We start from the raw sequence: 103,474 nt of genomic DNA on the forward strand, positions 1-103,474 counted from the left end.
GAAATTTGAATTACATGTAATTTTAACATATCACAAAATACTTTCCTTCTTTTTTCTTCAACCATTTGAAAATATAAAAGCCTTTCCTAGGACTTCCCTCGTGGTCTGGTGGTTAAAAATCTATCTGCCAATGCAGGGAACATGGGTTCAATCCCTGGTCCAGAAAGATCCCATACGCTGTGGAGCAACTAAGCCTATGCACCACAACTACCGGGCCTGTGCTCTAGGGCCTGGGAGCCACAACTACTGAGCCAACTACTGAAGCCCAAGAACCTAGAGCCCGTGCTCTGCAACCAGAGAAGCCTCCACAATAAGAAGCCCACAAAGTGCAATAAAAAGTAGCTCCTGCTCGCCACAACTAGAGAAAGCCTTCACAGCAATGGAGACCCAGTGCAGACAAAAATAAAAATATTTAAGAAAACACTTAGCTTGTCAGCTGTACAAAAAACAGGTGGTGTGCAGGACCTGTTCTTTGGGCCATAGTTTACCAAACTCTGACACATTTCTAGTGTCCCCTTTGTGCATCTTTCCAGTTAAAACCCTTCTCCCCCACTGGTTATTGTTGATTTTTGTTAATTTTTGCTGCTCTTAAAACTTTATATAATCTGAATCACATATATTTATTCTTCAACTCCACATAATGTCTGTCCTATGGGAATGTTAAGCCATGATACATAATTTTCATGTAAGAGGACTAAGATGCCATTTGGGGATTTTAAGTGTGAGAGCATCATGATCTGATATATATGAAAAGGTCACTCTGGTTGCTGTGCGGAGAACAGAGTAAAGGAAAACAGGAGTGGAACTGGGAGGCCCAGTCAGGAATAATCCAAGCCAAGAGACGATGGCGGCTGGGCCACAGTTACAGTCATGGAAATGGAAGACAATTTCAGACTGGAGCTCACATAACCACTATTAGTTTGTTTTTATTTTAAAATAAGGTGTGATTACTAACAAATTTCCTGAATACTCTTTCTGAGACTGGCATTGAGAATTGTCATGTATACACTGTGGCCCTACCTTCAAGGGGTTAACAACAGTTTTGGGGGTGGGGTGCACAGACTGTGACTCCAGATACAATTTAATCAGTGTTTTAAGAAGCCCAGGAGGCTGTGGGAACCAGAAGGGGTATAAAACCAGCCTGAGGGTGGTCAAGAGAGATCACCTGGGGGTTGTGGCCTTTGAGCTAAATTCTGAAGGAAAAGTCTTGAAAACGGATTAAAAAAAATTATATGGTAAGGCTAAGAAATCGGAGACTCTTGGAAGCTCAGTGCAGTTCTATGATGGTGTCTCAGAGAATATGTAATCTTGGCTTAGAAAAAAACACTTTGAACTGGGTCTAAATAGACGGGCATCTATCTACATTTTCAATCGATCCATCCTGTATGCTTCTGTGTGCCCTAAGGCTCCAGCAAAGAACAGAGGCAGCAAACTGACAGCCTGAATCTGATGTATTTTGGCCTACATTCCTGTAGGGCGACCACAGGGACAGTGGTTTGAACAGTGGTTATCACTTTTGGACAGAGCATATGGTCTCCTGTTCCTGGCACTCCTCATTTGCTCTTTGCTTTTACATTACCTTCTTGGCCCTTCTAGGTTTTTGTTTTCAACTCATGGTCTTTACTGTAAGAAAAAACAGTACTTTAAATCATTTACACAGAGAGAATCATCAACTCTTCGAGTAGAATGGGGAAGAGCTAAACTTAGTGAATGAAGAGAAGTTGAATGAGAGCTTTACCCTGGATTTCTAACCTGGCTCCTAGGGTAGGCTTTAGGTGGTAAATTTTGTGAGTGTATCCTTGTGACTTAGGCTGGTTGGCTATGAATCTGGTGAGGATATCAGATTCTCAAAGAGGGTACTTAACCTAGAAAGTTGGCAAACAGCATAAATGCTTAGGAGTTATTGGGAATACTATCATAAAGAAGGCTGAGCGCCGAAGAATTGATACTTTTGAATTGTGGTGCCGGAGAAGACTCTTGAGAGTCCCTAGGACTGCAAGGATATAAAACCAGTCAATCCTAAAGGAAATCAATACTGAATGTTCATTAGAAGGACTGATGCTGAAGCTCCAATACTTTGGCCACCTGATGCCAAGAGCCAACTCATTAGAAAAGACCCTGATGCTTGGAAAGATTGAGGGAAGGGGGATAAGGGGGAAGACAGAGGATGAGATGGTTGAATAGCATCACTGACTCAATGAACATGAGTCTGATCAAACTCTGGGAAATAGCGAAGGGCGAGGAAACCGGGCGACCTGCAGTCCATGGGGTGGTATTGAGTCGGTCACAACTTAAGAGACTGAACAACAACCCTTGTGTAAGATGAAGCAGGTCTACATAACTGGACTGCCATATGAATCCAGAGACCCATGCTCCACGGCTAACTAGCTAAAAGTACCTGAGAAATTGCTTTAGCACTCCGGGTGATCTATTAAAGCGGGGCGGACTCATCCGAGTTGGCAGCCGCAATGCAGCTTCAACGGCAGGTTCCGTAGTGGATAAAAACGCTTCGTAGCGGGCAAGCGCTGTCTCTGCGCGGACTACATCTCCCAGCCGGCATTGCGCTTCGGGCAGCGCCCTACGCTAGCACGCGAGCTTCCTCGCTCCCCCAACCTCCAGTTACTGTTTCTCGCGAGAAGACGGCCGCGCCGGCGGTAGCGATAGTGAGCTGTGGTGGTGGCGGTGGTGTTGGTGGTGGCGGCCGAGACGGCGGCGGCCATTTTGGTGAGGCCTCGGAAGCGGCGGCGGCGGTTCGCTGCGAGTAGCGTCTTCCACTTTTCCCACCGCCCGCCTGCATCACTGTGCCGCGAGAGGAAGCAGTGGAAGCAAGGCGGTGGTAGTAGCCGCGGGCCCCAGGGGAATTTAAAGGCCGCGAAGGCGGCGGCCAAGAGGGGGCCCTCCCCCCTCCTCGGCGGGAGGGGGGTGGTGCGCACGCCCCCGAGGACGCAGGTAAGGAGAGGGAGACAAGATGGCGGACGCCTCACAGTTTCCCCCTCCCCTGACGGGTGATTGCGCGCGCATCTTTCCGCCACCGCCTCCCCTCCCACCTTCCCGGGATGCTGCGCGCGCACCTTCGGCCGGGGCCCCGGGGCCGGTGCGCGAGGCTGTCGGCGCGCGCCCATAGAGACAGGCTCAGGGGGGCCAGGCTGGCCGGCGCTGGGCCCGGGCGCGTCTCCTCTCCCCTCCCGCCGGTCTGCGCACGCGTACCTGAGCGAGCGAGCGAGCCCTGAGAGGACGGACCCAGGTGCGCTCCTGCCCGCCCACCAACCCCAGCCCCCTCTCAGGGGCGCGCGGGAAGAGGAAGGGGGGCGTGGGGCGAGTAGTCGGGGCGCGCGCCCACCATATCCAGTCAGGAGCTAGGACCTGGCGGCACTAGCTCTCCCTTATCTCAGCCTTTCGCGGTCTGGTGGTGGTGGGGGGGTGCTCCCTGACCGGCAGGGATGAAAGACTGCCTAGCCTTGCGACCCTTGTGTGCGTGGGTTTGGGTTCTGGCGGGAGCCCCCGGGCGGTGCGCGCAGCCGGCTCTCTCCGCCTCCAGGCGCGCACGCGCGGGCCCCTCCCCCAGTCGCTCACGTTGGGTGGGGTGGGAGTCTAGGAGGGGGCGGGGCCATCTTAGGGCTAGTGGCAAGTTGGGGCAGAGGTCAGGGGTCACGCTGGGTCAGGCTGTTGGGACGCATTGGGAGACGGTAATGAAGCCGGGGGTCGAGAGTTCATACTTCTTGATTCTGGTTGTTAGCGCGATTCCAGTGACTTGTGGAACAGGGAGTGAATCAAAGGCTGCGCCGTGGTTAAGGAATTTCCTTAAACACTGGGGAAACACTTCCGGGCCTTTTGTGGGTTTACCCTACCTATTTCCGGAGTATGGTTCTTTGCTTTTAAGCCTTCCTCACCTCTGAGTGCTACTCTAAGGTAGCTCTAGTTCTGGTGTTTGAGGAAGTGTCTTATGGGGCAGGTGTAGGAGTAGAAGGGCTCCCCTGAGAAAGGGTGGATTCTCCTGTGTTCAGCCCTCACTGGAAAGGAGAGCAGGCTGCCAGGCAGCCAGCACCTTTTGAGCTTCTGGATGTGACAGCTTTTTTGGCTTTGTTAATTTCAGCGGTTGGAGCCTTTTACCCTTCAGCTTTTTAAACTTGTTGTCGAGGCTTCACTGGCCAGCTTCTCCTCCCCAGCCAGAATCTCATATCCCTAGGAAATTCTGTTTTCACAACACATGGTTTGTTTTTAATTTTTGGAAATGTGATCTTTTTCTACTACTGTAATTCTCTTCAGCCTTTGAACTGACTTGGGTTTATTAAAAAAAACTTCAAAAGTTGGTGTAAAGAAGGCTTTGATGGGTGTTGGTAGATGTGAATTAGTTCCTCACTGCTGTTTTCCTCCCTGTTTCAGGCGTGATTCCCCTCAGTACGGCGGCACCGTGGAAGTGCAGACTTTCACAGGGGGTGTGGTCTCAGCTCACACAGGTGAGGACTCAAATATTGCTTCATATACTGATGCTAATGGAGAGATGTTTAAGATAATGATTGTGGTGCAACACAGTACTGGGTCTATGGATAGAGATCTGAATCACAGCCTGCCTCCACCAGGGAGAGGAGCACTTTCTTTGGTTTTAACATCAGACTGTCTTAGTCTGTTCTCCTCCTCCTACTTCTTTACTGTGTGACTTTGTGCAAGTCATTTGGTCTGTTTGCATTCTGATTTCCTAACTTCCAAAAGAAATACTAGAATGTAAACTCCATGTAGGTCAGCCATCTTTTCTGCATAGTTCTTTTTTTCAGCATGTAGAAGGAACTAAATAAACATTTATCATGGCTTGAAAAGTATCTGGTTTATAAGGAAGATGTGAGAATTATAGAACACATCAAGTAAGTACTAAGAATTGGACACATAATAGATGCTCAAGAAACTTAAGCTGTAATCACTGTTCAGTTATCTTTATTTGTTAGTGTTATTCTTGGGTTCTAAAAAGGTTCTTTAATCTTTCTAAATCACTTTCTACTGTTTTTACCCTACTTTAGGTGCTCCAGAGGCCGGTGGACCTGAGCGGAGGCTGGGACGCCCTAGTGGGCCCCGGGCCCTGGAAGGCGGGTCCCGGTGGCCGGTGGCCCAGAATGAGGCCAGCTCCCAGCATGCCCTGCAGCCGGACGCCAGCCCCTCGGCCAGCAGCAGTGGTGACAACGACCCAGTCGTTCTTCAGGCATCCAAAGAGGAGCCTGGGAGTGGGACCATGCAGAGCTGCCCCTCCCCTGCTCACCCTCAGCTCCCAATCTTGCAAACACAGGTTCGAAAGTGGGGTAGATTCCTTCTCTGCTGCTGCTTTGGGCTGCTGGCTTTGAGGCAGAAGGAATGTGGCAGGTTTTAGCCATGTTTCCGCGATCCTAGCTAGCTAGGTAGCTGAGTTTGGAGAGTTTTTGATACTCAGGTGGGCTGTCAAGCCTGTTGGATACACATATTCTACTTTACATTAGTGTTACGTTGATCTCTTAAGAGCATGGAAACGCCTTATTATCTTCAAAAGTTTGAGGCCTGGTTGGAAATGAGTTTTGTGACAAAATGCTTTCAAGACTGTGTGCTTTGAGAATAGCTCAATTTCTTTTGGAACTGAAGGGAGGTAAGCTTTATAGATGGGGTATATTGATTTTTTTCTTATATTGAGGGAATGTTGGAGATTGGGGAAAAAAATCATGACTTTTAAAACTGGACAGACCTAGATTTCTATACAGTAGACTTTTGATGGTTATGGGTTTGATATTTGTAATTTGCCTGGGAAATTCTGTGACATAATGTCTTTCATAATTCAGTCGAGGTAGGAATTTGAGTGGCATACTGTGAAGCTTGTGTGCCAGAATTTCATGAGTTCTCTCACTATCCGCAATTAAGTTGGACTTTGTTCTCTACTTACTATTGTTTGTGCAGTACCTTGTAATAGGTAGATGTTTGAGAACAATGACCAACCCTCCTTTTCCTCTCCCACCTCTCCAGTAAAGGAAACCTTAACAAGACTAGTGATGAACATGCAGAGGTTTGGGTGATTTGGGGCTTTTTTGTCACCTTTTAAATTTGGTGGTAGCTCAGATTTATTTACATTGATGAATCTGCCATACTTGCTGTGAAATGGAGGGAAAAATAGGGAGTTGTTTATTTGAGCGGCAACCCACTCCAGTGTTCTTGCCTGGAGAATCCCAGGGATGGGGGAGCCTGGTGGGCTGCTGTCTATGGGGTTGCACAGAGCCGGACACGACTGAAGTGACTTAGCAGCAGCAGCAGCATGGAGGTTCTGAAAAAATCATTAAGATTTGAAGTCATGTGCTATCTTAGTATTTTTGAATTGGGGAATTATGTAAATGTCAGGCTATAATTCCTCTTGCATGATAAGTGTTTACTGGAAACTTGGCCTTACCATCTTGAAAACCTTATTAAAACTATCCCAAATGCTGTGTTTATAAAAATGAGGTTGATACCCTACTCTAGAGTTTTTTCATCGGAAGATAGAATGAAGTAATGTACTAAAAACCCCTTAAGGCATTCATTTTATCTCTCACTTCTGTCTTTTCTAGATGGTGTCGGACGGCATGACAGGCAGCAATCCCGTGTCCCCTGCCTCATCCAGTTCCCCAGCCTCTAGTGGGGCAGGCGGCATCTCCCCCCAGCATATAGCTCAAGATTCCTCTTTGGATGGACCTCCAGGGCCCCCAGATGGTGCCACAGTGCCCTTGGAGGGGCTCAGCTTACCCCAGCCTACTGACCTGGCTAACAGGGGCCCAAAGTGGGAGAAGAGCCATGCTGAAATTGCAGAGCAGGCCAAGCATGTACGTATTGGAAAGGCCTGTGAAGCTTCTTGGGAGTCTTCTTCCCGGAATTCCTGTGTCCCATGAGTACCTAACACTTCTTTCCTTGTCTTTGATTTAGAATATATGCTCTGCTTTGACTTACATGATTTTGAGCAAGTTGCTTGAACTCTGAGCCTCCTTTTCTTTTCTGTAAAATAAGGATGGTGTAATAGCCAATGGGCTACTTAAAAGTTTAAGTTGGCACTTCCCTGGTGGTCCAGTGGTTAAGACTCCAAGCTTCCAGTGCAGGGGGTGATCCTTGGTCAGGGAACTTAGTTCCCATATGCTGCATAGCCAAATGAAAAAAAAAAAAGACTCCACACTCCCAGTGTGGGGGGCCCAAGTTTGATCCCTGCTCAGGGAACTAGGTCCCACATACCATAACTAAAGATCCTGCATGTGTTAACTGAGACCCAGTACAGCCAAGTAAATAAAAGTAATAAAATAATTTTTTTTTTTTTAATTTTAAAAAAAGGAGTTAAGTTAAAGGAGAAAATAGACATGAAAGTGCTTTGTAAGCTAAAAAAAAATTTAGCTGGTTTCTAAAATTTACTAGTTTCCACTTTATGTTTGTCTCCTGTAGTCTCTGTTATACTTAGCAGAGGTAAATGTGATCTCTGGGCCAGCAATATCAGCCTTATTACCTGGGAACTTACTAGAAATGCAAATTCTTCACACCTCTTTTTTTCCTACCCATTTAAAACTCTAGGCATGGGGTCCAATACTCTTAAAAGCAGTACAGATGATTCTGATGCATGCTCAGCTTTGAGAGTTGTTGGTCTAATATCCATGTCTTTCTTCGTGTTTCCTTGGTGACCATCAGGCCATTTAATTCCCTGTCTCATCAATGGCCGTTAGTCCCTTTGCTTTAACTTTTGTCAGGAGAGGACAGAAATAATGGAGGCAGTTGTCCTAAGTTGTCCTAAGTCACTTCTATTAAATAAAAATTTCAAGTGCTTTCATTTTTCTTAGGAGATATAATCAGTGTAGAAAGTATCATAATTTTGTTATACTAATCACTGTTAATCTTTTTGTGTATAATTTTGCAGTAATCTCTACAAAATAAAATGTTTTTAAAAAACAGAATTACATCAATTGGAATTTTAGTATCTGTTTATAAGTATGGTTATTCTTGTGTAAGAATTTGCCAGCCATGGAAATCCCTTGTAGTTAGAGTTAGTAAGGAAGCTTGCTGTCCCCTGTTCTCTGGGAAGCTCCCCTTGGGTTTTGTTTTCCCAAGTCTTGCCTATATTCATAAAGTGTGAATTAACGGAAAGAGCATGAAATCTGGTGTTTGGAGTCATTGGACCTATTTTTAATTCTCAGTCCTTATCACTTCCTGTGTAGTCTGAAGTAAATCACTTTATCTTTCTGAAAGTTTTTTTAGTTACCTGAAGAGCATATAACATCAACTCTTGGAGCTGGTATTGATAATGTTGACTCAAGACAAGCATGTAATACTCAGTCCAGTCAGTGCCTATATGTAGTCATAGCCCAAGGATTCAGCCACGGTCATGAGATGAAGTATATGTCCAGTAACTTAATTGATCTAACTCTCCCTTGTTAGGAGGCTGAGATTGAGACTCGAATTGCTGAGCTGCGGAAGGAAGGTTTCTGGTCACTGAAGAGGCTCCCTAAAGTGCCTGAACCTCCCCGCCCCAAGGGCCACTGGGACTATTTGTGTGAGGAGATGCAGTGGCTCTCTGCTGACTTTGCTCAGGAGCGCCGTTGGAAACGGGGTGTTGCCCGTAAGGTATGTCTTCAACTGGGCCTACTCCCTTCCATTTTTGTTTTAGGGTTGCTTTTCCTTGATGGTTGGAAGGGAACCAAACATAATAGTGTAGGGTGCTTACAAATGCCTCTAGTCTCAAGAGGCAAGCTCTGACTCCACTGGATTCTTGGCTTTGATTTTTCTCTTTGCTCTTGACTTGGGGAAAGGCCAAGGGTCTGGCCTTGGAGTGTTTTCACTTCATTTCCACAGGTGGTGCGAATGGTGATCCGGCACCACGAGGAGCAGCGGCAGAAAGAGGAACGGGCCCGGAGGGAGGAGCAGGCCAAACTGCGCCGAATCGCCTCTGCCATGGCCAAGGATGTTAGGCAGTTTTGGAGCAATGTGGAGAAGGTAGGCAGCAGAGACTGGGAAAGGGAAATGCTTTGGGTTTAATGGGTGGGTAGCATGGTAACAGGAATGATCAGAAATTCTCCTTGAGAGAGTAAATAAATATGATTTTCTGCAATGCTAATGACATTTCTGTTGTGTGTTGGACCTTTCAAGCATTGAGTGCTATGAGAAAGAGAATTACAGTGGAAAAATACGGGCCCTGCCTTTGGTGATTGTTAATAGGACTTTGTGACTTCTCTAGGCCATCTGTCCTTTGCAGGGCATTCAGCATGTTTTTTCTAAAACCTGCCTGTGCCATTTAGCTGCTTAAATAACATTTAAGTTCTCATTAATTGAATTGCTCCCATATATCAACATTAAGTTGTAATTGTTTCTTAAGTATTATCTGGTTTCTGTCTATATTTTCATTCTTGTATCTTTCCAGTTCTTTTCCTTTCCGCTTCAAACATTGTTTTGTATATCTATGGCCATTTATACATGCTTTTTCTGCTGCTAGGAATGCCTTTCTCCTCATTTTCACTCAGGGAACACCTACTTAATGTTTATGATTCAGCTCCAGATACATTTGTAAGTCTTTCCCCATTGCCTGAGACTAAGGTAGCTCTTCTCTCTCCTGTACTTCCTTTCTGCTTTCCTTGGAAGCATCCTTAAGGTTGTTTAGCTCTTCCCTCCTGAAAAGCCCAGGCCTAGCATACAGGAGGCTTCTCTAAATGTTGAGTAATAGTACAGAGTAAAAGATTATTTTGGTGATCCCTCCATTTCCTGTTTGTGACAGGTGGTACAATTCAAGCAACAGTCCCGGCTTGAGGAAAAGAGGAAAAAAGCCCTGGACCTGCACCTGGACTTCATCGTGGGGCAAACTGAGAAGTACTCAGACCTTCTGTCGCAGAGCCTCAACCAGCCGCTAGCCTCCAGCAAGGCTGGTTCTTCCCCTTGCCTTGGCTCTTCCTCGGCTGCCTCTAGTCCTCCACCCCCAGGTTCCCGGATGGATGATGAAGGTGTGTGTCCTCTTTAGCTCTGTTACTCTTCCTCATGTACCCTTTCCAGAGCTGAAAACCCACCCTGTGGCTTGCAGGGCCCCGTGGACTTTGTGACCTTGTTCTCCTGCTATAGATGGGGACTTCCAACCCCAAGAGGAGGAGGAAGAGGATGATGAGGAGACGATTGAGGTTGAAGAACAGCAGGAAGGCAATGATGCAGAGACCCAGAGGCGTGAGATTGAGCTACTTCGTCGTGAGGGTGAACTGCCACTGGAAGAGCTGCTCCGTTCCCTCCCCCCTCAGCTGCTAGGAGGGCCTTCCAGCCCCTCAGGAACTCCCTCGTCTCATGAGAGTGACACCCGAGATGGTCCTGAAGAAGGGGGTGAAGAAGAACCCTCTCAGGTGTTGAAGGTATGGCAGAAGGGGATAGAAGGTGGATTCAGAGTAGGCGCAGAGGGAGAGCCTCAAAAGGACTGAGTTCTTCTGGTCTGTAAGGTTCATTGTGGTTTTCAGGAGTTCTCCCTGGTCTGAGCAGTTGCGCTCTCATTTGAGGATGGATGGGAAAGAATCTGGGTTTGGGCAAGTTACAGCCTGAGATAGGCATATTTCTGATGTGTGGAAGAACATACTGCACTTTTTGGATTGCTGTGTGACCTTGAAAAAATAACATACCTTGGCCCTTGTCACTTCTATGAAATATCCCTAATACTCATTTGCTGGTTTGGACCTGGGATGGGAACCTTGAAGTCTCTTCTGGACCTAAGCTCTGTTTTTCCATGTGTCTGAGTGCACGGGGTTGTTGGGGGCTGTATTTCTTTTCTAGCACTTTCACAGGTCCTCCCCCAGATCGTGGGGCCAGGATTTGGTAGCTGGTGCTAAAATTGAAAACCCTTGATGATATCTTTGCCCTGGGACTGTATCAGTGGCAACTGTCAATCGATGGGACAGAGAGTACTCTGACATCTTACTCAGTGTTGGGTCTTTCTCTTGCTGCTCTAACCACAGGCTTTCTCCTTTCTTATCCTCTGCCATTCAGGTAAAGCCCCCACCCTCTGTCACACAGCGCAACAAACAGCCTTGGCATCCAGATGAGGATGATGAAGAGTTTACTGCCAATGAGGATGAAGGTCAGACCTGTTCACAGTCCTGTTGCTTCTTACCCCTTGAATCATCTGAACCTGATGTTTCAGGCTTTTTCACCTCTTCTACTTGGACTGTATGACCTGAACTTCTGTCCCACTTGGTCTTGTTTCATTCTCTTGCCTAGCGGAGGATGAAGAGGATACCATAGCAGCTGAAGAGCAGTTGGAAGGGGAGGTGGATCATGCCATGGAGCTGAGCGAGTTGGCTCGAGAAGGTGACACCAGATGTTTTACTGAGTATCCACTTGGTCTTTCTGTGCAGAATGCCAGAGATAAAGAGATGAATAAGACACTTTATCCCTCCTGGAGGAACTCCAGATCTAATGACAGATTTATAAGTGAATAGCTATAAATAGAAAATTATGACTGGTTATGGTGGAAATTTGAACATAGTGATGTGAGAGCAAGTGAAGGGAAGAACTGTGGGAATATGATAGTGGCCTTGTTTAACCTGAACCTTAAAGGGGAGGTTCATTAGATTGATACCATCCTTCCCAATGAAGGCAGTGCCATCCATGGTTCTGGCCCATGTTAAGAGGCTTAGCTGAAAGTAGCTGGTGCTGAAAGGAAACTCTTTTGCCTCCCCTCTGACCTGGGCCTAGCAGTGTCTGCAGAGCCTGAGGTAAAATGAACTAGCGCCACTCAGACCTCCTGTTTTTCCCCATGAAGCACCTAAAGGCTTACCATTCACTTCTCTTCCAGGTGAGCTGTCTATGGAGGAGTTACTGCAGCGGTATGCAGGAGCCTATGCGTCTGATGCCTCTGCCCCAGGTTCTGGGAGTAGTGAAGAGGAAGATGAGGATGAAGTTGAGGCTAACAGCTCTGACTGTGAACCAGAGGGGGCCACAGAAGCTGAAGAGGCTCCTCAGGAGGATAGTAGCAGTCAATCAGGTGAATGTGTGGTCATGAGGGACGAGCTGGGAAGGGCAGGTACTGGAGGAGCAGCTATGATGAACACTAAGCCTTGGTCTTGTGCGTTAGACTCTGCTGAGGAACAGAGTGAGGATGAGGATGAGGAACATTCGGAAGAGGAAGAAACAAGTGAGAGCTCGGAATCAGAGGAATCCGAGTCTGAGGAATCTGAGGAGTCCCGATCACAGAGCCAAGCAGATGAGGAAGAGGAGGAAGATGATGACTTTGGGGTGGAGTACTTGCTTGCCCGGGATGAAGAGCAGAGTGAGGCAGATGGGGGCAGTGGACCTCCCACCCCAGGGCCCACCACCACTCTAGGCCCTAAGAAAGAAATTACTGACATCGCTGCAGCAGCTGAAAGTCTCCAGCCCAAGGGTTATACCTTGGCCACTACCCAGGTATATCCAGGCCCAAGCTTCTGCTTTCTCAAATCTTCACTTTCCTGTTTCTCAGTGACAGATGCTTCAGTTCCGTTGTGATACCTCTCTTCCTCCCTACCAGGTGAAGACACCCATCCCCTTGCTCCTGCGGGGCCAGCTCCGAGAGTACCAACACATTGGGCTGGACTGGCTGGTTACTATGTATGAGAAGAAGCTTAATGGCATTCTTGCTGATGAGATGGGGTTAGGCAAGACCATCCAGACCATTTCCCTGCTTGCCCACTTGGCCTGTGAGAAAGGTAATTAGGCAGGGCCCTTCTTGGGTCTCCCTGGCCAATTTCCTGAGAAGCTCGTTTAATGACTTCAGCTGCAGCACCATGAAACCCTCTTGCTGCTAAGTAGCTTTATTGAATCTAATCAGTAATTGTATAGAGAGGTCAGTGTGGGCACTGGGATTCTTTTTTATTTTCTCCTTCAATTTTGATTTAGTTGATTTACAATTTTGCGTTAGTTTCAGGTGTACAGCACAGTGATTTGGTTATACATATATACATAATTCTTTTTCAGATGCTTTTCCTTTTAGGTTATTGTAAGACATTGAATGTAATTCCCTATGCTATACAGTAAATCCTTTTAATATGTTTTACTTGTAGTAGTGCATATCTGTTAATCCCATACTCTTAATTTATCCCTCCTCCTCTTTCCCTTTTGGTAACCATAATTTTGTTTTTTGTGTCTGAGTCTGTTTCTGTTTTGTGAGTTGGGTTTATTTATATTATGGTGCTGTGATTCTTAGGAAGGGACATTGGGACAGAATGTTCACAGTTTATATGTGAGAACCAGAACTCCAAAGTTTGTATTTTTTAACCATCTTTCATCATTTAAAAAATTCCTTTGCCCCAAATTTCTTCAAATTTTTATTTTTTAATGAGGTGTAATTAACATAACATTATATTAGTTTCAGGTGTGCAACATAATGATTCGATATGTGTATACAGTGTAAAATGACAATCATAGTAAGACTAGTTAACATACATCATCGTACAGTTATAAAACATCCATCATCATACATAGTTATAAAACATTTTGGTTTTTCTTGTGATGAGCACTTTTAAGATCTAGTCTCTTGGCAGTACAGTATTATTAACTGCAGTCACTGTGCTGTACATCTTTTAATTCTTTTGCTAAACAGGTAACTGGGGTCCCCATTTGATCATTGTCCCCACCAGCGTGATGTTGAACTGGGAGATGGAGCTGAAACGTTGGTGCCCCAGCTTTAAAATCCTTACTTACTATGGAGCCCAGAAAGAGAGGAAGCTCAAGCGGCAGGTTTGCTCCCCCATGTGATCACTCCCCTCCACTGTTGATGCCTCCTATACTTTTAGGTCCTTTCCTCAAATGAATTTCTTTTCCTTCCTTTTCTGTTGCCCTATTCTGCTCCTGGGACTTTTCTCCCAACCTGATTGCTGTCCCTTGAAGACCTTAGGATGTCTTCTTTTTGTTCGTTCTTTTCACACTACTTTCTGCTACTTTCTCTTGGTACTGCAGGGCTGGACCAAGCCCAATGCCTTCCATGTGTGTATCACATCTTACAAGCTGGTGCTGCAGGACCACCAGGCCTTCCGCCGCAAGAACTGGCGCTATCTTATATTGGATGAGGCTCAGAACATCAAGAACTTCAAGTCACAGCGCTGGCAGTCACTGCTCAACTTCAACAGGTGAAGATGGAGATGTCCAGGATTTGTGGGAGAGTAAACTTGTCCTGAACCCACTCCAGTGTTCTTGCCTGGAGAATCCCAGGGACGGGGGAGCCTGGTGGGCTGCCATTTATGGGGTCGCACAGAGTCAGACACGACTGAAGCGACTTAGCAGCAGCAGCAGACTTCAGCAGCAGTCCTGAAGGGTGGGATGCTTGGAAGGTGGATGCTTGGAGGATGTTTTGCTGACCATCCTCCTTCTCATTCCATTTTCCTCTTTGCAGCCAGAGACGCCTGCTCCTGACAGGAACACCCTTGCAAAACAGCCTCATGGAACTGTGGTCCTTGATGCACTTTTTGATGCCCCATGTCTTCCAGTCTCATCGCGAGTTCAAAGAATGGTTCTCTAACCCCCTAACTGGCATGATTGAGGGCAGCCAAGAATACAATGAAGGTCTAGTCAAGCGTCTTCACAAGGTAGGGTCTATACCAGTTTGTTGAGGGCATGGGGAATAACGAACTAAAGTTCACAGCCGGAAAACCCTTAGGGAGAGGGAAGGCAGTACTGGGCTGAATATACTCAGTTGTCAGGCTGCAGTGTTCCAGTGTCTAACCCATGGCCAGATTGAGTGACTTCATCTTAGTCATCATTCTGCCTTTTTTTTTTTAATGGTAGCATTTCTCTTTTTATTCCTTGAGTAGAGTAATGCTGAACAGTTTCTGGCTTGGATTTCTCTTTACATGACTTATCACAACTTCATATTTTTGTTGTGTTCCCTTTTTCCTTTTTGGTCTTTTCTGGCTCTTCTCCCTTTGTCCAATGTCCAGCTTTTAAATAACATTTCTCAGCGTTCTGATCTTCAGACTTTTTTTTTTTTGTCTCTCAATTTACTTATCTCCTTTGCATACTCAATAATTCCTTGACTGTCTAGACCACTCAACCTATATTTAAATTTCTAATGACATTTTTAATTGAAAGTTCCTCTTTTTTAAAATTTGTATTTTTGTTATCTGCCCCCAACCCCTTTGATGATCCCTGTCTCATGGCCATTTTTGTACAGAAAACAATAAATGTTTCCATCTCAGTTTGGTGCCATTAGTCTGATATTTTTGGAATGCAAGAGGGGTTTCCCTTTCTCTTTGGGCCCCAGGGCTCACCACCCTGCCCCTCGCCTGGGTAGCTCTTGCCACCCTGCCTGAAAGTTCCTTTTGAATTCACTCTATTATAAGCCAAATATCTTAAGCTTTATAGCCTGTTATTTCTATTCCACTTTGGTCAGTCATATCATTATTTTGGTAAATCAAACAAAAAACCATTAAGTTTTTCCTAAACTATACCTCCTCCTTTTTTAAATCTTGCAATATTTCAAAAATTATTCCTGTTTTATTGAGTTATAATTGATATACAGCACTGTATAAGCTTAAGCTGTACAACGTAATGATTTGACATATATACATCATGAAATGGTTACCACACTAGGGTTAGTGACACTATCACTCTTCACTTTTTTTCATCTCTCTCTGAACTTCTTCCAGGTCAACTTGATGACTAAATCCTAGTCAGATTTTACCTCCTGAGATCTCAGATTTGCCTTTTGTTTTCTGTGCTTCTATCAGCGTCACATTTATTCTCAGCTTCTCGGCTGAATTTACTTTCATAATCTTATGAATTTACAGTTACTCCTTTGGAATGCAGTTTGACTCATCCCTTCTGTGTAGTTAGTTGCTCTGTCCTCGGTGCTTCCTTTGTCACGTGTGTTGTGATTATCATCTTTATGTCTGTTTTTTTCATTATAGTAAATTCCTTGAGAGGAGGGCTTACATCTGACTCATCTTTGTGTGGTTGGTTCCCGCTTGCTGCATGGCTGCATGGATGTTTACTAACGGGCTAAGCCAGGGCTCTGCTGGTCATCAGGCCAAGACCCAGGGAGAGGGTTCAGCTGGGACACATTGCCCGCTCTTCTCCTGTCAGCCTCCTGCTTATTTGCTTTTAGGTTTTGCGGCCTTTTTTGCTGCGCCGAGTTAAGGTGGATGTTGAGAAGCAGATGCCTAAAAAGTATGAGCATGTTATCCGCTGCCGGCTCTCCAAGCGCCAGCGCTGTCTTTATGATGACTTCATGGCCCAGACCACGTAAGGCAGGACTGAGGGTGGGCCTGGGACCCCAGACCGAGCAGGAGTGACTGCTAAGGTGCCCTGTTTATTTCTCCTTTCTCTCAGAACTAAGGAGACGCTAGCCACAGGCCACTTCATGAGCGTCATCAACATTCTGATGCAGCTGCGAAAAGTCTGCAATCATCCAAACCTATTTGATCCTCGACCTGTTACCTCCCCCTTCATCACTCCAGGCATCTGTTTCAGCACCGCCTCTTTGGTGCTAAGGGCCACTGATGTGCACCCTCTCCAGGTGAGCAGTTGTCCCCAAGATTATTGCCCTACCCAACCCTGCACCTCTTTTCTTTAGGCTGGAGTCTGACCTTTAGCATCCTTACTTCCCCTGTCACCTCAGCACTGTTCCAGCTTCATTGTTTTCTAATAACGGTGTCACTTTGGGCAAGGTAACTATTAACTTTTAACCCTGAGTTTGCTTGCCCTTCAGAATAGGGGTTGTAAGGCCTGTTCTGCAGTATGTGTGAGAGAATTGTGTTAGTATTTTTTAGAAGTACTTTACATAATAATTAATACTTAAATATTACTTTGTTTTCCTGCTCCTTCCCTCTTTTTGGCCACTTCCCCCCCAAATTTTTGTTTTTATTACAGTAGAACACACATAAAAAGTTTTACCATTTTAACCTTTTCTAAGCATATGGTACAATTTCATTAATACATTCACATAGTTATATAGCCATCGCTATCATCCATCTTCAGAACTTTCTTCATCTTCCTAAACTGAAACTCCATATTCATTAAATTATAACTCCTCATTCTTCCTCTAGTCCCAGCACCTGGCAGTCACCATTCTACTTTCTGTCTCTATAAATTTACTATTCTAGTATTTCATGTTTCGTGGAATCATAAAGTATTTGTCCTTTTGTTGCTGGCATATTTCACTTAGTAGAATGTTTTCAAGCATGTGTTAGAATTTCCTTCCTTTTTAAAGTTGGCTAATATTCTTTTGTACTTGTTTTTGTGTATATGTCTGTGTATGTTCACATTTATGCACGTTGTTATTTTGTTGTGTTGTAGGACTTTGTGTGTTCTGGATGTTAGGCTCTTATCAGACATATGATTTGCAAATACTGTAATTTTGGTCCCATTCTATAGCTTGCCATTTCACTCTGTTAATAGTGTCCTTTGGTGCAGTCCAGTTTATCAGGTCTTTGCTTTTGCTGTCTGGTATGATATCCAAGAAATAGTTGCCACGTTTCCAAATTGTTGCCAAATCATTGATCCTTTGACACTGTGTTTTTGTATTCCTTCTTATGTCAGCGGATAGACATGGGTCGGTTTGACCTCATTGGCCTGGAGGGTCGTGTCTCTAGATATGAGGCTGACACATTTCTACCCCAATACCGCCTTTCCCGTCGGGTTCTTCTAGAAGTGGCTACTGCTCCTGACCCCCCACCCCGGCCCAAGCCAGTCAAGATGAAAGTCAACAGGTACTAAGGCTGAGGAATAAGGGATGGGTTCCTAAAAAAAAGTGGCTACAGCTGGCTGGGTGGGTTGGGGTGGAAAGTTGGAGGCTAGGCTCGACTGTTTATATGGGTGGATGAAAAATGGGGGAGAGAATAACTAGAAGATGGTCCTGGGAGAGGCCCTTGTGTTTGTCATTGATCGTTTCCCCCCCTCCCTCTGCTTGGTGCCTTTTGGTTATCGGATTTCTTTCTCTTTTTCTCCTTTGGGTCTTACCTTTCCCTTTTTTTCTTTTATAATCTGCCGATTTCTCTGCCTCATCTTCCTTATTTATTTTTTTTCCTATTCCTTACTCTCCCTCCTCCCCTACCCATCCCCTTGTGTTTTCCTCATAGGATGCTGCAGCCAGTGCCCAAGCAAGAAGGCCGGACAGTGGTGGTTGTGAACAGTCCACGGACCCCCCTGGGCCCTGTCCCAGTCCGACCCCCTCCAGGCCCTGAACTCTCAGCCCAGCCCAGCCCTGGCCCAACCCCCCCAGTGCTGCCAGCACCACTGCTGGTGTCAGCCTCGCCTTCCGGGCCCCCACTTATTCCAGCATCCCGGCCTCCTGGCCCTGTTCTTTTGCCCCCACTGCAGCCAAACAGTGGGCCTCTCCCCCAGGGTGAGTTGCAAGGAAGCCAGGATGCTGGGGGGTACTTCAGGCAGATTGTTTGGATTGGGGGAGAAGTAATGAAATTTAGTGTTTGAGGAGCTGGGTTGGAGAGAGGGGTGTAGTGTTTGATGGGCTACGAGAGATTATGTATGGAGGCTTCTAGGAGCAGGCTAAAGCTTAATTGGTCAAGTTATATCTGACAGGCGTTTGCTTTGTGTTTACAGTGTTACCATCCCCTCTGGGGGTCTTAAGTGGGACCTCACGGCCTCCCACACCAACCCTGTCCTTGAAGCCGGCCCCACCTGCCCCTGTTCGCCTGAGCCCTGCCCCACCACCAGGCTCCTCCAACCTGTTGAAGCCGCTTACAGTGCCCCCAGCCTATGCGTTCCCGAATGCTGCTGCCACCACCACCTCCACCAGCACGGTCACTGCTCCCACTACGGCAGCGCCAGCTCCTGCTCCTGCGCCACAGCGCCTCATCCTGTCTCCCGACATGCAAGCTCGCCTGCCCTGTAAGTTCCCAGGGCTCTGTGAGGGTAAAGGACTTGAGCTGGCAGGAAGGCCTGTCTGTGTGCCATGGAGCAAGAGAAGAAAAGCTGGGGGCCAGGCATGTGTCAGATTCTAGGTAGCTAACATATATTAGTTATCTTGCCAGGCATTGATAATTCTTAATCAAGTAAGAGCCCTGAAGTAGTTCACAGTCTCTAGTTGGGGAGGTGACCCATAGATGAGTAAATAGTGGTCAGCCTAATAGTAGATAATTATTTGGGGTAAAAGGGCAGCACAGTGGGCAGGTGTGTGTGTGTGAGTGATGAGCTCAGGATGGTGGAAGGCTGTTAGAGGATGTAAAGGAGATTGCAGATTAAACAAGCAGGATTGGAAGGAGTAGCATGTCAAAAGCTCAGAGGCTGTAGGTGGAGGCTGAGGTTCTTAGAACATGGTGAATTGAGTGGGGGATGGGTTGGAGAAACTGGAGACTTGCACCTCATGGAGGTGTGTGAAATGACATTGAGCAGAGTGAGCCCCATGTACATTAAGCCTCTTCTTTATTTGTAGCAGGTGAAGTGGTCAGCATCGGGCAGTTGGCCTCACTAACACAACGTCCAGTGGCTAGTACAGGGGGAAGCAAACCTCTCACCTTCCAAATCCAGGGCAACAAGCTGACTTTGACTGGTGCCCAGGTGCGCCAGCTTGCTGTGGGGCAGCCCCGCCCGCTGCAAAGTAGGTAAAACCCACCCCCTGTCCTGCCTTTTTCTTCCTCTTCTTTGTCCCTTTGTTTTTGTGGCTCTTTCCAGATGTCAGCCTTTATGTTTTTTCCCCCTAGCTTTTGGTGGGTGTGGCCAAGGGGAATGGTTGAAGGGTTCTTTAGATCAAGATAGGTATGAGGTTATTCTGGAGAAGTTACTCCCTTTCTGTTCTTTCTCTCTTCTCTTGCCCCTGCCTCTGCCCTCCTCCGGCTGATAGCTGCTTCTTTCTCTCTCTCTCTCTTCCCTTAACCCAGGGAATGTGGTGCACCTGGTGTCAGCAGGGGGGCAGCACCACCTCATCAGCCAGCCTGCCCATGTGGCCCTCATCCAGGCCGTGGCCCCGACCCCTGGCCCCACCCCTGTCTCTGTGCTGCCTTCTTCGACCCCCAGCACCACCCCTGCCCCCACTGGCCTCAGCCTTCCGCTTGCTGCTAACCAGGGTGAGGCTTCTGGCCTTCCTACTTACTTAGCCCTTGCTGGCCTTGGTCCTTCCAGGCATGCCCTGGGCTACTGTCTGTCTAGCCTTCCCCCAGTGTTGTTTTCCCTTGCCAGTAACTCTGATATCTGTCTGCTACCCTCTCCTGCCCTTGGACTTCTTCCATCCTTTGGGTTTCTTGTTTCTTTTCTACCTTCCCCTCAATGTAGCTTCCTCTTGCAGTGCCACCAACCATGGTGAATAATACAGGCGTGGTGAAGATTGTAGTGAGACAGGCCCCTCGGGATGGACTGACTCCTGTTCCTCCGTTGGCCCCAGCACCCCGACCTCCAAGCTCTGGGCTTCCAGCTGTGTTGACTCCACGCCCCACATTACCCCCTGGCCGTCTACCCACACCTAGTCTGGGTACTGCCCGGGCTTCCATACCCACATCCACTCTCGTGAGGCCACTTCTCAAGCTGGTCCACAGTCCTTCGCCTGAAGTCAGTGGTGAGTCAAGGTGGCTGATGCCAGAAATTTTTGCTGGGAATGGAGATAGGGTGGCCCAGAGGGTATCTAAGTCACAGTAGATGCTTTCATTATCAGTATACTGGTTTGCAGCGGCCCCCGCTGAGCCCTTGTCTGATTCTAAGATACATTGGTTAGAATCTGGAAGGAAAAGAAATGTTCGATTGTTCGATTCCTTGAATCTTTGAGATCATGGTGTGGGAGTGAAGGTCTTCTGGGAAAAGGTGAACCTTGAGGGTAGGGGAATGGGTGGGACAGGGTAATAGAAGGAGCAAGAAAAGAATGGGGGGGCTAACTTATCCTCTGTCTCCACAGCTTCAGCACCCGGAGCTGCTCCCTTGACCATCTCTTCTCCTCTCCCTGTGCCATCTTCACTCCCTGGACCAGCCTCTTCTCCAGTGCCAGTCCCCAACTCCTCTCCCCTTGCTAGTCCTGTGTCTTCTACAGTCTCAATTCCGGTGTCATCTTCACTTCCCATCTCTGTCTCCGCAACTCTTCCTTCCCCAGCCTCAGCTCCACTCACCATTCCCATCTCAGCCCCCTTGCCTGTTTCGGCTTCGGGCCCCACTCTTTTGACTAATGTGACTCCAACACTGACACCGGTTGTCTCAGCAGCCCCTGGACCTCCTTCTTTGGCACCAGTTGGGGCTTCTCCATCAGCGTCAGCCTTGACTCTAGGTTTGGCCTCAACTCCATCCCTGTCCCCATCTCAGGCACCTGGTCACCCTCTATTGTTGGCTCCAGCCTCTTCACATGTTCCAGGGTTGAACTCAGCCGTGGCCCCAGCATGTTCACCTGTCCTGGTGCCGGCTTCTGCTCTGGCCAATCCTTTTCCGGCAACACCAAATCCAGCTCCAGCTCAGGCTTCCCTTTTGGCTCCAGCACCTACTGCATCTCAGGCTCTGGCCACCTCTCTGGCTCCCATGGTGGCTCCACAGACAGCAATCCTGGCTCCTTCTCCAGCTCCTCCTCTGGCTCCTCTTCCAGTCCTGGCTCCATCACCAGGTCCTACTTCTGTCCTGGCTTCATCGCAGACTTCGGTTCCAGTTCTGGCTTCATCGTCTACTCCAGGAACGCCTTTAGCCTCAGCCTCCTCATTGGGGCCAGCCCCAGCTGCTGCGTTGGCTCCATCATCAGCTCAAACTATGGTACCAGCCCCAGTTCCATCACCTCTTCCGAGTCCGGCTTCTACGCAGACATTGGCTTTACCCCCCGCTTTAGCATCCACTCTTGGCGGCTCGTCTCCATCTCAGACACTGTCTTTGGGAACTGGGAACCCTCAAAGTCCCTTTTCAGCTCAGACGTTGTCATTGACTCCAGCATCATCCTTAGTACCAGCTCCAGCCCAAACACTGTCTTTAGCACCAGGACCACCATTGGGTCCATCTCAGACGCTGTCTTTGGCTCCAGCACCCACTCTGGCTCCAGTTTCTCCTATGGGCCCAGCCCCAGCTCACACGCTGACTTTGGCTCCAGTATCATCATCTGCTTCACTCCTGGCCCCAGCTTCAGTGCAGACACTGACTTTGAGCCCTGCCCAAGTTCCGGTGCCCACCTTGGGCCCAGCAGCAGCTCAGACTCTGGCATTGGCCCCAGCCTCAACACAGAGCCCAGCTTCCCAGGCATCTTCCCTTGTGGTTTCGTCATCTGGCGCCGCTCCCTTGCCTGTCACCATGGTATCCCGGCTACCTGTTTCCAAGGATGAGCCTGAAACACTGACATTACGCTCTGGTCCCCCCAGCCCTCCCTCCACTGCTACCTCGTTCAGTGGTCCCCGACCTCGACGACAGCCCCCACCACCACCTCGTTCCCCTTTCTATCTGGTAAGTTTTACTGTCTCAAAGGAGAGGGGACAGGAAACTGAATTCTTTTGGAGTATTGCTATAGAGTGGATGGAACAAAATAATGTCACTTTTATCTTGGTAAATTACAAAGCCTGTTTTTTTTGGACCTAATACTTGAATGCCACTGGACAGAGCCCTCTCCTGGGCCTTTACTCTTATCTGTAAAATGGGAATAATAATTCAGGTCCTACTTTTCACAGAGGAATAGTTGAGGACATAATGTGCTTTTAAAACTATTAATCACTGATGTGTTCAAGGCTTTTTTGTTAAATTTGGTCTCTGGTTCTTGTTTACTCTTGAGTTAGTGTTGATATATAATTGCCCCATTTTACAGATGAAACTAGCTCATTAAATGATGTTTTAAAATTTACACAACTTGTGAGAATACAAATGTGCTGACTATACTGCTTTCTCTTCTGCACAAGAGGCAGTCTCAGAGACAGGAAGATTTTTCTGAGTTGATCACCATCGATATTTGAACTTACAAGGGATAAAGGACACCATGGAATACAGTTCCCTAAAGATCATGAGCCTTGCTGTAGTGTTTTACCTTCATGGTGATTAAGTGGGCAATAAAAACAACTTTTTTCTGTCCCTTCATGAGCTTTCTGGTAGCCATTTTTTTTCTGTCATGTATATAGTTCTATGTATGTTTGGTTGAGTTAAAGTTGCAACACAGAGTAAGTAACCCATGACCTAATAAGTAGAAAGATCTAGGGAGTCTTTCCAGGTCCTCTTGTATTTTTCTCCCGCTGATAATAGAGCTGCTGCTGTATTATTATGCTCTATTATCTATTATTATTTGCCTCAGCCCCAGTCCCCCACCCTCCATCAGTGCCACTGACTCCACCTTTGGTCTTCCTCTAATGCTGCCAGGTTGGTCTGGCTTTTTGGAATCCGAGAGGAAAGCCTAGATCTTAGCCCAAGGGTACAACCCCATAATCTGTGTTTTACTTTCATTGCTCTGCAAGTATTAATAGGTAGCAGCTTCTTGACACTTTTTTAAAGAAGTTTGAGATATAAATCACATACCATACAGTTCTCCTATTTAAACCATACAATTTATTGACTTCTAGTATATTCACAGAGTTATGCAACTGTGACCATGGTCAACTTGAGAACCGTTTGCATGTTCTGTAAAGAAAACCCCACACTTAGCCATCGTCCTTAATACTTTGCTTTTCTCCTAACTCGAAATAACCACTAGCCTACTTAATGTCCTACTTATTGAGTCATATATAGTCTTTTGTGACTGGCTTCTTTCACTTATTTTAATGTTTTTGAGGTTCATCCATGTTATGCTATAACTGAGTTATATGTGTATATACAACAGTACTTCATTTAAAAAAAAAATTGTTGAATAATATTCCATTGTATGGGTATACCATATTTTATATATCTGTTGATCAGTTGATTGGGGGACATTTGGTTTGTTTCTTCTTTTTGGCTGTTATGAATAATGCTGCTATGAACATTCATGTATAAGATTTTGTATCTTTTCATGTGTTTTCATTTATATTGGATGTAACTTTAGAAGTGGAATTGCTGGGGTATGGTAACTGTGTTTGACTGAAGAATTGACAAATTTGTTTTCCAAAGTGGCTGTACCATTTTAAATTCCCTAGCACTTGTGGGGGTTTGAGATTCTCTACATCTTTGCCAAAAACTTGTTGTCTGTTTGATTATATCCATCCTAGTGGGTTTGAAGTGGTGCCTTGTGGTTTTGATTTGCATTTTCCTGATCATTAATGATGTTGAGCATCTTTTCAGAGGTTGTTAGCCATTTGTATATTCTTCTTTGAAGAAATGTCTATTCAGATCCTTTCCCTTTTTTAATGGGGTTATTTTGTTTCTTTCTGTTACTGATATGTAAGATTTCTTTATGTATTCTGGATACAAATCCTTTTTCAGATAGATGATTTGCAAATATTGTTTCCTTTGCTACTACTGTTGAGAGCTGGCCTTAATGATTTTTCCCTCTAAGATGGCTTTCCTTCCTCACTTAGACCACCAGAAGCCAAGAGGTCAAGCTTAAGATAGCAGTCAGGAAGGGAAATTTGGGACACTGCTTTTTTTCAGGACCATCTTGTAGATTCTAGTCTTCATTATTTGTGCATTCCAGTAACAGATATTTATTGAGAGCCTACTTTGTGCCAGATAACAAGCTGAATATTAGATGAATACGACGAGCAAGATCAGATATTTTTCATGTTATATAGGGCTTACAGTTTAGTGGATAGAAGATGTTAAAGAATCATAGCCATGTAAAACTCCAAGAGTGATAAGTGCTACAAGAGTTAGGTGACTTGATAGCCTATGAAACTGGAAGCACAAAAGATGGAAAAGGATTGGGTCAGAATCATACAAATTTTCTGCCACCGGGAAAAATCTCCCCTCCCCTTTTCTCTCTCAGGGTGATGGTACCTAGATGTCTGGTTGGCTGTTCCCATCCCACCCCATTCCAGTCTAACCTTTGACAGAGACCTGGCATGGATTTGGTTAGCGTGCCTGCATCCTGCTCAGTGCTTTGAGGAGGGATTTTAGTCATTGTTTTGGATCTACCACAAGAAGATAAATTAGGGTATCCTGGAGTTAAGTGTTTTATGGGAAAATCCACACATATCATCCATTCTATAAGTTGATCGAATATGTGGATCTTAATTTTGAGTATTGAGACATCTGCTTTGGTAGCATACAGGGAAGATCAGTTTTCTCTTTCAGAGAAGTCATTTCATTCAATGTGGTGAAAAGAATAATTCCCATATTGACAACTTGGGAAAGCTAAAATAGTGTGTTCTTGAATCTTTGGGTTTCCATAAATTATGTTTTAATTCTGGGAGTTACTGCCAGGTCTTCTGTAAGGATGCTGATGACTTTTTCTGTGTTTTTAGGACTCTCTGGAGGAAAAGAGGAAGCGGCAGCGGTCTGAACGCCTGGAACGGATTTTCCAACTTAGTGAGGCTCATGGGGCCCTGGCACCTGTGTATGGGACTGAAGTCTTGGATTTCTGTACCCTGCCCCAACCTGTTGCCAGCCCCATCGGCCCTCGTTCTCCTGGCCCCAGCCACCCCACCTTTTGGACTTATACCGAGGCTGCCCGCCAGGCTGTACTGTTTCCCCAGCAACGACTAGACCAGCTGTCAGAAATCATTGAGAGGTTGGCAGGGCTAAGTGCTAATGGGAAGTGGGTCTTGGGGCCTCTGAGTGGATATAGTGGTTAGGGCTGTTAAAGGTGCTGACTTTTGGGGCCATTCAGAGTTCCATATTTTCTACAGCTTGGCTTCTTTTTACAGGTTCATCTTTGTCATGCCTCCTGTGGAGGCACCTCCCCCTTCCTTGCACGCCTGCCACCCACCTCCTTGGCTGGCCCCACGTCAGGCAGCCTTCCAGGAGCAATTGGCTCATGAGCTCTGGCCTCGGGCTCGTCCTCTGCACCGTATTGTATGTAACATGCGTACCCAGTTTCCTGACTTGAGGCTCATCCAGTATGATTGTGGTGAGTTCACTGGCCAGTGAGGGTGCCTTGATCTCTTTTCTTGTCTTAGTCTCAAGGTGGTTATATCAGAGGGATGCTCTACATAAGGTTTCTGTGGGTTTCATTAAACATTAGATAGTCTTTTAGGTTATGCTTATGGGTGAGTTGAAATGTAGGCCTTATGATGGATTCTTGGCATTTGTAAATTTGACTTTGATGAAAGTTGAAAGTGTTTGCTAACTCATTTATTCAGTGATTATTTTGTGACCTTCTGTTACATTGTATATCATTTAGGATACAATGGCAAATGAGATAGTACAGCATGGAGTTTTTAGATTTATGGGGAAAGGTGTGTGCTAGTACAGGACTGCATAGTAAATAGTAGATTTGGGGGAATTCCCTGATGGTCCAGTGATTAGGACTCTTTTTACTTCTTTTTTTGGCTTTTCAAGGGCATGTTCAATTGGTCAGGGAACTAAGATTTTGTAAGCCACATGGCCAGAAAAAAATGTAAATAGTACATTTTATTTTGGGAAACTATTTGGATGAGGATCCTTTTCTTTTGGTTAGAATCTTATTGTTTAGAAGGAATTTGGCTGCAGGTAATAAAACCAACCAAAGGTGGCTTCAAAATCATTTATTGTTTACCAAGTCAGAAATGCTGAGAAAGGGTATATAACTGGTTTAGCAGTTTACTGGTGTCTTTATGGACCCAAGACTTTGCCTGCCATCCTTAGCTTGTATCTTTTTATTCTCATGGTTATTTCCTTGTGGTATTAAGATGATGTTCCAGGGAGTATACCAGTACTCCAAGCAGAGAGCAAGGGGTTGAGACAAAATATTCCTAGCAAGACTTTGATTTTTTTTTCTTCTGGGAAAAAAAGCCCACCCAGTTGACTTTGATTCAGAATTGACTCAGATAGAAATATATGCCGATCCCTAGAGTAATCACTGACACAGGAAAGTCAAAGAGGAACTGTGGCTTATTTATAATGATTCATCTTCTGGGGTTGGTTTGAGGCATGCCTTCCCTGGGAATCACCCTGCCAGGTGTTCACAGGATTAGTTGGGTTCTGTTACTCATGAATGATAATAGTGACTAGTTTCTGCTACAGCTCTGCACAGATACTTCTATAGTAACATAAAATTTGGAGATTTCGTAAATGTCTTAGAACAGAAGAAAGGGAGCAGAATTTTTAGTAATATGTATTCAACAGCTATTTTAGTAAAATTATTTTATAACATTTGAAACCATTCAGAATAGGTAAAATGAAAGTCTTTGTTGAAAGTGTTTAAACTGATTGAATCAGAAATGTTACAGAAATTTTGTATTTGATGGTGGGCTGAACTAGATAACCTCATAAGATCCTGCCTCTGTGGTCTGATCTTAGTGACCTTCCATCCCTGTGAGCTCATGACATCAATGGATTTGTTATCTTGTGAATTGCTTTTTTTGTGTTTCAGCTGGTATAACTCAGTGTAGTGCTGGAAGGTCTCTTGCTCATACACCACTAAGGATTTCTTTTTTTACCCCCGAGGGTCTGTATTACCCTTCCCCTAGACTGAAAGAAGTCAGGTCCAAGACAAGAGCTGACTTAAGAGGAAGAACCCTTAAGGGAAGAAAACATATGTTAAATATTTTTGATCCTCTGGGTTAACCAAAACCCTGGCGTAAAACGTTTATCTCTCAAGTACATAGGCTTCCCGTGCTACGTGTTCTCCTCACTCCAGCTTATAGCTCGTTCCCTGTACCCCTTCATATCTCTTTAGGAAAGTTGCAAACGTTGGCAGTGCTGTTGCGACAGCTCAAGGCAGAGGGCCACCGGGTGCTCATTTTCACCCAGATGACCCGAATGCTGGATGTATTGGAGCAGTTTCTCACCTACCATGGGCACCTCTACTTGCGTCTGGATGGGTCGACTAGAGTTGAACAGAGACAGGTAACCCAGGCACCTGCAACCCTTAGAGGCTCGCCTCAGCTCAGTCTCCTTTTCTAGGGCTCAAGAGTCTCATGAGGGGGTCCCACTAAGCCTTGGTCTGTTTTTGGAGATATGTCTCCCAATACTGTTCTTTTTTTTTTTTTTCCCCTTTTTCCTCTAGGCTTTGATGGAACGATTCAATGCAGACAAACGCATATTCTGCTTCATCCTTTCAACTCGGAGTGGGGGTGTGGGCGTGAACCTGACGGGGGCAGACACTGTTGTTTTTTATGACAGCGACTGGAATCCTACCATGGATGCTCAGGCCCAGGATCGCTGTCACCGAATTGGCCAGACCCGAGATGTCCACATATATAGGTGTTGCCTTGTCTCCCCTTACCTTACTTTTCCTTTGCTAATAGGGTTTTATTGATGTATTTGACTGTTTATACATGTCCTTCATCACCTGCCTAGGCTTATCAGTGAACGGACAGTGGAAGAGAACATCCTAAAAAAGGCAAATCAGAAGAGAATGTTGGGAGATATGGCTATTGAGGGAGGCAACTTCACCACAGCCTATTTTAAACAGGTACTAAGATCTTCCAGTCTGTGTAGGAGGGAACTGCTATGAGTATGGGAATTACTGCTGCTTATTAGAAAGGATGCTTTGACCCCCACATACCTGCCTTTTCAACCAGTGATGCTTCTGATACCACTGATAGCTACCAGCTTCATAGCTATAGACCTGAGACCAACATTCCTTTGGCTCTGACACTCTGTTTATGTTCTTTCCAAAGCAGACCATCCGAGAGCTGTTTGATATGCCTCTGGAGGAGCCATCTGGCTCATCTGTACCCTCTGCCCCTGACGATGAGGAGGAGACTGTGGCCAGCAAGCAGACCCATATCCTGGAGCAGGTGAAGAAAAGAGTGGGCAGGGACTTCCCTGGCAGTCCAGTGATTAAGACTCTGTGCTTCCACTGCAGAAGTCCCATTCCTGGTCAGGGAACTGAGATCCTGCCCTGCAAAAAGAGTTGACAGTCCCTAGAGTAGAGCTAACGGTTATAGTGTGTGTCATCTTTCAGTCTCTTGAGTTTGTCCAAGGGGAAAGAACTATTTCTGCTGCTTCCCAAATTACAGTTCACCTTTGATACTTGTGAGTAGATTGCTTATTGGTTCACCTGATTTCATAGATAGAATCACGGTTCTAGGTTTGAATTCCAGCAGTGCTTCTTGATAGTGTCTGTTAAGTTACATCCATTTAATCCTTTGAGCCGTAATTCCCACTTCTCTGAAATGCTAAATTAGAAGGAAGTAACTGAGGGTTAAATGGCATAGTGGATTTAGAAGTGCTTTGTATATAGTGTAAAACTCTTTTTTCCAAACATTAAAGCATACTAGAATCATTTGGAAGATTTTGAAAAAGATTGATTCCTGGGCCCTGTTTCACAGTCTTTCTACTTAAATCATGGTTTTTCAGGGTGAGGTCTGGGCATTTGTAGTTTTTTGGAAGTAGACAGATGTTTAGAAACTACAGGTGTGGATTATCATGGAGAAAATTTTTCCTACCAAGTGCATTCCTCTCATGCTCTAGGCTACTTCCCTCAGTGACTTTGGTGTGATCTCTCTGGATATTCATCTCAGGGGAATGATCAGACATTAGTCTGTTGTCCTGAGGGATCTCAGTGCAAAAAAGAATTGTGGATTATTTTGTATTCAAAAAATTACTGCTTTAAAAAGATATGAGGCTGACTTGAAAGTAAGTAGAACTAGAGGTCTCAAAAACAGTTATTTTGTCCCTGGTGGGACTCCTAGTTGAATCTGTTCTCTCCTATGTGGACCACTGTGTTGTTTTGGTAATTTGGGTGGCCCAGAAGAGAGTTGAGTTATGGTGTAAATCTGCTTTGATGTAAATCTGGCCTCATTTGCCAGAATCAAATCACAGGATGTAAAGAAAGAACTTCTCATGGTGTTTCTTTCCCACACCCTTGTAGGCATTGTGTCGAGCAGAGGATGAAGAGGATATTCGTGCGGCCACCCAGGCCAAGGCTGAGCAGGTGGCTGAGCTTGCAGAATTCAATGAGAATGATGGGTTTACTGCTGGTGAGGGAGAGGAGGCTGGTCGGCCTGGGGCTGAAGATGAGGAAATGTCACGGGCTGAGCAGGAAATTGCTGCCCTTGTAGAACAGGTTGGTGTTGGATCCACTAGTTCTCAGCCTTACCCTCCATAGCCCCTTCCTGTGGACTCTATGACTGTCTGTCTTTGGTGAAAATAATCACGAGTGATGGGCCCTGGGCACCAGGTTGCTACTTTCATCACCATTGCTCTTTCCCACAGCTGACCCCCATTGAGCGCTATGCCATGAAATTCCTGGAAGCCTCCCTGGAGGAGGTGAGCCGAGAGGAGCTCAAGCAGGCAGAAGTGAGTATTTCTTCAGGGTGGGGATAGAAGTGGAAGGTGACTGCTTTCCACCTACTCTACGTGCTGCTTGCCTCCCTCTGACCAGTCCTTGGGCTCTGTTTTTGATAGGAGCAAGTGGAAGCTGCCCGCAAGGACCTGGACCAAGCCAAGGAGGAGGTGTTCCGCCTACCCCAAGAGGAGGAGGAGGGGCCAGGGGCTGGGGATGAGGTTTCCTGTGGGACTGGTGGAGGCAGCCACCGGCGCAGTAAGAAGGCCAAGGCCCCTGAAAGGCCAGGGACTCGCGTCAGTGAGCGTCTTCGTGGAGCCCGGGCTGAAACTCAAGGGCCAAACCACACTCCTGTCACATCCACCCATCATACCCGCAGCACCTCCACACCCCCTCGCTGCAGCCCTGCTAGGGAACGAGTTCCTCGGCCAGCACCTAGGCCTCGACCCCCTCCAGCTTCAGCTCCTGCTGCAATTCCTGCCCCAATCCCTGTCCCAATCTCTGCCCCAATCCCTATTTCAGCCCCAAACCCAGTAACCATGCTTCCTGTCCATATCTTGCCTTCTCCCCCTCTCCCTTCTGCACAGATTCCTCCTCCCTCTTGTTCTTCTGCCTGTACCCCTCCTCCTGCCTGTACTCCTCCACCAGCTCAAACCCCACCTCCAGCCCAAACTTCTCTCTTAACTCCTTCCTCTCCTCTTCTGCTTGGCCTACCTTCTGTGCCCATGTCGCCACCAGTCACGAACCTCCCCTTGGGCCTGGGGCCTGAGGCAGAGCTGTGTGCACAAGCAATGGCATCTACTGAGTCCCTGGAGCTGGCTGATACAGCCAGTTCCGAGACTTCCCCAATTACTCTTGTGCCCCCTAAGGATCTGTTGCCAGTTGCTGTTGAGATCCTGCCTGTGTCAGAGAAGAACCTTTCTCTCACCTCTTCTGCACCTAGCCCAACCCTGGCGGCTGGCAGCGTCCCCAACGGTCAAGAGCAGGAGGTACCCGAGCCTGCCGAGGCGACCATCCTCTCAGTGCTGCCTGATGGTGAGGAAATGCCCATGTGTCTGAGTGAGAGCAATAGGCTGGAGCTCCCACCCTCAGCAGCATCTGATGAGCCACTTCCAGAGCCACTGGAGACTGATAAGAACTCGGAAGAGCTGGTGGAGGCCCAGATCCCAACCTCTACTCCAGAGAAGCCACAGGAACTTGTTTCAGCTGAGGCCACAGCCCCATCAACTTCATCCTCGGCCACCTCTACACCTGAGGGTTCTTCGCCAGCCCGGCCCCCTCGGCGTCGTACCAGTGCAGATGTAGAAATTAGGGGTCAAGGGGCTGGTCGGCCAGGGCAGCCTCCAGGTCCCAAAGTGCTTCGCAAGCTGCCAGGACGGCTAGTGACTGTGGTAGAGGAAAAGGAACTGGTGAGGCGTCGGCGACAGCAGCGGGGTACTGCCAGCACCCTTGTGCCTGGGGTCTCTGAGACTGGTACCAGCCCGGGAAGCCCATCAGCCCGCAGCATGTCGGGGCCAGAATCCTCACCTCCCACCAGCGGTCCCTGTGAAGTTGCTCCCCCATCCACACTGCCCACTCCAACCCAGCAGCCCTTCATAGCTCGCCGTCGCATTGAGCTGGGGTTAACTGGTGGGGGCAGCTCAGAAAATGGAGAAGGGGCACTGCTTGCCATCACCCCTCCTGCTGTGAAACGTCGGAGGGGGAGGCCCCCCAAGAAGAACAGGTCTCCAGCGGATGCTGGACGAGGGGTGGATGAGGCACCTTTATCCACCTCTAAGGGAAAAACCAATGGGGCCGATCCAGTCCCTGGGGCTGAGACCCTTATTGTTGCGGAGCCTGTCCTTGCACCCCAGCTTATTCCTGGGCCCCAGCCTCTCGGGCCCCAGCCTCTCGGACCCCAGCCAGTTCACAGACCCGAGCCCATCATCCTATCACCTGTGGAGAAAAGAAGGCGTGGGCGGCCCCCTAAGGCCCGAGATCTGCCCCTTCCTGGGACCACTTCCTCTCCAGGGGATGGCAACTTAGAGAGCCGGACACAGCCACTCCCGCTGCCGCCACCCCTGCCGCCACTCCCGTCCCTCCTGTCCTGTCCCACCGCTGCTGCCGCCAGCACTATCACCACTCTCACCATTTCAACGTCCCCACCCAAGCGGAAGCGGGGCCGACCTCCCAAGAATCCACCATCACCTCGGCCCAGCCAGCTCCCTGTCTTGGACCGTGACAGCTCTTCTGTCCTCGAGAGCTGTGGATTGGGGAAGCAGCGGCAACCCCAGGGCCAGGGGGAGAGTGAGGGTAGTTCATCTGATGAGGATGGAAGCCGCCCCCTCACCCGCCTGGCCCGCTTACGTCTGGAAGCAGAGGGAATGCGGGGACGAAAGAGTGAAGGGTCCATGGTGGTGGCTGTAATTCAGGATGACCTGGATTTAGCAGATAGTGGGCCAGGCGGGTTAGAATTGACATCTCCCGTGGTCTCATTAGCTCCAAAACTGCGCTCGACTCGGCTGCGTCCAGGGTCTCTAGTTCCCCCTCTAGAGACTGAGAAGGTGCCTCGCAAACGGGCAGGGGCCCCAGTCAGCAGTGGTCCTGGGCTGGCAAAGCGGACCCGCCTACAGCCCCCAAGTCCCCTGGGGCCTGAGGGCTCAGTAGAGGAGTCTGAGGCCGAAGCCTCAGGTGAGGAGGAGGAAGGGGATGGGACCCCACGGCGCCGGCCTGGCCCCCGCCGGCTTGGTGGGGCCACCACCCAAGGGGACCAGCGTATCTTGCGCAGCAGTGCCCCTCCCCACTTGGCTGGCCCTACCATTAGTCACAGAGGCCGCAAGGCCAAGACGTGAGTGGGCTGCCCTCTTCACCTAGGCTTTCTGCCACAGCCCCTCTCTCTCCATGACCAGGCCTGACTCTGTTAACCACTACTTGAAGTCTTTTGAGGGGGAAATCCTCCAGGGAGACATAGGGGCCTTCTCCCTTCTTTCCACCAAAGTAGGGGGTAGGCATCTGGTTGTCATGGAAACGGGGCTCTTCACACATCCCCTTCCCTTCCACCCCACATGGCTGGGCAGTGTTAAGGGTGGCAAGATAGTCTCTGTCCCCACCCCTTTGTACTTGATGTCCCCAGCTATCTTTCATGCCCCCCCCCCCCACCCTTAGGGGAAGGGGGAGGGGCTTCTCTACAATGAGTTTTTTCTTTTTTTTTTTTTTTTTTTAAGAAGAAAAAAATAATAAACTTAGTTTCTGTATGAGCATCCGCGTAAGGAGGCTTCTGATTTTCTGGTCTGGTGGACGGTTGGGTGGGAACTTGGGTATCATTTTTCTCCTCTTGCTAAGACCCTAGTACTTGATCTCTAACCCAGAATTGTGTGTCTTTGAGGCAGAAGTCGCCACCCAAGAAGAGGGAAGAATGGCAAATCTGATGTGGTAGGGTACCTTTCCCTACGGTTTCCATTTTAAGTCATCCAGACTCGTACGTCTCTCCCTTCTGTTCCCTTGTTCCTGGACTCCCCTTGGGGCTCTCTGACGCCTCAGACTTTGCCCGCTTCAATCCCCTTGCTCAGGTGCTTTCACTCCCTCTTCAGAAGGCAGGCACCCTACCTCCAGTTACTCCATCCTTGCCTTCCCTTGCTTTTCCTCCATCTAGCCAGACTGGTTTGAATCAGCCACACCCCCTTCCAGCTTCTGGGGATCTTCAGATGGTGGCTGGCCACCCAACCCCACCCCTGGGCTTGGCTTGGAGCCCTGAGTCAGCTCCATCTCCACCCAAGCCAAACCAAACCTGAAGCAGAGGCCGAAACTCAAACAGTTCCTCAAGGCCTATCGCCAGGTAAGAGTCCCAGTTCGTTGTTACATTTTCTCTGATCTCAATTTACTGGACCCTCTGTGTTTTTTGATGACTGTGTGTACTGAGTCTGAGTTCTTCCCTCACATCCATTCTGCAGCTTTGTGTACATGGCATTCTTGGCTCTTTGCTTGTCTTCCCTCTCTCATTCATCCTTCCTATCCTTTGTTACTTGTGTTCAGAGAACTGCAAATGGTTTCATTCTGTCTAGGGTGTGGGGAATGGTTGGGGGTGAAGGTAAAAAGGTGGTTTGATGCCAGAGCTCTGAGAGCTTGGCAAATAGGGACATGAGAAATGATTAAATAGGGCATCATTATGCAGGTTTCTGTGTGGGTTATGAGGTCATTTGGACTCTGTTTAACTGATTGTGTTGTGTAATCTGGGTTAAAATGGGGAGAGGAGGTGGAAGGGAGTCTGCATAGCAAGGGAGGCTCTGATATGGGGAGGTGAGGTCTTTCTGGTGTTGAGTTTCCTTAGCTATAAAGAGAGCTTAAATGATGCTTTTCCTCTCCTTTCCCCCAAATTCAGGTTAGTATTTTCATGTGAAATGATTGATTTCCTTGAGATGGAGTACAAGGTTTAGGGTGCCATTCTCTGATCCCTCAATATTTGAGGGCAGCCTCTAAGGGAACTTCAGGGCCCTTTGAAATACAGTTTAAAATCACTGACTGGGGTAGACCTAGATACCTAGCAGTCTTTTGAGATACTGTGTTTCTTTGCTGCCTCTCAGTATGTACCTCATTTTGCTTTTCCCCGCTTCTCAAAACAGTAAGTAATACAGATAATGCTGTGTTGACACCACTTTGCCTTTGAAGGCTGGGAACCTTAGGCTGAGGAAAAGATTCCAGACACACATTTCCTCTCTTGGTCACTAGGGGAATTCCCCAGTAAGGCAGCATTCCTGAGAGTTTGGCTAGGCTACAACATGATCAGGGAGAGGGGGAGAGTCTGAGCAAGGCAGGCCGAGAGTTCAGTTGTTGGGCTTACAAGTATCTTGACTGTATCGCCCACAGGTGATGGAGGACGAGGAGAATGCAGCAGAGAGCCTGGTGTGCAACACGGAAGCTGCTTGTTCTCCATCCCCCATTCGCTGCTGCTGGCTCCGCCTCCGCTGCTTAGCAGCTACTAGCATTATATGTGGCTGCTCTTGCCTGGGAATAGTGGCCCTTGTGTTTGCCATCAAGGTGAGGAATGCAATTCTTGTGGGAGCAGGGGTGTGGATGTAGAAAGGCAGTGGTTCTGTATACCTGATCTGTCTACACTGATGAGTTAATAAGTACCTGCCAGAGCTTGGCTGTGGGCCTGGTGCCAGAAGTAAGAATAAGACATGGTTCCTGCCATCAAAGGGCCCACAGTCTAGGGAAAGAGATGGTTGTGAAAATGGGTAATTATTAATAGCATGCAGCTAGCTCATTTGTATTATGATAGAGGAAGCGCATGGTATTCTGGGCACTAGGAGGATATATGTATGTGATTGCGTGTACGTGTATAAGAGAGAATAGGTGACAGGCATCCTACAGGTGTGAAAAGAAAGTGATGTTAAAGGATGAGTGAATAAGGATAAAAGGGCATCCTATACAAAGGCAATCTGGACTGTTAGTTCAGTATGACTGAACCAGCAAGGAATAGTAAGAGACGAAGCCAGAGGACCCGAATTCCCAGGAGCCTCCAGTGCTGTGTTTGGCAGTTTTAGTTTTATCTGTTAAGTACTAGGGAGCCTCTCAAGGATTTTTGCAAAAGAAAATGATATGATCAGATTTGTGTTGCAGTAAGATCCACTCTCAAGGCCTATAAAGAGGATGAATTGGAAGGGGCAAGACTCAGGGCCGCTGAGCAGTAATTGGAACAATCTGTAGGTATTCAGAAGAAGCTGTGAAGTTTTAGAATGAGCCTCGCCATTCTAAAACATCTGACAGAAACAGCACATGTACTTTTTGAAAGGCCACATAGGCTAACTTAAACATCATACAGGCATTTCCTCTATCCTACTTGTATTTTTATCAGAAATTATTTTCTTTTCAAAATAATTTGTGGGTTTCATTAGGGCAAAATCATAAAAAGAATCCTTAATGAAAAAGATGAGATTAGCCTTTGGGCTAGTGAGAATGGAGTGTTTGATTGGACATGAGTGAAATACTTGTAAGATTGCTCACTGTTTCTTGCCAAGAATTCCAAATTCTGAATGAAACTGAGATGAGTAGAAAAGGTAGAGGAATAAAATGATTAAAAAGTACTTTCCCATATGTGGTCTGAGCTAACAACAGCCATCCTGAAAAGGAGGCAGAGCAAAGTTGGGTGCCTTACTTTGCAGCTGAGACATGAGGGAGAGAAACTGGAAAGGGAGGTGGAGTGCATGGGTGTGAGATTCTGAGCCATAATGAGGATGTAGGATTGGAGTGGGACAGTGGGCATTCTGCGGGGAGAAGCAGGGGGAGAACCTAACCAAAAACCTGCCCCCACAGGCGGAAGAGCGGCATAAGGCAGGCCGGTTGGAGGAGGCAGTGCACTGGGGGGCCCGGGCCCGGAGGTTCATCCTGGCCAGCTTTGCCGTCTGGCTCACTGTCCTCGTTCTGGGCCCCCTGCTTCTATGGCTGGTCTCCTACGCCATCGCACAGGCTGAGTGACCCTGGGTGGCCTTTGCTGAGAGTCAGCCGAGACATCCTGGATCCTCCAATGCAGTATTGTGAGGGTCTGGTGCCAACAGTGGTTACCTCCTGGCTGGAAGGATGGTGCCTCTCTCAAAGGGCTTTGGAAGAGCTCTTTAGCCTTTTCTAAAAGGCAGCAGCCGAGACTGATGAGGGGAGGTCAGGCTGCTCTATTCTTTCAGTGCCCACCATCCCCTATTCCCCCTAATTACTCCATCCTAGGGGCCTCTAGGAGGGGAGGTTGAAGACCAGGCCTGATTTTATTAGTATTTGTTTTGTAATAAAAATCTTTTTAGTGGTGAAATGTTCCTGTCTAATTGTTGTTCCCCTGCTTTTCCCTGGGCCCTTGGTGAGAGCCAGACTGAACATGGAATCATGGCGGAAGCCTGCATCTCCCCTTACCTAGGAATTTCAAGAGGAGGAAAGGATCCTCCTTCCTCCCCCCACTTTTTGCTTCTTCTAGAAGTCTCCCTTCTTGGAAAGCCCCACACTTCTCTCTTACCTATCAACAGACTGTGAGGCCAGAAAGCAAGAGTTGTAGCAGCAGCTGCTGTTTATCAAGTGCTAACTATATTCCAGGCAGTGTTCTAAGCATTTTATATTTCTTCTTCACAACTCAAAATCACTCAATGGTAGGTACTGTTGTTCTTATTTTATAGTGGAGGAAACAGGCTTGGATTTTCCAAGGTCACACAGCTAGTAAGTGGCATAATTGGAATTCAACCTAGACAGTTTAGTTCCAGAGCTGAGAGTGGAGTGAAAGGATTGGATAACAGCAACCACCACCCAGTATGTGGAGACCTGTATGATTATAATGAATTTTCATATCCTTTATCTTGGGTCTCATAATATTTTAAACATTTTTTAAATTGTGAGGTACATAAAGAAAAAGATCCAAAACAAATACATAACTTCGTAAGTTAATACAAAACATCTGAAAAAACCACTATTCAGTCAAGAAATTAAACTTTGTCAGCACTCCAAAATCTCCTTTCTACCCGTCCCCATCACTCTGCCTTCCTTTCTTTCCACAGGTAACTTTGTATTTGTTATCCACAGGTATTCTGACTTCTAACAATGTCATTTGCTTTTGCCTGCATTTGAATAGGATATAAATGAAATCAAATGTATTCTTTTTATGTCTTGCTTCTTTTACTTAACACTGCTTGTGAGATTCATCCATATTTGGTGTAACTGTAGTTTTTATTAGTCTATAGTATTCCATTATATGACTCCCTGGTAGCTCAGTGGTAAAGAGTTCATCTGCAATGCAGTAGACCCAGGTTCAATCCCTGGGTCAGGAAGATCCCCTGGAAAAGGGAATGGCAACCCACTCCAGTGTTGTGGAGAATTCCATGGACAGAGAGGAGCCTGGTGGGCAACAGTCTGTGGGGTTGCATAGAGTTGGACACGACTGAGCAACTAACACACACATTCCATTATATGACTGTATTACAATTAACACATTTTCTGTTAGTGAACTTTCAGAACATTTCCCGTTTTAGGATATTATGAATCATGCTTCTATAGACAGTCTTATACATGTCTTTTGAAGTACATATACCCTGGGAATGGAATTTATTTCACCAATAGAGACCAGCAGAACACCTAAAGGAATTATCGATGTTGTACACTGAAGATTCAAGGGGAAAGAGGGGCACGTGATTGTGCTTTTCAGTGTTCCAAAGTGTTTCAGGAAAGAAAAGTGAAGGAACTCCATTGTCCAGAGATTAGGACTGTAACAATGGGTAGAAGCTATATAGACAGCAGCGGTTCTGAACCTTGCCTTCAAAATGTAATCTGGGCAGCCTTAAAAAGTAACTTACTCCTGAGCTTTTACCACCTGCTCCCTTCCCCCATGTCCCCCACCCCACCCCCCACCCCAGTCCTGATATTCTGATTTAATTCATGTGAGGCACTGCCTGGGTATCAGGAGAACTCATTTTAAGGAGATTTTTCACACACACAAAATTTAAATCTAGTATTTGATTAATCAGCAGCTTCAGTTTACTAGAATATCCCATTCCTCCAAACTGATTACATGAGATCTTGCTAATTTTTAACTCTTTATTTTGAAAAAATTTCAAGTCTATAGAACAATAAAAGAGGAGTACAATGAACTCTTGTGTAGCCTTAACCTAGATTTATAATTTTTAACAGCTCAACCACATTTGCTTTGTATCTTATCTATCTTGTTCAGTCACTAAGTCGTGTCCAACTCTTGTGACCCCATGGACACAGGCTCCTCTGTCCATGGGGATTCCCCAGGCAAGAATACTGGAGTGGGTTGCCATTTCCTCCTCCAAGGGATCTTCCCGACCCAGAGATTGAATGTGCATCTCCTGCACTGCAGGCAGATTCTTTACCCGTGAGCCACCTGGGAAGCCTTTTTCTAAATACTCATAATTGTTATTGCTGAACTATTTGAGGGAAATACCTTGTGATCTGTATCTCCTAAGAACATATTTTCTCACATAACTATAGTACAATTATATTTAATTCAGAGAAGTTTAACATCAGTACAACATTATCTTCTAATAGTCTATATTCAAACTTGCCAGATGTCCCAGTAACATACTTTATAGCAATTTCTACTTTAGAGTCCAGTGTGGGAACATAGACTGCATTTAGTTTGTCAGCTCTTCAGCATTCAGTTTTTAGTAGGTTCTCATCCTTTTCTTTCATTTTTCATGACATTTTTGAGGTGAGGCCAGTGTGTAGAATGGCTCTTAATTTGGGTTTTTGTGATTGAATTCAGGCTTATGCATTTTTGGCTGAAATATTACATAAGTTGTATGTACTGAATACATCACATCAAGAGGCATGTGTCAGTTTGCCCTTTTATGGCAGATGTAACACTGACAACTTGGTTCTAAGGTAGTGTCAGATTTCTGCAAGGTAAAGATAATTTTTTTCTTTGTAATTAAACAGTTATCTGTTTAAATACCTCACCAAATTTTTCCCAATAACTTTAATGCCTGTTTTGCCCAAGTCAGTTATTACAAGGCTTACAAAATGTTGATGTTTAACTTTATCATTCTTTCTACACTTATTAGTTGGCATTCTATTATAAAGGTCTTTTTCTCCATTTATTTATTTACAATTTTTAGTGTCAGTATGCCTCAGATTTGTTTTTAAATTCAATTTACTATACCCATTACTACCATTAACCTTTTTAAATAGTTTTGTTGAGGTATAATGGCATGATTTACTTACAGTACACAGATCTTATTGTGCCAATGGGTGAATGTTTTTTTTCTTTTTAATTAATTTTTTTATTGAAGGATAATTGCGTTACAGAATTTTGTTGTTAAAAATATGGAATGCTTCATGAATTTGCGTGTCATCCTTACACAGGGGCCATGCTAATCTTCTCTATCGTTCCAATTTTAGTATATGTGCTGCCGAAGCAAGCACTAGGTGAATGTTTTTACATGAACACGCCTGTGTAATCAGGTGAATAGAACATTTCTAGCACGTGAGAAGGCTCCCTCATAGTTCTCTCAGTGTCATTACCCTTTTTGTCCCTGATTTCAACCTGGTTCTTGTGTTTAAGTTCCCATCTTTCTTCACTTAACTTTCTGGCACAAATTATTCCAGGCTCATCTTGTACTTTCTCTGCTTTAGCATGGGAATTGGCCATTTCTCCCAAGGAGCCCTGGTTCCTTTTATTGAGGACTGTTGCTTTGAAATCAGTATTTAGACACTAGCTGTGCTCACTATTGGACAGGCTCTATTGGTCCTTGGCCTTTTTACAGATTAGAGCTAGAAAATAGCTAATGTTATCTATTCATTCTTAAAATCATACCTCCAATTTCAGTCACAAGGTTCTCTCCCCATTCCAAATATTTCCACAGTAAGAACCTAGACTGCCAACTACATCAATGTGTTTATTCACTTTATTCAAAATAATTGTCCCATTATACTGCCAAGCAAATCTACCAAGTAAAATAAAAGATTTCTTGAGTTATTCTGTCTTTAAATGGTATAAGGTCAAAGTACTCCATTAAAAAGTTACTTGGATTCGTTTTTCTCTTCATTTGGTTGCAATCTGAAAGTTATATTTCTCTTAATAAGATAGCTGTTAAAAAATTAAATGAGTTAATTCTCTGCCTCTCTCTGGAATATAACCTCCACAAGAGTAGGGACCTAATTTTTTTCTGTTGCTGTTAGTCTATCGCTTAGATGCTCAACAAATATTTGTTGAATAAGTAAGTGAATGCTAGGGTTGAGCTGCACTAAGAAAACTTGTGGAGCAAGTCGCTCCTGGCAGAGTGATAACCTGGTAAGCTTAGAACAGAGAGCGAGGGACTTCCTTGGTGATCCAGTGGCTAAGGCTTCATACTCCCAATGCAGGGGGCTCAACTTCAATCCCTGGTCAGGTAACTAGATCCCACATGCCCCAGAACAAAGATCTCGCATGCTGCAAAGACCAAGGATCCGACGTGCCACAACTAGGATCTAGCGCAATCAAATAAATAAAAAAAATATATTTTTTAAGGGTGATATTCCTCAAGACTTAGGGGGCGGGGGTGGTGGGAAACCGGAAAAAAATGGTCTTCCAGATAGTGAGCACTAGGGTTTTGGAAACACCAACTGAAGAGATGAGTTTGAGCAAACTCGGAGAGATGGTGAAGGACAGGGAAGCCTAGTGTGCTGCAGTCCATGGGATCGCAAAGAGTCGGACACGACTGAGACCCTGAACAACAAGGGATTTGGAGGTATCCGAGTCAGAGCATCCACAGAATGAGAAAGCCATTTCTGGCTGAAAGGCCGTGGCTCATAAAAGTAGCCAAGTTCAGCACCAGGCTGCGTGCGCCTAACATTTTAAGGGCTTGAGTCAGCCCCTCAAAGCAGGCGCTTTGGACCAGGCTGCTAATATTTTTAACACCCAAGTTCAGACAGTGATTTTGAGCGACTGAAGAGACCATGCCCAAGTCCGGGTGGGAATCGTAAGGCCAAGGAGGGCAACGTACCAAGTACCGGGAGGTGACACTTACCGGTAAACCTAACTTCCGGGTCTGTTTTCAGGCCTCTAGCCCTGTTGCTGAACAAGCTCCGCCCTCTGCTGGTCCCAGCAGATACCGTGCCCTGATTGGCCGTATCTGAAGCCCCGCCCTAGCGTCGCAGCCTTAGGTAACTCAGAGCTCGAACTCCCGGGCCAGCCTCGGGACTCTCGGCTTCCTATTGGACTACCAGTTTCCAATCCGAAGGATTTTTGAACCTCAGTCTTTGGGTGACTCTGGCCATTGGCGGACAGAATGGGGGCGGGGCCTGAGGTCTTCGCCGGCACAGCCTGTGGGTAAGGAAAGAGGCTAGGGACGAACCCCGCGACAGGGCGGCCTCTGATCGACTCTGGCTTCTCTCTCCGCCTCCGCTGGTGAGCCCGCGCGAGACCCTGCGCCCCTTCCCAGCACCCGCCCAAATGCGCCTGCGCAGCAACAGCCGCCCGGCCGGGGGCCCCTTCCCCTTTTCCTCCGTACCTTTTCCCTTCCCCTCCCCCGTCCCCCTCCCTGCCTTGCCATCCCATCCCAATCCCTAGGGCCCTTTCTTGGGGTCTCCCCTGTCCCGATCCTTCCCCCACCCCGTCCCCATCCCCCAGGATCCTGGCTCCCCAGCCACAAGGGCTGCGCCTCCGCGAGCCGCGATGTGCGTCCTCTCAGAGCCTGTGGGCCTCCTTGCCCTCACTGCCCTCCGTTTCCTCCTCACAGGCCCCCACCTCTTTCAGAATGACATTGGACGTGGGGCCAGAGGATGAGCTGCCCGACTGGGCTGCAGCCAAAGAATTTTATCAGAAGTACGACCCTAAAGACGTCATTGGCAGGTAAGGCCACGTCTAGGGAAGCAGAGGTCCAGAAAGGTCAGGTCCTAGCCAGGATACACATTTCCCATTCTTGCTTGCTTGCTTTAGTCACTAAGTCGTGTCCGACTCTTGCGACCCCATGGACTATATAGCCTTCCAGGCTCCTCTGTCCATGGGATTCTCCAGGCAAGAATACTGGAGTGGGTTGCCATCTCCTTCTCCAACACATTTCCCTGTGTGAGTGGAGAAACATTTGGTGACTAGACTCTTTTTCTGAGTCAGCCCCTATTTTTTCACCAGTTCATTCATGTATGTATTCAACAAACATAATTAAAGCGCCTACTGTTTGCCAGACACAAAGGTAAACATGGGGAGGTTAGAAGAGATGTTTATGCCCTGGAAAGTGAAACTGAAAGTCGCTTAGTCCTGTCCGACTTTTTGCGACCCCATGGGCTATATATGCCCTGGAGGTACTCCAAGTAAAGTGATGGAAAGAGACAGGAACATTCAGGTAGCATTAAGCTGTGTAAAAAGTGCTGTTGGGTCTCAGAAAACCACAGCTTCCCAGAAGGAGTGATATTTGGGTCTTGAAGGATGACTAGGAGTTCAGCAGGCATCACATAGAAGGAAAGCTTCACCTGTAGAGGCAGTGACTAATACATTCATTCATCAGGGTTTCCAAAGCTTGTACAATGTGCTGGGTGCACTGGAGATGTGAGACCCACATCCTACATCTGATAAGATTTCTGTTCTCCTGGAGTTTATATTCGAGTAGTGGAGAGAGACAATAAACATGAAAACAAGTTAAATTTCAGTGTAAGTGCTAGAGATAAAATAAATAAGGTGATAGAACAAGAGTAATTAATGGAGCTGAGACTTGAAGGATGAGAATGAACAGATAATACACTGAGGCAGGATATATTCCAGGCAGAGGGAAGGGTAGTGCAAAGGCTCAGCACAGCAAAGAGCCAATTAAAGCAATAGATAGAAGATTATAGCGGCCAGAGTGTGTTAAGAGTGGGAAAAGTTGGAAGAGGGACTACCTGCCTGGCGGTTCAGTGGTTAAGACTATACTCACAAGGTCATGAGGACAGAGGGATGTCTCTAGGACCTCGGGAAGCAATTCATTCAGTAAGACATGTTGGCCTGATTTAGGGAGACATGGGGCAGGGGTGGGGGGAGGTTCCTTGGTGGTCTAGTGGTTATGATTCTGGACTTTCACTGCCATGGCCCAGGCTCAATCCCTGGTTGAGGAACTGAGATCCCACAAGCTGTGTGATGTAGCCAAAGAAAAGGAGGGGAGGGTAGCATCTGGGCATGAATGTTGAAATCATGGAAGTGGATAAGATTACTGAGAGTGTATATAGCCTGAGAACAGGAGGGCCAAGGATGGGATGGGAAGTCTTTACATTTAAGAGGTGGACAGGGCTTCCCTGGAGGTTCAGATGGTAAGGAATCTGCCTGTAATGCAGGAGACCCAACTTCAATCCCTGAGTCAGGAAGACCCTCTGGAGAAGGAAGTGGCTACCCACACCGGGATTCTTGCCTGGAGAATTCCATGGACAGGAGCCTGGAGGGCTGCAGTCCGTGGGGTTGCAAGGAGTTGAACATAACTGAGTGACTAACACTTTCACTTTCAGAGAACAAGGTACTAGGCTGTATCAGTAGGAAAAGTTTGGAGTTTGAGTCCAAAGACTCAAGTTTTCCAAGTTGGTGGTCATGACATATAATAGGAAAGCTTAATTAAAAGGGAATGCCCCTACAGGTAAAATACTGTAGGATACCAGAGAAGGGAGTGGTCCCTTCTTCCTGGAGAATAAATGAAGACTTGGTTGACATTGCATTTATTTTGAGTCTTAAAGCAGAGATTCTTCAATGAATGGCTTCAAAGGATCTTTGACCCACCCCCTGAAATTATAAAAACGTTGGGTATGTGTGCAAGAGCTCTGCAGCTTTTCACAAATTCTCAGAGGTTTATTGAAAGATGAAAATAACTAGACCAAGGACCTGAAACTCCAATGCCCTTACTGTTTGGGCAGGAAATTAAAACTGTGAAGTGGCCAAGAGTAAAAGAGTAGAAAGTGGTTGAGCCTTGTGGCAGCTGGAGGGTTCTCAGCCGCCTAAGAGATGTGAATTCAGATTTGTAGAGAACAGTGCCCTTGCCACAGTGTAATGTATCTGTGTTAGGCTGGAGGACCAATAGTTTGTGTCCATTGATTGAAGCAGAGAGGTAGGTGAGAGGCATTTCAAGCAAAAGAGTTCCATAAATGCAAGGAGGCCCTGGGAACACAGAAATGAGGTTATGTGAAGGGCAGCCAGGGAACCAGAATGTGAAATGTGGTATGAAGACAGATTCTGGAGAGATTTGCACCTTAGCCTGAAGTACTTGTAGGGTCATACAGAGTTGGTGACAGAGCCCAAGCTGGGAAATCCCTGTCTAGGACTTCGTCTCTTTTCTTTTCTTTTGGTTGTGCTATCCGGTTTCCAGGATCTTAGTACCCTGACCAGGGATGGAACCTGAGTCCCCTGCAGTGGACGTGTGGAGTCCTAACCACTGGACCACCATTGAATTCCCTAGGACTTTGTCTATTTTTTTTTTACTGCACTGGGTCTCCATTGCTGCACCCAGACTTTCTCCTGTGGCAGAGCACAGCCTCTGGAGCATGGGCTCAGTGGTTGTGACATCTGGGCTTAGTTGCCCCATGGCATGAGGGATCCTCTCAGAGCAGGGATCGAACCTGTGTCCCCAGCTGTAGCAGGTGGATTCTTCCAGTCAGTGGCCCAATGTTTATTTCACCTGAGGTATTGTAGGGGAACTTTGGAATTTAGATGGGGTAACCATGGAAGTGGGTAAAATCTGGAGGGGACCTTAGGTCACTTCTTCCTGCCTTCTCCTTGTGGGTTTCAGGGGCATGGGGCAGGTTTGGGGGCTCAGTGTCTGGGCTCACCTCCAGAGGGAGTGGCAGAGCCTGGAACCCAGGACCCCTGTCCCCCTGCCCTGTGAGCTCTATGTTGCTCTTTGCTGGGTGCCCAGGTCTCTGACCGAGGCTGCTGTGAAGCTCCAGTAGGCCAAGGTGAGCTCCTCAGGAAGTCACCTTGTCTAGCTGGGTCTCCGGAGTTTGGCGCAGAGGATGTGAGGCTGCCGAGGCTCCACTCTGTGTGGAAACGAGAGGGCAGGAGGCCCTGACTCATGTGTTGTCCGACTCTGGCAGAGGAGTGAGCTCTGTGGTCCGCCGCTGTGTTCATCGGGCTACTGGCCAGGAGTTTGCAGTGAAGATCATGGAGGTGACAGCCGAGCGGTTGAGTCCTGAGCAGCTGGAGGAGGTGCGAGAGGCCACGCGGCGGGAGACACACATCCTTCGCCAGGTCGCCGGCCACCCCCACATCAGTGAGGCTGCTTTCCCCACTCCTGTTAGCCCAGCCCACCGCCCACCTGCCCCAGCACTGCCTCCACACTCTGCTCCCTTGCTCCTGGCTCCGCTGCACCTCATCAAAGTGTGGCCAGCCTTTGGGCCCCTCCTTCCTCCTCCAGTTCTCCTTCCTTCCCAGGAACAGCCCCCCTGCTGCCTCAGGGTGGAAGAGGCCCTCTGGTATGCAGCTGCTCCTTTCCATCTCTGGCTCTCTGCCTCTCTGCCTCTTTCCCCAGTCACTCTCATCGATTCCTACGAGTCTTCTAGCTTCATGTTCCTGGTGTTTGACCTGTGAGTATCCCCCTTCCCTGACCGAAAAGCCTCTTCCTCTCCTCCTTGCACTTCCCCAGCCTTACAGCTCAGTGGGCTGAAGACCACCCTGCCCACACCTTCCTCTGCTCCGGCTCAGACCTGCCAGCCCAGGGCGTGGGCCCTTTTTCCTAGGTGCCCTGATTGAGACAAGTTCTTCAAGAGTCTTAGTGACCAGCTAAATATCAAGGGTCTTCATGAGGCCCTGTTTTAAGAGGAAGGTGTTCATTCGTGAGCGGACCACATATAAACAGACTTTCCCCTCACCCATCTTTCAATGTTTAACACTCTCCACTGGAATCTCTCTGTCCATTGATTCTTTTTCTGATTGGTCTGAATCTGAATGTCAGATATTATAGGGTGCTATAATGCAAACCAGTTACAAAGGAAGTTCAAAAGAGAATGGTTTGGATACCAGATGTTTAAGAGAAGCACTTGGGAGAAATTTACTAAGTCTTCAGACAGAAATGACTTCTGCAAAAGTGGAGGGCAAGTAGGAAGTGTCTGCTTCACCACCATGCAACAGTGTTGAGAACCTGATGTGTTCTTTATTTCAAGGATTGATACAGAGTTGCAATTATAACCTCAGTTTTTAAAGAGAACATAAAGTAAGCAAAATTCAAAGTAAAGTCCTATTCAACTTTCTTGCTACTATTAACTGTGAAATTTTGGCCCATGGTCTAAACAGGTTCACTTCAAAAGGCTTTTTTTTTTTTTTTTTTTTTTAATATATTGTCAGATAACAGGGACTTCCTGTAAATGATCATTTATTCTTGCTTTTTAAAAAAAAATGTGGCCACGCTATGCGGCTTGTGAGGTTTTGGTTCCCTGACCAGGGAACAGACCTGCAGCCACTGCACTGGAAGCACAGTTTCTGAACTGCTCAACTGCCAGGGACATCCCACAGTGCAGAGATTATGACTGCTGGCACATTGAACCAAACTGGCCCTGACATCTGGTTCACTCTTGGAGTGCTTTGTCTCGAGGCCCTTTCATTTGCTTACAGAGGGATCTTCCTTGCCTGACCTCTTCCGTGTTATTTGTTGTGAGCACTGGCTTATTTTCTCAGCCTCCACTGTGAGGTGCACCCATCTCCCAACCCCTCCTGTCCCTTAGGATGCGGAAGGGAGAGCTGTTTGACTATCTCACAGAGAAGGTGGTGCTCTCAGAAAAAGAAACCAGGTAATGGCTGAGCCTGCAGCCCTGGGATGAGCAGGGGGTGGGGCGGGGCGGGGAGAAGCAGAGCAGCCTGCGCCTCCCCCAGGTCCATCATGAGGTCTCTGCTGGAAGCAGTCAGTTTTCTCCACAACAACAACATTGTACACCGAGACCTGAAGCCCGAGAATATTCTCCTAGATGACGATATGCAGATCCGACTTTCAGATTTTGGGTTCTCCTGCCACCTGGAACCAGGCGAGAAGCTTCGAGGTGAGGGGACCTGGTGCTCTGAGGGGCTTGGGAGGGATGGAGGCTCAGGCTTGGGACTGGTTGGCTGGGTCTGAGAACTGGGTCCCACAGAAAGTCAGTGAGCGCTTGCCAGCTACCTGCTGGGTGCAAAGCCTAGTGTGCAAATGGAAGTGGGTTCCCTGCTCTGGGGAGGATGGAGTGAACAGATCATGGCACACAGCAGGCAGGGGGCCATGCTGGAGAGCCAGGAGGAAGGAGCACCGATTCAGATGTAGGGACCCACAGAGGAAGGGGCCTGGATCTGGGCCTGGGGAGGCTGGGCTTGTCCTAGGAAGAAAAAGAGAGGGAGCGAGGGGCAGTGGGGCTTCCCAGGTGACTCCAGTGGTGAAGAACCCACCTGCCAATGCAGGAGGCATGGGTTTGATCCCTGGGTTGGGAAGATCCCCTGTAGAAAGGCATGGCAACCTACTCCACTATTCTTGCCTGGAGAATCCATGGACAGAGGAGCCTGGTGGGCTGCAGTCCATAGGGTTGCAAAGAGTAGAACATGACTGAAGTGACTTAGCACGCATGCAGTGACAGAAGGGCTCAGCTGCGCCTTTGAGGTCTGGCAGAGGCAGGGCCACGGTGTGCTGCTCAGGTGCCATGAGGAGCCTGATGTGGGCTGACAGCGCTGCTCACTTGATGCCTTGGGACTCAGGGTCCCCTCACGTTAACACATTTGTTGTGACAACCATTTCTAACACAAGTGGCAAACTAGACAAAATTCAACTGCGGGACTCCCCAGAGCCTTTAATAGGCCACTTTCTGTCTTTCAGTGCCTCTGCCCTGGGCTTAACAGCTAACCTTCACTGGTTAACCTTCATGAGTTTGAGCAAGCTCTGGGAGATTGTGAAGGACAGGGAAGCCTAGTGTGCTTCAGTCCATGGGATCACAGAGTCGGACTCGACTGAGCAACTGAACCACCACCACCTTCCCTGGGCACTTGCTCTGAATCAGGCAGCACATGGAGTCTTTATACGGCTTGTTTCTCTAGATCCTCTTAACAACTCTGAAATAGTATCTGTGTCTCTATTTTATAAATGGGCTTAATGAGGTGAAGTGACGTGCCCAAGGTCATGTGTGATTTGAACTTGAGCGGTGTGACGCCAGAGCTCATGCTCTTACTCTGTGGACTTACACGTCTTCCACATGCAGGTATTTTTCTCCCTTTGGGCTCCCACACATGCTTCTCCATTCTGAATCATTTTTGCCCCTTCCCACTCCACCATCTCCCTCGGCTTGGATAATTCAGTTTTTTTACTTGAAAGCTCCAGGTCAGGGTGGAGCCACTGCTTTTTGCTCCTAGATCTCCCCCACTTCATGATACATGTCTTACGCTGTTTGTGTGCTTCCTGGTAGATGGTGAGCTTACTAAGGGCACGTTGAATTTGCCATTGTGTCTAGTATGGTGCTTGGCACACAGCAGGTGTTCAGTAAATAGTTTATCTAGGAAGGCATTTGCCAAGAGAAAGTCACTTTCTCAGTTCAGGCCTCTTAAGACTTCTTGGAAGTGTGCCATGGATCACAGAGTGCAACTGCTAGAGTGGAAGAACTGGTGCCAGAAATGGTAGAAGAAAGTAAAAATACAGGCTTTGATCAAGTCATGGAAGGCTTTGTGCTTTAGGAATCTAGACTTGACCCTGAGGCCATGATGGAAAGCCAGAGAAGGGTTTTCAACAAAGGACATACCCAGAATGTGTCTTAAGAAATCCCATATTCCTACACACTCCCCTGGGTTGAGTGGTGGTTCCACTAACCACAGTAGAGATTCTAGGAGGAGGATTAGATTTGGGCAGAAAGGAATGCAGAAAAGATTTAATTTCTGTTTTCTATGTGTGTATGTATATAAAACATGGTAGTAAGTTGTGTGAGGTGAGGGCTGGTGGAAGAGGCAAATGATGCAGTTGGATAGTGCTTTGAAGTCAACCTAAACACCAGGTTTTCCCAGGAAGGCCACCAGGAGCCTTGGTAGGTACTTGTTCATTAGAGTGAGGCTCTAACACTGAGACTTGGCAGAAGGCTGGCAGGTGCAGGATGGAAACACTTGTGGCCCTGGTGGTGGTGAGGCTCCAGCAGAGGTCTGGTGTGAAGGGTTCTTGAAGGGGCTGGTGACACCCCATCCATTTCAGGCCTCTCTCCCCAGAGTTGTGTGGGACTCCAGGGTATCTAGCACCAGAGATCCTTAAGTGCTCCATGGATGAAACTCACCCAGGCTACGGCAAGGAGGTCGATCTGTGAGTTTCCCATTCCCCACCCTTCCCCCCTCCTTTGTGTACTGTTCTTCAACACCTTTGCTTATCACCTGGTCCCCCCCTCCCCACTCCTCTTTCCCAGCTGGGCCTGCGGGGTGATCTTGTTCACACTCCTGGCGGGCTCCCCACCATTCTGGCACCGACGCCAGATCCTGATGTTACGTATGATCATGGAGGGCCAGTACCAGTTTAGTTCACCCGAGTGGGACGACCGTTCAGACACTGTGAAAGACCTGGTGAGCTGGGGCTGTGAGTGGGCAGGGAGAGAGGCCCAAGAGCTGCTCCTTATGCTCTGGGGTTTCCCCTAGATCTCCAGGCTGCTACAGGTGGATCCTGTGGAGCGCCTGACAGCTGAGCAGGCCCTACAGCACCCATTCTTTGAGCGCTGTGAAGGCAGCCAAGCCTGGAACCTCACCCCCCGCCAGCGGTTTCGGGTAAGCCTGAGCGTGTCAGGGTCTAGGCCTGCTCCTCTTCCCAGGATTTTTCTTATGGTGACTGTGCCAGTGGAGCTCACACCACCCCCCTTCCTAGGTGGCAGTGTGGACCGTGCTGGCCGCTGGACGGGTAGCCTTAAGCGCCCACCGTATCCGGCCACTGACCAAGAGTGCGCTGTTGAGGGACCCTTACGCGCTGCGGCCAGTGCGGCGCCTGATCGACAACTGTGCCTTCCGGCTCTACGGACACTGGGTGAAGAAGGGTGAGCAGCAGAACCGGGCAGCCCTCTTCCAGCACCGGCCCCCTGGGCCTTTTCCCATGATGGGCCCTGAAGAGGAAGGGGACTCGGCTGCTATCGCTGAGGATGAGGCCATGCTAGTGCTGGGCTAGCACGTCATCCCGGAGGATGCAGAACTCTCCAGGAGAAGGTTCTTTATCATTCCAGCCCCTCTGGGCTCTGGCCACAGGCCACCATTGGCCAGGCCCGCCACCAATCATACTATCATAGAGGCCAGTGTGGTACGCCTATCCCCGCCGGCCAGGGCTTTGAGATCAGAGCTGGGGTGGAAGAGAGCCACCCAGGGTGCCACGCCTGGCCTTATCTGTGCTGCCTGCACCACGTATGCAATAAAACCTGCTACACGCCAGACAGAGCCAGTCCCCTGTGTCTGGTGTCTGGCTTCAGCAGGGAAGCTCAGAAGGTGCTCAGGAGAGGGTGGGGCGGGGCATGGTGGGGCCACTTTGGCCCAGGCCTTTATTGGGGAAAACGCAGGGAGTCACTTGGTCTTGTTCTTGCCTTTGCCTGGAGGTAGCTGGAGGGGCCGCTCGAGGGTGGTCAGCTTGCTGCTGAGCCTTTCCTCACTGGCTTTGAGCTGCTCCTCCACCAGTTGTTGGAGCTGCCGCAGCTCCTTGTTCATCTGGTTCTTGATGTAGGCTCGGAGGATGGAGACCTGGCCTGCAAGGGCGGGGAAGAAGGGGTGGGTCAGGGGAGAAGCCATGGGGCTGAGGGACCACCCCCTAGCCAGGCACGCACGACCTTCAAGGGGAACTACCCCAGGAGTGACCCAGGTGGCAGTGTTTCTTCAATTCAGGAAATGTCAGCCAGCCCTTCTAGAAGAGAAAGATGGGCAGAAGGTTTATGTACGCTGCATTTCCCAGTTGCTCCTTTAGCAGCTGTGTGACCTCAGGCAGGTGATTGAACATTTCCTCCTGTGTAAAATCCAGTGATAACACTTAACTAGGATTGAGAGAGGAGTAAATGGGTTAATATGTGTAAAATGCAGGAATTCCTTGGTGGTCCAGTGACTAGGATTCCATGCTTCCACTTGGGCCACAGGTTCAATTCCTGGTTGGGGAATTCAGATTCCACAGGCCACTTGGCACAGGCAATATATGTATATAAAATGCTTAAAACAAGGCCTGCCTAGCACATAGTATTGCCAGATGTGTGCTGGCTGTTACTGTCGTTGGTTTTATAATCCTTTTCTGGAGCTCCTGCCTCACCCCCCAGAAGCTGTGCTTTTATTTTGTTCCATCTTGGAACATCTTGGAACATGCATTCTCCATAAGGAATCATTTGGAGAAAGGACACCATGACTAAAATGAAAAATCTGAAGTCCTGAACCCTTCATTTCACACCTGCCCAAAGTCACAGGGAGCCCCAACCCCTCCAGGTCCTCACTTGGCTCTGGCTTTGGCTGGACCACTGTTTCCGGTTCCACCTCCTGTGCGATGACTGCCTGCTGTTCCACCTCTCCTCCCTTTTCTTTCTCTGTAAGCCAGAAGCAGAAGGAGGCATCAGCCCCAGCCCCAGTGCAGTCCAGCTCTCGCCCCGGCATTCTCCCTTACCTGTCTCATCCTCTGACCAGAGGCTGGGTGGCTTTAGCCCCATGTAAGTCAAAGAGAGATCCAGCCGCACCTGGGAAGAGGGAGGAAATCAACTGCACTGGGGAAAGAAGAGAGACGAGGGGCGGCCTCTTGTAGCCCTTGGCCCAGTACCTGGGGTGTGAAGACATATTTGTAGAGCTTGAAGTGGCGGAAATAGGTATTCACCACATAATCCGCCAGGGCCAGCAGCTGTTCCTCCTTAAAGAGGTCGATACTGAAAGGGGGGCGCTGTGGATATGATTGGGATTTAGAAGACTGACCACCTCCCGAAACCATCACCTTTTCTCCAAGTGCCTGGCAGTCCAGGAACAGGAAGAGCCCATTGGGGCCTTCAGAGGAAGATAAGGGTAATGAGTGTGAGAGAGGGTGGGAGGCTGGGCTGGACCTTAAGGGGGTGGATGGGGAGAGTGAAACTGACCCTGACTCCATGGCAAAAAAGAACACTGGTGAAGTAGCGGTAACATTCCTCCACGTTGCCCAAGGGGGTTTCTGGGAGGGAAAGCAAGATGTGACATTGTGTCCCCTCCCTGATAATCACATTTTACTCACTCAACAGCTACTTACTGATCATGAGCTTTAGAAGTAGACAGATCTAGGCAACAAATATTGAGTACCCACTCTGCACTGTTCTAGGCACTAAACAAGACAGACAAGGTCCTGCCCTTAGGAAGTGTATATTCCAGTGGAAGTGACAGGAAAGCGAGAAATACATAATTTAGCTCTCATTAAGCATTCTGTAGAAAATGGGTTTCAGGAATAAAGAGCTGTTTTATTAAGCACTGTGTATATAATTACACACATTATACATAACATTTCTCAGAACAGTTTAATAACTTAGTGTCATAGCCTGATTATAGATAAGGAGATAGAGGATTTCAAAGGTGAAGTAACTTGTGTGTGATAACTTCTGTTAGTGATGACAGAACAAAGATTCCAGGTGGTAATCCTGCTGTTACTTCCCCTGATCACTTGTGCCAGCCTCCTCCTCCTCTGCCCTGGACTCAGGCCCTCGGGGAGCCCCCTCCTCTTACCAATACAGGCCTTGTGAAGATCTTGGAGCAGGGCACAAGCTGTTGAGGTCTGCTCCAGGGAGAAGCCCTGCTGGCGGCAGAAGATGAGTGCATGGGAGAAGAGGTCCAGAGTGATGGCATCCTGCAGGCTCTTCTCAGGAGAACCTAGTCCCAACAGCTTGGCCAGCACCCTTGGGAGGGAGAGAGGAAGGAATCAGTGACAACTAGAGTCTCCCTCCCCTGCTCCACACTAGTGCACAACAGGCTTTGGAGCCAGGCATTCCTCATGCCTTCCCAGCCCACCTCCCCCTCAGCTGTCCCCAAAACTAGCTCTTCCCCTCCCTACTCCTCCCCCCCATACTCCCTCATCTCCTCAGTGCTGGTTGTCTTCTCCAGCATGTGCATGGAATGGATGTCCAGGTACTTCCTGTCATAGGAAAAGAGAGGAAAACGTGTTGGTGTCCATCATGCATTAGTTTGATGATATGACTGTGGTGGTGAGTGCATTGGACTGGGAACCAAGAGAGCTGAGTTAGAGGTCTGGCCCTTCCACTAACTTGCTATGTCACTTTAAGTAGGTCACTTCCCTCTCTGGGCCTCACTTTCTCCATCTGTAAATGGCTTAAATGAACTCTAAGAATCCTCTTCATTTATAAAACCTAGAGTTAGGAAACTTGAGTTCTGGTTTCTGCCTCTCCTGTGCTGTTTAACTGGGCAAATTTCCCTCTGTGAGCCTCGGTGTCCCCATTTGTACAATGCTCCATAGAGGCAATGATACATTTACATTCTCAGTCTTTGGCTACCTTCTTCTCACACTTTTCTTTGGACTGGGACAGCAGGAGACCTGGCTTATAGTCATCTTAAATAATTGCATCTCTGGGCCTCAGTTTCCTCATCTGTAAAATGGAGATACCAGTGCTATTTGACAGGATTGTTGGGAAGCCTTAAAGGAATAATACAAGTGTGAAGGGTAACTTTCCCCCCAGACTTCATACTCACCATATACAGATCCGGGGCTGGGGCAGTGGCGGCTGCGGAGAGAAAGCGAATTGGGAAAGGCAGGGCTGTGTTGTTTCTGGCCCGTAGTTCTTGGCACTTTGCGAATCTCTATCGGCCTAAGAACGTGCTAAGTTGCCTTCTCATCTTGAGGACTGCTGCTGCTGCTGCTAAGTCGCTTCAGTCGTGTCCGACTCTATGCGACCCCATAGACGGCAGCCCACCAGGCTCCTCTGTCCATGGGATTCTCCAGGCAAGAACACTGGAGTGGGTTGCCATTTCCTCCTCCAATGCATGAAAGTGAAAAGTCAAAGTGAAGTCGCTCAGTCGTGTCCGTCTCCTAGCGACCCCATGGACTGCAGCCTATCAGGCTCCTCCGTCCATGGGATTTTCCAGGCAAGAGTACTGGAGTGGGGTGCCATTGCCTTCTCCAATCTTGAGGACTAGATAGGAGCAATGCTGCCGGGCTGGGCTTCAGCGATCCCTAAGTACTATTCATGAGCATAGTAACAAGCGGGGTCACACACCTCTGCCTCCTCACCAAAGCAGCCCGGGGAAGCTTCTTAAACTTTAGTAAACACAACGTCGGGTGGCGCCCTGATGGGGTACCCTTTTTAAACATCCATGATCGAATCACTGTCCCGTCCTCACCGGGAACAAGTTGGCTGAAGGATCGTTATCGACATCCACCGAAGCCACGGTCCCGGATTCGGTCCGCACACCTGTTCCCATACGCGTGGCCGATTCATCCAATGAGCTGAGGTCTTTTTCGGGTTCTCGCCGCAGTTCGTAGTGCTGTACAAGCTCCGACTGCATTTTTAGTCCCTGGAATTGGCTGAACTTCCGGCGGATCATCTTGTCGCTCTCTTGGCTGGGGGTCACCACAGGATCTGTCTTGCCTCGGTTCCGGGACAGCCGGTTCTCAGGCAGCCACTGCCAAGGCCTGGCCCTCTATCGACGCTCCAGCCAATTTGCGTTGCAGAGATGCCCGGGGCAGCCAATCCGCTGGCGGCGTCTCCCTCGTCTCAACGGTGACCGTTGCTAAGGAAATTCCTGGAGCCGGGGACAAAGTGTACGGCTCTCGCCAATCAGTGAGGCGAGAGTGCGCGTGCGTAATAAGATGCAAGTCCCGCCCTCATGGCCTCCTTTCAAAGTTGCTAATCTGGGGCAGGCGGTGTCTTTAGGACTGGAAAGTAGACCTGTGTTACCGGTTACCATGGGAACTCTTTACTGGCCAATCACGGAGAGAAGAGAGTTCGGAAAGAAACCCATACAGACCCGAGAGGCGGGACAAAGCGAGACCAATAGAAACAGGAAATGAAGACAATTTCGCCACATCCGGGACTGCCCCTGGCGCCTGCGCTCTGTGCTGGGGAGGCCAGTGACGTCCGGTGGAGTCCAAGATGGCGCCCTTGGGCTGATCCTGCTGCCGGTGAGGGGCCCAGGGCCAGCGGGGCAGGGACCCTGTGGTAGGTGAGGGGGAGTTGCGTGATTGCGGAGCTCCGGCCGCCTCCACATCTTTTCGCTCTGTCTTCTGCAGGTGATAGGAGTGCAGTCTCCGCCTGCCTGACGTCCCTCGGGAGACCCTGCTCCTCTCTTCGCTGCCGCGGCCATGTCTGGGCCCGGCAACAAACGCGCCGCTGGGGATGGGGGTTCGGGGCCCCCAGAAAAGAAGTTGAGCCGCGAGGAGAAGACCACCACCACGCTCATAGAGCCCATTCGCCTGGGAGGCATCTCTTCCACGGTTCGTGGGTTCCTGCCTCAAAACTTGCTAGAACTCCCATCTGTTTTTCCTCCACATCGTCCTGAACTTAACTCCCAATTCCCCAAGCTTAGCAAGATCCACTTTACAGAACATTGCTGAAGGAAACCGAGGACACGACGTCAGCCTTCCCTTTACAGATAGGAAAACGGGTTCCCACAGGGCGTGTGGCTTGTCAAAGACTTCAGTAGAAGAGGCAGAAGCAGAACATGATCCGCCTCACAACCCAGACGCTTTCTCTGTGGGTGTCTGAGCTTCGTTAAATCCTAGTGGCAGTTCATTTGGGGAGGCTCCCCACTCCCATCCGTTGCATTTGCTTTTCTTGTCTTTCTCTGTGATTGGGTTCTTGGGCCCTGCTTGACCCTCTTCTTGGCCCCTTTATTTCCTTGGTAGGAGGAGATGGACCTCAAGGTTCTGCAGTTCAAGAACAAGAAACTGGCAGAGCGGCTGGAACAGAGACAGGCATGTGAAGACGAACTCCGAGAACGAATTGAGAAGCTGGAGAAGCGGCAGGCCACAGATGACGCCACCCTCCTCATTGTCAATCGCTACTGGGCCCAGGTGGATGTCGCTCTTCTTTCGAAGACCTGGCCTTGATCCAGCTGCCAATCCTCAGACCCCTCTACTAGGAAAGGAGTATCAAGCTGGGAAGCACCTGAGGGATTCATAACATTTTTGGTGCTTTCTCCCTTCAGCTGGATGAAACTGTGGAAGCCCTTCTCCGACACCACGAGAGCCAGGGGGAGCTGTCTTCAGGGACAGAGGCACCTGGGACCCAGGAGGGGCCGACACGTGATGAGACCCCTCTCACAGAGCCAGGGACTTCGGAGCTGAGGGGTAGGGCCAGAGCCCTAGGATCTGGGAAGCTTAATTAAGTTCTGGGAAAGGTCCTGGAGAGGAGGGGACTTTGATATTATTAGGCTGCCGAATTCCCTGCTTGCTAACACACACAATTGATTTCCTTTCTAGGCCACAAAGGGTAGTGGGTAAGAACACAGGCTTTGAAATCTGAGTGATATGGTTAAGAGTGCAATTCACATCTTGACACCTGTAGTTCAAAAAAGTATTAAATGTTGACTGTGTACTTGGCATTGTTGTAGATTTGGAGAAGACAAATAACCAAAAAGAGATAACTTACTGCCCCAACCATTAGGAAAGGAAGTGATTAAAACCACAAGAAAGAAGTTGCGGGAGGCGGGGGGGCCTGAAAGGGAGTTAGTGTGTGTGCACTTTAGTTTAGATTGGGGAAGGCAGAGAAGGCGTCCCTGAGGAAGTGATTTGGTAGCTCTCTGGCCTTAGGGACATTGCCTCCCTGAACTGCTGTTATTTCACTTTTAAGATGGGGATAACACAATCCTGCAGGTGTTGGTTGTGTTGATTTAGTAAGCTATAGAGCGCTGAAGGGCTCAGTCCGGAACTTGGTACAGAGTAGTGGTGACTGTTGCCGTTGTCCTCACGAGGATCTGTCCTTCCCTCCCAGAGCCCCTGCCAGTGCAGCTGCGGCCCCCTCTCAGTGAGCCAGCCTTGGCTTTTGTGGTGGCCCTTGGTGCAAGCAGTAGTGAGGAGGTGGAGCTGCAGCTGCAGGGCCGCATGGAGTTCTCCAAGGCAGCTGTGTCCCGTGTTGTGGAGGCCTCTGACCGCCTGCAGCGCCGGGTGGAAGAACTCTGTCAGCGAGTATACAGCCGAGGTTAGTTCTTTATGCCCCCACCCTTGAGGTGCCCCAACTTTCATTTCTCTCTTCATGGTATCCCCTCCTCAGTGCTCCTAGCCCAGAGGCAACCACAGTTCCCCAAGGGATATATCAGCCACGTTCTCAGGAGAAGGGTCAAACTGTCAGTGGGGGATCTGGTTTTGATTTCTGGAGTTGAGGTCTAGAGAGATGGGTAGAAGGAGTTGTTGATACTGGGGGAGGGGTCCTCCTCCCTTGGGGCTGGAGACCTCTTGGGAGCACTTTCACAAATCTTAGTGGCAGTTACTGATCCATCTAAGGCATAGCATCAAGGGCCCAGCCTTAGTTCTGTCAGCCCCGCCTGGGTGTCCTGGGCAGATGGCTCTCCTCTCTGAGCTGGTTTCCTCCTTTGTACAGTGGGGATAAAGACTCCTGGCTTTGTCATGAGAGAGTGGCAAGACAGCTGGTGGATCACACTGGGCACGTAGCAGAGTCCAGAATGAGTTAGTACTTTGACCCACTGCCCTGGACTTGGCTCTTACCTGAGCCCTGCCTTCCCAGGGGACAGTGAGCCCCCCGGTGAGGTGGCTCGGGCACGCACCCGGGAACTGGGCCGTGAGAATCGGCGGCTACAGGACTTGGCCACCCAACTACAGGAGAAGCACCACCGCATCTCATTGGAGGTGGGAGTTGGGATTTTGGGGTGGGATTGGAACCAGGACAGGGTTTGGATTAGTTGGACACCCAAGGATCTTGGGGAGCCAAGTCTGTCATCTAAGCTTCTGTCCCCCTCATTGTCCCCAGTACTCTGAGCTCCAGGATAAAGTGACATCTGCAGAGACCAAAGTGCTGGAGATGGAGACGACAGTAGAGGACCTGCAGTGGGACATTGAGAAGTTGCGGAAGCGGGAGCAAAAACTTAATAAGCATCTGGCAGAAGCCTTAGAGCAGGTGAGGCTCGGGGCTGGGTCAGATGGAGCCTGAACAGAGTACTTGGGGCCCTAACTTCTTTTCTCGACACCCATCTGTCCATCTCTTCTCTCCACAGCTCAACTCTGGCTACTATGTGTCTGGGAGCTCTTCAGGCTTCCACGGGGGCCAGATCACACTCAGCATGCAGAAGGTGAGCAGCAGCATTCTTCCTGGTCCCTCCCGCAACTTTTTCTCTACTCTACCCTTGAACTTCCCCCTTAGAATTACGGACAAACATAAGCTGTGGTCTTGGAGGTCTTTGCCTGTCACTCACAGTGTTTTGTTTTATTGTTTAATATCTGTACTCAGTGAATAGTTGCTGAATACTGAATGTTAGCTACTGTGTAGAAAGCAGTTATTTTGGAGAAAAAAACAGAAACTTGTCATGGAGCTTAAGTTCTAGTTGGGGGAGTTAATAAGTAGGTAAATCTTATATCAGTTGATTAAAAGTCAGTCAGTCAGTTCAGTCCAGTCACTCAGTCATGTCTAACTCTTTGCAACCCCATAGACTGCAGCACACCAGGCCCCCCTGTCCATCAGTAACCCCCGGAGTTTACTCAAACTCATGTCTGTTGAGTCAGTGATGCCATCCAACCATCTCATCCTCTGTTGTCCCCTTCTCCTCTCGCCTTCAATTTTTCCCAGCATCAGGGTCTTTTCAAATGAGTCAGTTCTTCACATCAGATGGCCAAAGTATTGGAGCTTCAGCATCAGTCCTTCCAAAGAATATTCAGCACTGATTTCCTTTAGGATGGACTGGCTGGATCTCCTTGCTGTCCAAGGGATTAAAAGTACCACTGATGAAAGAGGTGTTGGTTGTGTTGGAGGCGTTTGGCATTCTCGTTGTGTAGCTGAGAAGGGGCCTGCTGCCACTGTCCATTCCCTGTCCTGCTTTTGCTCTCTCACTTCTTTGTCACTGCACATTTTTTTTCTTTTTTTGGTGCTGCAAAGTCATTGTTCCCTGTTCTCCTTTCCTCAGCTTCCTCTTCAGGTCTTCCAGGAAGGCTTCCTTGACCCCCTGTCAGGTACAAGCCTTGGTTCCCAGCACTGACCATGCAGTATTACATTTTCTCCTACTTGACTAGGAACACTTAGGAAAGTGCCTGGGTCTGGTTTGTCCCTGGGCCTTCAGAGTCCATCACTGCTCCACATAGGGGAGCTTGGGCAGAGCATATGGTGGGGCTGTGAGGGATGCATGCCTCATGCCCTGGCCCTGCCTTCCACTGGCCTCCCCACTCCACAGTTTGAAATGCTGAATGCGGAGTTGGAGGAAAATCAGGAATTGGCCAATAGCCGCATGGCAGAGCTGGAGAAGCTGCAGGCCGAACTTCAGGGGGCCGTGCGGACCAATGAGCGCCTCAAGGTGAGTTGTGTTTGGGGCTGGGAAGGCATTAGCCTGCAGGGTAGGCACTGAGCTCTCCTTCCTCTTGCTGAGTGAGCTCAGACATCCTGCCCCTAGGTAGCATTGCGGAGCCTTCCCGAGGAGGTGGTCCGGGAGACGGGGGAGTACCGGATGCTGCAGGCACAGTTCTCACTGCTCTACAATGAGTCTCTGCAAGTGAAGACTCAGCTGGACGAGGCCCGCGGGCTGCTGCTGGCCACCAAGAATTCCCACCTGAGGCACATTGAGCACATGGAGGTATGCCCGTGGAACAGGGGTAAGGGTCAGGCCCTCTGGGTCAGGTTGTTCCTGGGTCAAGGGTGTCAGAGTCCGGGGTGCCTGCCAGAGATCCCTTGGGAATAAATTCTTCCTAAGCCACTGAGGTCCGAGGTTGAGGGTGGGCTTGCCATGAGCCCGGGGCTTATGTGGGTCCTTATTGCCTCACCTCACAGAGTGATGAGCTGGGGCTGCAGAAGAAGCTACGCACCGAGGTTATACAGCTGGAGGACACGCTGGCCCAGGTTCGCAAGGAGTACGAGATGCTGCGCATTGAGTTTGAACAGAACCTGGCAGCCAATGAGCAGGCGGGTATGTGTGAGGACAGGGTTGAGGTGGGGCCTTTTGTGGGATTGCTGGGCCCTGGTGTGGCCAGATGCTTGTCCAGAGGTTAGATCCTTTCCTTTCACAGAGCCTCATCTCCCTGTGGAAAATGGGGACCCCACCACAAGGCTCAAAGGTGCAGTGAGGCTTACAGCCGCCTGAGGTGGCTGATGGTGCCGACTCGGCCAGAACAGGAGCTGTCAGCCCCGTCCATGATTCTCTGGCCTTTAGGGTGCCTCTCCACTAGTTCATTTTACAAAGGTTTATTGAACACCTCTTTTGAGCCAGGCTCAGTTCTAAGCTTTGGGATTATACCAGTGAACAAAATACAAAGAATCCCTGCTGTTGTGGAGCTGTGTTACAGGGAGAGAGGACAGACGACAAAGGGAAAATTGAACGTGTGTAGTAGTAGTAACAAGTATACCAAGAAAAGTAAAGCAAGGAGGGGAGGTAAGGAGGTATTAGGAAAAATGCCAGGGACATGAAACTAAGAAGATGACATTTGTTTAAAAGGCTAAAGGAAGTGGACTAACTTACTTTTGTGAATTTACAGTTATGTGTTCCTTTGAAGGAAATCTGGAAATATTTTTGAAATCTTCATTAGCAAAAATAACACACAGCATCAGATTATGTTTGGGTGAATTTTTTTCAGTTCTCTGCTGAGCTCACTCCCTCTGCATAAGGCTTCAGTTGTCCTCTCCTTTGTAGTGAGAGTGACGGCTCTGGCCCTGCCTCTCCCCTCACTGAGGGGTTGGGCCCCTAACCCAGGCACCAGTCTGACATAGGTTTCCTGTACTCCTCCAGGGCCCATCAACCGTGAGATGCGCCACCTTATCAGCAGCCTACAGAACCACAACCACCAGCTAAAGGGGGACGCCCAGCGATACAAGCGGAAACTGCGCGAAGTGCAGGCCGAAATTGCCAAGGTGAGGAGCGGGATGCCCGGGGAAGCCCATGGCTGGGCCCCAGTGAGCATGTTTCACCTCGGCCCTGTTCTCTCTCTGCTTTGCAGCTCCGGGCCCAGGTCAGTGGCTCTACTCACTCCATCCCCAGCCTGGGCCACCCAGAGGACTCCAGCCTCAGTGCCCCAGTCCCAGGGAAAGAAGAGGGTGGGCCAGGCCCTGTTGGTGCCCCTGACACCAGAAAAGAGATGGCTTCCATGCCTGGCGCTGCCCTTACTACCTCGTCAGCGAAGAAGGAAGACCTGGTGCCCTCCGAGGAAGAGACCCAGGCCCTGACCCCCGGGGCCCAAGGACCCTCTTCCCGGGGCCGAGAACCTGAGGCCAGACCCAAGCGGGAGCTTCGGGAGCGAGAAGGGCCTGTTCTGGGACCCCCATCTGTAGCCTCGGCTCTCTCAAGGGCTGATCGGGAGAAGGCCAAAGTGGAAGAGGCCAAGAGAAAGGAATCAGAACTCCTCAAAGGTCTCCGAGTAGAGCTCAAGTGAGGCCCTGTTCTTTTCTCCCTCCCACCCCTGCCCAATGACCTACAGCCCTACTCACCCAGCCTTCCTCCTGTGCCTTCCCCAGGAAGGCCCAGGAAAGCCAGAAGGAGATGAAATTGCTCTTAGACATGTATAAGTCTGCGCCCAAGGAACAGCGGGATAAGGTGCAGCTCATGGCAGCGGAACGCAAGGCCAAGGCTGAGGTGAGGGCAGGTAGGGTCTGTGGGATATGCAGAAAGGCTGCCCCAGGGTTGGGGGGCGGTGACCAGAGTTGAGCCCTGGGTCAGCAGGAAGCAGTGATGAGAGAGCCCCCTCCTGGTGGTTATAGGTCGATGAACTCCGAGGCCGCATCCGGGAACTGGAGGAGAGGGATCGGAGGGAAAGCAAGAAGATCGCGGACGAGGATGCCCTGCGGCGCATTCGTCAGGCAGAGGAGCAAATTGAACACCTGCAGCGCAAGTTGGGTGCCACCAAGCAGGTGTGACCCCCACCCCACCCCCAGCTTTGAATGTTGGCATTCCTTAAACCTCCTGGTCTAACACACGGCCGGGGTCCACTCTGTGGGTCTTTGTACAGCCGTGTTTTCCTGCGGTTTCCCCACAGTTGATCTTGTCCGTCTCCCACGTTCCGTCTTGCCCCTGCCCACTTGCTGCAGGAGGAGGAGGCCCTGCTGTCAGAGATGGATGTGACCGGCCAGGCCTTTGAGGACATGCAGGAACAAAATGGGCGGCTGCTCCAGCAGCTGCGAGAAAAGGATGACGCCAACTTCAAGCTGATGTCAGAGCGGATCAAAGCCAACCAGATTCATAAGCTGCTGCGGGAGGAGAAGGATGAGCTGGGCGAGCAGGTTCTTGGCCTCAAGTCCCAGGTAGGGCTGCCCCAGGCTTGTTAGGGTGGGACTGGAGAGGCAGAGGCTCCCCAGCACTGAGTCCCCACTCCTGTCCTTAGGTGGATGCCCAGCTCCTGACCGTGCAGAAGCTGGAGGAAAAAGAGCGAGCCTTGCAGGGCAGCCTTGGGGGTGTGGAGAAGGAGCTGACACTGCGCAGCCAGGCCCTGGAGCTCAACAAGAGGAAGGTGAGGCAGATGACCTGGGCCAGAGCCTGGCTCTGCTGCCCTACACAGCCCTGTTCGTGTCTCAGACACTTAATGTGTGCCAGACCCTGTGCTGAGGACTTTCCCTGTTGGGTCATGTTTCGCCTTAAAGTAATCCTACAACAGTTTTCATCGTTATCTCCTGTTGTGTAAGGGAGAAGGCTGAGGTTTAGGGACGTAGTTGACTTGTTCAAGAAAGAGTGGAAGTGGAATTTGGGCCCAGGTCTCCTTGACTCCACAGCCCATGTCCTGACCACTGCACTAGCTGTCTTTGTTACATAGTTGTATTAACCCTAAGAAATGCCTCTAGCTTGTGGTAGTTGTTGTTCTGAGGGGAACAGAATCAGGAGTGACATCACTTCTTCAGTTCATGGTAAAGGCTTAACATTGACTTTCATCTTTTTTGTCCTCTGGACTTCTGTTTGGTTCATTCGTTTAAGCAGTGTTAGTCATGCTTTTGCTGGGTACCAGGACTGCACTGAGTGCTGGGGAGATCACAAGAACAAATCACCTCTGCTGGAAGTGGGAGCTTCCAGTTATGAGGGGCAGAGAGCAAGCCGATAAGATTAAGCAACACTGTTTCAGATCACAGCATGTCTTTCTTTCTTTGGCGGCACTGCATGGCTTGTTAGACCAGGGCAGTGATGCCCGGAATTCTAACCACGTGGCCGCCCGGAAACTCACAGCATGTCTTATGAAGGAAATAGAACTGTATGAAAGAAAAACAGGAGAACCTCTCTCAGGAGGTGACATTTGAGCTGAGGCTTCAGGGAGCCGCAGAGAGAAAGTCTGTGTGTTGGGGGAGTTGAGGGGAGCAGAGTACCCTGTGGAGGCTCAGAGACAGGAGAGAGGGTTATGCAGGTCAGGAGCCAGAAGTGTTGGGAATGAGGAAGACGAGGTGAGGCTGGTGGGGTCAGGAGACAGAATCAGTTTCAGTGAAGATATTGGACTTATCCCAAGAGCAGGAACCACTGGACAGTTGACATAAGCATCTTTGGGCCATGGCTCCACACGCTTGGCTCCCCAAGCTCAGGCCAGCTGTGCCCCTCCTCCCCATTCCACCCACCTCAGGCCGTGGAAGCAGCCCAGCTGGCCGAGGACCTGAAGGTGCAGCTGGAGCACGTGCAGACACGGCTGCGAGAGATCCAACCTTGCCTGGCTGAGAGCCGGGCTGCACGGGAGAAGGAGAGCTTCAACCTCAAGAGGGCTCAGGTGTGTGGTCGGCAGGGGGTGGAGGTGGGGGCGGGGCCAGCAGGTTTGGATTGAGGACCCTTGCACTCAGCCTGCCCCTTCTCCTGCCCCAGGAGGACATCTCCCGGCTGCGGCGCAAGCTGGAGAAGCAGAGGAAGGTGGAAGTTTACGCAGACGCTGATGAAATCCTCCAGGAGGAGATCAAGGAATACAAGGTAAGGCTGTGGAGCTAGGTTGTGCTCCACGAACCTGGGAAATCTCAGATTGGGGGTTGGTGAAGCTCCAGGGGGTAGTCCAGGGAACCCAGAAATAAGGTAGGATAGCAAAATCTGGGCAGAATCCATTGTGGAGAATCAAGAGAGCTCTCAAGTGTGGTGCACATATATTCCATGCCAGATAGAGTGCTGAGTGTGGGAGGACTGGGACCTATACCTGGCCTTGGGTCTCTTGAAACTGACAGTCTGGTGGAGGAGGCAGCCAAATAATTCTTTCTTCTGAGTGATGAGCAGTGTGATGGCAAAGGCCAGAGGGGTTGGGGGCAGTCAGGGGAGGCCCTTAATAGCTCTGGGCGTGGTGGGGAGGGGGGCACGGTCAGCCGACTTCCTGAAGGAATAGCCTCCAGAGGAAAACTGCAGAGGGAGTCAGTGTTGGCCATGAGGAATGGAGATGAAAGGGTCCAGCAAAGGGAGAGGCAGAGGTGGAGGCCCCTAGTTGAGAGAGGCATGCTGGAAGCACAGCTGGACAGTGGTAGCTAAGAGGACAGAACCTGGGCTTTTGATAAGTCACAAGCCTGGGGGGCGGGGAGGGGGTGTTGGGCAGTGTCACATCCTGAAGGTTAGTGAGCCAGGTTGAGATTCTTGGCTTATTCAGTAGTCAGTGTGGAGACATCCAAGGGTTTTAGACTGGAGAGTGACATCTCAAGGATATTGAGGATGAGGTACTTACTCGTGGGACTTCTTGGGAGGCTGTCTGGGAGGACAAAGCAGAAGGGCTGGTGTGGAAGACAGAGGCTTTGGGGGATTGTCAGCAGAGGTGAAGGCAAAAGCCACGTGGAACTGGTCACTCAGGGAGGGCCTGTGGCCTGAGACGAAACAGGGGTCGTTTTCCCTGAGCAACCTCAAAGCTTAAATAATGGACAGAGGAGAGATTTCCCTGGTAGTCCAGTGGCTAGGACTCCACACTCCCAATTCCGGGGTCCTGGTTCAATCCCTGGTCAGGGAACTAGATCCCACATACCACAACTAAGACCCAGCACAGCTAAACAAATAAATAATTTTTTAAAAAAGAAGGAAGGAGAGCTGCGTAGAGTGAGATGACTGGGGAAGTTTCAAGGAGGCAGGGGTGAGTGAGTCAGCGCCAAGAAAGCACGTGAAGCAAGTGATGAAAGATACTTTTTGCGTTTGACATTCTTGGTGGGAATGGTTATTGGGTAGAGGTGAGGGTCAGATCACCTAGACTCACCGGGAGTGGAAAAGACTGAGGGTGAGTCAGTAAAAAGACAACCTTTTGGAGCAGTTCGGCCTTATAGGGGTGGAAACAGCTGAAAGGGGAGAAGGGAAGGACTTTGGGAGAAGTTACAGACTGTGGAGCCTGTCAGATGCTGGTGGGTAGGATTCTGAGAGCTAGAGAAGAGGTGATACTTGTGGGGAGTGGCTGAGGTAGTGGACTGGGCTGGGATTTCAGGCAGGATAGAGAAAGATTATTGGGAATGCTGCGTGGAGGGAATTTCCTATCTGGAGTAGGAGGTGAGGCCTTTCGGCAGGTGGGAAATTTCAAGGTAAGAGAGATTTATAAAACCTCCATAGAGAGAAATGAATCAAGTGGCCCACAGCTGGATCTCTGGGCAGCACCAGGGATGGGCCCAGTTGAGGGTTGAGAGCAGCAGATTTCTAGTGGCACTGCCATGCCCAGTTGTGACTTAGCAAGTAGAAAGTAAACAGTCAGCTTAAGCCAGGATTGGGGTTTTGCCAAAGAAGGCTTAGTGGGGCAAGGGATGAAGCCCCAGGGCAGAGGAGCTCAGGCTGGAACCTGTGGGTCATTGACCTTTAGCAGGAACTTGTGACCACTGGGCATCACCACCCAAGTTAGAGTCTAGACTGTTAACTCTCTAGTTTTGATAGTAACTAGATAGTATCAGGCTGGGCTCCCCGGCCTGTTTCCTCATGTGGAAAGTGCTTATCCCTACCTCCCAGGGCTATCGTGAGAGTTAGATGCAGCCTGCTGTAGGGTGGTCTGAGTATGAACCATCTCTTGCTGTCAGCTTGGGATCTGGGCACTGTCAGGACTGTTCCTGAGTTGACGCCTTTGCCTGGCCCAGGCGCGGTTGACCTGCCCCTGCTGTAACACCCGCAAGAAAGATGCAGTCCTTACCAAGTGCTTCCACGTTTTCTGCTTCGAGTGTGTTCGGGGCCGCTATGAGGCCCGCCAGAGGAAGTGCCCCAAGTGCAACGCCGCCTTTGGTGCCCATGACTTCCACCGCGTCTACATCAGCTGAACACGTAACTCAGGGGACTTTGGAACACCATGGACCCTGGGGGCTGTGCCTCCAGTCTCACCCCACCCCACATCCAGCGTCCCCCACCTTCCATTCTGGACCCTGTGGGCCCAGCCCCTCCCCACGTGGTTGGTTCAGGGGCCCTAGTGCATGCTAGTGGGTGTGGGATTAGCCAAGCTCAGTTCCACCTTTTCCCCCTAGGTCAGAACTCCAGCCTAGGGGGCACTTGCCCTGCAGGAAAGGTCTGCTGTGAGAGCCCTGAGGGGCCCAGAGCACTCAACGAAACTTGCTGGCAGCTGGCCCTAACCCTTCTCCAGCTTTTTCCACAGCCCCATCCCAGCCAAAAAGTGGAAATTCCTCAGGCTGTGAGCTCCCACACAAGTGGAGGCTCACTACCTACTTAACACACTCACAAGTTAGGAGCAGGGTTGGTCAGATCCCCAGCTCCTTGCTCTGAGACTGGGCCCTGGGGCCCAGGGATACTTTGCTTCACTCTCTGCTCCCCAGATCTGAGCAGACCTTCCCTTCTGTGGAGTTGCTTGGGCTCTTTGGTCTGGTCTTATGCTAAGAGCATCCCCTTGGTGGGAGCACTGTCCTCTTCTGGGAGGCTCCAAGTTTGCTGCAGTCACCTTGCACTCATCTGGGGAGTGAACCAAGATCATCAGTTTCTATCCTAATCAGACCCCTCCCAATCTCTCCTCCCTTCCCAGGCCCGACTTCCCAGGTCTCTGCTGGGTCCCTCACCCTGACCCTGCTTTCATCCGGGTGGCCTTTAGTGGAGGCAGAACTTCCCATGGGGAAAGGGACAGACTAGCCCACTGTGCCAACTTCCAATCATTCCAGGTAGAAGAGCTTCATCTAATGCCCCGTGACTGAGCCTGTACCTATATGATGCTTCCTGTGCTGTCTGCCCAAGCAAACTCTATGGGCTATAAGGGCAGTCCAAGGGGGCCCCGGAGGTGGAGCTGCTGACAGGTGCAAGGGTCCACTCCGACCCACAGCCCCTGCTCTAGAGATGTCTTGTATAGGCTGTTGTTTTGAATAAACGTCCAACTCTCAGCCTATAGTCCGGAGCCAGGCTTCCTGCCCTAAACACAGTCCCGGATTTTGGCTGTTAAAACTTACTCCCAGTGCCTCCCAGGCTGGCGAGTGAACCTAGAGGGCCTGCACAGATCAGACCCCACTCCCGCCACCTGCTTATTATACTGTTGTCCGTGGTCCCAGACTGGGCCCGTGGGAGGGGCATGTCTGCAAGGAGAAGCGTCGTGGTCAGCACTCAGCCGCCAGCTTGCTCTCCCGTTCCCACCAGGAAGAGCCGACTCCCTGGATCTCCGCAGCTCCGGCTTGCCACCCCCCTCCCCGCGCCCGCGATCATTGGCCGCAGGGAAGCCGGGAGCTCCAAGCTGCATCCTGGGAAATGTAGTCCCATGTTTTCACCTGGTGGCAGGTCCTCGGAGGAGACCAGGCCTGTACACCCAGTCTGGGCCATGTCTCCCCAGCGGCTTCGCCCACCCCTCCCCTTCGGATGGACAGACAGGACACCTCAGCGGGTGACTTCCTTCATTGGGACTTGCACCGTCCTCTGGCCATGTTCTCGGGAACCGTGTCTAGCGGCGCTTGTGGCTTCAGTGTGCTGTCAGGTCCGCACTCGGACCCTTCACCGAGGCTGTGCTGGGCCTCGCGCTCGGGACGGTGATGACCAGGCTGGGTGTTGACGCTGGAGCTGGAACTGGAGCCATAGCCACGGGAGCGGCCGCCGGTGTGTCAGCAAACACCCCCTTGCGCGACCCCACAGCCTTATCAGCAGTCGCACCTTCGCTGGGGCCAGCGGCCTTGTCAGCCTTCGGGCTCCACCTGGCGCCCGAGGTTTCGGCAGGGCCGCATTTGCTGGTCCAAGTCGGACCCGAGACGGAGACGCGGGCTACATTGACTTCCGGCGCAGGGCTGCCGGCTGTGGGCGCGCTCGCCGAGGCACGAGCCACGGCGGGGGATGGCATCGGGCCGCCGAGGAAGTGTCCGCGGCCCCCGGCAGTGGTGGCCAGGGTGGGGAAAAAACACAGCATATTGCGTCATAGAGATGCCGTCTGGCTCAGAAAGGAGCGCTGCAGGTCGGGGCCAGCCAATCCTTTGTGAGCTCTATCCTCTTTCCCAGGAGTCACCTCCACGTGGGCTCCTTACCAAATCCAAGAGACGACGTCACTTCCCCAAATATCTCTCCTAAGCAGTCTCCATATCCGGGGGGAGGGGGGAGTCTTAAAAACTCTCAGTCCTCATGCTTAATAGACACCAAACCACTTTCTCAAGCTTGCGCCCAAGGGAGTGGGATAAAAATCCCAGAATTGTGGCAACAGCAAGCACTGATGCTGCAGGAGGAAGAGTAAGTTCTTCACAAATGTTGGTTTTAGGATGAGCCTGCCCAATACCGGGGAGATCTGCTGTACCAGTTGGGCAGGCCCTTACCCCTCAGTGTGCTTAATCCCTTCCAAGCACCAGTAAACTCAGTGTCTGCAATACTCTGGGCTTTTGGGACAGGGAGGTCAAAACTCCTCCTGGCCCAATCCTGATCTTGGCTGGCCTGTGTGGGTGAGCAGATGTTGGCCTTAGTGGCAAAGGTACCTGTTTTAGCCAGGTTCCAGTGAGATTGGCCACAGGTTCCAGGGGAGCATTTGACTTCAATCACTCTTCTTGAAAATTCCCTTGCTGGAGAAGGGAATGGCTATCCACTCCAGTACTGCCTGGAGAATTCCATGGACAGAGCAGCCTGGTGAGCTACAGTCCATGGAGTTGCAAAGAGTTAGATGCAACTGAGTGACACACACACTAAATGTTTATGTCAAAAAAAGAGCAAAGCTCTGAAACTTGATTAAAAAATAAGTAACACTTCCCTTGGGCTCTCTGGTGCTACACTCTGCTATATTATTTACCAAATTGCTACCATTTATGGCCAGGGTTGGAGGATGGGGCTAAGATCATGTCACTCACCTTAATTCCCCTTTCCCCCAATGGTGTCCTTATCCCCAAGTTACGCCAACAAGGTACTCCACAGTCCAGCCTCTGCTCTCTCGCCTTTTCTCAGTTCCCACCCCACTATGCTCTTAAGCTGACACCTGTTATGCATCCTCTATCTCCCACCCCACCCCTGACCCCGACACTCACTATTTCCTGTTCCTGCAGCCCTCATCCTTCAGGTCACTGCCTCTAGCCAGTTTCCTGCCCCGCTGCTGTGGCAGGTACTATGCCTGGATCCAACCCCTTCTGCTAAGTAAGAACCAATGGGGAACCTACCTGGTGGTCCAGTGGCTGAGACTCTGCACTCCCAAGGCAGGGGGCTCAGGTTCGATCCCTGGTCAGGGAACTAGATCCCACATGCCACAACTAAGAGTTTACCTGCTGCACCTAAGACCCAGTGCAGCCCAATAAATTAAAAAAAAAAAAAAAAGAATCAGTGGGCTCCAGTGTCTGTTCTTCCTCTGGAGTCCCCTCATTTTACAGAGGACTCCTGTGCTGATGGACCTCAGTGTCTCCAGGAAATACAGAATAGCCTTCCTTATTCGCTTCTTCATGAAATCAATTCCCTCTTCTCTTTCCCCCTTCCCCACCCCTTGCTTTCCAGATGGAGAAGGGAAAGGAGAGACAATTGAGCCCGCCTTGGGAGTTGGGGTTAGACAAAGGGAAGGTGTGGAGACAGCTTCCTGGCTAGGGCAGGAGGCCCCCAGCAGACTGGGGCAGAGGCAGGCACTGGGTGAGAGCTGCCTCAAGCAGTCATTTGGGCCAGGGCAAGGTCTAGGCCCAGGAGATAGTGCTGAGGCAAGCCTGCAAGGAGGATTTGGCGGTGCATCCCTGCCTGACCCAGACGATGTGGAGCCCAGGCCAGGCCCGGGCAGGCCCAGGGTGGGGGAGGAGAGGCTTGGTTGTACGCAGAGCTTGCTCCTGGTCATTCTGGTTTCCTTTACTACCTTGCAATAGATCTTAGGTAAATGGCAGCCTTCTGTTAGCCTCAGCCTCTCCACACGTTGGGGGCTCACGGGCTACATCCTGAGTTAGATGACGAGCTAGGTCTCCACCCACTTCTCTTCAGGGTCTAGGAGGCTCTGGTCTGGAGGAAGGGCTGGACACAGTCCAGGACCCAGGAGAACCAGGGGAGGCGGCTGCCAGCTTCTGGAACTAGATCTTGGGCGCTTTGCCTCGTGGCAGTCTGCAGAGGGTGTGGGCGTCATGGCCAGAGAGGGCTCCCTGGGGCAGCACAGCTGGCCCTGAGCCAGCCCAGTGCGAGTCACCAGGCTGCCACCCAGAAGTCGGCATGTTGTGCTGCTTGGCTCTGCCACCTTCTCAGCACATTTCTCCCCATCTCCCAAGAGGATAGATTTTAAAGCTGTAAACCCTCAGGCTCCCACCAGCAAGCACTGGATGGAGATTTCCGGCCTCTGGGAACAGGGCTAGGCTGAGCTTTTGAGTTACATGTGGGCCCTGCCCTGGCAGAGAATGGGCTCTCTCAGCTTGCTCTGAACTTGAAAGAGAAGACAGAAAACACCTGGGAAATCGTATTCCCTTTATTCTCTTCAACTAATCAACATGACCACCGCTGACACAACACTGCTATTGACACACAATACTCAAAAGTGGGGCCTTTCTTCACTCCACGGGGACAAGTCAGATGAGTGGGGGCAAAAGAGGCGGGGCTGCTCACCTGAGGGGCAGGTGTGATGGAACCCCACCTCTCGGTTGTGATGGTTTCAAGCTTCCCCACCATTCAGGATTCACGGCAAGTTCTCCCGGGCTCCCTTCTGACCTCCATATCCATAGCAGTTTCAAGTTTCACCCTATGCTCAGATCAGTTTCTACTCTCCCTTCTGCTTTCACCAATGACGCTGTGACCCTGTGTTGCGCTCCTCCATGAGGGCCTGTCTAAAGAGTCAGGCTTGCGTGGAGTTGGACAGGAGGGGTTGGCTACACTCTGCCTTCCTGACTCGCTTCCGGTGGGAAAGTGCCACGATCCCCTGGGCCTTGGCATGACCTGGTCAGAAGGACTTGACACTGCCGCCTCCCCCAGCCTGCTCCCTGCTTAGTTCCTCCCAAGATGTAGCTCGCTCTGGGAGGAAAGCAGCTGGCTAAAGGAGTTTGGGGAGGTGGGCAACAGAGAACAGGTCACACCCCAAAGGTCTCTGACTCTGCCCCCTTTCTTGCTATGAAACCCCAGACCCCACCTAATTGTGTCCACATCATCCATTCAGTACCACAGCCAAGGCCCCTGGCCCTCACCCTATGACATGCGAGCACCCTACTACGTATGCTACACCCGAGGCCTCGAAAGGCCCTCAGTCAGCCTTGACCATCCACCTTCCCCTGGACTGGCCCTGAGCCCCAAAAACTGCTCTCCCGGACACTTCTGGAGACTGATTCCTCAGGCCTATTTCCAAGAGGATCTGCTTCTAGTTTTACAAGGGGTTTGTTTCTACAAATGATTTTTCTTTCTGCTGCCATCTTAGAGGAAAGAAAAAACCTGCTTGGAGAATGGTCTCCTCTTTCTCAGTCTCAGAGGGACGCCGCCTCGGTCCACGCTGTCAGTAGAGGCAGGCAGGCTCCTTCTCCCCTCCTGGTGGCGCTTTCTGACCTGGCACTTGGGTGGGTGGGGCTTTATGCAGATATAATCAGGGTCTCCTCAGTCCCCCAAGACCTGCCTTTCCCTTCTCCCAGCAGGCCTAGGCTTCTCCTACAGTGTTCTAGATTTCAGTCTTTGAATTTGAGGGTGATCCCTTTGGGAACAGGACAGACGAAGGGTGAAGGACTTTCACCTTTTGAACTTTTAGGTAATGGAATCAGAGGTCTCTTCCACAGGTTTGTAGGAAGCTGGGTCACCCTCTCCAGGGACGTGACTCCCCACCTGGCATCTCAGTTCTACTTGAACCACAGCGCATTACTGGGGCCAACGTGGTGTCAGTGGGTACTTCCTCTGGACCCAGCTCTGGACAGGGAGTCCTGTCCTCCTTTAAGGGTCTCTGGAGTTAAGGGGTGGGGTTCTTGTTATGGATGTTTCAAGAGTTTTGGCTCTTCGACCATTTCAGAGGACAACAGTCTCATTCCCCGCCATGGGAGCAGGTTTGGCAGGGTTAATTAAAGTATGTCACTGTACGTGGTGTGTGAGGACAGGAGCCGGGCCTGGCCAGGGAGTGTGTTTCTCATCATTCTGTCTCCCTCTGAAGGTTTCTGGATAAGGAGGAGAGGAGCCAAGTGGGTGGACTCTGTCTTCTTTCCAAGACCACAATTGGGCTGGGCTGCTGCAACCTCAGAAGGCTCCAGGTACCCAGGTGAGGAAGGTGGTCAGGTCTCCGTGTACTCTTCAGGGACCCACGGTCCAGTCTGTGGGGCATCTGGACACCCATCACTACGTGTCCTCTTGCTGGCTCGTCCTCTTGCAGCCTTGCTAACAGCTCAGATGAGAGAATGAGGTTAAAAATCAGGTTGCTGGCTAATCCAGGCTCTCGATTCTGTCCATTCTGCTGTCCCTTGTTGGCAGAGAATCAAAGGTGGTGCTCTTAAGAGAAGTCTGGCCAGAATTTGACCACACACAGACCTCATGTCTCTGAAGGGATTTATTCTTTGGAGGTCGACTAACAAGGCTTCTCCCTCTCTGAGGACAGAATGTAAGGAAACGGGCTGCCACAGCCTCAGGACTGGTGGCAGTTAGATTGCAGGAGAAGCCTCCCGACAGTGAGACCTGAGAATGTGGCAGGAGGGGCCCTCCATCCCTGGAGGCCTCGCAGCGAAGATGTTCCCCAGCTGAGCTGGGGAGAGGGGAGTCCTGCCTGGCTTGGGGATGTGGGGAACTCTGGTGGCCTGAGCTAGGATTTGCTTGTACTTGCAGTTTGACAAGCTTCTGAAACAGGGAGGACTGGGCAGCCTGGGGTTTGCTGGGTTCCATCTCAACGGCTTCTCCACCTTGGTTCGCTTTCCTCAAAGCACTCTAACAAATCACCCTACTCTTCCCTCCTAATTTTTGTGGTGGTTTCCTAGTCTCCTTATACTTAAAACTTTTATGCTCCCCAAACTTTGGCCTTTAAACAGGCTGGACATGTTTTTTTCTTCCCATTTTGGGGGTTCTTTCTGATCAGGAGTTCCATGGGCCTCTCCCTCTCTCACACACAATCATCTAAGACTTCCCTCATCCCCCACGGAACCCCCAGTGCCTTGAACTGGACCTTCTCTTCCCAGTTCCTGGGTTATTTCTCCTCTGGGGAATCAGAAGGTTCCTCCTCATTCCCACGCTCCTCCCCCAGCCCAGCATTTTCCTTGGTGTCATCGTCCACGGCTCTGGCAGACGGGCTCCCTCCCATACTCTTGGGGGAGAGAACGCTGTGGAGTGAGTTCATGGGAGGTCCTTCTACACCTTCTAAGGGTCACTCCTCCCAAGTCGATGCTGTCGGATTCCCTGTGCTGCTCCGACCCTATAGTTTCACTAGGTTTTCAATACAGTTTTATAGGGTTGTCTAGAGACATATTGGGACCTCTTCCTACAATTAATAGGGCTTTTATCCACTATGGTTTATAGGGTTTTTCTGCTACAGACTTAAAGGGCTTTTTTTTTTCCTACATATTTATAGGGTTTCTAACCCAACAGTTTTTCTCTACTGCCTTATAAGTGGTTCCCACCAACAATTTTAAAGGGTTATTCATCACTGATGTAAAAGCACTACTTTTACCCACAATTCTTTATCCTCTTCTTCTCTACAATCTGATAGGGTTTTCCTCCTTTCCCCACATAACTTTTGAGGAGACCCAGTGTTCCTCTCAGGAGAGAGAGGCCTCTGGTCTCCAGACCCTCTTCACAGGGTGACCCCGGGGTGGCAGCTCCTATGGAGGAGGAGGGCTGAGACTTCTGTGAAGCCATCTCCACACTCGGGGCACAAATAGGGCTTTTCTTCCAAGCTGGTTTTGGGGCTCCCCCCTTCCTCATGGCTGCTGCTCTCTGTGGGTGCGGGGGCCTCTCCCTCACCTTCCTGGCTTGTGGACAGGGTGGCTGGCTCTGGGAGGGGGTCCTCGGGTATGGGGGACTTTTCTCGAGTATGGGTCTCCTGGTGCCGGATGAGAGCCAGGCGATCGAGGAAGGAGGCCCCACAATCTGAGCAGCTGTAGGGTCTGGCTCCCAGGGGGCTCCTGAGATGCTCCAGAAGGACGGAGGAGCTCTTCCCCAGCTCTGGACTCTTCTGGGCTTTCCCGCCGGCATGGACTTTCTGGTGCAGCAGCAGCTCTGAGCTGAGGGCAAAGCTTTTTTTGCATTCGGGGCATTTAAAGGGCTTTCCACTGAGGAAGGGACTGGGCCCCGCCCCTTCCCCGAGGCCAATCCGATAATCGGGAAAGAGATAGGGCTTTTCGTTGCCGTGGGTGACCTGATGCTGGAGGAGCACCGAGCGATCCAGAAAGCTCTCGCCACAGTGCGAACAGATGTAGGACTTGGAGGAGGGCAGCCCCAGCCTGTGGCTGAAACTCTCCTGCCCGTCGGGCATTTTAAAGGGCTGTCCAGGCGGGTCGGCTCTGCCCTCCGCAGCACCGGGAAAGGAATTCCCTCCAAAAGGGAGCCTGGGGGACCGGAACTGAGGTGGCTTGGGGACGGGGTGGGCAGGGAGGCCGTCCGAATTTTTGTAGGGGTTTTCGCCAATATGGATCCTCTGATGCTGCATGAATATGCCCTCGTCGTTGAACCCCTTCCCGCAGACCAGACACTTGTGGGGTTTGGCTCCAGGGGGTGGGGTCAGCAGGGCAGGGTCCCCGAGCCCCAGGAGGCCGTCGCCCTGAGCTCTTCGGGCCGGGGTCTTGCCCCTCTCGTGGATCACCCGATGCTGCTCCAGCTCGTGCGCCTCCAAGAAGGCCTTCCCGCAGTCGGAGCATACGAAGAGGTTCTCATCCATGTGCGTGCGCACATGCGTGATGAGGTTGGAGCTCTGGCTGAAGCTCTTGCCGCACTCGGGGCACTTGTAGGGCTTCTCGCCTGTGTGCGTGCGCCGGTGCTGGATCAGGTGCGAGCTGCGGATGAAGCTCTTGCCGCAATCGGAGCACTTGTAGGGCTTCTCGCCCGTGTGGATGCGCTGGTGGCGGATGAGGGTGGAGCTCATGATGAAGCTCTTGCCGCAGTCGGCACAGATGTAGGGCCGCTCGCCGCGGTGGATGCGCTGGTGGTTGATGAGGTTGGAGCTGACACTGAAGCTCTTGCCACACTCAGGGCACTTGTAGGGCCGCTCGCCCGTGTGCGTGCGCTGGTGCCGCAGCAGCGTGGCGCTCAGCGTGAAGGTCTTGCCGCACACCGGACACTTGAAGGGGTCCTCGCGCAGGTGAGTCCGCTGGTGCTTGATGAGCGTGGAGCTGTGGCCGAAGCTCTTGCCGCACTCCAGGCATTCGTAGGGCTTCTCGCCCGTGTGCGTGCGCTGGTGCTGGGTGAGCTCCGAGCTCTGGATGAAGCTCTTGCCGCACTCGGTGCAGCGGTAGGGCTTCTCGCCGGCGTGGATCTTCTGGTGCTTGAGGAGGTTGTGGTTCTGGCCGAAACGCTTGCCGCACTCGGGGCACTTGTAGGGCTTCTCGCCCGTGTGGGTGGCCTGGTGCTGGATGAGGTCCGAGCTGCGGTAGAAGGCCCGCCGGCACTCGCCGCACTTGTAGGGCTTCTCGCCCGTGTGCGAGCGCTGGTGCTTGATGAGGTTGGTGCTCTGGGTGAAGGCCTTCTCGCACTCGGTGCACTTGTAGGGCTTCTCGCCCGTGTGCGTGCGCTGGTGTTGCACCAGGTTGGAGCTCCAGCTGAAGCACTTGCCGCAGTCGGGGCACTTGTAGGGCTTCTCGCCCGTGTGCGTGCGCTGGTGCTGCACCAGGTGCGAGCTCTGCGTGAAGCTCTTCCCGCACTCGGAGCAGGTGTTGGGCCGCTCACCCGTGTGGATGCGCTGGTGCCGCAGCAGCTTGGACCACTGGCTGAAGCTCTTGCCGCACTCATTGCAAATGTAGGGCTTCTCGGCGCCGGCCGGGCGGCCTTGCACCAGCTCCCGCAGGCTGGGCTCATTGGCCGGGACCACCGGGGGGCTGTTCCAGGTGGTCAGAGTCCCCCACTGCCAACTGGCCTCACAGGCCTTGGTCCAGTCTGACGGGGTCGGGACTACCTCGGGGGAGGGGGTGTCCAGAGGGGTCTGGTGGTCCGAGGGGTTGGCGTGACCCAGCGGGGCCGGGGCATCCTGGGGGCCAGAGGCATCCTGGGAGGGTGTCTCCAGGGGCATCTCTGATGGGTCCTTGAATTCTGGGCTCTGATCTGGATCTCCCAAGATGACCTCCTCCCCAGAACTTTCCTGCTGAGCGCTCTCCTCTTCGTTCCCACTCTCTGCACCTACAGAGAGAAAGGGAGTCTCCAGCCCCCATCTCCTTTCAGAATCGGGGGCAGGCCTCACTTCCCTCCTCCCGGGTTTCTCCCAGAGCCTGCGCCCCTCCCTCCCTGAATGGGGCCACTCTCTCCTCAGGACCGCCATCCCTTCTTGTGTCCCTCACCTGGGTGACCATCGTCCGGGCTCTGTCCAGGATCCTGCAGATCTGGGCCCCAGAGCGCCGTCTCAGGTTCCATCCCGGAACTCAGGGCTGTCCAGTGCTCCAGGGACCCTGGGGGTGGGGTGGGGCAGGGAGCTGAGCCCCAGCCTGCTTTGACTCCCCCAGCCCCACTCCCCCATCTGCCCCATCCCCAGCCCTTATTCCTCCTGATGTGAACTATAATCTCCTACCTCCCCATTTTTCTGTGCCTTGGTTCTCACCGCGACCCCCTCCCCTGCAGGCCTGCCTTCTGCTCCAGAGCTTAAGATCACCACTAAGCAAGTAGGTGAATTTGAGTGTAATTAAAAGCTCCTCAGTCATAACCCTTTGAACCCAGACTGGGGGTTGGAGAAGCATCTGATGCCCACGGAAAAGGAGGCTCTCACCCCACCCCTCAGATGCCCAGAGGCTGGGAAACCTGTTATTTTGTTAATCAGAGGAAGCTCATTAAGACTCTAATTTTCCTCCTTAATGGGGCTGCTAATTGGGACCAATAAACTTTGCTTATGAGCCCCACAGAGAACCAAGACTAGCTGGAACACTTAAAGAGTTAAAAAAAAAAAAAGTAATAACCACCCTGATTTCCCTGAGGGGACAGACACGGCATTCCAAAAGACTGGAGCACTTTCCCGTTATCTAAGCACAGAAAGAAAGAGGAAGCTAGGGCTAGAGGTAGGGAGAGGGGGCAGTTTAAAGCCATCAGGGGCTTCTGCAGAAACTACTTTGAGAGCGAAATGGAAAGGAAAAGAGAGACAGGATGAATGCATGCAGACCACCTGGCATGTGACAGCAGACACAGTGCCTGCCGTATGGTCCTCATCATCTCACCCCCAATCAGGTTGTCCATTTTCCTGATTAGGAAACCAATGCCCAGTGAGATTTCTTCAAGGTCACAGGCTGGGAAGTGGCAGGGCTAAGACCAGAAATGCAAGATTCTGTGTCTGGCATGTCCTGGCCTCTAAGAGAGGGAGATGACCTTGAAAGTCATGTGAAACTCACAAACGCGGGCAGATGGGGAAAGACAGCTCAGTCAGAGCCTGCTGGCCATGGGAAAGGGCTGGAGAAATTCCTGGGACCAGGTTTCCCTGGCTATGAAAGAAGGGGTTGGATCCTGACAACCCAGAGCTCTGAACAAGAAACAGAACACTCCCTGCTGAAGCCTTCCACTATGGTTCCATCCTGGCATCCCTTCTTCTAATCCATTTTCTCTTTTGTTGCTGCTGTACTCCATCCCTAACACGTACTAGGTGTCCAGTAAATTCTGGATGAATGAATGAGATGCCCCTTGCTCCTAGAGAACCTCTTTGGTCCAGTGCTTTGGAGAGGATGGCAGCAGAGGAACAGGAGCTCAGAGTGAAACACAGGCAGCTGTCACTCCCAAAACAGTGATAAGATTCCGGGATGAGGGAACAGGACCTCAGGAGCTAAGTGCGAGAACTCCCTACAACGTTTAGACCCTTAAGAGAGACCCTGTGGGGGCCTGGGCTTTGGGTGGCCATGTGCAAAGACTCCAGAGGAGGCTGTGGGGTGGTAACCAAACTGAAGCAGGAGCTAGCTGAACCCAGGAGAGACAGGAGTTAGATTTTAGGAAGTAAATGAATTTCTTCATCTCTGCAGCTTCTTAGGCTCTGAGAATCCCCCACCCCCATCCGTAAGTGTCTGTGGGGAGGTGGCAGCCGGGATTTCTGCCAAGCTGGGGGCTGCCTGCCTATTTTGAAGAGGCCTGCTGTGTTTGCTGAGGACAGGTGAGCACTCATCTACCTTGATGTCTCTGGAGAAATTCAAACTCAGCGGTCCGGGGTAGAAGGGAAAGGGTTAATGACAAGGCCCACATGCAGCAGGAAAGTGGGAGACCGAGGGAGGTGAGAGGTGCTCGGGCCTGCACAGGCCTCGACCTCAAGCCAGCCCCACTGCGAAGGGAGAGGGAGGGCAGAAGAGCAGGAGGCTGCCTCCCAGAGAGGTGTGGAGAGCGGCCCAGGGTGACCCTGACATGGAGGCAGCTGCGGGAATGCAGCCACCCTGGCCCCGGTCCCCCCACGCCCGCACCGGCCCAGACCCTGGACTTCGGCTCCAGCCGGTCCCCGCGACCCTCCTTCCTTTCTCCAACCCCGAGCCCGGCATCCTCCCCTCCCCCGCCCCCCGGGGGCACCCAGGATTCCCGGCTCCCCCGCGGCGCCCCAGCCCCCGGCCCGGCCGAATTCCCTCTTCCCAGAATGCTCACGCCCTCCCCTCCCCCACAGCCAGACCCTCGCGCTCTTCCCAGAATCCTCGGCCCTCGCGGCCCCTGCCCGGCCCCCACCCCTACCCCGGGCTGCCGGGGGGCGGGGGAGGGGGCTCACGCCCGGGCCCGGGCCCCCGGCCTCCCGCGCCCCATTGTTCCCCGGCGGCCGTCCCGGGCCCTCCGGGCCACCCCCCCGGGAACCCAGGCGTCCCCCACTCACGGCTCTGGGGTCTGGGAAAGGCCGGAAGGCAGGATCCAGCCCCAGGGGACTTAACCCCTTGAATGCCCTGCCTCGGGGGGCGGGCTAGATGCCGAGGACTCTAGGGTCCTTCTCAAGGGGTGATCCCAAGCTGAGGACCCGGGGACCAGTTCAGGGTGACTGGGACGGAGCAGGAAGTGACCCCAGCTTCCCGGGCCCCTCTAGCCTGGAGTCAGAGCATCAGCTCTATGGGATTTAACCCTTTGCCTCCCACAGCCTGGGAAAAAAAGAAGGACGAGGAAGCCGGGAGGTGGCGGAGACGGCGCCCCTCTCTCCGTCTCCAGTGGGAGCTGATTCTCGGGGGAACCGAGATGCCAGTGAGGGGCTCCGGATTTCTGGCCACCCTGCATGTCGCAGGGGCTCCGCCTGCCGCTCCCAGAAAGCCCGAGCTCTGATTTGGTGGCTGCTGGTCCCCTGGGGCCTGCCTTTGTTGGGATTCAGACCCACGAAGGGGTCTTGGATGCCTGGGTTGTGGGTTGGGATTAGGGGCTGGCCGGCCACACTTGGAGATGGAACATCTACAGATGAAAAAAACGGCTTAGTTGAAATAAGTCGCAGCAGCAAGCATTTGGGCTGAGGGGACCAGCACAGCCAGGAGGGATTTGTGGCAACCTGTGTCCCTGGCCCCAGCCTCCCTGGCAAGTGTGTGCCCGCCCCCGGGGCCCCAATTAGCTCTCCTTAGAGGAGGAAACTGAGGCCTGGTTGTGGCAGGAGAGAGGAGGGCCAGAGCCTTTCCCAGTAGCTCCTGGGGCACCCAGCTCAGAGCAAGAGAAAAACCCAGGTGGCCTCCCAAGGCCAGTTTATGTGGGCTCCCAATGCTTATAGCCTTGATCTCTTTTCCTCCTCACTCCAATCCACGATCATCCCCATTTTACAGGACAGGAAACTAAGGTGTGGGATGTGAGGCCATGCCATTATTTCAGTTGAACACATTTGTATATGGAAGCCTATTACCTCTGGGCACTGTGGGGAACAGAAAGGTGGGGAGACCTCAGAGTTGAACAAAAGCTGGGCTCTCTACCCTCAAGAACTCAGAAGGTTTGAGTGTGTGTGTGTTAAACACAAAGGAATTACAGGAGAATGTGAGTTCTGTCTGTTCAGAGACGTGAGTGAGCTGGAGCCAGAGGAGGAACAAACTGTCAGAAATTGCTATAGTGGACGCAGCTTCTCTGGGCCTACGTCTGCCGTTAGAGTGTGTGGCCAGCAGGACAAGAGGCCCCGCTGGGCCTGCCTCTGTTCCTCATCAGCACTGTCACCTTCCACCTTCTCTAGCAGCCATATCTCCATCTTATCCTTGGCTTCCGACACCTTTGATACCTCGCTGTCACCTCAGGGTCTTTCTTTGCTCCCCCTGAGCCCCCTTCCCCTATGTTTCTCGCAGCATGTTTCACCCCAACACTCTCGGCCCCTCCTGCACGCACAGGGGTTAAGAGCAGCTCCATCCGGGCAGGGGCCTGGCCTCTTGTCATCACTGCCATCAGAACAGTAACTGGCAGGTAGTAGGTGCCCAGTGCACGGAATGAAGTCATCCTCCTGCCTCTTCGATCTGTTTCTGGATCAATCCCCAAGCTGGACAGATGGGGCAGAGGTGGGCAGAACCTCCAGGGCACAGTCACTTTCATTCACAGACATCCCCATTCTCGCCCCCTCTCTCTGAGGGATGTGTGAGAGGGATGCCCACATGGGATCAGAAAGGCTGGTGGGCAGATCTGACCTCCAAGGCTCTCTCCAGCCCTCCCAGGGCTACAAAAGTCTGACCGGGCCCTGGGGCAGTGGTGGACAGGAAAGTTGTACCCTAGGGGCTCACAGAAAGAGGAGAATCTGACCTACAAGATTTTGGTCTCTCTTTTTTTTTAACTGAATAAATTGCCACCTTAAAAAAATTGGTACATTTCAGGACTTCCCTGGTGGCTCAGTGGTAAAGAATCTACATTGTAAATGCAAGAGACACTGATTCGATCCCTGACCTGGGAAGATCCCACACGCTGTGGAGCAGCTAAGCTCGTGTGCTGTAACTATTGAGCCTGTGCTCTAGAGCCCGGGGGCCGCAACTACTAAACCCACGTGCTGCAGCTGCTGAAGCGCCTGCACCCGAGCCTGCACCACAGCAGAAGCCACTGTAATGGGAAACCCACACACTGCAGCTAGAGAGGAGCCCACACAGCAACGAAGACCCAGTGCAGCCAAAAATAAATACACTTTTAAATGATTACCCCCAAATTGGTACATTTCATATAAAAATTCGAATTTTGGAAAATCCAAAGATGTGGCAACATCACCCAAATTTTCACATGGTGACAGCTGGCTGGGTGGTCGGGTCCTTCTTTAGTATGACACTGACTTTCTAGTTTGTCACGGTCCTTGTCACTCCATTGCATCCCCAACTGTGAGACTGAAAGGTAGTTTCAATATATTAATCATCTTTCATTGTTGATACTCCAGCACCCACATAACAGTAGCTATTAATTCTGTACCCCTTGCTCTAGGTTCACCAGGTTCAGAATGATAAATAGAATGATGATATCTGCTGACATGGTTCCATTGATGATGCCAGGCACTGTCCCAAGGGTTTACATGTAATTCCACAAACCTTCACAACAACTCATGAAACCATTATTATTATTATTTGAGAATAGAGTGAGTCACTGGGACACAACTTTCTAGGAATGAGATGGATTCAAACCCAGGCATGCTGACTTCAGAAACATCATGGCTCTTTAACCACGACTCAGGTTGGCTGTGTGTGTGTGTGTGTGTGTGTCTGGAACCACAGGGTAAACCTCTCGAGCCCACCATTCTCTCCTCCACTAGCTCCAGAAGCTGGAGAGAGGAATTGGGAAGGGCGGGGCACCCTGGGTGGGCCAAGCCATTCTCCAGACAGATTCCTGTCCCACTTCTAGGGAGGCAGAGGGCATTCTGAAGGCGGGGGTGTGCTGTTCTGTTGCCTATAGTCAGCTGGCACAGTAGCCATGAAGGACACCCTCCTGCTAGGGAAATTTCTGGAAGGATGAGGATTGACTCCTTGCCTTTCATGGACAGCCCACTGCCATGTTCTTCTTGGCCACCGCTCACCAGCCTCCTATGTGGTCCCTTAATACACGGCCTTGTGCCCCGAGGCCCAGGTTACGCTGAGAGCAGTAAGGTCCTGAAGGTGGTTAAGTGTGTGTCTGTGTTCAGTCATGTCCACCTCTTTGCAACCCCATGGACTGCACCCTGCCAGGCTCCTCTGTCCATGGAATTTTCCAGACAAAGATATTGGAGCGGGTTGCCATTTCCTGCTCCAGAGGATCTTCCCGACTCAGGGGCTGAACCCGCGTCTCTTGTGTCTCCTGCATTGACAGGCAGTTTCTTTATCACTGTTGCCACCCTTTGATCCCCTGGAGGTGGATCCTGGTTCAAACCCTGCTCCATCTTCAATGCCAGTGTGGTCTTGGGCAACTCACTTTGCCTCTTAGAGATTTAGCTACCTCTTCTTTGGAAAGAGGATGAGCCTTGTTTTCCAAGGGACAGGAGGGTTACCTGAGGTGATGCAAGAATTCAGAGCTGACCAACTCTAGCCAGGTCTGCCTCAGTCCTCCTTGTTAGAGTGCACAGCCCTCAGCCTGGTGGGCAGGAGAGCCAGGAATCTGGAAACCGTGTCCTGGGTCATCTGGGAGGATGTGGGACCATGACTAGACGTCCCCTGCTTTGTGGATAGGGATGCTCTCAAGGCAGGAGGCAAGGGCTGGGAAGGTGAAGCCAGAGGAGGCCACTCACCTCACCACCCCAGGCACCTTGCTGTGAGGACACGTTTCTAGCCACAGGCAGAAAGGCTGCCAGACGCTGCCACCAGAAAAGGATGACCCTTCTACGCCCAAGATATGCATGCTGGAGGCGTGCAGGCCCCTGTGGGTCTCCTGGGCCCCAAGCCTTTCTGTGTCTCCCACTTTGATTACAGCAAACAGCCTTCATTCAGCCTCCATGACCTTCCCTCAGTTCCAATGGGCAGATTCAAGTAGTTGTTACTTAGGAAAGGGAGGCGATGGGAGACTGAGGAGAAGCACTCATAAGCAGCCTTGAGAGCAAGGGCCTATTTCCCCATCAAGCCCTGGTTGGGGAACAAAAATCCCCAAAGTCGTGCGGCCAAACAACAACAAAAAAAATTGGGTGACATATATTCTCAGAGATGTTCATTGAAGTTTTACATGTAAGAGCACAAAATTGAGGCAATGTAAATATTCAACCACAGGAAAAATAATTCAGCACAATATAGTATAGGTGGTAGATACAGAAGGATTGTACATACAGCTATTAAAAGTATGGCTGTGAACGACTTCCCTGGTGGTACAGTGGATAGGAATCTGCCTGCCAATGCAGGGGACACAGGTTCAGTTCCTGGTCTGGGAAGACTCCACATGCAGAGAGCAACTAAGCCCGTGCGCCACAACTCCTGAGCCTGCATGCTGCAACTACTGAAGCCCTCGTGCCTAGAGCCTGCGCTCCACAGCAAGAGAAGCCACCGCGGTGAGAAGCCTGCGCATCTCAAGGAAGAAGAGCCCCCACTGCCTGCAAGTAGGGAAAGCCCACGCACAGCCACAAAGACCCAGAGCAACGAAAAAGAAATAAATAAAATCATTTTTAAACTATATGACTGTGAAGGCAATGAAGAAATAAAAACTGACAACTAAGTTTTTAAAGCTTAGAAAAACAGAAGGAAATATAATAATAGGCAAAAACGGTTGAACTAGGGGCAGGTAAAAAAATGAGTGAGTTAATTTGTTAACTAAAGTACAGTTGACTTAAAATACTGTGTAATTTTCAGGTGTATGATTTGATTTTCACATATTTTCTTTAGTATGGCTATACTACTTTTCTAGTGCAAAATCCCAAATATATTATTTCTCGCCTTTTTGATAATAGCCACAAACAGGCATGAGGTGATATCTAACTGTTGCATTGATTTGCTTTCCGTTAATAATCAGTGATGTTGAACATCTTTTCATGTGCCTGTTGACCATCTGTACAGCTTCTTTGGGAAAATATCTGTTCAGCCCCTCTGCCCATTGTTTAAATTGACTGCTGCGGGCTCTCTAGTTGTGGCACACAGGCTCTGGAGTGCTGCATGCAGGCTTAGTTTCTCTGCAACACGTGGGATCTTAGTTCCCCGTGTGCGTGTGAAGTCACATTAGTTGTGTCCGACTCTTTGTGATGCTATGGACCGTAGCTCTCCAAACTCCTCTGTCCATGGGATTCTCCAGGCAAGAATACTGGAGTGGGTTGCCATTTCCTTCTCCAGAGGATCTTCCCGACCCAGGGATCGAACCCACGTCTCTTAAGTCTTGTGCACTGGCGGGCGGGTTCTTTACCACTAGCGCCACCCACTAGGGATAAAGCCACAACCCCCACATTGGAAGGCAGATTCTTAATCTCTGAACCATGTAGGTTGTCTTTTCATTGTATTGATGGTCTCCTTTGTTGTGCAGAAACTCTTTAGTTTGATGTAGTCCTATTGCTTTATTTTTGCTTTTGTTTTTCTTGTCTGAGGAGTCATATCTAGAAAGATATTGCTAAGACCATGCATGACACCTCAGACCAGGGTTCAGAATGAATGAGCACTGTGTCTCTGTCAATCCCTATTCTTGTATTCACTGGGTAAGTGACGTGAGTGTTGTCTGGTTTTATGGTTCTTTGTGGGCTCCTAGTGATCACCACTGGAGAAGGCAATGGCACCCCACTCCAGTACTCTTGCCTGGAAAATCCCATGGATGGAGGATGCAGTCCATGGGGTCACTGAGGGTCGGACACGACTGAGCGACTTCACTTTCACTTTTCACTTTCATGCATTGGAGCAGGAAATGGCAACCCACTCCAGTGTTCTTGCCTGGAGAATCCCAGAGACGGGGGAGCCTGGTGGGCTGCCGTCTATGGGGTTGCACAGAGTCGGACACGACTGAAGCGACTTAGCAGCAGCAGCAGCAGTGAGCACCACTTTCCTATGGGAACCTTAGGGGTTGAGCTTTGTAAGGTTATTATCACTTGACTGATGCCCTCTTTTTTTTTAGCCATGCTACATGGCATGCAAGATCTTATTTCCCTGACCAGAGATTGAATGCAGGAACTCTGCAGTGGAACTATGGAGTCCTAACCGCTGGACCACCAGGTAAGTGAAAGTCCCTAACTGATGCCTTCGGACTGCTGAGAGATCCTTGTTTTGCTCTGTAGGTTTGTTTATTTCCAAATACTGCTTCATGTGGAGAACTGTGAAGTCAGATATGTAGCCTTTCTCTAAGATTTATGGCCTCAGATATTAAAACAACATCTTTTTGAAGTTGGTACCGTAAGAGTTGTTGTTATTGTTCAGTCACTAAGTCGAGTCCAACTCTTTTCGACCCCATGGACAGCAGCATCCCAGGCTGCTCTGTCCTCCACTGTCTCCCAGAGTTTGCTCAGATACATGTCCATTGAGTCAATGATGCTATCTACCAATTTTATCCTCTTCCGTCCCTTCTCCTTTTGCCTTCAGTCTTTCCCAGCATCAGGGTCTTTTCCAATGAATCAGCTCTTCACATAAAGTCGCCAAAGTGTTAGAGCTTCAGCTTCAGCAACAGTCCTTCCAATGAATATTCAGGACTGATTTCCTTTAGGATTGACTGATTTGATCTCCTTGCAGTCCAAGAAGGTGACAGAATTCCAGCTGAGCTCTTTAAAATCCTAAAAAATGATACCATTAACGTGCTGCACTCAATATGTCAGCAAATTTGGAAAACTCTGCAGTGGCCACAGGTTGGGAAAAGGTCACTTTTCATTCCAATTCCAAAGAAGGGCAATGCCAAAGAATGTTCAGACTACCATACAGTTGCACTCATTTCACATGCTAGCAAGGTTATACACAAAATCCTTCAAGCTAGACTTTGGCAGTACATGAACTGAGAACTTCCAGATATACAAGTTAGGTTTCTAAGAGACAGAAAAACCAGATATCAAATTGCCAACATATGCTGGATCATAGAGAAATCAAGGGAATTCTAGAAAAACATCTACTTCTGCTTCATTGACTACACTAAAGCCTTTGACTGTGTGGATCACAACAAACCATAAGGGAGATAAGGGAATCTGGCAGTTGTGTCTGTTTCTTTATTTGTACCTTGCTTGGTTTCAAAAAAGGACTTGAAGCATTACAACAGGTGCCTGGCATCTAGTAAGCCTCCCAGCCATTAAAATGCTGGCCATCATTACCAATTGTAGCTGTGGAAGCAGAGTATCATGATCAAGACAAAAAATAAAATGGCAAAGGGAAAATAAGTGGAGAAATGATAACATGAAGCCAGGCTTGGTGTACAATACATACGTATAAAGCTTTGTTTGTATAATTGCTCAAAGTGGGTTTTAGTACATCAACTCTACTCCTATAAAAATGTTTTTAAAAAGTGGGTTATAGATTTGCTGAGCTTTCTAGAGGCCCCAGCAAATATTGGTTACAAAATTCATATGAGGACTTCCCTGGTGGCACAGTGGATAGGAATCCACCTGTCAGGGCAGGGGACAAAGGTTTGATTTCTCCTCCAGGAAGATTCCACACGCCACGGGGCAACTAAGTCCATGGGCCACAACTATGGAGCCTGTGCTATAGAGCCTGCGAGCTGCAGCTACGGAGCCTGTGTGCCACAACGACTAAAGCCAAGGTACCTAAAGCTTGTGCTCCGCAACAAGAGAGGCTGCCGCAATGAGAAGCCCTTGCAGCACAGCAAAGAGTAGCCCCTGCTTGCTGCAACTAGAGAGAAAGCCTGCGTTCAGCAATGAAGACCCAGTGCATCCAAAATAAATAAGTTAATTTAAAAAATTCATATAAGGTTTGGGAGAAAGTTCTCCTGTGAGTTCTCATCAAGATGACATTTTATGATGCCAAGGGTCATATCCTCAACCCATCCCCTAATTCTGGATCCAGTCCAACACAGAGACAGATGGCAAGCAAAGCCCCAGTGGGGCAGGATATGCAGCGTGGCTACTGTAAATTCAACCAGTTTTAAAGACACTGTTACAGATTACACATCCCAGTCATAAACAATCTCAATATGGGGATTAGCTACAACATGTGCCTTTTGGCTCTTTGGGGTTGGTAGATAAATGCACAGTAATATCTCTTCCTTGTCAGTTCCAGGGGCCATACACAAAAAATGAAAAGGTGGCCCTAAGAAATACCTAGCATACAGGGCTTCCCTGGCAGTCCAGTGGTTAAGACTCTGCGCTTCCACTGCAGGGGGGCTCGGGTTCAATCCCTGGAGGGGGAATTGGGATCCTGCATGCCATGCAGCTTGGCCAAAAGAAAAAAAAAAAAAAGAAATACCTAGCTGATAAGAAGATGGCTTGAAACAAAACCAGTTTTTGGAGGGTTTTTTTTTTTAAGTAATTTATTTGGGTGCGGTGGGTCTTAGTTGCTGCAAACTGGATTTTGTTTTAGTAGCTGCGGTGCATAGACTTAGTTGTCCCGTAGCATGTGGAACCTAGCTCCCCAGCCAGGGATCGCAACTTCGTCCCCTGCATTGCAAGGCAGATTCTTAACCACTGCACCATAAGGGAAGTCCCTTGGAGGTTTGTTTGTCTGATTTTTCACACTTGAGATCTGATCACTAGATTTGGAAAAAGACTGCCTTTTACAGGGGCAATCAAGTTGTTCTGGCTTCCAGCTACTCAATCTCCAGCTTATCTGTCCAGCTTTCTTCCTCTTTCTCAGATGTCTAGGGCTCAGGTTTGACCTCTTTCCTTCCATATTAACATGCTTTTTTTTGGCCACACTGCATGGCTTGCAGGATCCTATCTCCCTGACCAGGGACTGAACCCACGGCAGCAATGCAAGCTCCAAGTCCTAACCACTGGACTGCCAGGGAACTCACAAGAGTTGGCACACGTTTCCATGAGTTATTTTAGTTTTTGCCATTGTTCTGGCAGGTGGCTATGGTTGCCCCTATTTTATGCTGAAGAGCTAGAAGTTCAGAAATATATGAAGTAGCTGCCCAAGGTCACCTGGTTAGGTAAGAGCTGTGATTATTGCAGCCTGATGGGATTCAATGTCTTTCCTCTCCCCTACACCATGCCATTGTACTCACAAGTCATCCACTGGATGGTCTGATTGAGAATTCCAGCTGAGTTAAACATCAAGACTGCTGGCCTTTGGTTTGTATTATTAACATCTTTTCCCTTTTTTGAAAACTGTTATTTCATTTGTCTATCTTTTGTACCTCCTTCTCCAAGGAATCAGGTGGCTTAGAGCTCACTGGCAAATTATTTTCCTTGTTCAAGTGGGATCAGAAGATGTGACTTAGTTCAAAGCAGCACAATGCTTTCTTAAAACCTCACACCTCCAATGTCACGTTTCCATTTTCTCTTGCCGCTGTTGGTTATAAAACAAATTTCATAATGCAAATAAAAACAACTGTGAAACACTAAGAAATCTTCAAATATAAATAGTTTGATTATATGATTTGTGGAGAAGCCATCTCAAACATGATTAGTAAGAAGATCCATCTTAGTGCCTCCTAGAAGGAAGGGAAAATTGGCTAAACTGATCAAAATTCAAAACACCCACACCCTTTGACCCACCAGTTCCATTTCTAGATCGTACAGGCTTGGTGACACATGTGGCAAGCAAAAATGTAGGCATAATCCTATGCATTGAAGTGTTGTTTCTATAGCAAAAGACTGTGTATAATCTACATGTCCAGGACTTCCCTGCTGATCCAGTGGTTAAGAATCCACCTTGCAATGCAGGGCACTCAGGTTCGATCCCCGGTCAGGGAACTAAGATCCCACATGCGGCAGAGCAATGAAGCCAATGAGCCACAACTAGAGAGCCTGAGCGCCACAACAAAAGATCCCAAATGCCACAACTAAGACCCAGTGAAGCCAAATAAAAACAACTAAACAAAAAGACAAAAACCTACATGTCCACCAATAGGGGAGCTGATTAAATAAATTATGGCCTAAACATATAATGGGGCTTCCCTGGTGGCTCAGTGGTAAAGAATCCACCCACAATGCAAGAGACCTGGGTTCAATCCCTGGGTGGGGAAGATCCCCTGGAGAAGGAAACGGCAACCCACTCCAGTATTCTTGCCTGGAGAATTCCACGGACAGAGGAGTGTGGTGGGCTGCAGTCCACAGGGTCACAAAGAATTGGACTTTGTGAAGCGACTTAGCAAGCATCCTGTTTGGTTTCCTCACTGGAGAAAGTGTGTGTGCCCTTTGAACCAGTGTGGCCTCACATTCCTCTTCCTGCCTGGGGTACATGGAGTCAGAATTCATATCCTGTTCTGACTGAACAGTCCTGACTAAATCACTGACTCGTAGAGTGATCCTGGGAAAGCCCAGCACTTTCTCACAGAAATGACAAGATGGACGCTGATGTCCAGCCCTCTCAAACCTTCAGCCAGGCAGAGGGAACAGCGTGCCTAAGGACATGATAAGAGAGGGGAAGAAAGATGGCGCCTGCCAACTCTGGATCTTCATCTCCCATCGCCCCTCACCCCTTTTCACTCACAGCTTCCCGACCCACCCTCTCCTGGGCTGCTCTCCTGCACGTCTGTCTAGTTGCTGCATCCCTAGGGAAAGAAAGGACAGCTGCCCACTTCCTCCAGGCTTCCACACTCTCTAAGGACCTTTAGTCAGACTAAGTGCTAGAGCCCAGTGAAAACTGCCCAGAGGGACCCTGAGCAGGAAGAAATGGCCAATCAGACTGGCCCCTGAGGTTTCCACAGGGTGTGTGAAAGGTTGGGCTGGATGGTAATTGTTTTTGAAAGTAAAAACATGGTTTTAATTTATCCTTAAAATGTATACTCAATGCCTTTCTCTCTTTGGATGTCTGCAGCTTGCTGCTCCTTCTTTTTTTAACTTGCTTCTTTTTAAGGTCACAAGAGCCTTTTCTTCAGGTGAGGATGGTGTCCATCCTGGGGAGAAATTAGGTGCTTTTGCACAGCCTCCTCAGCCCTGGACTGTCTACACATTCATGTTTGTGACATCACACACATGGTTTTAGTTTTGATGGTTTCCATGCTTTTAGCTTGGAATTTCCAGAAAAACTTTTCAAACTCAGAGATGCAGTGTGAGGAGAAGAGGCACGTGACCTGGGGCTTTGAGGGCTTTCAGTTCAAATCAGACTCTGACCTACATACACTCAGTTTCCCATAAAATGGGAAGAATACTCCCTTCACAAAAGTGTCTCACAGCCACTGAGATCTACAAGGAATCTAGCAAGAGGGTCCACAATCAACAGCAGCCCCTTACTATCCTCTCTATGGTGTTCCTGATGTTCCTGTTGCAGAACTGACCTTCTACCAACAGCCATTTTAAAAAAGGAAGCAGTAAGGAATTGGCTGGCGGTCCAGAGGTTAGAACTCCGCGCCAGTTCAATACTGGGTCGGAGAACTAAGATTCCACAAGGCATGCTACCAAAACCACCACCGCCACAAAAGGTAGCAGTGCAAACAAACAAACACTAGCATTTATTGAGCACTTATTATGTGTCAAGCGCACTTAAGGGCTTGCATATATTAATTCATTGAATCCATACAGAAAGCCTTTGAGCTAGCTCGGTTATGTTTGCAAAGAAAGCCAAGGCTCAGAGAAGAGGAATAACAGCCGAGCTGGTTTAGAAACCCAGGCAGCTGGGCTCTGCTCCTCCCCCTGATCTGGGCACCAGAATCATCAAAACGTCCTCCAGAGTGAACACTAGACAACTTGGCCCTTCTCAGGGAGCCAGGGAACTAATTCCTCCAGTTGCAGCTTTCTGCCGGGGTCGAAGGGGTTATTCCCACTGAGACGCCTGCACCCCGGGCTCCTAGAGAGGCCGCGTTAGGGGCGGGAGGAAACTTTGCTTCCGGCGGTGCGGGGGTTTGGGAATCGGGAATCCGGCGCGCTGGCCACCGGTTGCGGCGCTCTGCCCCGCCTCGCCCGGAGCCCCACGGTGGGGCGGATGAGCCCTGGGCGGGCAGAGGGGTAGGGCTCCCCGAAAGGCATCCCTGACCCCCGGGATCTAGAAAGGGGGGGGACTCTGAATTGGGTTGGGGAAGGCCTGCCCTTCCAGAACAGAGGTCCCCCCGGCGTGTGGGGGGAGACGCCGGTGAACTTGGCCGCCCCGGGAGGCTTCTGATCTCCCCGGTCGCAGGCTGTCACGGGGAGGCGCGGGGCTGGGGGCCGTTTTTCCTGGAAGCGCCAGCCTCCCGGTCCCCCGCCGGCCCCTCCCCGAGACTTCGAACCTTCCAGAGCCCCGGGTAAGAAAGCGCTCGCTCCTTCCTCCCCGCTCCCTAGTGCTGGCCCGTCCCCCTCCTCCTTAACTCTACAGCTGCCCCGAGAAGCCTGTGGTATCAGCCCCATCTTGTAGGTGACTGTTTTATAAAGTCAGTTTATAAACGGGCTTGTCCCAGACTCTCGGGGTCAGGAGCGGAGGCAGGAACGCGCGTCGCTCTTCTCAGGCCCGCGGGCTCAGGACCCGGTCAGCTGGGGCAATGGGTTAACATCCGGCTACCTTCGCTGAACCAAGCAGGTCTGAAACCAGCCCCGTTGTCCTTTCTATTTGCGAGATGGCTGTGTCATTCTAAGTCAAGTTGGAAGCCCAGTTATCTTTTCTCCTGCCACACCACTCTGCTTCCCTCATCTTACCAACTTTTAATCTTTTTTTTTTTTTAATCTGTTAAACTAAAGCTGTCTATGGACTCAAATCAGATCTCTGTAAGCATGGCATTCAAGGCCAGTTGAAACTTGGCTTCAGCCCATGTCTAACCTGATTTCTCTTGGTTCCCTAAGCAGAACCCTAAGTAGCAGAGTTTCTTTTCAAAATTTCGAATTGATATTTACTTTAACATTGGGAGACTTCATTAAGCACGCACACACAGATTTCCAGCTTATGATCCATCAGTAGAGCTGGAAACAGCCGGCCCAGGTTCTTGCCTCCAGCATCTGGTTTGAACCCAGTGGTGCCTGCTCCCTTTTAGGTGGGCTCTGCTCCCTGTTTAGTCCCATCCACTCTGAGCCCTCTCTGTCTCGGCCAGAGGATCAGCTGTTGTGCTTGCATTGATGTTTTTCCTAGAATGGAGATGCAGGTTTTTGGCTCCTGGGACTCTGTCAGTTCAGTTCAGTCACTCAGTTCTGTCTGACTCCGCAACCTCATGGACTGCAGCATGCCATACCTCCCTGTCCATCACCAACTCCCGGAGCTCGCTCAGACTCATGTCTATGGAGTCCCTGAGGCCATCCGACCATCTCATCCTCTGTTGTCTCCTTCTCCTCCCACCTTTAATCTTTCCCAGCATCAGGATCTTTTCCAAGGAGTCAGTTCTTCACATCAGATGGCCAAAGTATTGGAGTTTCAGCTTCAGCATCTGTCCTTCCAATGACTATTCAGGACTGATTTCCTTTAGGATGGACTGGTTGGATTTCCTTGCAGTCCAAGGGATTCTCAAGAGTCTTCTCCAACACCACAATTCAAAAGCATCAATTATTCGGCACTCAGCTTTCTTTATAGTCCCACTCTCACACCCATACATGACTACTGGAAAAACCATAGCTTTGACTAGGTGGACCTTTGTTGGCAAAGTAATGTCTCTGCTTTTTAATATGCTGTCTAGGTTGGTCATAATTTTTATTCCAAGGAGCAAGCGTCTTTTAATTTCATGGCTTCACTCACCATCTGCAGTGATTTTGGAGCCCAAGAAAATAAACTGTTTCCACTGTTTCCCCATCTATTTCCCATGAAGTGATGGGACCGGAGGATACTATGATCTTGGTTTTCTGAATGTTGACTTTCAAGCCAACTTTTTCACTCTCCTTTTTCACTTTCATCAAGAGGCTCTTTAGTTCTTCACTTTCTGCCATAAAGTTGGTGTCATCTGCATATCTAAGGTTGTTGATATTTCTCCCGGCAGTCTTGATTCCAGCTTGTGTTTCATCCAGTCCAGCAGCTCACATGATGTACTCTGTATAGAAGTTAAATAAGCAGGGTGACAGTATACACTTGATGTACTCCTTTCCCGATTTAGAACCAGTCTGTTGTTCCATGTCCAGTTCTAACTGATGCTTCTTGACCTGCATACAGATTTCTCAGGAGGCAGGTAAGGTAGTCTGGTATTCCCATCTCTTTTAAGAATTTTCCAGTTTGCTGTGATACACACAGTCAAAGGCTTTGGCATAGTCAATAAAGCAGAAATAGACATTTTTCTGGAACTGTCTTGCTTTTTTTATGATCCAAGGGATGTTGTCAATTTGATCTCTGGTTCCTCTGCCTTTTTAAATCCAGCTTGAATGTCTAGAAATTCACAGTTCACATACTATTGAAGCCTGGCTTGGAGAATTTTGAGCATTATTTTGCTAGCATGTGAAATGAGTGCAATTGTGTGGTAGTTTGAACATTTTTTGGCTTTGCCATTCTTCGGGATTGGAATGAAAACTGACCTTTTCCAGTCCTGTGGCCGCTGCTGAGTTTTCCAAATTTACTGGCATATTGAGTGCAGCACTTTCAAGGCATCATCTTTCAGGATTCGAAATCGCTCAACTGGAATTCCATCACCTCCACTAGCTTTGTTCATAGTGATGCTTCCTAAGGCTCACTTGACTTCACATTCCAGGATGTCTGGCTCTAGGTGAGTGATCACCATTGTGGTTATCTGGGTCATGAAAATCTTTTTTGCACAGTTCTTCTGTGTATTCTTGCCACCTCTTCTTAGTATCTTCTGCTTCTCTTAGGTCCATACCATTTCTGTCCTTTTTTGTGCCCATATTTGCATGAAATGTTCTTTTGGTATCTCTAATTTTCTTGAAGAGATCTCTCATCTTTCCCATTCTATTGTTTTCCTCTATTTCTTTGCATTGATTGCTGAGGGAGGCTTATCTCTCCTTGCTATTCTTTGGAGCTCTGCATTCAAATGGGTATATCTTTCCTTTTCTCCTTTGCCTTTAGCTTCTCTTCTTTTCTCAGCTCTTTGTAAGGCCTCCTCAGACAACCATTTTGGCTTTTTGCATTTCTTTTTCTTGGGGATGGTCTTGATCACCACCCCATGTACAATGTCACGGACTTCCGAACCTACATCCATAGTTCACCAGGCTTTCTGTCTATCAGATCTAATCCCTCGAATCTGTTTGTCACTTCCACTGTGTAGCACCTAAAGCCACTGATTCTTTGCGACCCCCATGGACTAGTCTGCCAGGCTTCTCTGGCCATGGAATTCTCCAGGCAAGAATACTGGAGTAGATAGCTGTTCCCTTCTCCAGGGTATCTTTCCAATCCAGGGATCAAACCCAGGTCCCCAGCATTGCAGCCAGATTCTTTACCAGCTGAGCTACCAGGGAAGCCCGGGTCTCTATCAAAAGGACTCAAATCGAAAGTAAACCCAGAGGGACCTGTGTGCAAAGAACACAGAGAGGGACTTACTTCCCTGGTGGTCTGGTGGTTAAGACTCCCTGCTCCAATACAGGGGGCATGGGTTCAGTCCCTGGTGGGGGAACTATGGTCCTACATGCCACATGGTGCAGCCAAAAAATAATAAAGGCAACAGGAAGTATGTGCCCAGCCTCCTTCACACTTTTCCTTTTCTTTCTTGGACTCCATTCCATTTGAATTTTCCACTTGCCCTACAGAAACACTCATATCCAGCTATTTTGCCTCACAGCCTCTCAGATGAACCATATCTTGGCAGTAGCTTCTCCAGTGAGTAGATTTCTGTTTAGCAGTGTCCACAGCTAGTCCTATTCCATGAAACCTTCCCCAACAACCAAACATCCAACCACCTGCATCCATCTCATCAGTATTTCTGGAGGCTGGGCACGGGGTTAGATGAGCATGACTAAGCCACCGCCGTTTCTGCTCCCCTCTAGACTTCTGTGGCTGCTCCTGAATCAACATCTCACACATGCTAGGCGGTCAATAAATGACTGTGCTTGTGTTTAGTCATGTCCGACTCTCTGTGACCCCATAGACTGTAGCCCGCCAGGCTCCTCCGTCCGTGGGATTCTCCAGGCAAGAATACTGGAGTGGGTTGCCAAATGGCACCCCACTCCAGCACTCTTGCCTGGAAAATCCCACGGGCGGAGGAGCCTGGTGGGCCGCAGTCCATGGGGTCACAGAGAGTCGGACAGGACTGAGCGACTTCACTTTCAATTTTCATTTTCATGCCTTGGAAAAGGAAATGGCAACCCACTCTAGTGTTCTTCCCTGGAGAATCTCAGGGACAGGGGAGCCTGGTGGGCTGCCGTCTATGGGGTCACACATAGTTGGACACGACTGAAGTGACTTAGCAGTAGCAGCCACTTCTTCCTCCAGAGGATCTTCCCAACCCAGGGATCAAACCTGAGTCTCCAGTGTCGCCTGCATTGCAGGTGGATTCTTTACCTGCTGAGCCACCAGGGAAGCCCCAATAAGTAATTATCAGCTAGTAGATGGCCCAGTCATACATGTCTTATTCCCTTGGTTGAACTGTAAGATCTTTGAGCATGAGGTCCAAATGGGATCTATCTTCACTGCCCTAGCAACCATTACTGTTCCTGGCAAACAGCAGACACGTGGTTATGGCTAAGGAAATAAGAGCCATAAGGAGATGCCCCAGACAAAAAATAAGTATCAAATTTCAGCCCAGTCCCAAGGCTGGAAGCAGCACCCCCACTCCCCATGTCCTAGTGCTGCGGAAGAATGGAGAGGCAGCCCCAGAGAAGAGAGAGCAGAAGCGTACTCAGTCCTGACAGCCAGGAGCGCGTCACAGACCCCCGGCCAGGAGGCTTTGCTCGAAATTCAGCTAAAGTTACATCTCTAACCGAGCTGTATCCGTGTGACCTTGTGAGTGAAACCCAACCTGATTCTGATTCTGAATTCCAAGCTCTAGAATTAACAACAATGGTTCACATGTACTGTAGCTCCCCATGAGTCAAGCCCTGCCTCTCGCTTCACACCCATGGCCTTCCAGCCCCACTAGGGTCATGGCATCAATACTGTATCTCCTCTTTACAGAGAGATGGCAGAGGTTCTAATGCCTGTTTAACTCGCCTGAAGCCACCCAGTAACAGGCTGAGCCAGGAGCTAAGTCCGTGTGGGCTGATTCCAGGGCTTCTGAGCTTAGCACTGTGTTCCTTCCAAACATCTGAGGCTTTATTTAATACCACAGAACTTTACACTTCAGTATAGTTAAAATGGTAGATTTTATGTGTGTTTTAACTGAGTTTTTAATTGAAGAACCCAGGGACTTAAACAGATGTGAAAGAACACCAGGGACATCCCTAGGAGTCTCTAGCGGTTAGGGACCACCACTAGGTCCCTAACCACATCCCTAGTGGTTAGGACTCCACACTTCACTGCAGGGGGCATGGGTTCCATTCCTGGTCGGGGAACTAGGACCCCGCATGCTGCACAGGGCAACCAAAGAAAAATTTTTAATTAAAATAAAACCTGCCCTCACAGAAGTTAAAGTCTAAGGAAGACATAAATAAAATAACAAAGTGGGGAAGGGAAACTAGGAAGTGTCCTCATCACGGAACATGTTGCTGTTTTGTAGAGAGAGGCCAGGGGTATTTCTCTGAGAAGATGAGCTTTTATGTAAAAAACGGACAGGAAGCAGGTGTGTAAAACTGCCTGCCTTCTGCTCCCTCCAAAAACTCCAGAAAGAAGACAATCTAGATTGAGGAAATGGACTCGGGTGCTATTTGCTAATTCTTCAAGCATTCCAGGAGGGGAGAAACAACAACTTTCAGGAGGGGTGAAGTTGATTCTTTAAAAAAAAAAAAAATTTATTTGACTGTGCTGGGTCTTAGTTGTGGCATGTGGGATCTAATTCCCTGACTAGGGATTGAACCCAGGGCCCCTGCATTGGGAGTGTGGAGTCTTAGCCAGTGGACCACCAGGGAAGTCCCAAAGTTGATTCTTTTCCTTCTTAACCTTCCCTTGTTCTTTCTGATTTTGCTGTAGATCATTTCTCATTTCACTCTCCTCCAAGAGTCACCTCTATTCTGCCTGTCTGTCCTTCCCTTGTCTGGCCAACTCCCTCCACAGTGGCCATGAAATGAGGTGGTAGAGGCAGTGGGTGAGCAAGTGGTCAGGGGAACTAGCCTGCTTCCTTCCGTGATAGGGAGCCACGCAGAGTATGAAGGGGAGGTGGGAGCAGGAGGTGGGCAACCCTGGAAGTGATACACTTGGAGATTCAGGAAACATCTGCAGGGCAGATGGCCTGGGACAGTGGCCCAGATCCCCTCAGAGCGAGAGGGTTGAACACACAGAACCTAGAGAAGAAGCAAAGGCACATGTTGCTTTGTTTTGTTTTTTTTCTTGGTTTATGTCTCTTCTGACAGCTGAATTGAGATAGAATTCACATACTGTATATTTCACTTACTGAAAGTGGACCATTCTGTGATTTTTAGTCCAAAACAAAGTTGAGCAACCATCACCTTAGGTTTAGAATATTTTCATCACTCCTCAAATCAACTTCATATCTATCAGGAGTCACTTCTTGAGGCCCCACTAAATCTCCCACCCTGCCCTTTCACTCCCAACCCCTCACACCCCGACCCCTCCACTCTAGGCACTCACTAATGTACTTTCTGTCTCTGTAGATTTACATTGTCTGGACATTTTGTGTAAATGGCCCACTTTGGTTTTGGTTTTGCTGCTGCTAAGTCGCTTCAGTCGTGTCCGACTCTGTGCGACCCCACAGATGACAGCCCATCAGGCTCCTCTGTCCCTGGGATTCTCCAGGAAAGAACCCTGGAGTGGGTTGCCATTTCCTTCTCCAGTGCATGAAAGTGAAAAGCGAAAGTGAAGTCGCTCAGTCATGCCCAACTCTTAGCGACCTCATGGACTGCAGCCTACCAGGCTCCTCCGTCCATGGGATTTTCCAGGCAAGAGTACTGGAGTGGGGTGCCATTGCCTTCTCCTTGGTTTTGGCTTTAGTTGGCTTTTTTTTCCGCCTTTTTTTTAATTGGAAGGGGGGTGGGTGACCACTGAAGAGTCTTATAAAGGTGGGTTTGGAACATTAGAAGTTGAGAAGCTCTTTTGGGGAGACAAAGGTGACAGGAAAGCAGAAGAGAGAAATAACTTGCATCTGTTTTATTTTTTTTAATTAATTTATTTATTTTTGTGCTGAATCTTCATTGCTGCACTGGATTTTCTCTAGTTGCAGTGAGCGGGGGCTACTTTTCGTTGTTTGGTGCAAGGGCTTCTCATTATAGTGACTTCTCTTGTTGAAGAGCAAAGGCTCTAGGGTCCACGGGCTTCAGTAGTTGTAGCACGTGGGCTCAACAGTTGGGTTACTGGACCCACAGCACAGGCTCAGTAGCTGACACATGGATTTAGTTGCTCTGCGGCATGTGGGATCATTCAGGATCAGGGATTGAACCTGTGTCTCCTGCATTGGCAACCGGACTCTACCATTGAGCCACCAGAGAAGCCCTGTTTTATTTTTTATTGCTCTATTTCTTCTTTTTTTTTAAAGCCACCTCAAATGTTGGGAAGAGAGAAAATCTAAGTAAATGAAAGTGAGGAATGCTACAAATTGTCTGCTTTTATTTCTGTGAGCAATTTCTTTACCTGTTTTTGCACAGTTATGCCTTCCCTTTGCCAATACTGTAACATGTAAAGAGACCAATCATGGAGTCAAGTCAGGAAACGTGGTTCCTCCTATTAGCAGCCTGACTCAGCTACTTTCAAGTTCTCTCTTCTGTAAAATGAAGGGGTTAAAGATTATTTCACCCTTTTCTCCAGCATCATCTCCTGAGTGGCAGGCAATCAGCCTTTTCGGTATCTGTTGACAGTCCCTATTTTCTTTTTAGGTGCCATCACAGACTTTTCCTCCATTCCTGGAATTTCTGGGTACAGAATGTAAGGAGGATGAGACGATAGCAATGTAACTTGCTTAAAATTTATATACTAGGTCAAGTCTTTATGAAGAACTTTACACGTGCTACTTGGGCTGTTTCACAGCTAGTAAGGAACACTAGAAGGGACCTTAGAGAACATCTAGTTTAATCCCTTCACTTCAGTAGATGGAAACAGGCCTAGAAATAGGATATAATGCTAGAGCGGGGCCCAGTTCTGTAGCTTCCCAATGCCTATTTGTTTACATTAGAGGAAATCGAAGCCCAGGGACTCCCATGAAGAATAGGGCCTATCAATCGAGGCAGGCTCTTTGATCACCTAGAGTCCACTCCCTCTTTTAACAGCAGTTTAGAAGAGGTGCAGCCCCGGCCAGTTTTCTCGAAATTTATTGGATCTGGATCCAGACCTCCGGGCTTGCACTGTAGCATGAATGAATGTGATCGTAGTGGTTCTGCCTACAGAGGCACCTCTCCCTGCGTCAGGCCCGGGCGATTACTCCGGGGGAGGATTAGGTGTCCTGGTCTTTGAGGTCCCCTTCCCAGGCAGGCGTCTTCTAAGTCCCCGCGTAACCCCAGCTTGGGGTGCAGCCCAGTTGGGTTGGGGGCGTGGCCCGACAGCTGCGAACCAATCCCAGGCCACCGTAGGTAGAGGCTGGAAGTCCGCTCCCCACCCCGCCCATTTTCCTCTCAACTGCTGGAATGCGGGGTGGTGACCTAGGCAACCGCCTTAGCTTGGCGCCCACCGGCCAAATTCGCTTCGTCCCGCCCCTCTTGGAACAACCAATCGGAAAACGAAGTCCTTTAAGGGCCAAAAGAAGAAAAAGGACGGCGATTTTGATTGGCTGATTGGAAGAGTCAAGTACAATCTCTGGCGTGACCCTACGGCTGAGGCTCCGGGATCTCGCCCAATTTGGAAAAGGTGAGCTAGGTACATACATTTTTGAGCTAGCAGAGAATGAGCTTTGGATAACTGAAAATTCGGTGTTTCCAGTTCGAGGTAGCTTCTCTCTTAGGTGTAGGAGAAGGTAGTTGGAGAACAGTCACCCCGTATTGTTAGTTATACTTCTTGGTAGTATTGGGAGGAATATAAGGATTTAATGTTTAAATTAAACATTTATTGAGCATCTGCTGGGTGCCAGACACTGGTCTAAATGAACAAACCAGTTTCCTGCCTTCTTGGAGCTTGTATTCTAACAAAGATAACCACAAGGCAATGTGGGGGGAAAGTAGAGCAAGTTAAGAGGGGGCAGGAGAGTGGGGGGAAGAGATTAAGGGGCAAGGGAGTGCAGATCTTACAGGGTCTTGTGTGCTTGGCTTTTGTTATGAAATAGGGAGCCGCTGCAGGGTTTCTAGCAGAAGAGTGCCATTACATGGCTTATATTTAAAATAACCCTTCTGGGGAATTCCCTGGTGGTCCAATGGTTAGGGTCCTGAGCCTTCACTGCTGAGGGCAAATGTTCAATACCTGGTTGGGAAAAAAGATCCCTTAAGCCGAGAGGCAAAGAAAAAAAAAACAAAAAACAAAACAGAAAAAAAAAAAACAATTTTGGCTTCAGTATTGGTAACCAATTGAAGGGGCAAGAATGGAAGCAAGGAGATCTGCTAGAAGGTAACTGCAGTAATGCATGTTCGTGTGAAGGAGATGATGACAGTTTGGTCTGGACCAGGCTAGTGGTGGCACAAGAGGTGACTAGTGGTCAGATTCTGGATGTATTTTGAAGGTAGAGCCCAAATGATTTACCAAAAGACTAGAAATGGAATATGAGATAAAGACAGGAATTAAGAATCACTCTAAGGATTTTGGATTGAATGACTGAAGGAGGACTTGCCATCAGTTTACATAGAAAAAGCCTGGGGTGGAACAGACTTGGGGTCTTGGAAAAAATCAGTATTTACAGATGGGGTTTTTCAGTCAGAGGAACAGGTGTGACCAAAGCACATAATAGAGTTCCTTAACTCAGTCAAGGGTCAAAAAAGCTTCCTCTCATAACTTATGATGGAAAATGATTTTTAAAATAATATATGTGTATTTGTATAACTAAATCACCTTGCTGTGCACCTGAAACATTGTAAGTCAACTATACTTCAATAAAATATATATATATATATATATATATATATATATATAATTAAAGAATGTCCTATGGGGAAAAAAAGCTTCCTCTCACCCCAGTGATTCTCTAATGAACGATGAGGTCATATTAGGATCACTTGGGAAATCTTTTCGCTCTAAACCACCAAGGCAATCTACTCCACCAAATCTTGATTATGGTGAAGGGCAGGGGAAAGAGTGGTGGCTACCAGTCAGTCCAGCAAGGAAAGACTGAGGCTCATAAGACAGAAGGAGGGATGGGTATCTACTCTCTGGTAAAGAGCTTGTCTTGTGGAACAACTGTTTCCTTCCCTCAGGTTGGAATTTGGCCATCAAGGGATAGGAGCCCTAACCACTGGGCAACCAAGGAATTCCCCACAATGCCTTCTAAAGTTCTGCATGAAGAAGCATCCTGTTTACCAAATTTTTACTGGACAGAGAAAAAGAAAGAGGTTCTTAGAGACCTTTTCTCCACAAGAAAGGCCTCCAATGCCAGGAATGGTCAGCCAGGCAACATAACAATGATTATAACACTGAATTCTGGCTTTATTGAGCGCTTACCTTTTTCTAAGCAGCATTCGAAATACTTTCTATTCATCAACTCATTTAAGCCAACAACTATACAAGGAACAAGGGAAATACCTTTTTTTTTTTTTTTTCTTTAAAGGTTTACTGAAGGGCCAACCAAAGAGAACAGGCAGCTTTTGCTTAAAAAACCTGAACTTGAAGATACCATTATTAGCTCCATTTTGCGGGTTTGGAATCTAAGCTGAGAGATATTGGTTGGGGTGTGAATCCAGGTTGTCTGGATTCCAGAATGTGAGCGCTTAATGTCACTCTCTGAAAGCCATGGTTTCAGACTGCCCTAGTAATCACGTGGTTAAGAATCTGCCTGCCAAGGCGGAGGACACGGGTTCCATCCCTGATCCCCCATGCAGAGGAGCAACTAAGCCCATACACTGCAACTACTGAAGCCCGTGAGCCCTAGAGCCTCTGTTCCACAAAAGAGAAGCCGCCAAGATGAGAAGCCAGCACACCACAACTAGGGAGTCGTCCCTGCTCACTGCAACCAGAGAAAGCCTGAGTGCAGCAACAGAGACTCAGAACAGCCAAAAATAAACAAATACTTTTTTAAAGGTATAGTTGTACAACATAGTAAATCAACTATACTTCGATAAAAAGTTAAATAAAAAATAAAAGGTGTATTTCACAGTGAAGGGGCTTAATTTCTTCTGTGTTAAATAAAAACAAAGATCCATTCAATAAAATATTTAGTAATACAAGAACAAGAAAAACAATTTTATTGGAAATATTCTAACACGTTTTCTGAACAAATAATCAAAAAATAAATAAGGACATAAAAAGATAGGAACATATGAAATTTTGACCTTGAAAACAAATAGTGTACCTTCATTTCAAGTTTCATGGACAGTGACAAACTGCAATAAATATTAAACTACAGAGAATATTTTGGTAAATTTTGAAAAATAGAAATTCTAGAAGTCAGTCTCAGATCAAAATGCAGTACAACTAACAGTAATATAAAACACACCACTCAGAAACTGAAAACCATAAATAACATCTCAAATTACCCTTAGGACAAGAAGTAAATCAAGGATAAAAAGCAAACTATTTGGGGATAATGATAATCATAATAAAAGGATACAGTCAAATCTACCTGCAGAGGCAAAATTAATAGCATTCAATGCTTTTAGTGTCAAAAAAAGAGAAAAAAACGAATGAACTAAGCATGCAAGTTGAGATCTCTGAAAAGAGTATAAAATACTCCCCTACTCC

At 49.4% G+C, this 103,474-nt stretch overlaps 6 protein-coding genes, 1 long non-coding RNA gene and 2 other non-coding genes across 17 annotated transcripts; 6 read left to right on the plus strand and 3 right to left on the minus strand.

Moving 5' to 3' along the window:
• The first annotated feature begins 2,812 nt into the window (after positions 1–2,812).
• Positions 2,813–33,354, plus strand: SRCAP (Snf2 related CREBBP activator protein). 4 transcript variants are annotated; one of them, XM_055562621.1, is made up of 34 exons: positions 3,107–3,244; positions 4,384–4,457; positions 5,013–5,275; positions 6,552–6,803; positions 8,392–8,577; positions 8,806–8,946; positions 9,722–9,944; positions 10,060–10,337; positions 10,963–11,053; positions 11,194–11,283; positions 11,771–11,959; positions 12,050–12,378; positions 12,482–12,659; positions 13,553–13,689; positions 13,909–14,078; positions 14,342–14,534; positions 16,052–16,188; positions 16,276–16,462; positions 17,485–17,654; positions 18,024–18,289; positions 18,505–18,792; positions 19,337–19,501; positions 19,782–19,967; positions 20,186–20,452; positions 20,786–22,293; positions 25,206–25,471; positions 25,608–25,810; positions 27,560–27,729; positions 27,890–28,086; positions 28,183–28,297; positions 28,506–28,625; positions 29,702–29,896; positions 30,046–30,129; positions 30,238–33,354. In XM_055562621.1, exons 3-34 carry the CDS (start codon positions 5,222–5,224, stop codon positions 32,944–32,946), a joined length of 9,744 nt encoding a protein of 3,247 aa, XP_055418596.1. In that variant the 5' UTR covers positions 3,107–3,244; positions 4,384–4,457; positions 5,013–5,221; the 3' UTR covers positions 32,947–33,354. The 4 variants fall into 4 exon arrangements, with proteins under 4 accessions (XP_055418594.1, XP_055418596.1, XP_055418595.1 ...); XM_055562620.1 differs by lacking the exon at positions 19,782–19,967; XM_055562619.1 differs by lacking the exons at positions 3,107–3,244; positions 19,782–19,967 and adding an exon at positions 2,813–2,949 and having other exon boundaries at positions 11,771–12,378.
• On the plus strand, positions 10,746–10,876 carry LOC129638275 (small nucleolar RNA SNORA30/SNORA37 family). Its single transcript, XR_008707778.1, has one exon. It is a non-coding gene; the product is annotated as a small nucleolar RNA SNORA30/SNORA37 family (small nucleolar RNA).
• On the plus strand, positions 33,336–36,893 carry TMEM265 (transmembrane protein 265). Its single transcript, XM_055562623.1, has 3 exons — positions 33,336–33,929; positions 34,958–35,128; positions 36,407–36,893. Exons 2-3 carry the CDS (start codon positions 34,961–34,963, stop codon positions 36,566–36,568), a joined length of 330 nt encoding a protein of 109 aa, XP_055418598.1. The 5' UTR covers positions 33,336–33,929; positions 34,958–34,960; the 3' UTR covers positions 36,569–36,893.
• A 3,008-nt stretch (positions 36,894–39,901) lies between these two features.
• LOC129638254 (U6 spliceosomal RNA) lies at positions 39,902–40,006 on the minus strand. The gene has a single exon (XR_008707762.1). It is a non-coding gene; the product is annotated as a U6 spliceosomal RNA (small nuclear RNA).
• A 1,632-nt stretch (positions 40,007–41,638) lies between these two features.
• PHKG2 (phosphorylase kinase catalytic subunit gamma 2) lies at positions 41,639–50,900 on the plus strand. The gene is made up of 10 exons (XM_055562649.1): positions 41,639–41,969; positions 42,301–42,413; positions 45,605–45,780; positions 46,039–46,093; positions 47,228–47,293; positions 47,376–47,539; positions 49,704–49,794; positions 49,895–50,048; positions 50,121–50,246; positions 50,344–50,900. Exons 2-10 carry the CDS (start codon positions 42,319–42,321, stop codon positions 50,635–50,637), a joined length of 1,221 nt encoding a protein of 406 aa, XP_055418624.1. The 5' UTR covers positions 41,639–41,969; positions 42,301–42,318; the 3' UTR covers positions 50,638–50,900.
• Positions 50,901–50,974: 74 nt separating this feature from the next.
• Positions 50,975–55,258, minus strand: CFAP119 (cilia and flagella associated protein 119). 3 transcript variants are annotated; one of them, XR_008707702.1, is made up of 10 exons: positions 54,792–55,258; positions 54,144–54,175; positions 53,506–53,571; positions 53,166–53,335; positions 52,553–52,623; positions 52,246–52,362; positions 52,096–52,165; positions 51,929–52,018; positions 51,300–51,456; positions 51,074–51,202 (listed from the first exon to the last, which is right to left on the minus strand). XR_008707702.1 is itself a non-coding variant. In XM_055562650.1 (9 exons), exons 1-9 carry the CDS (start codon positions 54,993–54,995, stop codon positions 51,024–51,026), a joined length of 999 nt encoding a protein of 332 aa, XP_055418625.1. In that variant the 5' UTR covers positions 54,996–55,255; the 3' UTR covers positions 50,975–51,023. The 3 variants fall into 3 exon arrangements, 1 of the variants encoding a protein (XP_055418625.1); XR_008707701.1 differs by having other exon boundaries at positions 51,091–51,202; positions 51,284–51,456; XM_055562650.1 differs by lacking the exon at positions 51,300–51,456 and having other exon boundaries at positions 50,975–51,202; positions 54,792–55,255.
• A 174-nt stretch (positions 55,259–55,432) lies between these two features.
• Positions 55,433–73,149, plus strand: RNF40 (ring finger protein 40). 4 transcript variants are annotated; one of them, XM_055562644.1, is made up of 21 exons: positions 55,433–55,572; positions 55,681–55,884; positions 56,296–56,463; positions 56,598–56,739; positions 57,383–57,589; positions 58,133–58,254; positions 58,376–58,522; positions 58,620–58,694; positions 59,787–59,906; positions 60,003–60,182; positions 60,377–60,512; positions 61,329–61,450; positions 61,537–61,964; positions 62,051–62,168; positions 62,294–62,443; positions 62,621–62,833; positions 62,914–63,039; positions 64,129–64,269; positions 64,362–64,463; positions 66,566–66,746; positions 67,453–67,801. In XM_055562644.1, the coding sequence occupies exons 2-20, from the start codon at positions 55,753–55,755 to the stop codon at positions 66,740–66,742; spliced, it is 3,006 nt and encodes a 1,001-aa protein (XP_055418619.1). In that variant the 5' UTR covers positions 55,433–55,572; positions 55,681–55,752; the 3' UTR covers positions 66,743–66,746; positions 67,453–67,801. The 4 variants fall into 4 exon arrangements, with proteins under 4 accessions (XP_055418619.1, XP_055418621.1, XP_055418618.1 ...); XM_055562646.1 differs by lacking the exons at positions 66,566–66,746; positions 67,453–67,801 and adding an exon at positions 72,943–73,149; XM_055562643.1 differs by having other exon boundaries at positions 66,566–67,801.
• Positions 70,726–79,932, minus strand: ZNF629 (zinc finger protein 629). Its single transcript, XM_055562647.1, has 3 exons — positions 79,732–79,932; positions 77,255–77,362; positions 70,726–77,096 (listed from the first exon to the last, which is right to left on the minus strand). Exons 2-3 carry the CDS (start codon positions 77,325–77,327, stop codon positions 74,563–74,565), a joined length of 2,607 nt encoding a protein of 868 aa, XP_055418622.1. The 5' UTR covers positions 77,328–77,362; positions 79,732–79,932; the 3' UTR covers positions 70,726–74,562.
• An 8,761-nt stretch (positions 79,933–88,693) lies between these two features.
• On the plus strand, positions 88,694–102,892 carry LOC129637835 (uncharacterized). The gene is made up of 3 exons (XR_008707596.1): positions 88,694–88,778; positions 99,541–100,504; positions 101,995–102,892. It is a non-coding gene; the product is annotated as an uncharacterized LOC129637835 (long non-coding RNA).
• The last annotated feature ends 582 nt before the right edge of the window (positions 102,893–103,474 follow it).

Source organism: Bubalus kerabau, chromosome 23 (assembly GCF_029407905.1).
Source record: "Bubalus kerabau isolate K-KA32 ecotype Philippines breed swamp buffalo chromosome 23, PCC_UOA_SB_1v2, whole genome shotgun sequence".
NCBI classification, from domain to species: Eukaryota; Metazoa; Chordata; class Mammalia; order Artiodactyla; family Bovidae; genus Bubalus; species Bubalus kerabau.

What these genes read in the sequence shown, in the direction of transcription:
- TMEM265 (XM_055562623.1), top strand. Translation starts at nt 34,961, where the DNA reads ATGGAGGACGAGGAGAATGCAGCAGAGAGCCTGGTGTGCAACACGGAA. An exon ending in CCCTTGTGTTTGCCATCAAG is followed by an intron (nt 35,129 to 36,406) that starts GTGAGGAATGCA and finishes CTGCCCCCACAG; the next exon opens with GCGGAAGAGCGGCATAAGGC.
- SRCAP (XM_055562621.1), top strand. Translation starts at nt 5,222, where the DNA reads ATGCAGAGCTGCCCCTCCCCTGCTCACCCTCAGCTCCCAATCTTGCAA. An exon ending in CCACTTGGCCTGTGAGAAAG is followed by an intron (nt 12,660 to 13,552) that starts GTAATTAGGCAG and finishes TTTGCTAAACAG; the next exon opens with GTAACTGGGGTCCCCATTTG. An exon ending in GCTCATCCAGTATGATTGTG is followed by an intron (nt 25,811 to 27,559) that starts GTGAGTTCACTG and finishes ATATCTCTTTAG; the next exon opens with GAAAGTTGCAAACGTTGGCA.
- RNF40 (XM_055562643.1), top strand. Translation starts at nt 55,753, where the DNA reads ATGTCTGGGCCCGGCAACAAACGCGCCGCTGGGGATGGGGGTTCGGGG. An exon ending in AGGGACTTCGGAGCTGAGGG is followed by an intron (nt 56,740 to 57,382) that starts GTAGGGCCAGAG and finishes CTTCCCTCCCAG; the next exon opens with AGCCCCTGCCAGTGCAGCTG. An exon ending in TTCTTGGCCTCAAGTCCCAG is followed by an intron (nt 62,834 to 62,913) that starts GTAGGGCTGCCC and finishes TCCTGTCCTTAG; the next exon opens with GTGGATGCCCAGCTCCTGAC.
- ZNF629 (XM_055562647.1), bottom strand. Translation starts at nt 77,327, where the DNA reads ATGGAACCTGAGACGGCGCTCTGGGGCCCAGATCTGCAGGATCCTGGA. An exon ending in CCCGGACGATGGTCACCCAG is followed by an intron (nt 77,097 to 77,254) that starts GTGAGGGACACA and finishes TTCTCTCTGTAG; the next exon opens with GTGCAGAGAGTGGGAACGAA.
- PHKG2 (XM_055562649.1), top strand. Translation starts at nt 42,319, where the DNA reads ATGACATTGGACGTGGGGCCAGAGGATGAGCTGCCCGACTGGGCTGCA. An exon ending in CGCCGGCCACCCCCACATCA is followed by an intron (nt 45,781 to 46,038) that starts GTGAGGCTGCTT and finishes CTCTTTCCCCAG; the next exon opens with TCACTCTCATCGATTCCTAC. An exon ending in TACGGCAAGGAGGTCGATCT is followed by an intron (nt 49,795 to 49,894) that starts GTGAGTTTCCCA and finishes CCTCTTTCCCAG; the next exon opens with CTGGGCCTGCGGGGTGATCT.
- CFAP119 (XM_055562650.1), bottom strand. Translation starts at nt 54,995, where the DNA reads ATGATCCGCCGGAAGTTCAGCCAATTCCAGGGACTAAAAATGCAGTCG. An exon ending in AGCACTGAGGAGATGAGGGA is followed by an intron (nt 53,336 to 53,505) that starts GTATGGGGGGGA and finishes CTCCCTCCCAAG; the next exon opens with GGTGCTGGCCAAGCTGTTGG. An exon ending in AATATGTCTTCACACCCCAG is followed by an intron (nt 52,166 to 52,245) that starts GTACTGGGCCAA and finishes CCCTCTTCCCAG; the next exon opens with GTGCGGCTGGATCTCTCTTT.